At 35.8% G+C, this 139,997-nt stretch overlaps 4 protein-coding genes across 4 annotated transcripts; 2 read left to right on the top strand and 2 right to left on the bottom strand.

The window, feature by feature from the left end:
- Positions 1 to 49,035: 49,035 nt before the first annotated feature.
- LOC100370955 (lariat debranching enzyme B-like) lies at positions 49,036 to 63,255 on the bottom strand. The gene is made up of 9 exons (XM_085495653.1): positions 63,080 to 63,255; positions 60,717 to 60,939; positions 58,413 to 58,537; positions 57,552 to 57,718; positions 56,596 to 56,722; positions 55,795 to 55,892; positions 52,042 to 52,131; positions 51,773 to 51,909; positions 49,036 to 50,951 (listed from the first exon to the last, which is right to left on the bottom strand). The coding sequence occupies exons 2-9, from the start codon at positions 60,911 to 60,913 to the stop codon at positions 50,396 to 50,398; spliced, it is 1,497 nt and encodes a 498-aa protein (XP_085351779.1). The 5' UTR covers positions 60,914 to 60,939; positions 63,080 to 63,255; the 3' UTR covers positions 49,036 to 50,395.
- Positions 63,256 to 66,106: 2,851 nt separating this feature from the next.
- Positions 66,107 to 96,187, top strand: LOC100371107 (armadillo repeat-containing protein 8-like). The gene is made up of 20 exons (XM_002734949.3): positions 66,107 to 66,194; positions 70,521 to 70,597; positions 71,917 to 71,988; positions 73,798 to 73,940; positions 74,521 to 74,618; positions 75,518 to 75,610; positions 81,286 to 81,366; positions 82,288 to 82,363; positions 84,254 to 84,344; positions 85,588 to 85,648; positions 86,292 to 86,498; positions 86,828 to 86,923; positions 88,086 to 88,250; positions 89,756 to 89,842; positions 89,949 to 90,041; positions 91,148 to 91,297; positions 92,018 to 92,113; positions 92,225 to 92,320; positions 92,526 to 92,692; positions 95,302 to 96,187. Exons 1-20 carry the CDS (start codon positions 66,171 to 66,173, stop codon positions 95,330 to 95,332), a joined length of 2,004 nt encoding a protein of 667 aa, XP_002734995.2. The 5' UTR covers positions 66,107 to 66,170; the 3' UTR covers positions 95,333 to 96,187.
- Positions 96,188 to 98,528: 2,341 nt separating this feature from the next.
- LOC102804006 (tRNA wybutosine-synthesizing protein 5-like) lies at positions 98,529 to 110,237 on the bottom strand. The gene is made up of 9 exons (XM_085496054.1): positions 110,147 to 110,237; positions 107,441 to 107,544; positions 103,912 to 104,066; positions 103,100 to 103,169; positions 102,717 to 102,761; positions 102,107 to 102,244; positions 101,048 to 101,135; positions 99,427 to 99,543; positions 98,529 to 99,197 (listed from the first exon to the last, which is right to left on the bottom strand). The coding sequence occupies exons 2-9, from the start codon at positions 107,525 to 107,527 to the stop codon at positions 98,941 to 98,943; spliced, it is 957 nt and encodes a 318-aa protein (XP_085352180.1). The 5' UTR covers positions 107,528 to 107,544; positions 110,147 to 110,237; the 3' UTR covers positions 98,529 to 98,940.
- Positions 110,238 to 118,713: 8,476 nt separating this feature from the next.
- Positions 118,714 to 133,614, top strand: LOC146728650 (m-AAA protease-interacting protein 1, mitochondrial-like). Its single transcript, XM_085495880.1, has 5 exons — positions 118,714 to 119,230; positions 123,222 to 123,293; positions 128,139 to 128,265; positions 129,315 to 129,465; positions 133,404 to 133,614. Exons 1-5 carry the CDS (start codon positions 118,733 to 118,735, stop codon positions 133,477 to 133,479), a joined length of 924 nt encoding a protein of 307 aa, XP_085352006.1. The 5' UTR covers positions 118,714 to 118,732; the 3' UTR covers positions 133,480 to 133,614.
- The last annotated feature ends 6,383 nt before the right edge of the window (positions 133,615 to 139,997 follow it).

Genomic DNA, 139,997 nt, shown 5'->3' with positions numbered 1-139,997 from the left:
ATGGACAAACTCGCTACAATCATCAGACATGCGACCTCGATGCAAGTCATTTTTTTTTCAAGATTCATCGTGAATTTTGTTGTATTGTATTTACACGTGTGTAAAATAGTAAAAGTAGATTTGAGGACTTTACAAAACCTCTCCCTACTAGGGTTATCCAAGCAATCAAAATTTCAGTTGAGGAGTTACACTGAATATTTTACCTTGTAGTTCACACTGCCATAAACTAGTGAAAAAAACTGCCAAACACTGATAGAAAAAAACAGATGTGTATAAATAGTATGCCATTTTAATATGTTGGAGCTGTGGAGCTGCCTTACAAGTGAACCCAGAAAAAGAATCCTTGGGGAAGTCGCGTTTTTGCTGTATGCACATCTTTATTTATATTTCTTGTCTTTTTTTCTAATCCATGAGTGTGTTCAATTATGTCAGTTTATTAAAGTAGTTTTCCCCTCTTGGTAAATTGATAATATTAGTGTCTCAGAAATTTTGAAAATTAGAATTACATTTCTAAACTGACAACATTGCAATTAAACACACTGCTGGGTAAAATAAAATATAAAGTATTTCTTGCATTTGAAAAAGCATTTTTCTATGACTGCTTGCAGCAAAACAGGGTTCTCATTCTAAATTAAGGGTACGAGACGAATGAAAAGGGTTTATTGCACTAGAGTATTTACATTAAGACTGCGATACTGTCCTGTCAATCTCATAAATTGGGTTATTCCATTTACTGATCTTGTGAATTGGGTTATTCCATTTACTGATCTCGTGAATTGGGTTATTCCATTTACTGATCTCGTGAATTGGGTTATTCCATTTACTGATCTCGTGAATTGGGTTATTCCATTTACTGATCTCGTGAATTGGGTTATTCCATTTACTGATCTCGTGAATTGGGTTATTCCATTTACTGATCTCATGAATTGGGTTATTCCATTTACTGATATGGTGAATTGGGTTAATCCATTTACTGATCTCGTGAATTGGGTTATTCCATTTACTGATCTCGTGAATTGGGTTATTCCATTTACTGATCTCGTGAATTGGGTTATTCCATTTATTCCATTTACTCATATGGTGAATCGGGTTATTCCATTTACTCATCTCATGAATTGGGTTATTCCATTTATCTATCTTGTAAATTGAATTATTTCATTCACTGGTCTCATAAATTTGGTTATTTCATTTATGTATGTGGTCTTAAATAAGTTATTAAAATGTAATCTAATAGTTTTTTTAATGATATATGGTAGCTTTATTAAAACTTGTTTAATTCACTGGTGTTTGACTGTGTTTATTACAAACAAGAACCATCAGATTTGCCCCTCCCTCCACTTCCTGCATTGTTTTGTCAAGTTATTTAGATTGTGAGTAATTCTGGCTTGACAAGTGAGTGCAGATGATGAGAGATTCAATTTATACTGACGGCAAATAATAAACCTGTTCGTAGACTGACTAGTGCATGTATCCAATCATGCATTGTGTTGAATCATGCTTTGGAAGATGGTCATTGCAACTAAACCCAGGAAGTACGAAATGTTTGGAGTTTGTTTGATAATGTTGTTTGCAAACGACTTTCGACCCAGAAATCTTGTGAATATTGTAATTCTTGCATTAGCTGTATGGCACAATAATTTATTTAATAATACAACCTCAATATGTTTTTTTATATTGTTAAATCCTCCAAAAAAAATAAGATTTAATATATTGATATTCTAGTGTAGTAATATTTTGTCTATTTCAAACAAAACTGAGACGCATCTTTTTGGGTACGTCATTTTTTGGACATGCACGAACCAGAGGAGAAGGATGTTAAGGAATGTTATATTATGTTTATGAACCCATTTAATCTTAGCTGCATGTCAATCAAACCCCACAACTTAAAACTAAATTTTATTGAAAACCTCAGTGTCCAAACTAATATGTCTTGCTTTTGCACCAAATTTATGGTTGTTTGCGGGTATTAAAATTGATATGCAGATTTCCATGATATTTACACTATGGTTTTATTTTATGTTGTTCGCGAAAAACATTGCTATGGAACTACTTTTCGTATTAAATGAATAACTTATAAAAGTAGTGTTTGAGCCATTTAACATTGGTTTTTATGGAGATAAGAACTCCAATCTGAAAATATCTTTTGGTGACATAGTGAAAAAAAACGGTATGTTATTAGATGTGTAATTCTAATGCCACACATTATTGCCAAATGCTTGGGAATAATATTTATCATGAAATAGTGCTTTCACATAGGTTAAATGAGAGAACAAAAATGCAAATTTTTTGTATTTTAATTTCTCTAAAACATCTGAAATGTTAAGGTTGTTTATGGACAATCAACCTATTAAAAATAACCTACAATTATCGTGATTGTTTGCTCTCGTGTGCGAAGCACACAATGGGCGAATTGGCTAACTGCTTTGGTTTTAACTAAACGATTCTTGTTTCTTCGTGTAATGAGGTGTTCGTATTCAAGGAATTGTCCACGCAAAAACGATGAATGAAGTCGAATTTTATTAGCAGTTGGTTTAATGTTACCCCAAAGAATTGTTTGGATGTGAAAATTTATTTTCTCCCTGATTTGTAGGAACTTGTAGTGTTTACGCCAGCTGACTGGCCATTTTCAGGCTGACCAGGGAAACTACTTTCACATTATCATGCCTCGCAAAGCAAATCGTTCCAGACATGTATCAGGCTACATTCCCTAATGCAATAAAGACTCGCCCAGAGTGAACGTGACCACGAGTCAGCGCCAGGGAGATTCGAAAGCCAACTGTTTAGTCAAAACCCAAGCAGTTAGCCGATTCACTAGCAAGTTTGCAAATTGGCTGCCCCAATACTTTTGAGACTTGCTGTAATATTTGATCGAATTTAAGTCAAGTTTGCATAGCTTAGGTTCAGTAATATTAATATAATTGTACCATACCTACCCCTTTACTACTACTACTACGATAGTCATTGATATCTATACATCTTTTTTTTTATGAAACTCGCATGAAAGCTCCATAGATGGTTTGAGCCAATGCGCAGATTCGATTAGCTTTTGGTAGAAACCATGCATATTGATTACCTAATTTGCATGATAATTACATTGTAGCTAGTTTTTAGCTGTTCGATGACTGTTCCACTGATATCTAAAGAACTATTGGATTTTGATGAAACTTGGTACAGAGATGCTCTGAACTAATGCGCAGATTTGATTAGTTTTGGGTAAAAATGTGTGGATAATAATTTACTAATTTGACAAAGACAGTATAATCTAGACTGGCGCAGTTTGGGAGATTAATTTGTTTTTGTAGTTTAAATAAAATAAAAAAAAAGTCGCGAAATGGAGGTGTTAGCGCGAAATACCCTGTAACTGCGAAATCACCCCGACTGGTTTATTCTGCATTTCCCTCTATCGACACTGCAGGAACCCGTCGATTTTTCAACGGGTAATTATGTTAATGAGTGTTTTAATTGACAATCATCTAAGCCAACCACAACGTCTCTTCAACTAACCTCTGACCGAGAAGACGTCGGCAGTGTGACCTTTACCATGTTTACCTCATTATGCACGTATTTCCGCGCCCACCTCATTATAATATGTGCATTCATGAATATTTAATAGCAATGAATTTCCTGCAGAATAAACCAGTCGGGGGTGATTTCGCGCTAACACCTCCATTTTGCGATTTTTTTTATTTTATTTAAACTACAAAAACAAATTAATCGCCCCGACTGCGCCAGTCTAAGTCTAATCCTCATGACTGTAGCTAATATGAGTTTTCGAAAAATCATATAGATTTTCTTTATAAAATGACTTTTTAAACAATGTCACAACCAGATATTACCGTACTATAATATATACTGAATACTAATTGTATGTACACAGGGTCTTTCCAGAGATAGTAACAAGCAATTTTAATTACAATGACCTGTATGGCATTGTGTGCTGACTAAAAATACAAGTTACTCAAGTTATGAATATGTAAAGTATCTGAAAATGGACTTCGTGAATCTTTTGGTCCATCTGTTCAGTAATTGCATATATGCTAGATTTGTACTAGTTCAGTGCAATTGTGATCTTGTAACAACATGTTACACGCACATCAACTCATAGAGATCCTCGTCATCGGGGGTTCATTAGTCCCAGGGTTCAATAATCTAAGTTAGTTTTCTAACTAACTTCTCAAATGACGTAATACAGTATTATGTAATGTGGCTATCATTCCACCCAGAATAACAAAAAGCAAAGAAAAACCACAATGGCGAAAAGTTGTGTTTATAACTGCCATTGAAATTCTGTGAACCCCCTAAAGTTCTCTACAATTTAAAAGGTTTGTTCGGCGCTTATTCTAGTTAGTGTGTACCGTATGGCTGCGTTCCTTTATAGAGTGAACATGTGTCCTGTGTATCATCGGTTGGCATACACACTAAAACACAAGCTATATACGACAGTTGAGTAACAAAACATAGTTATAGTATACACACAGTATCCATATTTTATGTGTTGTGCAATGTTCTATAGTTACTACCTTATTTCTTTTTTAGTGGGAAAGGTGTTATTGAGAAGCTTCATTTGTTTACGTTGCAATATGGAGTTATGATGATGTTAATTAAAACATAAACACATCTCTTGATGATTTATTGTTAACGACAATAATGATAGACAAATTGTAAATGTAAAACAGAATATGCAGACATAATGTAGAAAAAGTATGCAGTTAAAATACAATACTTTCATGTTGAATTCACTTCTTCTTACGAAGAAAACATTTAAAAAGAGATGAATCATCGCAAAAGTGGCGTCTAATACGTAAGTAAACAAATTACCACAGAAGTTGTGACACTGCATTATCAATATTAAAGAGTTGTCTAATATTGGACAATTATCATTTTGTCTTGACTACTAGAGGTATTAAATTATTTCAACTTCTGATAATTATCGATATTTAGGTTGTACGTCTCTATCGTAGAATTACTGGTCCAAGAACAGAGAAACTTCAAAACGCACAATCTGTAATATCGATCTAAATATGTTTGTTAGACAGAATTATTGAAATTCTCCGATATTACAAAAGAATTGCTGTCTCAGGAAATGGGGCACCTAATGGTAGCCATTCTCCAACATTGTTTCTGATGGCTGGTGAAAAAGGTGTAGCTCTATATCTATTCAATGAATACTACATATTGCAAAAAGGCATATGAAATGCACTTTATTTCATTACAATTTGTCCTATGTTGGCCTATGTTTACCATAGAATGCCTGGGCCATATGCTTTCTGCAATATCTAGTAATGACCAAATTAGTGCATGATGTATTTAGTTTATCACTTCCCCCCTTGTATGCCAGTCTACCTCGAGTGCGTTGCAAGTTTTTAAGCATATTTAACGCAAAATGCTATCTGATTAAAATAAGACATTATTGGGCTTTTTTTTAAATTTATTATTATTAATATTAAATGAGAGAACAAAAATTAAATAAAAAAAATTAAAAAAGAAGATTTTATTTTATTTAGATTGCACAAACTGTAGAGCTCTGATGCCTTCAATGATTGTATATAAAATTTGCAGGCTGACATTGCGTTTCTTCTTTTGGTGTAGATATTGAAACTACCCCGGTATAAAAATGGTCACATTATTTATGGCTCAGGGGAACCTAGCTTCCCAGCTCTATACCCCGGGAACCAACCTGCAAGACGATGAAGACTTTCAAGAGAACAAACACCTATCTGCTTGAAAAACAGAATCGGCATTAAATACAAATTTGGATAGTAAATCTTTAACATTTATTACAGGCACTGGTTATGAATGAGTAAAACAAAAGTACACCAATATTTTGGGAAAAGTAATATTTCCGAAAATTCCGATAGCTAACAAATGCATGAAAAATAAACACATCATAAGCTAATTTCTAAATTAGTCCGACGATTTTTTAGCTCCGCTGTCGACTTTGTCGAGCGGAGCTTATCATATGAGTGATTGTCCGTCGTCGTCGTCGTCCGTCGTCATCGTCGTCCGTCGTCGTCGTCCGTGTCAATGTATTACTTTTTCGACTTCTTCTTGAAAACTACAAGCCTAAATGCTTTGATACTTGGTGTATATGTACCTTGGGTAGACCTCTCTTAGGTTTGTTCATTTCATGTTGATATCTTTAATTCTCTAATTTTGATGAATATTTTTGTAATTTTTGGTAAAAACTGATATTTTCGACTTCTTGTTAAAAACCGCACGTGCAATTGCTTTGATACTACATCTATAGGTACTACATGTGGACCTCTCTCAGATTTGTTAATTTTGTAATGATATCTTTAATTCTTTAATTTTGGTGAATATTTTTGTCATTTTTGGTAAAAACTGATATTTTCGACTTCTTGTTAAAAACCGCAAGTGCAATTGCTTTGATATTACATATATAGGTACTACATGTGGACCTCTCTCAGATTTGTTCATTTTGTAATGATATCTTTAATTCTCTAATTTTGGTGAATATTTTTGTCATTTTTGGTAAAAACTGATATTTTCGACTTCTTGTTAAAAACCGCAAGTGCAATTGCTTTGATATTACATATATAGGTACTACATGTGGACCTCTCTCAGATTTGTTCATTTTGTAATGATATCTTTAATTCTCTAATTTTGGTGAATATTTTTGTCATTTTTGGTAAAAACTGATATTTTCGACTTCTTGTTAAAAACCGCAAGTCCAATTGCTTTGATATTACATATATAGGTACTACATGTGGACCTCTCTCAGATTTGTTCATTTTGTAATGATATCTTTAATTCTCTAATTTTGGTGAATATTTTTGTCATTTTTGGTAAAAACTGATATTTTCGACTTCTTGTTAAAAACCGCAAGTGCAATTGCTTTGATATTACATATATAGGTACTACATGTGGACCTTACTCAGATTTGTTCATTTTGTAATGATATCTTTAATTCTCTAATTTTGGTGAATATTTTTGTCATTTTTGGTAAAAACTGATATTTTCGACTTCTTGTTAAAAACTGCAAGTGCAAATGCTTTGATATTACATATATAGGTACTACATGTGGACCTCTCTCAGATTTGTTCATTTTGTAATGATATCTTTAATTCTCTAATTTTGGTGAATATTTTTGTCATTTTTTGGTGAAAAGTGATATTTTCGACTTCTTGTTAAAAACCGCAAGTCCAATTGCTTTGATATTACATATATAGGTACTACATGTGGACCTCTCTCAGATTTGTTCATTTTGTGATGATATCTTCAATTCTCTAATTAATTTATTTTGGTGAATATTTTTGTAATTTTTGGTAAAAAGTGATATTTTCGACTTCTTGTTAAAAACTGTAAGTCCGATTGCTTTGATACTATTCATATTGTTCATTTTCTAATGATGTCTTCAGTTCTTTAATTGAAATGTGCATTGCTAACAGCGGAGCTATCTCAGCCGATAGGCTGCTTGTTTGGAATAAACAATGTACTGAGATTGCAAGATGCGTTCAAAATTTAACAATAAATTGGTTTCCTGTGTCATTTATGGCCGTCGGACGAATGAACACTCGAACCAATGAACCCTCGGAAGCTGTCATCATAATCTCTTGCACCCCCCTCACAGCCTTCACCACTTGTTATTTAGCCTTTGCGTTCAAGATTTGCATTTTGCACCACTGTTCCATACTTTGCCTTCTGGATTCCTATTTTGCACTACTTTTGTTTGCTTTGCACTCTAGTTTCACACTTTCCACCACTTTTCCACTATTTTGCACTCTAGTTTCACACTTTGCACCATTTTTTCACTGCTTTTCTCTCTAGATTCACACTTCACACCACTTTGCACTTCTTTCCCCCTACTTTGCACTCTAGTTTCGCAATTTGCACCACGTTTCCCCGACTTTGTACTCTAGATTCGCATTTTGCACCACTTTTCCACTCCTTTGCACTCTAATTTCACACTTTACACCTCTTTTCCATAACTCTGTTCTTTGCACCACCTTCTCACTCGAGTTTTACACGTTGCACCACTTTTTGACTACATTGCACTCGGGATTCGCATTGTGAACCACTTTTCCACTACTTTGCACTATAGTTTCACATTTTGTACCACTTTTCCACTACTCTGAACTATAGTTTCACACTTTGCACCACTTTGCCACTACTTTGCACTCTGGATTCGCATTTTGCACCATTTTTCCACTACTTTGCACTCTAATTACACACTTTACACCTCTTTTTCACAACTCTGTTCCTTAGATTTGCACTTTGCACCACCTTCTCACTACTTTGCACTCGAGTTTGACACGTTGCACCACTTTTTCACTACTTTGCCCTCGGGATTTGCATTGTGAACCACTTTTCCACGTCTTTGCATGCTAGTTTTATGCTTTGCACCTCTTTTCCACTACTTTGCTCTCTAGTTTCACACATTGCACCACTTTTCCACTACTTTGCACTACAGTTTTACACTTTGCACCACGTTTTTCCCACTATTTTGCATTCTAGTTTTACACTTTGCACCACTTCTCCACAACTTTCACCATAGATTCGCATTTTGCACTACTTTGCACTCTCTTTGCATGCTTTGCACCACGTTTGTGCCACCACTTCTCCCCTACTTTGCACTCGAGATTCGCATTTTGCACCGCTTTCCCACAACTTTGCAATCTGGTTTCACGCTTTGCACCATTTTTCCACTTCTTTGCACTCCAGTTTCACTTTTGCACCTCTTTTCCACTACTTTTGCACCTTAGATTCGCACTTTGCACCATTTTTCAACTATTTTGCACTCTAGATGCGCGTTTTGCACCACTTTCCCACTACTTAAAAATTTGCACTCTGGTTTCGCACTTTGCACAACTTTTCCACTACTTTGCACTAGTTTCACATTTTGCACCACTTTTTTACTACTTTGCGCTCAAGAATCACATTTTGCACCACTTTCCCACAACTTTGCTCCCTCGTTTCAGACTTTGCACCACGTTTTTGCCACTACTTTGCACTCTAGATTCGCACGTTGTACCACTTTTCCACTACTTTGCACTCTAGTTTCACACTTTGTACCACTTTTACACTACTTTGCACTCTAGTTTGACACTTTGCACCACTTTTCATTTTCTTTGGACTTGAGATTCGCATTTTGCCAAACTTTCCTACTACTTTGCACTCTGGTTTCGCTCTTTGCACCACTTTTCCACTACTTTGCACTCTAGTTTTACTGTTCGCACCACTTCTCTTAACAATGTTCACCTTAGATGCGCACTTCGCCCCACTTTGCACTTCTTTCCCACTACGTTGTAATCCAGTTTCACACTTTGCACCACGTTTTTGCCACTACTTTGCACTCTAGATTCGAACGTTGTACCACTTGTCCACTACTTTGCTCTCTAGTTTCACACATTGCACCACTTTTCCACTACTTTGCTGTCTAGTTTCACACATTGCACCACTTTTCCACTACTTTGCACTACAGTTTTACACATTGCACCACTTTTCCACTACTTTGCTCTCTAGTTTCACACATTGCACCACTTTTCCACTACTTTGCTGTCTAGTTTCACACATTGCACCACTTTTCCACTACTTTGCTCTCTAGTTTCACACATTGCATCACCTTTCCACTACTTTGCTGTCTAGTTTCACACATTGCACCACTTTTCCACTACTTTGCTGTCTAGTTTCACACATTGCACCACTTTTCCACTACTTTGCTGTCTAGTTTTACACTTTGCACCACCTTTTTCCCACTATTTTGCATTCTAGTTTTATACTTTGAACCTCTTTTCCACTACTTTTGACTCTAGTTTTACACTTTGCACCACTTCTCCACAACTTTCACCATAGATTCGCATTTTGCACTACTTTGCACTCTCTTTGCACACTTTGCACCACGTTTGTGCCACCACTTCTCCCCTACTTTGCACTCGAGATTCGCATTTTGCACCACTTTCCCACTACTTTGCACTCTGGTTTCGCGCTTTGCACCATTTTTTCTACTTCTTTGCACTCCAGTTTCACACTTTGCACCTCTTTTCCACTACTTTGCACCTTAGATTCGCACTTTGCACCACTTTCCCACTACTTTAAATTTGCACTCTGGTTTCGCACTTTGCACCACTTTTCCACTACTTTGCACTAGTTTCACACTTTGCACCACTTTTTTATTACTTTGCGCTCGAGAATCACATTTTGCACCACTTTCCCACAACTTTGCACCCTCGTTTCACACTTTGTACCACTTTTACACTACTTTGCACTCTAGTTTGACACTTTGCACCACTTTTCATTTTCTTTGGACTTGAGATTCGCATTTTGCCAAACTTTCCTACTACTTTGCACTCTGGTTTCGCTCTTTGCACCACTTTTCCACTACTTTGCACTCTAGTTTTACTGTTCGCACCACTTCTCTTAACAATGTTCACCTTAGATGCGCACTTCGCCCCACTTTGCACTTCTTTCCCACTACGTTGTAATCCAGTTTCACACTTTGCACCACGTTTTTGCCACTACTTTGCACTCTAGATTCGAACGTTGTGCCACTTGTCCACTACTTTGCTCTCTAGTTTCACACATTGCACCACTTTTCCACTACTTTGCTGTCTAGTTTCACACATTGCACCACTTTTCCACTACTTTGCACTACAGTTTTACACATTGCACCACTTTTCCACTACTTTGCTCTCTAGTTTCACACATTGCACCACTTTTCCACTACTTTGCTGTCTAGTTTCACACATTGCACCACTTTTCCACTACTTTGCTGTCTAGTTTCACACATTGCACCACCTTTCCACTACTTTGCTGTCTAGTTTCACACATTGCACCACTTTTCCACTACTTTGCTGTCTAGTTTCACACATTGCAACACTTTTCCACTACTTTGCTGTCTAGTTTCACACATTGCACCACTTTTCCACTACTTTGCTGTCTAGTTTTACACTTTGCACCACCTTTTTCCCACTATTTTGCATTCTAGTTTTATACTTTGAACCTCTTTTCCACTACTTTTGACTCTAGTTTTACACTTTGCACCACTTCTCCACAACTTTCACCATAGATTCGCATTTTGCACTACTTTGCACTCTCTTTGCACACTTTGCACCACGTTTGTGCCACCACTTCTCCCCTACTTTGCACTCGAGATTCGCATTTTGCACCACTTTCCCACTACTTTGCACTCTGGTTTCGCGCTTTGCACCATTTTTTCTACTTCTTTGCACTCCAGTTTCACACTTTGCACCTCTTTTCCACTACTTTGCACCTTAGATTCGCACTTTGCACCACTTTCCCACTACTTTAAATTTGCACTCTGGTTTCGCACTTTGCACCACTTTTCCACTACTTTGCACTAGTTTCACACTTTGCACCACTTTTTTATTACTTTGCGCTCGAGAATCACATTTTGCACCACTTTCCCACAACTTTGCACCCTCGTTTCACACTTTGTACCACTTTTACACTACTTTGCACTCTAGTTTGACACTTTGCACCACTTTTCATTTTCTTTGGACTTGAGATTCGCATTTTGCCAAACTTTCCTACTACTTTGCACTCTGGTTTCGCTCTTTGCACCACTTTTCCACTACTTTGCACTCTAGTTTTACTGTTCGCACCACTTCTCTTAACAATGTTCACCTTAGATGCGCACTTCGCCCCACTTTGCACTTCTTTCCCACTACGTTGTAATCCAGTTTCACACTTTGCACCACGTTTTTGCCACTACTTTGCACTCTAGATTCGAACGTTGTACCACTTGTCCACTACTTTGCTCTCTAGTTTCACACATTGCACCACTTTTCCACTACTTTGCTGTCTAGTTTCACACATTGCACCACTTTTCCACTACTTTGCACTACAGTTTTACACATTGCACCACTTTTCCACTACTTTGCTCTCTAGTTTCACACATTGCACCACTTTTCCACTACTTTGCTGTCTAGTTTCACACATTGCACCACTTTTCCACTACTTTGCTCTCTAGTTTCACACATTGCACCACCTTTCCACTACTTTGCTGTCTAGTTTCACACATTGCACCACTTTTCCACTACTTTGCTGTCTAGTTTCACACATTGCAACACTTTTCCACTACTTTGCTGTCTAGTTTCACACATTGCACCACTTTTCCACTACTTTGCTGTCTAGTTTTACACTTTGCACCACCTTTTTCCCACTATTTTGCATTCTAGTTTTATACTTTGAACCTCTTTTCCACTACTTTTGACTCTAGTTTTACACTTTGCACCACTTCTCCACAACTTTCACCATAGATTCGCATTTTGCACTACTTTGCACTCTCTTTGCACACTTTGCACCACGTTTGTGCCACCACTTCTCCCCTACTTTGCACTCGAGATTCGCATTTTGCACCACTCTCCCACTACTTTGCACTCTGGTTTCGCGCTTTGCACCATTTTTTCTACTTCTTTGCACTCCAGTTTCACACTTTGCACCTCTTTTCCACTACTTTGCACCTTAGATTCGCACTTTGCACCACTTTCCCACTACTTTAAATTTGCACTCTGGTTTCGCACTTTGCACCACTTTTCCACTACTTTGCACTAGTTTCACACTTTGCACCACTTTTTTATTACTTTGCGCTCGAGAATCACATTTTGCACCACTTTCCCACAACTTTGCACCCTCGTTTCAGACTTTGTACCACGTTTTTGCCACTACTTTGCACTCTAGATTTGCACGTTGTACCACTTTTCCACTACTTTGCACTCTAGTTTCACACTTTGCACCACTTTTACACTACTTTGCACTCTAGTTTGACACATTGTACCACTTTTACACTACTTTGCACTCTAGTTTCACACTTTGCACCACTTTTACACTACTTTGCACTCTAGTTTGACACATTGTACCACTTTTACACTACTTTGCACTCTAGTTTCACACTTTGCACCACTTTTACACTACTTTGCACTCTAGTTTGACACATTGTACCACTTTCCCACTATTTTGCACTCTGGTTTCGCTCTTTGCACCACTTTCCCACTATTTTGCACTCTGGTTTCGCTCTTTGTACTACTTTTGTTCTACTTTGCACTCTAGTTTTACTCTTTGCACCACTTTTCTACTACTTTGGATTCTAGCTTTACAGGTTGCACCACTTCTCTTAACAATGTTCACCTTAGATTCGCACTTCGCCCCACTTTGCACTTCTTTCCCACTACGTTGTAATCCAGTTTCACACTTTGCACGACGTTTTTGCCACTACTTTGCACTCTAGATTCGCACGTTGTACCACTTGTCCACTACTTTGCACTCTAGTTTGACACTTTGCACCACTTTTCCACTACTTTGCACTCTAATTTCACACTTTGCACCACTTTTCCACAACTCTGTTCCTTAGATTTGCACTTTGCACCACCTTCTCACCACTTTGCACTCGAGTTTGACACTTTGTACCACTTTTCTACCTCTTTGCACTCTAGTTTTATGCTTTGCATCTCTTTTCCACTACTTTGGACTTTGCACTCTAGATGCGCATTGTACACCACTTTTCCACTACTTTGCTCTCTAGTTTCGCACATTGCACCACTTTTCCACTACTTTGCTCTCTAGTTTTACATTTTGCATCACTTTTCCACCTCTTTGCACTCTAGTTTTATGCTTTGAACCCCCTTTCCACTACTTTTGACTCTAGTTTTACACTTGGCACCACTTCTCCACAACTTCTACTATAGATTCGCATTTTGCACTACTTTGCACTCTCTTTGCACACTTTGCACCACGTTTGTGCCACCACTTCTCCCATACTTTGCACTCGAGATTCGCATTTTGCACCACTTTCCCACTACTTTGCACTCTGGTTTCGCGCTTTGCACCATTTTTTCTACTTCTTTGCACTCCAGTTTCACACTTTGCACCTCTTTTCCACTACTTTGCACCTTAGATTCGCACTTTGCACCACTTTCCCTCTACTTTAAATTTGCACTCTGGTTTCGCACTTTGCACCACTTTTCCACTACTTTGCACTAGTTTCACACTTTGCACAACTTTTTTATTACTTTGCGCTCGAGAATCACATTTTGCACCACTTTCCCATAACTTTGCACCCTCGTTTCAGACTTTGCACCACGTTTTTGCCACTACTTTGCACTCTAGATTTGCACGTTGTACCACTTTTCCACTACTTTGCACTCTAGTTTGACACTTTGCACCACTTTTCCACTACTTTGCACTCTAGTTTGACACATTGTACCACTTTTACACTACTTTGCACTCTAGTTTCACACTTTGCACCACTTTTACACTACTTTGCACTCTAGTTTGACACATTGTACCACTTTCCCACTATTTTGCACTCTGGTTTCGCTCTTTGTACTACTTTTGTTCTACTTTGCACTCTAGTTTTACTCTTTGCACCACTTTTCTACTACTTTGGATTCTAGCTTTACCGGTTGCACCACTTCTCTTAACAATGTTCACCTTAGATTCGCACTTCGCCCCACTTTGCACTTCTTTCCCACTACGTTGTAATCCAGTTTCACACTTTGCACGACGTTTTTGCCACTACTTTGCACTCAAGATTCGCACGTTGTACCACTTGTCCACTACTTTGCACTCTAGTTTGACACTTTGCACCACTTTTCCACTACTTTGCACTCTAATTTCACACTTTGCACCTCTTTTCCACAACTCTGTTCCTTAGATTTGCACTTTGCACCACCTTCTCACCACTTTGCACTCGAGTTTGACACTTTGTACCACTTTTCTACCTATTTGCACTCTAGTTTTATGCTTTGCATCTCTTTTCCACTACTTTGGACTTTGCACTCTAGATGCGCATTGTACACCACTTTTCCACTACTTTGCTCTCTAGTTTCGCACATTGCACCACTTTTCCACTACTTTGCTCTCTAGTTTTACATTTTGCATCACTTTTCCACCTCTTTGCACTCTAGTTTTATGCTTTGAAACCCCCTTTCCACTACTTTTGACTCTAGTTTTACACTTGGCACCACTTCTCCACAACTTCTACTATAGATTCGCATTTTGCACTACTTTTGCACTACTCTGCACTCTCGTTTCACACTTTGCACCACGTTTGTGCCACCACTTCTTCCCTACTTTGCACTCTGGTTTAGTGCTTTGCGCCATTTCTCCACTTCTTTGCACTCTAGTTTCACACTTTGCACCTCTTTTTCACTACTTCTCTCTCTAGATTCGCATTTTGCACCAATGTTCCATACTTTGCTCTCTGGTTTCACTCTTTGCACCTCTTTTCACTACTTTTCACTCTCAATTCCTATTTTGCACAACTTTTCCACTACTTTGCACTCTGGATTCCTATTTTGCACCACTTTTGTCTGCTTTGCATTTTCGTTTCACACTTTGCACCACTTTTTCACTACTTTGCGCTGAGAATCACCTTTTGCACCACTTTCCCACAACTTTGCACCCTCGTTTCAGACTTTGCACCACGTTTTATCCACTACTTTGCACTCTAGATTCGCACGTTGTACCACTTTTCCACTTCTTTGCACTCTAGTTTTACTCTTTGCACTACTTTTCCACTACTTTGGACTTTGGCTTTACAGGTTGCACCACTTCTCTTAACAATGTTCACCTTAGATGCGCACTTCGCCCCACTTTGCACTTCTTTCCCACTACGTTGTAATCCAGTTTCACACTTTGCACCACGTTTTTGCCACTACTTTGCACTCTAGATTCGCACGTTGTACCACTTTTCCACTACTTTGCACTCTAGTTTGACACTTTGTACCACTTTTCCACTACTTTGCACTCGAGATTCGCTTTTTGCACCACTTTTCCACTACTTTGCACTCCAGTTTCACACTTTGCACCACTTTTCCCCTTCTTTGCACTTGAGATTCGCGCTTGGTGCCACTTTTCCACTACTTTGCACTCTAGTTTTACTCTTTGCACTACTTTTCCTCTACTTTGCACTTTAGATTTGCATTTTGCACCGCTTTTCCACTAATTTGGACTCTAGCTTTACACGTTGCACCACTTCTCCACAACTTTCACCTTAGATTCGCACTTTGCACTTCTTTCTCTCTACTTTGCACTCCAGTTTCACACTTTGCACCACTTTCCTTCTACTTTGCACTCTCGATGCGCATTTTGCACTATTTTTTCACTACTTTTCTCTCTAGATTCGCATTTTTCACCACTGTTTCTCTGCTTTGCAATCTAGATTCCTATTTTGCACCTCTTTTCTTCTGCTTTGCACTCTAGTTTCACTATTTGCAAAAAAATTCTTCTAGTTTGCACTCTAGATTCGCATTTTGCACCACTTTTCCACTACGTTGAACTCTAGTTTGACACTTTGCACCACTTTTCCACAACTCTGTTCCTTAGATTTGCACTTTGCACCACCTTCTCACCACTTTGCACTCGAGTTTGACACTTTGTACCACTTTTCTACCTCTTTGCACTCTAGTTTTATGCTTTGCATCTCTTTTCCACTACTTTGCACTCTGGATTCCTATTTTGCACCACTTTTGTCTGTTCTGCATTTTAGTTTCATACTTTACACCACGTTTTGTCTACTTTGCAGTCTGGATTCGCATTTTGCACCACTTTGCACTCTAATTTCACACTTTTCACAACTTTTCCACTACTTTGCACTCTGGATTCCTATTTTGCACCACTTTTGTCTGCTTTGCATTTTCGTTTCACACTTTGCACCACTTTTTCACTACTTTGCGCTGAGAATCACATTTTGCACCACTTTCCCACAACTTTGCACCCTCGTTTCAGACTTTGCACCACGTTTTATCCACTACTTTGCACTCTAGATTCGCACGTTGTACCACTTTTCCACTTCTTTGCACTCTAGTTTTACTCTTTGCACTACTTTTCCACTACTTTGGACTTTGGCTTTACAGGTTGCACCACTTCTCTTAACAATGTTCACCTTAGATGCGCACTTCGCCCCACTTTGCACTTCTTTCCCACTACGTTGTAATCCAGTTTCACACTTTGCACCACGTTTTTGCCACTACTTTGCACTCTAGATTCGCACGTTGTACCACTTTTCCACTACTTTGCACTCTAGTTTGACACTTTGTACCACTTTTCCACTACTTTGCACTCGAGATTCGCTTTTTGCACCACTTTTCCACTACTTTGCACTCCAGTTTCACACTTTGCACCACTTTTCCCCTTCTTTGCACTTGAGATTCGCGCTTGGTGCCACTTTTCCACTACTTTGCACTCTAGTTTTACTCTTTGCACTACTTTTCCTCTACTTTGCACTTTAGATTTGCATTTTGCACCGCTTTTCCACTAATTTGGACTCTAGCTTTACACGTTGCACCACTTCTCCACAACTTTCACCTTAGATTCGCACTTTGCACTTCTTTCTCTCTACTTTGCACTCCAGTTTCACACTTTGCACCACTTTCCTTCTACTTTGCACTCTCGATGCGCATTTTGCACTATTTTTTCACTACTTTTCTCTCTAGATTCGCATTTTTCACCACTGTTTCTCTGCTTTGCAATCTAGATTCCTATTTTGCACCTCTTTTCTTCTGCTTTGCACTCTAGTTTCACTATTTGCAAAAATTTTCTTCTAGTTTGCACTCTAGATTCGCATTTTGCACCACTTTTCCACTACGTTGAACTCTAGTTTGACACTTTGCACCACTTTTTCACTACTTTGCACTCGAGATTTGCATTTTGCACCACTTTTCCATACTTTACCCTCTGGTTTCACTCTTTGCACCAGTTTTTACTACTTTTCATTCTAGATTCCAATTTTGCACCACTTTTCCTCTGTTTTGGCGAATTTGCTTGTATATTTGACCTAAGTTATTGTCAAGCCAACCCTGCAGTTAAATTGCGAACATTTTAACTAAATATATAGAAATTGTCCATGTATAAGCAGATTATCCTAACAGCGAACGCCAGGGGCAACAAAACACAACACATTTTGTTATTAGCATCTTCCCAATTAATGTTGGATTTCACAGTATTTGTCATTACATGTTTGTCTCCACTACATTACCATTCTTGCCACCCAAAGTACCTTTTCTCCGCTATACTCCGAACGTTGTTATGGTAACCATCAGGTATCGCAATAAGGTTTCTAATATACGTACACATTTGCAGCAGTTGTTTTTAAAACCATCATGATCCTGAGAGCATTCGTTATTACTACCTCTGAAAGAAAACAAACGCTATTTACAGATTAACGTGGTGGCATGATTTACTCACAAGGTATAGCTGCGCCGTGATCGGGTGGTTAGTCCTACAAGTCACTGAATGTTTACGCTGGTCTGCCTTGTTTTATTGCACCCCCACCCCACCCAGAATAACCACGTGACTACTGGGATGACTACATTCACACGACAACACTCAAACTTGTAACTTTAAGGTAGAAGCCTAGTCATAATTTTTGACAAAATTGGTCATGACAATGTTAATTAGTTTATGATGTACAATTATGAAGCTAATGTCCCATGATACAATGAAATAGCATTATATTGTGTGTTAAAGTAAAGCTTTTTGAGAAACGTGTCCTAATATTTCTTGAAATTTGCTATTTTAGAAAAATTCCATAGAACACAATGTTAAAGTAAAATTGTATTTTTTGACACTTTTTAAAACCCAGATTTTTTAAATAATTCAGAACAACAAAAAGTACTTCATCATTAACAATATATGATTTTTTCAGCCTATGTCACCAGGCTAGATTTTGAGATATTGCATAATATCTCTGCCATAGGAGCCTGTGGTTAAATTGTTATAATAGTGTCAAAATGGCGACTTTCCACTAAAATACAACCATCAATTTCTCGAAAAAAAGGCTGGTGACCCCCAACTTTTTTTAGGTCAATATCCTTATATTGCCTTGGAGTACAATTTATTGCAAAATGAATAAATGCTGTTTTTTTTTTAATTTATGAGTAGGCTTCCACCTTAAGGCCGATTTTGAGAACAGGCACTTGAAATGGAATAAAAAAAAACGTAAAGTAATGCTGGAATAATCACATGTAATGACGTGTTTGTTACTTGGATTTATTGCTGATGGTAAGTCGTTACAGCAGTATCGTACAACTTACTGTGACGATAGTAAATAAAAGCTTTTCGGACAGATAAATATGATGTATAGTACTATAGTCGATAATGTACATTTCGAGCAATGGCTCTTTATCAATAGCATAAAAGAAAATGTGCACGAAACGTCTAGCTATTTTTAAAGCGTCGTCGCGCTGCGCATGTTCGACACTTGTGTTAATAAACATTGATTTTCCCACAATCCAATGCGCTCTTCAAACGGAAATCACATGAAAATTACCTAATTAAAGCTTGGAAACGTGCCAGTTCGTACTCTTTGATCAGCGCAACAGTCTAAGTAGCCATCTTTGTTTATATGAGACCCATATATCTTGAACATGCGCAGCGCGACGACTACCGCGCTTTAACAGTTACTTAGGGCACAGTTCCTCAGCGTTGAGACTGTGCTTGGGACAGCGATTACCAAATGTTATCATACATCTGTCACCGTAACGTCATAAGTTACAGCGTGCCGTAATTTGGGATATTTTCATCCCATTATATTAGGAAATGAGAATTCCAAATATGAAATGATTATGCATGTGAGCGTCCTCTAATAATAAAAACAAACATGGCTGCCATCAGGGTTTGACCGGACACCACACAAAGAAGTTCGCTGATTATGTTCTAAAATTTTTGGATTTCGGCATTCCCATGATGTATCCTTAGAAGGAAAAAATGTATAATAATAAAATTATTACGAGGATACCTCATAGTATAAACTCAGACAGTACGCCGCGTATCGACCTACGCTGTGTGTCGGTATCGGTAGGGGGACGGTCGATTCGTCCCAAATCACATTCGTCCCAAGTCGTTTCGTCCCACAAGTTAATTCGTCCCAAGTCGATTCGTCCCACAAGTTGATTCGTCCCAAAGTCGATTCGTCCCACGCACTGTTTTTGCCGACGTTATATACAAATACACCTTATATGCAACGTAGAGTTATTAGTTAATAAAAACAAATACACCTTACACGCAACGTACAAGTTATTAGTTAATAAATACAAATACACCGTTCAAGTTATTAGTTAATAAATACAAATACACCGTACACGCAACGTAGAGTTATTAGTTAATAAATAAATAAATAAATGCAAATACACCGTTCACGCAACGTGGAGTTATTAATTAGCGTGTCAGTAACAGTTGGCATAGAAATTGACCCTGCTCAAGATCGTAATGCTGACCAAAAATTAAATAAATTGGACGAATGTGAATTGGGACGAATGTGAAATGGGACGAATGTGAATTGGAACGAATCGACTCGTGGGAAGAATGTGAATTGGGACGAATCGACTTGTGGGACGAATGTGTTGGGACGAATGTGAATTGGGACGAATTGACTGTGAATCGTGTCGGTAGATACTCCCGCTGTACTGTCTTCGTGCATTTTGCGGCATTTTTCATCCTACCATATAAGGAAATGTGAATTTCAAATATGAAATGATTATGCAGACTGCCACAGCAAGTTGCAACGTGACAATATCATTTATAGGCGCCCGTGTCAAATGCCCGTGTATCAACATGGTACGGTTAAAGGTCGGCAGTCGTCGTGCCGCGTTCTGTTCGATATGGGACTCATTAGCGACGTATACAACGCGTGTAAAAATACATTGTTTATTTACATGAAATTCAACCACCGTGCTTCAATCTTACAAAGCGACCGTGATGGATGCTCTCAAAACTATTCTTGGGATGGACGTCTGGATATTTTCACCGCCTGGCAACCATCACGGTGAAAACATAATCCGAAGACTCTCAGAAAACAGTATTTCGAAATATTGGGGGACTCCCCTGAACAGTGTAACAAGATTACCTCTACATCATATGCAATATATAATATCAGAGGTACATTACTTGGGGTTTGCAACTACGGTGACATGATACCAAGATCCCGTTTCAATCTCGCTCTCGCATAAGCGTTCCAACTCAGAATAATTCGAATGCGCATGCCCGAGGTAACTAGGATACTGGAATGTCCAGGTGGATCAAAATAGCTGCTCACGATATGACGGATTACGATAACTATATTTTCTTTACATTTTCGATGTATTACATTTTTTCACTATGAATGTGGTAATACATGTTTTATTATTTTATTACAAACCGCCTATCTCATGTCAGAAGGTCGTAGCACCAGTCTCGCTATTTACGAGATGAGACTTGAATGGGATCTTGACATGATGTCACCATACAGTACTATGCGCGTTGCAAACCTCAAGTAATGTACCTCTGATAATATATATATACGTGTGTTACGCGTGAGCGGGTCAAATGGATGTAAACAATGCATCCTATTAGCATGGCGGTGAAGTTGTAAGCATGGCGGTCCGAACCCAAGCGTGGCGGCCGGGTCGCCAAGCATGGCGGTGCCGCCATGCTTTGTTCTATGTGGGGAGAACGCTGTATAATATAAATTTGGTTGCTCAGAATTAATTCAAAGTTGAGTTTGTGCTACTAGTATTTTCATCGGCTCTTCGAACGGCGTTCCACAGCAGCTCACACAGAGCCCATAGAACATGGTAGAGTGGTGCGCGTCTTAGCAACATGGTAGTAGAACGTTCTGTGACGTTGCTCCGCCACGAGAATACAACGACCAATCTCCTTCACATAGATCCTTGGGCATTCTCCTTCCCAGAGTTCCTTGCGGTTAGATCACCGAAAGTATATATTCGAGGAATAGAACTCTGCCTGGGAGATTAATTCTTTGGTTGTCCAAAAAAACGTATATTCAAGGAGTGCGTTCGCGTCGTCGCCTCGCGGTGGTGCAGGCGCCTCGAGTCTGCCCTGTTTTGTTCGGCTGCTATGTGACAGTTTTCACCGCTCCTGCTTGCAGAGCCGGGGAAGTTTGAGAAAATGATAGCCAGCGACAAAATCGATAGGAAAAAAGTGTTTATCAAGAAATTAGATTATACGATAAATGACTAACTTTATAAACATACTAGAACCTTTGTGTTTTGTTGCTGTCAGACGCGGAAAATCGAATCCGTTCAAGCCAGTAATAGTATTGAAATATTAACCAGAATACAAGATGAACGGAAATGTTAAGAAACCCCTTTCATTTTAGTGTATCATGTGCGCCATTTCACTACAATAACATTACATAGTCCGCGATAAAATGGTTCGCATTTACGTTTTTACGAAGTCTGACATTCGAATGTCACATACGTTTTTTTTTCACTTTTTGTAGTACGCTTTCAGATGTAACAACTACGGGGAAATGGCCGTGCGTGGTGAGGTGATTGACCACAAAATTAAAGGCTGCCTGTGGCAGAGGTGCTATTGCGTAAAGCGCAAAGACCTGTGGGAAGGAGATTGGGGAGTTGCATGACAAGAATGGTTGAAAAAATCGTTTACATGAATTAATATTCACAAGCAGTAAAAAACTCATCCTTCCAGTAAAATTGCTTTCCGATAGCTCACATGATAGTTCTGAATTGATTGATTCTATCGCTATCGAAAAACTGATGTAAAAGTGTTTTTTGTAACACGTTTTTGATCAGGCTCCCGCAAACTGTTACTACAGGTTATTTCTTTACCGTGATTATAGCAAGTTACGAAATTCATGGAGAAGGCAGAAGCTCGTTGATATTTCACCCAAGTACTATTGTTCAATATTGTTAAAACTGCTTTCAGTAACTTTTATCAGTGACAAGTTTCATAATTAATATGCATTCCAAGAAATCACAGTGTGTGTGCATGCGCAGTTTGAAATGGAACATTTTTGAAGGCAATAAAATCCCGCGTAGAACTCAGGCTTCAGTGCGTCAAACGAGCTGTTGGTTGATTTGTATTGCAATAGACATAGAGTCTGTATTTTTCTATGTGATGTTTCTTAGTTTTGTTGGTGATTATTCTGTAAAGAAATCGATGAAATTATTTCATCTGTTTGTAAAAGGGACATTGCTGCTACGACGATGGCCTACAGACGACCGACTTCGAAACGTTCCACCCAGATCGGACGTGCCAATTCTCCATCCCTGGTATTTTGTAGAGATAGAACTCTTCCTGGTCTGGGACCAGGGCCTGGGCCAGCAGTGGTGGATCCAGCAAAATGTATTGGGAGGGGCCAAGATACGCTTAAAATTACGGAGCGTAAATCGCAGAGAAACTATGCGTAATCCAGATGATATGAATCGTCATGCGTTTGGGGGGGGGGCATGGCCCCCCTGCCCCCCTCTGGATCCGCCACTGTGGGCCAGGCATAGGGACAGGGAGATTGTACATGACAACGACTTGAAACGCGCCGTCTACGGTGATGCACAGAAATTCGGTCTTCTGAACCGCGAGAATCTCCGCACGAGGTGACTATATTTAGAACAACGTCATCGCTTCCATTGCTTCCAAATTTCCGGAAAGTAATAATCGGATAGAGACGGAAACAACACGTTAATTATATTGTAAAATGCCGCACACACGTTACACCGAAAACGACTCCATTCACCGAGTGACATCGCAGACGCCACGGCCACAGAAACATAGTTTTAGGAATTCAAACTATGTTGAAATGTGCAAAGCAGACGAATATGAAGAAGAAATCGAAAGTTTCGTCGGGTTCTATTTGCAATGGATTTCAGACGCGATTTTTGCCGTGATGTTCACCATTGCGGTGTTGTGTACCATGGACATACTCTGGCGTCAAATAAATCGCATTTCGGTGGCAATCCATAAAAAGCTGAACAAACGGGACAAGTGTATCGACTGCTGCGATCAACCCAAACTTATGGAAGCCGCGAAACCATCCAACACGAATATTAAAAGAAAGCGCAACTTGCAGCGGAAAGGTATCTTTACAATTCTGTCCATTTATTATAACACTTGTTCAATGTAGCTTAGAAAAATGCAATATTTTTACAGTAGCCATATAAAAACAACCCCTATTTTGTGATATAATTGAAAATTATATGACATTGTACTTGTCTCTTGGATTGGAATTTAATTACACTCCTAGAGACATATCTTACTAGAATTAAAATGTGGATAGAACCTCTATCTCTCTAGTGAGTATAATAAATTATCTTTTGTCTTCAATAGTCTTGAGTAATCTGTAATCGGTAAAGTTATCATGGGTGTACATATGAAATATATTTCGTTATGAATTATTTTTTAAGATATTTCTGAATGTTCTTGTCGAAGTTTTAAACTAATAATCGAAAGAATTTAACAATATCGAAAACGGAAAGTCTTCATCGTAATTTACGATGGAAAATGTGATTTATTGAACGCCGTAAACCCATTGCCTGAAAGTAAAGTCTGATATCCTGAATTGTTCGAGTTACAAAAACATCGGGTTAAATGACCACGAACATATTCCATAAACCGTGTCCACTCTTGCAAAAGCACATCCAAGTTATAAATCGACTAACTGTCTAGTGAAATTCGTGTTACTAACTCGAAATTTCACCAACATTGATTATTTTTATGTTTTAGTAACTCAACTCGGAACTTTAATTAGCAGTCAGGCAAACGTGCAACTGTCGAAATTAAAAAGAATCTATGTTCATGTTATCCGTACCTCGAAGTTATTCAAGTTTCTCATAAACAAATAACAACAATTTCGTGTTCGAAATATGTTTAAAAATTCGTGTAAAATTTGAATTCGAGTATAATTTTAGGCTGGTTTAAAAAATGCGGACGCGGTCATTTTTGTTACTCTAGATGGTCGCACCTCGATATTCCTAACTCGAACGATTCAACATATTAAAGTGAAGGCAGAGTCTTACCTTTCTTTGGTTGTACTCGGGTGAGAATATCCTCATGTCAGGTTAAGTATCTGAACGAACTAGTGAAGGAACGGTAGCTAAGGCTTGCACTATTTCCCAGATTCAGATCAGACTACCGAAGTTCCCGGATGTTGGACAATGGGAACTTTGGTACCTGTCGGGATCCTTCGGCGATACGTCAATCACATCGGCCATTTATACTACAATATCAACCAGTTGACGAGGGAGGCGAAATCATGAGAATCATCCTATAGCCGCCGAAGGGCGCCATTATGCTTGTAGCTGTGGGTCCACCATAGTTCTTCTTGTATCGTCTTTAGTCTTTGTGATGGTATTTTAGTCATTTCTGATATATATATATATATATATATATATATATATATATATATATATATATATATATATATATATATATATATATATATATATTGTGTCATTTTTACTAACTTTTATTTGTAGTGATTAATATTTCTATTACTATATGCTGCTATTATTATTATATAAATATGTTATTTTCAGATATTAGGATTGTTATCTTCACAGAAGAGCTAGGCTCCTTTCATGGAATTGCGTAACACAAACATGCGACGCCAAATGGCAAAATGGCATAGCAAGTACAAGTTGATAAAAGTACACTATTTCCATATATCACGCAATTGAAACTAACGCCGATCGGTAGTAATTTTATTAAATACTCACCAGCCCGAAAATGGACAAAGATGATGAAGTTGTTTTCCCGGAATTTAGGTCGCTAAACCGGACGTAACGAACGAGTTCGAACGAGGAAACGAAACGGAAAGCTTAAAACGCCTGCTACTATTAGAATTTTGCTATGGATCTCTTGGTATTTTACATTTCTCTCAAGAAAACACATGCATCTGAAGCAGACAGCATGTTATCTGGAATACCTTTTCCAGTGACGTCATATCGTCCTCGTTCGACCTGAAGAAAATAGCTGCGGAAAACGGAGTTGAGTGAAGTCTGGGGCACTACAACCCGGGAAAAATAACATCAAACTAATGGTTTTTGTCACGTTTTTGGTTTTGGTGAGAGTTAATAACATATCAATTTGCGTTAGCTTCGATGGTGCGATGCGAGAACATATTCTGCTTTTATCGACTTTTATTTGCGATGCGATTCCATTTTGCATCGCACGTTTGTGTTACACAGTTCTTTGGGAGGAACCATAGCTCTTCTGTGTCGATAGGAATCCTAATACATGTATCTGAAAATAACAAATTTAGTGATACCAAATGTATCAGAAATGTCTAAAATACCATCACAAAGACTAAAGACCAACACAAGAAGAGATATGGACCCCAACTATTATGCATGGTATTCGTACGTGTAGATCGTTTTTTCCATACCGTTTTGTTTTATTTCTAGACACTTCGAGTAATACAAATGTCGACGCCATCATTCTGACTAGTTCACCAGACTCGCCGGAAGTAGACACACGCGGTGGTGTGGACGTGGCTATTCAATGTACAATAAAAAATAAACACAAGGAAGTACAAACACTGGCCCGAAGTAAAAGTAGAGCTGTTCAATGTGAACTTGAATTGAAGGACATCAACCACAGGGGGTGCTGTGTAGACAACAACAACAACACGTGCGATGCGTACGTGCAACACGAAGTTACCTATGGACAGACTAATCAGTCCAACGGTGACAGTGCACGTGACAATCAATATACGAATCAATTACAGACGCCCTCATCGAAGAATATGGGAGAATCCAAATGTGATAGTTATGGCGATTGTGGCTATGACGTTCCATTGGAAGACCAACTTGCCCAGGGAGATTCCAACGTACTAACTCACCCTCTACTTCAACATTGGCTTTTAGAGCAGGGTGCGCTGGTACCCTATTATCAGGGCTTGGTTCCACGATTTGTGTAAGTCATCAATGCTATAATTTTACTAGAACAACAATGACGCAAGATTATGCTCATATTATAATATCAAACACTGTGACGAATCGTTCAAACTATTTATTCATCGCAACGCTTAACATTCCAACGAGGGAATTAATTGAAAAATTGCATCGCAGGCGAGTTTATCTGTTTAGTAATAAAAAATGGTGTAAAGCGGCATGGCGCGACAGCAAACTTATCGGGTAGACATGGCATGTATAAAAAAACGAAACTCCAGTCAGTTAACTTTTTCAAAATATTAAATGTTTTATAAAAGGGTGGGTTTAAACATTAATTTTGAAAAACAGTATAGCTGGGTAGATTGAGAAAAGGTCGTAACAAACTGTACGGGGTTAAATGGCCCACCGGCGCTATCAACATTGTTAGCATATATTTCTTGTACTGTCCCAATGAAATGGAAGTAAAAATCTCAGAACCATGTTAAGAATGTGGTCATGTAGGAAATTATTGTCTCATTTGTAAAATTGCTGTAATAAACACACAAGCAACATTCAGCAAGGTTCATGGCGTATTTGACATTTTTTTGGAACGGGGCGAAGATGGGCCATGGTGGGATAAAATGTCAGATTTGTTCATTAAGAAAAGTACAAAAACTTGTTTGCTATATAGAAGTTATCAAACATGAAAATAAAGAAACCGTGGATGCATGGGATGAGTGGGGGGTAGATAGTTAGATTTAAATGTAATTTTAATAAACAATGTTTGCCAGTGAAGTGTTCTACTTTTATTGAATAGTCCTGTCTCAAAAGAAACGCGATGACATTACATTACGACAACAAATTGTAAATCTGAGCACTACACTGTCATGCTAATATTAATTTGGAAACGAGTCAACAATATCATCGAACACATTGTAACGAATCTACCATCCATTTTCTCCGTTAGTGGTATCCATTCTCTTGGTGGAGACGCTGTCAATGTCATTGTAACTTACCGGTAAGTAAACAACAACACCTTCGCGTACGAGTCATAGAAAATACTGTAAAATATGTCTTTTTAGCTAGCATGTTATTTTAGCTAATTTAGCTAATCTGTAATTTCGCTAATTCAAGATGTCACTAATTCAAAATAAAGTATATTCTCACAATGAGATTGTTGGCACTTTAGCTAAATTAAGATTTTGTTAATTCATGCATGGAGTCAAATTAGCTAAAATGGCATGTAGCTATTTAAACATGTTATACAGTACACTGACTACACGTGCTCATTTCATTAGATCGATTGAGTTTGATGACGTCACATGCAACTTAGCAATAGTTAGAGAGAGCAGTCAGATATGGAACGCATGTGTTGACATTGCACATATCCCAAAATATGGCGTGTTGAGTACAGTACCCGGGGTACAGTCAGGCAGTGCGGGTCAGTCTATTTTGTTCATACGGTCAGATACTATCTAAGTAACCTGACATTATGACGTTATTAATGCATGATATTTTTAGACATTCATTTGTAGAGTGTTTCTCGCAATACCACGTTAATATAAATAATACATTGTGTAATTTGCAGGGAGCCCGCCGCAGATACCGACCACAGCTCAGCACCACTGTTGTTGTGGACTGTGATACCATGGGAATGCCGGTCATGTATCGGTGATAAAAATGGTATGGAGGCACTGCACAACCCAACCCATGAAGATAAACACGGCAGTCCAGGCCAATGATCATTTGAAGATGGAAAATATTATATTTGTATATATTTAAAACAGTCTGATTAAAATGAGATCCCAATAGCCTCTTATTTATTAATTTTTTATATATTATTTATTTACCAGCATGTGGTTATAGTTAAAAAAAACCACAGGATATAATGTATGTAATAGAAAACAACAACAATTTACAAATAATTGAATATGCAGGAAATAAAAATTCGTACAGTATATGGTATTAAAGTAGCATTTGTTATAGTGACTTGGATTGGATTCTGATTTATACCCATAACGTTATTGTTGCATCATGAAACAGTACTTGATGGTGAACTACGCAAGTACGCATGCTCTTTCAATTTATGGTACGTACCAATAACTCATTACCTATATGCACGAATCGCATTATGTTTCTCATAAGTGATGAGTTCCACAACAGCACGATACACGATGTACCCCGAGTACGTGGGCTTTTCTGTGATATGAAACTGGAACGAGGTACGAGGTGCTTTATCTGACTTACCCCCCTCCCCCCAAGAAATCTACGAATAATCATTTTAAGGGAGTCTCGTTATTTACATCGTCTTCAGGGAGTCTTTTCAACAACACTACATAAACTTTTTTTCTGGCAAAAAGCCTCCATGACTCTTTCCAAATTAAAGACACTGTGAAAGCCACATAAAGTTGTTAAATTTTAATGTATTTTATCCCTACCGCAGCTGGAGCATAAAGCCATGCACGTGACGTAATAACGCCTTATATGGAATTTCTCTGTCGTGTTGAGATGGATTTTTGGAATAATATTCATGTAACCCTATGGTTTCAACGAAGTACAAATGTCTGTTAAAATGCCTGTCTTATTGGCATTTTATTAAATTGAATTATATTGAAGAGTTAATGTTACACAGTACATTTTTTTTATTCGGCAATTGTACCCTGTCTCGAATATTAATGGCGGTGATTGGCATTATGTGGAATTGTGTTGGTGAATGAGGTTGGCGGAGAGTAGTCGCTTAGGTGTTGGAGGGGGACACATAGAAAAATGTAGGAATATGTCGCAATCGTCTATCATGTTTTACATGTCAAGGTTACTATGTTGAAAATGTTTTGTAATTCAACTTCTCAATCACATGAATTTTTTTTTAGTATGCATTTGGATATGTGGGTTTTCTGTGATTTAGTAAAAGAGGGGAATCGGAGAGGATTTGACTTAGTAAATACGAGTCATTTAAGTGGACATGTTGATGTCGCCGACTTTTCCATTCATGTACTATGAATAACGCTGGTGTCTATGTACGCCGCTGGTGGCCTGATAACGCGTGTCACGTAGTGTACGACCATATATTACTACTATAGCCGACCCAAGTACACGCGGCAAGAAAATGTCATAAAATATGGGGTAGACGTTGCATATACTGACAGGTGTACCCCACATACGAGATTCATCCGTACTGAGTCATCTGCAAACAATTCTACTCAATACACTCACTACCCCTATTCTATTCTATTCTATTCTATTCTATTCTATTCTATTCTATTCTATTCTATTCTATTCTATTCTATTCTATTCTATTCTATTCTATTCTTCGTATAAATCGTTATTATCGCAGACACTTCTCGTTCCTGCACTGCATTTGAACTGCATCGCCATTACCAGTTTATGGCGCTCGTTAATAATTGCATGCTACCAGTAAATCATACCAAGTTACTGTATCGCCCACTTACACTACTTCCGTCTTATTCCTGGTGTATGTGCGTTTCAGTCGTCGTGCCGCGTCGTGTTCGATAAGGTCCCATGCAACGAATACAACGCATGTAAAATACATTGTTTACATGAAATTCTGTCGTGCTTTTCTCAGCCTTTTTATGCGGGCTTTAGTTCCTAAGATCGAACGTAATCCGTGAAAGCCCAAGGTCGATGAAAAGGGGCGTGTCATATGTAAATAACCATAATATAATACGTGTAAAAATGTATATTAAAATATTTGCATATATACTATTACATATTTGTTAACTATGTCAATGTATGTTGGTTTGTTTATGTTTGTTTATTTATAGTTTCAGTAGCCACGTGATTGGAATTTTTTGTTTTTTATTTAAATGTAATAAATCAAATGACCGTGCTTCAGGACACTCGGGGAAGGTATTCCACTCAACATAACACATCTTCCATTCACTACAGACAAACAAGATGTGATAACCACTACCTGTCACTCAAGACTCCGGACATTCGTCGAATATTTTCAGAAATACCACTATCTGTTAAATTCCTTGACCTAGGCCAAGTGTTTATTTAGAGTTTGTGTTTTGATGTATTTGCGCGATATGTTCCCAAAATCATGAGCTATCTCGTATTATACATTGTTCTAAATTCTATTCTATTCTATTCTATTCTATTCTATTCTATTCTATTCTATTCTATTCTATTCTATTCTATTCTATTCTATTCTATTCTAGTCTAGTCTATAGAGTCAGCACTCAGCATAGTGGCACCCACGTCTGATGGTGTATGCACAGTCCCTATATAGAGGGACTGTGGTGTATGGTAACGTCACTGCGCAATATGATAATTAGAACGCTGGTGATATTTCCACTGCTTGGCCTGCTATGTACTCAGCTAATTCCTTGGTTTCAAGTTACATGATAACAACACTTTACTATGTACTGGCGGATTTAACGAGATAGTACAGGGCAGTGTTGATTGAACGTCTTCCACGGACTGTCGTGCCTAGAAAGGTGACCTCCGACCAATGTACCCACATTCAGTGACTGACTGAGTTACGGAGACGACAGCCAACCTGCCGTCGAGCTACTGGCCAAATATCCCTAAGCCGGCAAGTCTTCGCTCTCCATCGGGTTTGTCCATGTTATTTTCAAGCACTTGTTCACATATATGTCTTTACTTAACGCGTTTGACTAGTCGACAATCACAGCCCTTTTAAGTACATCAAAGATCCTGAACACACGGCAGTCATCATGCTCCACGAATTGATCGTCATCGATATTGGGTCGGATGGAAGCCTGGTCATCTTGGCATCACAGATCTACCGCGGACACCACAAGATCCGAAAAAGCAAAGTACAGCCAACAGTAGAAATTGTAATGGACATCAAGAAGACCACATAGTGCCGTTCATATCCGGACATCTCACACACATACACGAAGCATTACGGATCGCGTACTGTCAGATATTTGGTTTCTGCAGTTCGCAATCAAAAACATTGAACTCAGTAAATCAACATGGGCGGCTTCCCGCAGTCAGGAGTGTCGTATACACGGTCTGGTTGAACTCGATAAGAGATAAGTAAGTATTAACTTTGTTTTTGTATTTTTCAATATCTCTGATAGCGTCACGTCACTTGATTTGGTTTTACGTAATAATTCTATACAGTGGCGTACATACGTAATGAATTTCAGCAATTAACACTGAGATCATTTCAGTGTTGGTTCCCCACAAATCATTGTTTACAACCGGCTGCTTGTAACCATACATCACGGTTGCTATAGAAACGCTGGCAACTTTCTTGGCCTGGGTCTTGTAAAAATTGAGATGATGCTAGACACACACCGCTACTAACTACTGTATAGCACGGTTACTAAAGAAATCGCTAGCCGTGCGTACAGGGATTATAACTATAAGCCTCTCAAATGATAGACTATAAATATAACGATTGTAAAGTTGATGCATTGTGATATTTCTTATAAGTGGCGTTAAAAAGCAATCTATATATATAATAATATAATAAATTATCAGTGTTCTTCTCACGGATTACGTTAACTACTTTATCCAAGATCGTGTCGTATTGCAAAATTGAGTCACGATCCCGGCCACCTGCTATGTCTATATCGGATACGTCAGCGAATGTGAAACGTGACAATTACAGGAAGTTTTGAGACTATATGGGGTAATTAAATTGAAAATGATGGGCGTCATCGTAACGCGTGAAGTGTATACCGACCAGCCATAGTTGACAAACACGATCGTCGTCGGCATGCCGAGTAGCCACGCAAGCGGGTGTATCAACGCACTCGATGTAATAGAGTGGTCGCAACAGTTTTTTAATTCATACTTCCCGTTACTAGTGTATTCCAAATATTTAGAATCCTGTTCTTCATGTTATATGAGACACACGCAGTATTGGCCAGCCTCCAGCATAAAAAAAGGAACGCGGCATGTTTAATGAATTCCAAGATTACGTCATTTGATCTTTGTATTGAAATAATTCTCAGATTAGACACGTACATACATGTGATTCGTGGTGAAATTTATGGCATTTCGAGCAAACTCTGTTTCTGTCGACCCTTATGTTATCATTGAGCTTATTCTGTTTAATAAATCGACACAGTGTTGGTGACATTTTATAAACAGTTTACAAGTTTTCAAACAACCGTATTGATGAAAAAGTGGTCTTCTTTTTGATACCAATATCTAAGATTACGCCGTGGTACGAGAATTTAGTAACGACGACTAGCTGAGAGATTGGGCTGTATATTCAGTATGTCATGGTACGGGAACGTAGTAATGACCACTAGCTAATTGACGTATAAAATATTCCCACCTTACTGTAGCAGTTATCACATTTGTCTGTTTTCTATCAACAGCTTGACTCTGTCATACTTTCTTAATATAGACATCATTATCTGGCCAGTTAAGTGACGCTTGCGAGGGTATGCATTACATGCATTAAATATGCCGAGTTCATCTATTCATAGTAACGTAGTGGCGGCTCAATCCTTTCTGACTCGCATACTTCATGTCACAGCACATCAGTTATTATCAGCTATCTTCGCGACTCGATATCAAAACACATCAATTATTATCAATATATCATTGCGACTCGATATCACAACACATGAATTATTATCAATATATCATTGCGACTCGATATCATAACACATCAATTATTATCAATATATCATTGCGACTCGATATCACAGCACATCAATTATTATCAATATCATTGCGACTCGATATCACGGCACATCAATTATTATCAATATATCATTGCGACTCGATATCACAGCACATCAATTATTGTCAATATATCATTGCGACTCGATATCACAGCACATCAATTATTGTCAATATATCATTGCGACTCGATATCACAGCACATCAATTATTATCAATATATCATTGCGACTCGATATCACAGCACATCAATTATATTATCAATATATCATTGCGACTCGATATCACAACACATCAATTATATTATCAATATATCATTGCGACTCGATATCACAGCACATCAATTATTATCGATATATCATTGCGACTCGATATCACAGCACATTAATTATTATCAATATATCATTGCGACTCGATTTCACAACACATCAATTATTATCAGCATATTGTTGCGAATCGATATCACGTCACATCAATTATTTTCAGCATATCGTTGCTGCTCGATATCACAGCACATGAATTATTTACCATAGCGTAGTAGCTTGATATCTCACAACGCATCAAATAGTATTAGCGCATTGTAGCAGCGCGATATCACGATATTAGAAGAAAGAGGATACACTGTTAAACATCACACCTTTGTCCATTTAGTTCAAGAATGATGAGCAACGGTAAAGGTTTTGTTCACAACTTAGCCTCGCCATTTGAACCTAAAAAAACCATCATAATTGACACCGTGGGTCACGTTTATGATATATATTTGTAATATTCTCTTTTAATTGTCAAAATTCTATGGATATTTGTTATATGACCACATACAGTATGTCATAATTGCCGGCATACCATCTTGACAATCATAAACATTTATTTACTAATAAATATCAGCCTCGCAGCCATCGTTCTACAAATTACGGCTATAAATACACTCGTACATATCAAATGTCAGTATTCTATGGCTTATGCAACGACTGCAATCGTAAATTCTTCACAAACTGACGCGAAAGTATTTTCGGGTTATTTAATGATTATTAATTTGATATACACATTTGATAATAAATTATTTTGATGAAGTTAGGGGAGCTTAACGCACTATTTCCCTCTCAAAGATCGGCATTTTGACAATTAAATCGTTCTATTTTTTGCGGCAGACGTCTGTGCCTTTCACACAAAACGCGGGATCGGATCTCGCAGTATAGGGAAAACCACCGGTTGCCCGACCATCATAAAAGAAAACCAAAATATTTAAAAACTTTCTTTTATATGTGTACTATTCAAATGTGTTGGCTTGCCTGTAAAGAAAGAAAGGGGAAAATATTGGGATCAACTTGTCTGTCGTCGTTAACACTCTCTTGTCTCTCGAATAATTTTTCTTCAATTATTTCGAAACTTATGTATACTGCCAATCAATGTAGAATCTTGGTAAGTTCAGTATTGAAATGTATGGCACATATGTAATCGGAGTTAGTTGTCAATTAATATATGCAAATCATAGCGGCTCGATATCACAGCACATCAATTAATATCAATATATCATAGCGACTCGATATCACAACACATCAATAAATATCAACATATCATAGCGGTTCGATATCACAACACATCAATCAATATCAACATATCATAGCAGCTCCATATCACAACACATCAATAAATATCAACATATCATAGAGGCTCGATATCACAACACATCAATAAATATCAACATATCATAGCGGTTCGATATCACAACACATCAATCAATATCAACATATCATAGCGGTTCGATATCACAACACATCAATTAATATCAGCATATCATAGCAGCTCCATATCACAACACATCAATAAATATCAACATATCATAGAGGCTCGATATCACAACACATCAATAAATATCAACATATCATAGCGGTTCGATATCACAACACATCAATCAATATCAACATATCATAGAGGCTCGATATCACAACACATCAATAAATATCAACATATCATAGAGGCTCGATATCACAACACATCAATAAATATCAACATATCATAGCGGTTCGATATCACAACACATCAATCAATATCAACATATCATAGAGGCTCGATATCGCAACACATCAATAAATATCAACATATCATAGAGGCTCGATATCACAACACATCGATCAATATCAACATATCATAGAGGCTCGATATCACATCACATCAATAAATATCAACATATCATAGAGGCTCGATATCGCAACACATCAATTAATATCAACATATCATAGCGAGTCGATATAACAACACATCAATCAATATCAACATATCATAGAAGCTCGATATCACGACACATCAATCAATATCAACATATCATAGCGGTTCGATATCGCAACACATCAATTAATATCAACATTTAATAGAAGCTCGATATCACAACACATCAATTAATATCAACATATCATAGAAGCTCGATATCACATCACATCAGTTATTATCAACATGTCATAGCGGCTCGATATCACAACACATCAATCAATATCAACATGTCATAGCGGCTCGATATCACAGCACATCAATTATTATCAATATATCATTGCGACTCGATATCACAGCACACAAATTTATATCAATATATCATAGAGTCTCGATATCACAGCACATGAATTAATATCAGTATATCATAGCGTCTCGATATCACAGCACATGAATTAATATCAGCATATCATAGAAGCTCGATATCACAACACATCAATTAATATTAACATATCATAGCGTCTCGATATCACAACACATCAATTAATATCAGCATATCATAGCGGCTCGATATCACAACACATCAATTAATTAATATAACGGCTTATAATAGTGTGTACTTTAGTTCGAATCCAGCAATGTCGCCTATCCAGGTATCTGGTCGTCCGAAACTTAGTCAAATACCATTGCGAAGATTTTGTAGTCACGTGGTTCAAATTGAGGACCTCGTTCGCTATTCAAATTTAACATAAACAATATAACAATCCTTAGCTCAACATTGGTGGCATCATTACAAGACGGTACACGTATAGTGTGCAGTTGGACATATTGTCTAGATATGTAGGCAGACAGATCAGATATTTCTGTTCTGCACAATTCGTACTTTATTGAATCACATCAACTACACAAGGGAATTCCCATGTGTTTGATCACATAAACAAGAATTTACAGGATCGTAAATTTAAATAGTCCGTCGTCCATTTAGAAAATAAATGATACGTAATACATTATCACACATGTCTTGTGTGACGACTGATTTATTCGTCTAAAGTAGAGTTCCTACATCATACTTACCAACAAATACTGCGAGAATTGAAGTAGTGTTTCGCCAGTGTGGTAGATTGCCAGGTTGCCAGAGGATACGCTGCCTATTTAGTTCAGTATTTACGAACATGTCTAAAATTTGTCATTATATCACAATTTAGTAAGCTTCGGTATTCGAACCTAAAATAGTCTCATAATTGACATCGTGGATCACGGAAATATTTACGATATATATTTGTAATATTCTCTTTTAATAGTCTAAATTCTATGGACATTTGTTTGATGCTGGAAACTTTAATATAACCACATAAAATATTTCATAATTGCCGGCATACCATCTTGACAACTATAAACATTTATTTACTAATAAATATCAACCTCGCATCCATCGTTCTACAAAATACCGCTATAAATATACTCGTACATGTTAAATGTCAGTATTCTATGGCTTATGCAATGATATACAATCGCGAAGTTTGCATCGAGGCAGTACCAAAGACACTCATACACCAAACAACAATTTTGCTCTACTCCTTTACACGAATTGAGCTACTTACATTGATTTTATCTCACAAATAACCAAATATGGGGAAACACTTCTACAAAAAAAGACTCACAACTGAATAAGACAGTAGACGCCACCGTCTACCGCTATAAAAGCTAAAACGAATTGTAACTTCCAGTATTTTTCTGTAAATCAATTAGCCGTTCACAATATTCAATATTCCAAACAAAATAGGTTGTGATAGAATTAATTTGACCTGTATGTTTCCGGTTGTTGTGACAAAAAGAAAACGCTTATCCATAATTAGAGGAAGTTATACACTTATTTTTTTTATAAATTTACCTCATGACAATATTCGCCATATCTGTTATCACATTTATCACGAATCACCCAAACATCCACAGAATAATCTACTCCCAAACGACCACTGTACGAAACCATTTACTCGACACCTTTCGTGCAGAATACACAGAGTGGCAATTCACGTTCCCATTCCCAAGCAAAATGTACCGAATACGAATGCTATACTGTAGCGACCGTGACATGAACTAGAATTTTCGAGTTCTAATATCAATTGTGCACTAAGTAGAAGTATACACATCTGTTTCTATTGCGCTTAATTGAAAGACCTCAACAACTTTTGAAGTTATCGTTATATGTCACGGTTCTAATTGGCTTGCTGTTTACGCGTTTTAATAACTCATTATATGTTATTTGAGATAACCGTATTTGAAAAGTTCAGCTGTTTGGATTGCCAAGTATTTTTTGGAAAATTAATGTAAATTTTTCAAATTATTGATAAAATTCTTTATAGCTAAAAAAAAACATGATGATAAGAAATATACGCAATGGAAAGCCTGTCAACTCTTATAGTAAAGTCTGGAAAAAGTTAATTGCGAATAAAATCTGAAACGGATATTTTTATTATTGTAGTTAGAATTTAAATGGATATTATGTTTGATACGGAATTACAAATTGAACTGAATGATACTGTAAGAGTGACTATGTAACTGAGAATACCGGGAATGTCATTCAATAATAAACCTAATCAATAATAGACCGTAGACTAAAAAAAACAAGTCTCGCGATTTCACGTTCTGAGTGAGATCACGGCGGCCATTTCCGAAAGGTATGTTGAACGTGATAAAAAAGATTTCTTTAATCCGATTTGATCCGGATTAATAATTGTAGCTAGGGGGCTCCTGAACCTGGAGGAGACGACCATAATTTGTCCGCTGTGTTTGGCATTCTCCGTGCAGCGACTGAGATGCCACAAGCACGCCACCAACGGTAATAATCAAACGATGCTTGTAAATTGTGTTTTTGGTTGAGCGTGATTCCTGAATAAAATAAATACTGTTATTTTTGTTTGCTTCAATCACCCAACTGTTCTCTGCGTTTTGATCCACTACACTGGCTGTAACTCAGTGATCTATTATAAATCCGTAAGGCCGTCGTGAATGGCCGCTGAGTTGGAATGACAAGTTTTAGGTTTCAAATATCCTATCGAAGTGTACAATGTTCTTCGTGTAATTGGTTGGGCTAATCTGCACTGGCTCGGAAGGTTGTAAATGATTAGCTAGTTTGAATTTGCATAACAATACTGACAATGAACGTGCATTCAACGCCACAAGTTTTTTTGTTTTTTTAGCCAATCAGAATTCATCTTCCGAGCCAGTGCAGATCAGCCGAATTGGTTGTTCGCATGCAAGGAATTTTTACACAGAAAAACGACGAATTCGGCCGAATTTTGTTAGCGGTTGACTTAATATTATCCCAACGAATCGTTTGGCTGTGAAAGATTCGTATTTTTTCCTGATTTGTAGGAATCTGAAGACGCGTTTCACAACTTAACTTGTCTCTTTATTAAGTTTCATATCGTTTTCAAGAGTGTGGCCCTCATTTAATAAATTTTGCATTACTTGTGCGCCAGCTGACTGTGGTTATTGCATGCATTAAAGGACAGTCTCTTCATTCAATAATCAATTGGCAATTATCCTAAATATATCTAAAACAGATTATCTCACCCCACAAAATAAGCAGTGTTTCGATTAGGCTATTTTTGCTGAATTGTATGGCCACTTTCTTTGATAAACTACTGTATTACTACCTACGTTCTCCTTATTGAAATTAAGTCCTTGAATAAAAAAATATTATTCATTTCATGCGGTAAATGTCTTGACTGTTTCAGATAGGGAATGCTTATATTATAGCATGAAATCAAAAACTATTATCATCGATTATATACTATACCGGATGTCCCACTTTCTAATGTTTTATATATCTCAAAAAAACCAAGTTTGCAGCAGATGACGCAGTCCTAATCCTGAAACAGTGGCAAGTATACGATTCCGAGGTTGGGATATTCTACCCAGCAACCAGAGTACGTGTTACTGGCACGCGGTCAAAGATGCTAGTACATTACCTGAAATAACACGTGTCGATGACGTACCAGCGTCATGGACCCTCGACCACTTAGAAGAGTTGAGGTGTTGAAGAACAAAAACATTTGAATGAATAAGTTGGGAATATTTGCTCGCCATTTACTCAAGATTTATTGTTTACAATAAAAAATTCAATCAGAAACTATTATTATCGGTGGTATATTATATGTATTTATTTATTTAGAGACACTTATGCATTTCATAGAGGAAAGTATTGATAACTACAAAACTGATGAAAGAAAAAAAAAATGAAAAGAATAATTACTCACAGGAAGATAAGGAAAGCAACGAATTTTTTAGTTCAGTACGATTTACATGTAATGACGAGTAAGTGAAGTACTTTTAATGAACTGTGTAAATTTAATGCACATATGTTTATCACTTGGCAATAATATGAAATGTTCGTGTATTGGGTTGCCGTCATTGTGAATAGTTATTTGCGATGGGTTTTATATTGATGGCATTCCAATAGAATATGAAATTCTTCCTCAATATGGTCTTGGTTGCACATGTTGCAAGTTATATATTTCAAAAAGATATTTTGTGTCGCCCTACTTCCATGTACTTTGTCTGAATTGGTGGCTTGGATGGTTTTATTAAGTTTAATCATACATTTGCATTATATTTTATCTGGTTGCACATCCTCTCTCTCGCCGAGACTGTGACAGTGAATCGTCATTCACAAACATCAACCAAAACATCGGCTAAGTAAACAAAAGCTGGTTCCTACCTCAAGTGACATGGCGCACCAGGCCACAAGAGGCAGGTAACTCGTAACGGTTCCAGCATTCTGATTGGTTAATCACTTTCTCATTCTTTGTTCTATTTCCCTTGGTTACCTGGAGTCGGGGCTTACGCTCGTTGACATTCAATATAAAGAACAGGGTTTTCCTTTTACTCTCAAACGTTGCACGAAACTGTTTCTTTTGTTATCACTTTGCACAAAAATAGCAAAAGGAGGCTAGTACTACGTCAAGAATGAAGTATAAGCAGGCGAAATGAATGAACGTGGCGTTATTGCAGTATTATGGACACGATTACGCACGGAACGGAACTTGGAATGTTTTCAAATTACGCCACGTGCATTTGTGGAACAATATGGCGATTACTAGTTACCTGCATCCTACTTGTTTTTTGCCGGAAACCAGCGAATAATTGATGTTCTTACCGGCACCCAATGATTGATACGAAATTAGCCATGTTAATAAAAAGGAAAGCTGAAGTTGGAACATACACTCTTAAAGGCCAGTGGTCGTCGCGCCGCGTCCTGTTCGATATGGGACTCATAGCGACGTGTACAACGCGTGTTTATTTACATGAAATTCGAACACGCGCTGCGCGACGACCACAGCGCTTTAAGTGTGATCACGACAAAATTCATTTAAATTGTTATAAACATGGCAAAGAAACCTTGAACCCGGCTCTGAACATTGCTTAAAAAATTGAACATGTAATCAGAATATGTTACATGCGGATGAATCAACATTTCATTCAACATTTTTATTATGTTACGCCACAGTGATAGAGGGACTGTGGTTACGCTAATTATTCAACGACTATTGAACGTTCGCACAGAAACACACTCACCGCAAACTCAGTGTGGTTATACAAGACTGAGTCCAACGACCAAATATTATAACGATTGATTGCATTTGGTGCAGTGTTTGTTTGTTTGTTTGTTTGTTTTTTTCTGAAAAAGAACGAAATCTCTAAAAAAAAAATAGTGCCATTTTGAGTTAAATTTATCGGGTTAATTTGTCTGTTATAAAAAGAAAGTGCTGAAAATTTTGAGCGAGAAAGTCTGGCGGTGAAAAGGTTGTAGAATCGTCAAAACTACGGTATGCATGAATGAAACAATAAGCAAATGAAGAAGCAATGTTGCGATGGGACTTACTCACAAACTGAATGCGTTCAAGATGAAACTGAATTACAAATACGACATGTGTTATAGTTGATTTATTATTCAGTTAGTGTGAATGAACAACATCATACGTGATTTTAAATGCATACTTCAAATAACTTTAGAAGAAGGACTCCATTCCTGTAACTTTAGAAGAAGGACTCCATTCCTGCTGAAACTGATATGTCTTAGGCCAGTGCAGAAACGCGTTATTGACCGGAACGGGGGGGGGGGGTACAAGTACTAGTATACAACAGCACCGATTCTTTTCAAACTCCGATGGGGTGGGTTGAACTAAAAGCTCAGAGCTATTCTCACTTTGTTGTTGGACATCATGGTATTATCCTACCATGCGTCGGTGCAACCCGATATTTTGAAGATCTTAGACTTTATGTAACCGATGACGGAGACGGGTCAAATTGACCATTACAAACTCTGAGGGTGACAGAATTAGCACACAAAAAAATGCACAGAAAAAAAACATGCTAGTATCAATAACTGAAAAAATCTGCATGCCTATATATTGGAAATTAAAAATAAACAGTGAATTCATCATAAAAAAAAGAATTAGTACAAAACGAAGTGAATGTAAAACAATATTTTACATAGCTTTTTTCTGCCATCGCTCCCACAAGAGTTTTTAATGTCCCAACCCTGGAAACGTATCGTTCGGTTGACGCTGTGGGCGTAATTTGAAAAAAGCTATTGCTAGCATTTGTAAAATTCTATATGCAATTAATAGTTCCAGTGACTCGTAAACTTGCTTAGTTCGTCAGTATTAATTTGGGGTAGTGAGTTTTTCTGCATTTAGTATAAGGCTAAACATATTTCTGGCATTTCCGACAAGGAGAACTTCACCAAAAATGTCCTCCTAAACTATGCAGGGAGTGGACAAAAACATTCGAAAAAATCTAAGAGGAGGTTGTGACTATAATTCAATTTCCCCCTTTCAGTCTCAAGTTCAACTTTCTAGACTGTAAAATGTATTTTGTCATGAAAGGACATTTTTTTAAGGTACGTCACACGCTGGCTTCATCCATATTGACACTGCAATATAACGAACCAAACAACGCATACAGCAGACTGTCCACGTCTGTGACAGTACTGTATGTGCAAATATTTTATGTATATTGATTTCAAACATGAAAACCATTAAGAAGTGTACGGTGTTTGACGTCATTGTCTTGAATTCCAAAATTGATTGACTGGTCAATATCATTGGATCTCGACATCACGTGACAAATCTTGACACAAGATTCCATGACTGAGTCTGACGTTGCACAAATGGGAAATATCAATTCGAGTTTCATTTGTACTCAAACTGTTTTTATGTCCAATGTTTTATTTTGTTCGAAATATTTGTGCTATCTTAATTACACTGTATATCAAATCCAATGTTCTGCCCCATGCACTTGTACATTAAATTGAACAGTTGTGTTTTAGTTTAAAGCCTTTAAAAAAAAAAGACAAAACTCAATGTATCAGTCTAGGGGATACGTGATAGAAATGTCAACCGGAAGCTATCAAACGATTGCATTGTGGGACATTAAATGACGTCGACTATTCACGCTATTTTGTATTTCGTTTCATATTGCAAACAAGATCATCTTTCTTAAAGGTCAATTGTATTTTTTTAAGTGTCAGTAACTTTACATGTAAATATGTTAATGTAGAGATATTCTGAAAGCTTGGATGTATGATAACACGTGTGAATATATGTTTAAACATTACTTGATTAGTGAAATGAATGTGAAAATAGATGAATTCTCTGTTTTGATGTTCACAGTTCACAGAGTATATGCGAGTTTTGGCAGACTGCAATCACGAGTAACTGTCTTGTTGGGAAGTTTGTTGACAATACTGGGACGCGTTTCAACTGCGAGATCTCGCGAGATGCATGAAAGACGCGCGTCGAACGTCTGCCGCAAAAACTACGACGCTATGACCTTTGTTTGTCCTGTTTTTACGTTCGATTTCACGCATAACGCGTGATTCTCACAGTGAACGGAAAATGGTCTATTTACCACCTTACGAAACGAAAGTTACGAAACTGATGTTTCTTATGGGCTAAAGAGTTGATCGTCATATTTTTACAATCTATCTTAGTAGATAATAGTCTGGGCAAATTTTTTACTATTTTTGTTAATGTTGGGCTTAACAAACTTTAATTTTCCAGTTAATCTGACAATCATCGGTGTGAACGGATTAGATCTATACATATTTTTCACACTTAAGGAAATTAAGGAAAAATGTAAATTCAGCAATATTGTGAAAAACGTGCATAAAATCTACAGTTATAAGTCTCAATTACAAATGGATGCACTGGCCTTATAAAACTAACATCATTACTATTGCCTTTCTCTTAGGCATGCTTATGAAAATAATTTCCATAAAAAAAGTATCGCAATTGTAGTAGCTACTTCACACAGATTACAAACCGCCATTAGAAATGTTAAAAAACAAACTGGAATACAATTGTATTGCAATTAAAGCGCGGTGGTCGTCGCGCAGCGCGTGTTTGAATTTCATGTAAATAAACATTGTATTTTACACGCGTGATATACGTCGCTATGAGTCTCATATCGAACAGGACGTGGCAAGACGACTGCCGCCCTTTAAGACAAATCATAAACTATATTTATGATACCCATCAATCAAGGTCAATTATCAACTTAAAAATTGTTAATTGTTATTAATAAAAATCCTCAACACGGAATTGTAAGTTCTAAACTTCGATTATCGATCTATTCAATCCCTTTAACCAATTGAGACAGGGAGATATTCCAATATCCCACGGGATAAGAGATGTTATACATTGTCTGATAGAAACATGGTTGGTAATAAACTACATTGGCTGTTTGAATGCAGGAATTGTTATATGGTAAAAACAAGAAGTTTGTTTCTGTCTGAAATCAAATAATCCAGCATTCAGACGCGATATTTAGAAAATAAGTCTTTTTAATTATATAGTGTTAGGTTCTGATAAGAAATTAATTATTCAATTTGCTAAATTCGTTCATAATGATTTTGAAATTCATAAGATGGATAACAACTGACTAAAGGTGTCAGTTTTACGGATGAATTACTCATTGTTGTCACTAATAATGCTAGCATATGACTTTTTTGCATTCTTTATTTTGTAATTGAAATTGACGTTTCCTATGTTATCGTTAAAAGGAAGCTGTCGTCGCGCCACGCATGCGCGAGATATTGATATCATATAAACAAAGACTGCCGAGTAAACCAAGGAGTACAATCTTAGACGCTTTAATTAGATACTTTGAAGATGATTGGAAGATATTGAAGTAGTCACTGGCGTTAAGTTACAAGTCACGCCCAGGTCAAAACTCGTACTCGTGATTTCATTAGAAGAACGCTTTTGGATTGTGAGATAATCGATGTTAATCAATACAAATATTGCGCATGCGCGACGCGACGCGACGGCATTTAAATACTCACGGTGAATGATTCATTCATTGTGTTTCCATATGTATTTTTTGTTGCATAATTCTCTATACGTACAGATAATTCGATGCGCAAATACGTTTTTGATATTGCATGATGTAATATATTATTTTATATTCAGGAAAGATATATCGTATTGTATTATGTTTTTTATAAAGATGCATTTTTAAACAAAAATAATTGAAATGTGCTAAAAAATACTCAAACTTTTTCCACAATGCCTCTATAACAGGTATCTTTTCTTTTGTATTTTCAGGTAATAGTTACGTGACGTCATTGGTTTTAACTTGTCTGCATTCTGATTTGGTGGCTGTTCAAAGCGCTGAGAAATGAGAACGCTCTTTTACCGGGTGATGGCGCTGTTTCAAGAGAAATGATCCTGGTTGCCGTTTGTGCGCTATTGAGTAGCTGAACTACGTAGAGGCGTAGGGTATTACGTAGAGGCGCTTGTTGCAGTGACTTCATCTCAGAATCGAATTGCTATAAACCAATAAAGATTAGTTGTAATTTAACAAAAAAAATCGACCAAAACTTAAAAAATGTTTGTTGTTTAATTATTGAGTATGTCCCACAGACCCTTCGTGTTATGACGTATAACTCTAGTAGTTTCCGATTATACGACCCTCACGCAATGTAAAATGAAATGATCACATGGCAGATGAGGGCGCTATTCACTAACCAATATTCAAATATTGGACCAAACTTCATAAAATTAATGTACCAAGTTCTGCTGTCAAATCAGCCAAAGATAATAGACAAAGTCAATAGCGCCCTCATGTGACTGCTTTCTGCTTGTTTTGACATAGCGCCCCGAAAATTAAAATTAAATACATGCATGGTAAAAATTAAATATGGTAATGGAATCCTAACTATTTTGATACTGTTTCAGTCTAGGTTTTTTTATTCACTTCATTTATGTTGAGTACAATTTTGTGAGTGCAATATTCGATGTTTTGTTTTGTAACAATTTGGTATAATATAAGTTTTCTATTTTCCAAGAACAGTTGGATTTCTGAATATCACTAGCAAAATCCCAAAGAAAGGACACCATTGAATTCAATTGTATACTGAACAAGACTGTATTTTCGAGAAACAATTGTCATATATTCAGTGTATTTATTTGATTAAAAATGATACTGTATTCTCTTTGGAAATGTGCTAAAGTTGAATTCCCATTCTGAAAATATATGAACCGTAGAACAAGATAAAAACATGTTTAAAAATAATGTTGTGTTTGCTACAAAATATGATATATTCACAGTAGATATCCTGTTCATGCATGTTTCTACATTGAATTGTGAGATTACTGGTATTGCTATTCCGAATACATCTACAATGTAACTGACATTTAAGGACAAACAAAGCCCCCTAACTCAGTGTCAATTGTTTACAATTTGTTTAATTTAGATGGCCAATCAATATATTCTGTAGTTTCTTCTTACCTATCAGCAATCTACAACAAACGTTGTATGGTATATTGTAGATTGGCAAAGTTGGGACTTCTGGTTTGTTTTCACACAAAAAAATATAAAAAAAAAATGTCAATTTAGCCTTTTTAGCGTAACCGCGAAAGAAAGGATTTCTTTCGCAGTCAGGTTAGTTTTTGCAATCACGCTAAAAGGACTTAACAATTAATTATTTCTTTTTGTAAAACAAAAATGAAGTCCCGACTTTGCCAGTCTAGGTATATTGCTCAGGCGATGGTACCTCACATATTTGAAACTTGAAATACAAATTTAACAGAACAATTGTACTCATCTATTAGCTACTTAGATTCAGTTATCAAATATGTAACTCAATTTTATAACAATGACTTGGTGATGAGAAAGGACGGGCAACAATTAAAACAAAAATGTGCGTTTTATGTCAATAAGATCAGTTTTTAAAAAAAGTTTGTGAAAATATGAAAAACATTGCACAGCAAGTGATTTTATGTCCATTTTATTTATTGTATGTTTGTGTGATCTTCCATGGTTATAACGACACTGAATTAGCATATTCAATTCTGTATCAACTAAAAATGTAAGTGTTAATTTAAGAAAAAAAAAAGTTTTCCAATATGTACCTTATTTTACTTGACTTTTCTGAATACTGTCATACTCTCCTTCATACCTGACATAGGAAGCAGTATCATCAAAATATGAATTGAGCTGGTCGTGTGTCCGTTAGCAATTGCCAGGTTATATATTTCAGATAATGTTTTTTAATTATATAACTGTTAATATTAATTAACAGCATGGAGTTAATAAACCATGTATGCTCTTATGCATGAACATTTTGTGAATTTGCAACTTATTTGTATAGATTAAATAAATCATAAAAATGTATGAGAATGTCTTAAAGAAACAAGACACAATTTATTACTTTGTTAAGAAAGAAAAACACTGGACTATGTTGGGGATTTTTTTCCACATTTCAGTGATAGATAGATCTGTATTCAAGATGGCTCTACTATCGCCAGCAAAATTCAGAAAGCGAACAAATTGCAACTGAAAATCTGAGAAAGCAAAGATGGAAAAGTCACACTTGAAGCCCTGTAAGTTGCATGTAAACTCATAAAAGTCGTAAAATTTGAAAAGTCACATTTAAAGGTGGAAATGATGCCTGATAACGATCAAAGCCATCTGTAAAGTTCGAAAAATCGCTATGGGAAGCAAAAATGCAGAGAAAGAAGAATTTGCAAAAAAAAAACCATTTTGAAAAAGTGATAAAGTCGCTTTGGGAAGAAGTTGCTTGAAAAGGTATGGAAACTGTCTGCAAAGTTTATACGATCGCTACAAGAGGGAATTTTATGAGGCAATTTTGAAAATTTCAAAAAGTTTTTTTTGAAGGTGAGAAAGTTACCTGAAAAGTTTTACAAATGGTCGGCAAAGCTCAGCGAGTCATTGTGAAAAGCAGCCTGTAAAGATCAAAAAGTCACATTGAAAGGCAGGAAAAGCATGAAAAGTAATATAAGTCACAGCAAACTTTGGAGAGCCGCTACCAAAGTTAGAAACATTGCCTGAATTATTAAAAAAAACATGTGCAAAGTTCATAGAGATCTTAAAAGAAGGAAAACATGTAGTCTTGAAATCCATTTGCAAATTTGAAAAGTTGCTTTTGAAGAAAGGAATGATGCATGAAAAGTCATGAAAGCTGTCTGCAAAGTTTAAAAGTTGCTGTAAAATTCAAAATAGTCACATTTGAAAAATAGAAGACGGGAAAGTTGCAAAAAAACATCACAAAAATCAGCCAGCAAAGTTCGAAAAGTACCATTGAAAAGAAAGACAGTTGCATGAAAGTAAAAAAAGCTGTTTTCAACAAATGCAAAGTTCGAAAAGTAGTTTTTGAAGGCATTTGCAAAGTTCGAAAAGTAGTTTTTGAAGGCATTTGCAAAATTGTGAAAGTCCTATTGTAAGGCCTTAAAAAACCCTTGAAAGTTTGAAAATTTGCTTTTAAAGGCAAAAACAATGCTTAAAAGGTCACCAAGCCATAAGCAAAGTTTGTTTTTACAGAAGTCATTCAGATTGTTTCCTGAAGAGTAATGAGAGCTGTCACCCATATTCGGAGACATTTTGTAAAGCTAACAAGTTGTGTTAAAGGTCACAAAAGTCATTTGCAAAGTACACATAGTCACCTTGAATGGAACAATTTGTCCGAAAGTTAGAAAGCAGTTTGCAAAGTCAGAGAAAGTAGCTCTGGAAGGCAGAAAAAGTCGTTTAAAAATGATGCAATTCAATTAATAAGTTTGAAAAGTCACTTTTTAAAAAAGAAAGTAGCCTGAAAGTTGTAATCAAAGTTTGAAGAGTAAATTTGTATGGCATGCAAGTTGCCAGAAAATTCATCAGCAAAGTTTGCAAAGTTGGCATACAAAAGACAATTGCCTGAAATGGCAATTTGCCAATTTTGAAAAGTTGCATTTGAAGACAAAAATATTTTTCTGGAAAGTAAATCATCTGAAATGTTCAGATGACTTTCAGTCAATGTTTTTGATGTCCTTTATATGGTTTAAGACTTTCTAGGCTTTCAAGACTTCCTGGCAAGTCTTTTCCTCCAAGGAGTTAACCTTTATGAATTTCCAGACAACTTACAATTTTCAAGCAAGTTTTTCGAGTTTTTAGGCACCCTTTAGCATTTTTTACTATTTCCTAGCACCACTTGAACTTTGTCAATTTAATGACATCCAAGCTAACTTTACCAGCTTTCCCTGCAACTTTCAACTTTTTAGGACATTCCAGAAAAGATGAGTTTAAATAATCCATAGTTCAAAGGTTATCATGATAGGCTATTAATTTATTCATGTTGTGTACTAACTTTCTTGACAACACATAGCATTAACATCTCATTACATCTGTAGTTCACAGTAGCTGACATGAATACATGGTCATTGATCATGCTTTTTTTTAATATAACTTATATAACACATACACATAACTTTGCTACAAGCAAGTAGACAAATAGCAAAGTATGTGTATGTGAACATAAGTAGTACAACAACATCTCAGGGTATTAAATTAATATGCATGAAATATAAAATATGTTTTACATAAAATGTCCATTATACTAATGAAAGTGCTTTTTGTACGCATGAATGATAATGTGAAAGAAATACAAATTGTAGCATGCTTAGTAGTCGACAATCTGAATATACCCTTTCAAGATACCACAGCTGTTGAGTGTTAAGAATAATCTTTCCTCAAACTGAATATGCCTAGTTAACAGTCTCCTGAAAGTTAGTCACAAGTATTATGGATAATAAGTGTTGCCTTTATACCTAATGCATCTATTTGTGGGAAATTCTGGTTGGACGTGTGTGCATGTGACAGAGTATAAATGAAAAATCAATATACCATATTTATCCGGGTGAGCACCCAGGGTCCTGAACATGGAAAATTGCCCCCAAAAAGGGATTGGTGTTTGCCGGGGCATGGACGCTTACCCGGATAAATACTATACCTAGATGTATTCTTTTGTGGGCTTAGTGGGATAACCTAGTTGCATAGGACCCTATATAAATGAAAAATCAATATACCTAGCACATCCTATTTTGGACTAATTGGGATAATCTAGTTTTATGGGGGTACATAGTATAAATGAGAAATCTATATACCTTGGTACATCCTTGGGTCAAACAAACCCACTAAAACAAAAATAAAACTATATTTGTATAGGAGTTAAACTCTTAAAATAAACGACAAAGAAGAAAAAAAAACAGGGAAATGTAAATTTCTGGGAGAATGTCCAAAATAAAAACTGATACAAAGCATTAGCAAAATAGAACATTGACATTATGGCAAAGCTTCACTGGGATCTTGGTTCAAAGACTTTCTTTTTTTTTTTATCTCAACCCACCAGTTAAAACAAAATAAAAATAAACATTTCATGCATTTGTAAACATTACATATACACTAAAATCACAGTGTGATGCTGCAATGCAAATGTCTCAAACATCAAAAAAACACTCAACTGTATTTATATCTTGAATATTAATAAAAACAAAAGAATTAGCCTCAAGTCCTGGTTTCACTCAATTGAAATGAAAATATTACAAGATACAAAACACAAGCTTTAAATTCAAATTTTAAAAGCAATTTTAAAAAGAAAGTGTTCCTAAAGGCAGTAAAATATAAAACTAATCATCTTTCTCTCTGGCTTCGTAGATTTTATGATTTCGTCGTTTAAATTTTTTTGGTCCTTTCTGACAGGGTTCATCCTCAGATGTTCTTTTCATATCACTATCCTCAGTGTCCCCATCTGTGTTTGACAAAAGCTCTTCTGACATACTAGATAGGTTGGCTTCAGTGTCCACTTCTGTAGCTAAAATTATATCTTCATCTAAACTACATGATGATGATGAAGATGGTGATGGTGATGATGCACTTCCGTTGCTATCTGCCTCATCAATAGATATCTCATCTGGATTATCTGTTTTTTCAGGAGGAGGTTTTATATCTTCAACACCGTGGTTACAGTTCAGGGCATTTGGATCTGCGATGCCCAGCTTTTGGCAGAATTCTGTTGTTTGATGGTTGACACACGCAGGAGGTTGTCTTGAGTTTCTAAAGTTTGGGGTCAAGCTTGGATCATACACTGGTACAGTTTTTGTAAAATTAAGAGGAATTTTCAGATCTTCATTAAATAATTCTCTGACTGTAGACAGTTCCTCTTCAGTTACAGTAAAATCCCATCTGTAAACAACAACAAATTGTAAATTACAATTGTCAATTATTTAATGCATGACATTCAAAACCATACATGATGAGTTTAATACTGCTTTTCTGATTAGTCTGCCAGGTAAGGTTGGATAGCCAATCAGACAAAAGTTTCAATAAATACTTGTGTTTTGTTGTGTACTCTAACCCATTATGTCTAGATATTCAAAAAATTAGAATAAAATCTTTCATGAAAGTGTTTCTAAAAAGTGAATAGAACAAATGTAGTACCTATATATGTAATATCAAAGCAATTGGACTTGCGGTTTTTAATAAGAAGTCGAAAATAACACTTTTTACCAAAAATGACAAAAATATTCACCAAAATTAGAGAATTAAATAAATAATCACAAAATGAACAAATCTGGGGAGATCAACCCAAGGTGTCTACATACCAAATTAGAAAGCATTCAGAATTACGGTTTCAAAGAAGAAGTCAAAAATATCAATTTTGACCAAAAATCACAAAAGTATTCAGCAAAAAACAAAATTTGAGATTTTGACATGAAATGAACAAATCTGAGGGAGAACCATCCAAGGTGCTTGCATATCAAACTTCAAAACATTCTGACTTGCGGTTTTGAAGAAGAAGTTGAAATTGTAAAGTTGACGCTGATGACAACGGACAATATGAAGAGCTCCGCTGTGACGACTTTGTTGAAAAAAGCTTAGTACTCCTACATGTATGCGCTGATGGTATGGAGGGCACATGAAATATGTAGGCCAGACAGACAAGGTGAATGCAAGAATCAGTTAAGTTATGCATGAGAGAATCAATGATTGAATATGTTGCTCACCTTGCTGGTAATCCAGGGAATGGCATATTACTTGCATGTTCTGTAGTACTCAATAAATGATTGGTAGATTTCAATATAGCCAACCATTCTGCATCATATGACAACTCTAATGGTTCACAATTATCAATATCTACAACCTACAACAGATAATACATTAACAATGTCAAATTAATACTAATTCAAGAAGCAGTGGCGTTGCTGTCAACAGACAGTTATTGTGTCTCTTCTTCACATTAGAGATGTTAGAGATACATGTACCGGTAACTTACCTGCAAAAAGTCTCTGTGTGGCAAGCATTTGTCTAAGGCAAGAAATCTGGTGACCTTTGGCCCTGTAATATTGTCATCCTCAGAGGACAACTATAAAAACAAGTTCTTGACAGGTCAGATTGGTTTGGTGACAAATCAGAGATTGGTTTGGTGACAAGTCAGAGATTGGTGACAAACCAGAGATTGTTTTAGTGACAAGTCAGAGATTGGTTTGGTGACAAGTCAGAGATTGGTTTGGTGACAAGTCAGAGATTGGTTTGGTGACAAATCAGAGATTGGTGACAAACCAGAGATTGGTTTGGTTACAAGTCAGAGATTGGTGACAAATCAGAGATTGCTTCAGTGACAAGTCAGAGATTGGTTTGGAGACAAGTCGGAGATTGGTTTGGTGACAAATCAGGGATTGGTTTGGTGACAAGTCAGGGATTGGTTTGGTGACAAGTCAGGGATTGGTTTGGTGACAAGTCAGGGATTGGTTTGGTGACAAGTCAGAGATTGGTTTGATGACAAGTCAGAGATTGGTTTGGTGACAAATCAGAGATTGGTGACAAATCAGGGATTGGTTTGGTGACAAATCAGAGATTGTTTTAGTGACAAGTCAGAGATTGGTTTGGTGACAAATCAGAGATTGCTTTAGTGACAAGTCAGAGATTGGTTTGGAGACAAGTCAGAGATTGGTTTGGTGACAAGTCAGAGATTGGTTTGGTGACAAGTCGGAGATTGGTTTGGTGACAAGTCAGGGATTGGTTTGGTGACAAGTCAGGGATTGGTTTGGTGACAAGTCAGAGATTGGTTTGGTGACAAGTCAGAGATTGGTTTGGTGACAAATCAGAGATTGCTTTAGTGACAAGTCAGAGATTGGTTTGGAGACAAGTCAGAGATTGGTTTGGTGACAAGTCGGAGATTGGTTTGGTGACAAATCAGGGATTGGTTTGGTGACAAGTCAGGGATTGGTTTGGTGACAAGTCAGGGATTGGTTTGGTGACAAGTCAGAGATTGGTTTGATGACAAGTCAGAGATTGGTTTGGTGACAAATCAGAGATTGGTGACAAATCAGGGATTGGTTTGGTGACAAATCAGAGATTGTTTTAGTGACAAGTCAGAGATTGGTTTGGTGACAAGTCAGAGATTGGTTTGGTGACAAGTCAGAGATTGGTTTGGTGACAAATCAGAGATTGGTGACAAATCAGAGATTGGTTTGGTGACAAATCAGAGATTGGTTTGGTGACAAGTCAGAGATTGGTGACAAATCAGGGATTGGTTTGGTGACAAATCAGAGATTGTTTTAGTGACAAGTCAGAGATTGGTTTGGTGACAAGTCAGAGATTGGTTTGGTGACAAGTCAGAGATTGGTTTGGTGACAAGTCAGAGATTGGTTTGGTGACAAATCAGAGATTGGTGACAAACCAGAGATTGGTTTGGTTACAAGTCAGAGATTGGTGACAAATCAGGGATTGGTTTGGTGACAAATCAGAGATTGTTTTAGTGACAAGTCAGAGATTGGTTTGGTGACAAGTCAGAGATTGGTTTGGTGACAAGTCAGAGATTGGTTTGGTGACAAATCAGAGATTGGTGACAAATCAGAGATTGGTTTGGTGACAAATCAGAGATTGGTTTGGTGACAAGTCAGAGATTGGTGACAAATCAGGGATTGGTTTGGTGACAAATCAGAGATTGTTTTAGTGACAAGTCAGAGATTGGTTTGGTGACAAGTCAGAGATTGGTTTGGTGACAAGTCAGAGATTGGTTTGGTGACAAATCAGAGATTGGTGACAAACCAGAGATTGGTTTGGTTACAAGTCAGAGATTGGTGACAAATCAGAGATTGCTTCAGTGACAAGTCAGAGATTGGTTTGGAGACAAGTCAGAGATTGGTTTGGTGACAAGTCTGAGATTGGTTTGGTGACAAATCAGGGATTGGTTTGGTGACAAGTCAGGGATTTGTTTGGTGACAAGTCAGGGATTGGTTTGGTGACAAGTCAGAGATTGGTTTGATGACAAGTCAGAGATTGGTTTGGTGACAAATCAGAGATTGGTGACAAATCAGGGATTGGTTTGGTGACAAATCAGAGATTGTTTTAGTGACAAGTCAGAGATTGGTTTGGTGACAAATCAGAGATTGCTTTAGTGACAAGTCAGAGATTGGTTTGGAGACAAGTCAGAGATTGGTTTGGTGACAAGTCAGGGATTGGTTTGGTGACAAGTCGGAGATTGGTTTGGTGACAAGTCAGGGATTGGTTTGGTGACAAGTCAGGGATTGGTTTGGTGACAAGTCAGAGATTGGTTTGATGACAAGTCAGAGATTGGTTTGGTGACAAATCAGAGATTGGTGACAAATCAGGGATTGGTTTGGTGACAAATCAGAGATTGCTTTAGTGACAAGTCAGAGATTGGTTTGGAGACAAGTCAGAGATTGGTTTGGTGACAAGTCGGAGATTGGTTTGGTGACAAATCAGGGATTGGTTTGGTGACAAGTCAGGGATTGGTTTGGTGACAAGTCAGGGATTGGTTTGGTGACAAGTCAGAGATTGGTTTGATGACAAGTCAGAGATTGGTTTGGTGACAAATCAGAGATTGGTGACAAATCAGGGATTGGTTTGGTGACAAATCAGAGATTGTTTTAGTGACAAGTCAGAGATTGGTTTGGTGACAAGTCAGAGATTGGTTTGGTGACAAGTCAGAGATTGGTTTGGTGACAAGTCAGAGATTGGTTTGGTGACAAATCAGAGATTGGTGACAAATCAGAGATTGGTTTGGTGACAAATCAGAGATTGGTTTGGTGACAAGTCAGAGATTGGTGACAAATCAGGGATTGGTTTGGTGACAAATCAGAGATTGTTTTAGTGACAAGTCAGAGATTGGTTTGGTGACAAGTCAGAGATTGGTTTGGTGACAAGTCAGAGATTGGTTTGGTGACAAATCAGAGATTGGTGACAAATCAGAGATTGGTTTGGTGACAAATCAGAGATTGGTTTGGTGACAAATCAGAGATTGGTTTGGTGACAAGTCAGAGATTGGTGACAAACCAGAGATTGGTTTGGTTACAAGTCAGAGATTGGTGACAAATCAGAGATTGCTTTAGTGACAAGTCAGAGATTGGTTTGGAGACAAGTCAGAGATTGGTTTGGTGACAAGTCGGAGATTGGTTTGGTGACAAATCAGGGATTGGTTTGGTGACAAGTCAGGGATTGGTTTGGTGACAAGTCAGGGATTGGTTTGGTGACAAGTCAGAGATTGGTTTGATGACAAGTCAGAGATTGGTGACAAGCCAGAGATTGGTTTGGTGAAAAATCAGTTTGGTGAAAAGCCAGAGATTGGTGGAAAGCCAGAGGATTGGTGAAAAGCCAGAGATTGGTTTGATAAAACGTCAGATTGGTTGAAAGTGAGATTGGTGAAAAGCCAGAGATTGGTAGAAAGCCAGAGATTGGTGGAAAGCCAGAGATTGGTGGAAAGCCAGAGATTGGTGGAAAGCCAGAGATTGGTGGAAAGCCAGAGATTGGTTGAAAGTGAGATTGGTGAAAAGCCAGAGATTGGTGGAATACCAGAGATTGGTGGAAAGCCAGAGATTGGTGGAAAGCCAGAGATTGATTTGTTGACAAGACATAATAATAGTGTACATTGAGTATATTAATCAGCACAATTTCTGTTTAGAATAGTTATGCAAATTATATTGAAATGTTATGGAAATCAGTAAGAAAATTGTAACCGCCACCATAATTTAAATTTCTAAGAAGAGCACTGACGTTGTATTACCTTATGTTGAAGGATTGCAGCAAACTTGACATGTAAATGAGCTGAAAACCAATATGATGGTTTCACTGTGTGTAGTATCTCTTCAGCTGGTGGACTGCCTGCAATGTAAAGAACAATGTAAACAATTTATGACAACACAGTTCCCATTCTTTTTTCAGTCCAAGTTCATATAGAAGTGCATAATATACATATTTCTTATGATGAATGAGGCAAAAAAAAAGATATATTTTTAAAACAGCAGATAACAGTCTGCCATTTTCAATCCAATCAAAAAATAAAATGATATCCACCTAGATACTATTATGTTCATGTGTGCAGCAAGTACACACGCAATTTGTCAATGCAATAACTAAGATCTGCTATGCAATGGCATGAGTGCTTTATTTTGATGAAATTTTAGAACATAAATGATCGCCATCTGGCCATCTTGATTTGGATCGTGAAACAAATGGCTGTACACATGTTTCAAACGAGGCATAATATATGCGTGAAGTTTTTACGTGATTGGTCCAGCCATGTCATAGACACAAGTGGAGATACATACACTCACATGGATAGTCAAGAGTGATTCTAGTAATTATCTCAGTTTGAAAAGAATTGGAAAAAAAATTGTCTGAATGCTAGTAATTACAAGAAAAAGAAGTTTACATCTGAAGAAGAAAAAAAAATTGACATTTTCCCCCTCATATCCCTTTTCTTCAACTATAATGTGGGCAATGTAATCATACAAACCATTAAGCAATACAACTTTTCCAGAAAATTACAGAAAATAGAGACATATTATCGATGTATAGACCTCACCTAATCTCTTTGTTTCTATCTCTCCAGAGAAATGAGGTTTTCTTTGTAACAGTGAATCCGTGTCGCCATAGTGATAAATACCTCTTGGCCAGTCATGTGACATCATGATATCCAATGAATCTTTGATCTGTCAAAATATATAGCATAAACACTGTAAACCAATTTAATTTCTCAAGAGACAAAGAGAATTGTACAATGTTGTAGCTGTGGAATTTTTTTTTGCAGTCCTAAGAAACAGAGTGACAGTGACATTCATGAAATCCTGAAATCACCAACATTTCTAGCAGTGAAACTTGAATGTACAGTTTTCATAATATATAAGAAAAATACGAAAGTTTTCACATATCCACTGTAAGGTTTTATACAGACATTTAAACTAATAAATATAGGCAAACAAATTATCACAACTTTGTGTTGCAACAGTGTCACATTATCATTCACTAGGACACATGTCATCAACTGTTCATAATGTTTACATACACAAAATGTATTTTTGAAGAAAACCAGTCTGGAAAATGCAAAAAATATTGGAATTCAATTCATGTAAAAGAATTATTCCACAAAAAATAAATTGTATTCATCAGAATTTTCAAAGAATCCTAGACAAATATACAAAAATAAGTTCACCCATTTATTGCAATGAGATTTTGTCAACCAAATAAAATTTTGCGATATGACGAGACCCTTTTACCATTGGTTTTAATTTCCACGGATTTAACTTCTTTTTGCGCGTGAAGTTGTTTTGTGAACAAAAGCATGAAATAAAATAATGTTGTAAAAACAATAGAAATCTGTTTTAATTGCTGGTAGCTAACTACATTTAATGACTCACCATCCATTTAAAAAAAAAATTGTGAAAAAAATATTTTACTAGACAAATACCTGCATTGCTTACATAAATACTGAACCCTGATATTAATGTGTATACTGTATTCTAATGTCAGCAAATCACTTACCTGTTTAAGTCTGAAAACTTCTAAATTTCTTATGTGGTAAATACTACGCATAGTATCTGGAGAGAAGGGAGGTTTCTCAAAATGGCCTTTCTTGTAGTCATGGTGTTTGTATATACCTGACAGACCACCAATACGAATACCACCATACTTTACGATACTGGCAAAACCTGGAAAAACGTTCATTTCATTTGAGAAATTTAGCACACATAATTTTACTAGCAACAGCAACCAGGGGAACATTTTAAACTTTTGAAACAAGATATACTTGGTTGTTGACATGAATCTTTGAATATTCAAAAAAATGTGGTCCAGATATGTATGAGACATGACACAGGCCATGGAAGGACAGACAGATGTACCACACCCAAATTAAAAGTATTTTTGGACTAATTAGTTTTGCAGACTAGACAGAAATCTAACCCATTACTTACCCATGTAATATATATTAGGACACATCCATCCACCAAATGTAACCCATTACTTACCCATGTAATATATATTAGGACATACCCATCCACCAAATGTAACCCATTACTTACCCATGTAATATATATTAGGACACACCCATCCACCAAATGTAACCATTACTTACCCATGTAATATATATTAGGACACACCCATCCACCAAATGTAACCCATTACTTACCCATGTAATATATATTAGGACACACCCATCCACCAAATGTAACCCATTACTTACCCATGTAATATATATTAGGACACATCCATCCACCAAATGTAAACCATTACTTACCCATGTAATATATATTAGGACACACCCACCCACCAAATGTAACCATTACTTACCCATGTAATATATATTAGGACACACCCATCCACCAAATGTAACCCATTACTTACCCATATAATATATATTAGGACACACCCATCCACCATAAGGTAACTCAGATAAATAATTGGATGCTTCATGATTCCCTCCGATGAATATCGTTAATATAGGAGCAGTCAACTCACCGGAATAATATCTAAAATAATACAGACAAAATAAATTCAAATGAATACTACCGGTATACAAGAGACATCAAAAACAATGATTTAAGTCTGGATTTGAGCCAATAATTTAGGCCTAGATTTGACAACATAATGGTTAAGGATTGGGTTTGAGCCAATAATTTAGGCCAAGATTTGAGCAAATGATTTAGGCCTAGATTTGAGCAAATAATTTAGGCCAAGATTTGAGCAAATGATTTAGGCCTAGATTTGAGCAAATGATTTAGGCCTAGATTTGAGCAAATGATTTAGGCCTAGATTTGAGCAAATGATTTAGGCCTAGATTTGAGCAAATGATTTAAGCCTAGATTTGAGCAAATAATTTAGGCCAAGATTTGAGCAAATGATTTAGGCCTAGATTTGAGCAAATAATTTAGGCCAAGATTTGAGCAAATGATTTAGGCCTAGATTTGAGCAAATGATTTAGGCCTAGATTTGAGCAAATGATTTAGGCCTAGATTTGAGCAAAAGATTTAGGCCTAGATTTGAGCTAATAATTTAGGCCAAGATTTGAGCAAAAGATTTAGGCCTAGATTTGAGCTAATAATTTAGGCCAAGATTTGAGCAAAAGATTTAGGCCTAGATTTGAGCAAATGATTTAGGCCAAGATTTGAGCAAATCATTTAGGCCTAGATTTGAGCAAATGATTTAGGCCTAGATTTGAGCAAAAGATTTAGGCCTAGATTTGAGCAAATGATTTAGGCCTAGATTTGAGCAAATGATTTAGGCCTAGATTTGAGCAAAAGATTTAGGCCTAGATTTGAGCAAATAATTTAGGCCTAGATTTGAGCAAATAATTTAGGCCAAAATTTGAGCAAAAGATTTAAGCCTAGATTTGAGCAAATGTTTTAGGCCTAGATTTGAGCAAATGATTTAGGCCTAGATTTGAGCAAATGATTTAGGCCAAGATTTGAGCAAATGATTTAGGCCAAGATTTGAGCAAATAATTTAGGCCTAGATTTGAGCAAATGATTTAGGCCTAGATTTGAGCAAATGATTTAGGCCTAGATTTGAGCAAATGATTTAGGCCTAGATTTGAGCCAAAAAGATTTTGGTCTAAATTTGAGCCTAAGAATTCGGCCTAGATTTGAGCCAAAAAGATTTTGGTCTAAATTTGAGCCTAAGAATTCGGCCTAGATTTGAGCCTAAGAAGTAGGCCTAGAGTCAAGCCAAAGATTTAGGTCTAGATTTGAGCCAAGTATTTAGGCCTAATCTTTGGAGCCAATAATAATTTACTATAGGTCCAGATATAAACCAATGATGTGAATCCATTTTTTGTCCCAAGCTATAGGAGTTAATTAATAGACCAGACACCCTCCTCAGTGGTTAACACAAACCTGCAAGCAGGATTTCACCAGCCACCTGTCTACCTGTCATTTTACAACTGTAAACTCCTCTCTGAACTGATGTGGCATACCCAATATATAGCAGACCCTTCAACTTACTTGTAAAATGCCATTTCACTGTACCGATGTGGCATACCCAATATATGCCAGACCCTTCAACTTACTTGTAAAATGCCATTTCACTGTACCGATGTGGCATACCCAATATATGGCAGACCCTTCAACTTACTTGTAAAATGCCATTTCACTGTACCGATGTGGCATACCCAATATATGGCAGACCCTTCAACTTACTTGTAAAATGCCATTTCTCTGTACTATTGTGGCATACCCAATATATGCCAGACCCTTCAACTTACTTGTAAAATGCCATTTCACTGTACCGATGTGGCATACTCTATATGGCAGACCCTTCAACTTACTTGTAAAATGCCATTTCTCTGTACTATTGTGGCATACCCAATATATGCCAGACCATTCAACTTACTTGTAAAATGCCATTTCACTGTACCGATGTGGCATACTCTATATGGCAGACCCTTCAACTTACTTGTAAAATGCCATTTCTCTGTACTATTGTGGCATACCCAATATATGGCAGACCCTTCAACTTACTTGTAAAATGCCATTTCACTGTACCAATGTGGCATACTCTATATGGCAGACCCTTCAACTTACTTGTAAAATGCCATTTCTCTGTACTATTGTGGCATACCCAATATAGGGCAGACCCTTCAACTTACTTGTAAAATGCCATTTCACTGTACTATTGTGGCATACCCAATATATGCCTGACCCTTCAACTCACTTGTAAAATGAAGCCATTTCTCTGTACTTAGGTGGTACAGCCATACACTGTAAATCAGAGTCATTCCGAACAGACTGGAAATCACCACAACACAACAATAAATCCACTTTTACACCTTCTTTCTTTTCTAAAACTTGAATCGTAGCGTAGATTTTCTCTAGTTCCCCATGGGCGCAGCCTTCTATAGCAATTTTCATGGTTACTTCTTTTGCAATTTTTTTTTCTAAATGAAGAAAGGAATAGATAATATTGTACAATCTTCTAAACTACCAGTTATTTAGATGAGAACTTCAAAAATACATCGTCTGATCAAGGAGCTACATGATCCACACTACATGGCCGGAACTACTTTTGTGAATCATTGTTCAAGTAAATAGTTCACAATTAAAGTGATATCGTGCTCACAATCATATGAATTTAATAGACCTGTGATTACCAAACAGGGTATATTGCAACGACCAAACATTGTAGTACTGTAGAATACATGTAGAATATTTAAGCTGGAATTAATTTTCGCTGAAAGAACTTTTTGGGTGTTTTGTATGGAATTTATTTTCACTGATTTTTTTTGAGTTGAATGTAAAATATAGGAGAAAAGGAATATTCGCTAGATTTTATTTTCATTGAATTATTCCTTCAGCGAAAAATAGCGAAAATTAATTCCAAAAGCGAAAATAAAATATTTTACAGTATACATGTATCTGGAAATCTACATGTACTTTGGAAAAAGCTAATTAACATAATAAAGGTGTTAATCTTTTCATTGTTAAATCAACATGGCAGAGGCTAAATTGAGATACAAAGACTAGACTACAGTACTACTTTGGATAGAGGGACTGTGTTTGGTGGTAAACACTCATGATGCAAAAACAAAGTATTTTATTTGACGCATGTTTAAACAAAGGTGACATAGTAAATTATTTTACATGCAAGTTGACAGCAAAACTAATGAAAAAACATGACAACAATTTGTCACTCCCTCTCAAGTGTTACTGTCAAATATTTTTGCTTTCACTTGAATCAATGAAAATAAAATCGAATATACTTTTTCTCCTTTGTTTTAAATTCATCCTGCGAAAAACCAGTGAAAATAAATTCCATACAAAACACCAAAACTGTCTTTTCAAAGAAAATAATTCCAGCTAAAATAATGTATTTCACAGTTATTGGGTAAAAAACTAAAACTACAAGCACATTCCTGTTTTAACTATGTACTTGTAGGAAAATTAAAGTTCAGCAGTTGAATGACTTGTCCATTTGACAATGAGAGACTTCACACCTTCATGAAAAGTGTTATGTAAACACATGGTGCACAACATTTCCTCAAAAATCAAATGTTATTATTTTAGTGTACAAATACCATGTATACCTTAAATGTCACAAAATTTTTGGAGATCTAGTCAGGAATAGTTGTTGAGTTACTTTAAAATGTTACAATGGCATGTTTTATATTCCAAGAGTACATCACTTTACACATCAGTGAGACACGTTCAGTGAGCAAAGACAATTTTTCATTGTGGTTTTGTTAACACTGGAAAAGTAAAGTATACTAGTAATCATTGTAAATAAAACAAATACAGCAAATAAAATTGGCAAAGTTGTCAAACAAAAATACATCAATTTCTGGAGAAAAAACAAAACTGAGAACTTATGAGAAATTCAAAGACTCTTAGCATTTTGAAAAATACTTGGATGTGTTGATTGAATTTGAACCAAAGAATTTCAATGAAAAAATGTCGAACTAGTAATGTCAATTTAGCAATAGAAAAAGAAAAGCATGTGCAACCAAAAATACCTACTGAAAATAGAATTATTATTATTAGAAGAAGAGAAATATTAAGAACATATTTTCAAGATATTAGTAAGTCAGAAATAACACACAACACACTCATCAAGGATGTTGTAAATTAACTGGTCCACTTCTCTCACTGGTCCACTTCTGCGAATCTTCTGGTCCACTTCTCTCACTGGTCCACTTCTTCTGCAAATCTTCTGGACCACTTCTCATTAAGACAACGATCCAGGATTTACCACTGCGCATTGCTATATCACTACATACTACTTGCAGGGGGTTACACACCACCGCAGTTTAGCAGCTTTTTTGCATGTACACATGACAGTATTGAACCAGGTATTGACATAGGCACAGTCCCTCAACACTGATGGACTGTGACATAGGGTTTCGTAAACTTTATATGCTACCGGGACGTAATATCAGCGAAACCCATACAGTGAGTACCGTATTGTATTCATCCAACATGTTATTGAAAATGTCATTCACTGTCCCGTACAACTGATAATTTTGCAGGAGTACTGTTGCAACATTTGCATTATTTGACCCCGTAAAAATATGTTCATCTTACCTTTAAAATGGATTACCAGCGACGACACAGAGTAAAGTCTACTACACACAGCCGACAGTCAGTTTACTACAATCGATGTTCAAAATGGCAGCTTACTGGACTGTTTCGCCATAGAGGGCGTACTGACCATTTGGCGGGTTTCCTCCTCTGCAACTCGAAAGTGCTCGTCAAATAGCCCGACGGGATTGCAATGTGTTTACTTAGTAAACATTTCTAAATTGTATCAGCCCACGCGTGTATTACAAAGTGTGGGGATGTTGTTTAGCTATCACAATACATTAATAATAACTTTATTACACAACTGCACCAATACCAATCAATGATGTTACTTTACATTTGTACTAACACCTAAAATAAACCGGTAAAGCGGCCATGCTTGCTTCAAGTAAGTGTTTTTATTTGTAATTTCCTTGGCCCAAATCTCTGACCCATACACTAAATTGGAGAGATGAGTTTTGTAGAGATCATTTTATGATTTAGTATAGTGTGACGTGTACTAAAAAATGCCCCGAGATAATGCCTTCCTAGCTATATTTTTTAGAATTTACTTAATTATTTTTAAAATTTCCATTTGGTGTCACGGTGAAAATGTTTTTTAAATAACAAAACTCCTTAACTGATGTTACCTCTTCATTATTTATTTTGAAATTAATATTACTGTTGTTAAATCTGACCACTTTTTTTTAACATTGACATTTAGGTACCATTTTGTACAGAAATCATTTAGTTTGTTCAGGCAGTTTTGTAGACATCTGCGTTCGAAATAATTGCCAGGTCATCCGCATACTGAGTGAAATTTAGAGGAATAGTGTCACTCATGATTGGTTTATCCACATTTTCACCGAATATACCAGGGAAGTCCTTTAATTATGTTGTAGAAATTGCCATTTATGCCAGTTTTTTGTAGTTTTAGAAATAAAGCATCTCTTGAGACACTGTCAAATGCTTCGCTTAAAGTCTAAGAAACAGCTGTATACTCTTTTACACTTAGCACAAGTTTTTTTCCATACAGTGTTTTTTCCACTGCTGTCTTCAGAAGAAGGATTGCATCACTTGTGCGTCTGTTTTTTTTTCTGAATCCGAATTGTATCTCATTCATTGCAATTGCTCTATAATTGGATATGTTTGACCTGTCATCTGATTAGTGTAGCCGGTACTAAGATGGAGGATTTCCAACTTGTTGGGTAGGTGCCACTCCCTAAAATATTTTTTTTTGTAAACATGGAATTAACTATTTTTTGTTTTTAACTTAGAAATATAGAATGGTGAGAATAAGTTGCTAAGCTTGAAAAATCCAAGATAAAGCTCGCGGTATTTTCCTCTCTGTTCGATATTGGACTCATAGCGACCACTGGCGGATCCAGAAATTCGGTAAGGGGGGTCGCTCCTATTGACGTGGTCTGGGTTTGTCATTTTTGTTTGCGGATTGAACATGAATTTCGAACACGCACTGCATGACGACCACCACCCCTTCAGTTATATTATCTGAAGTTCGAATTTACAGAGATTAATTGAATTGTGCCTTGAAATGAGCGTGCGCCCATACTATGCACCTATACAACTGTACTATGTGAGATATTACACCCAAAGAATACACAATCATCCAAGCTAGTGTGTGATGCTGGATTTGATTAAAACAAACATGTCTTTATTAGTTGGGTAAATAATTTTTATAACAACGTTTTTCACCTTAAGCCAATTATGAAATTACGTATTCAAATCATACATTCAAAATATCAATAAAATAGTACGAACATTTATTGGCACTTTGCAAGCATTTAAATTTATTCAACCAGCAATATTTTGGCTGTTACAAAGCTTGATGGGCGGGCGGGGTTAGAACTATTATCGACACTTTCTATATTATGATCTAATAATATCGCAGTTTTGTTTATGTGCGCATGATGAATTTTCTAAGGGGGTACTTATGTGAAGGGGTGACAAAAATAAATTCCTCTTTCGACACTGTTTTTTTTTTTTTTTGAATGAGCACCCCCCCCAATTCTGCATTTACACAATATCTGCTTTTATTTCCAATTTATTTTTCACTAGCAATACACTTGAATGAAGTTACAAAACAAGACAATGAAATAGAGTTGGGGGAAAAAAAGCAATTCACCGTGAGGTTAACAATTAAACATTCACAAACATCCAAACGATACACTGAATACTAGTACAAGGGTCTAAATAAAGCAAATCATTATGAACATTATAGTCGTCCAGATAGCTAGTCAGCGAGCTCCATTTCAAAGTAAAATTATTTTATCAACATTCATTTTCATATTTACATTTCTGTTAGAGAAGGAGTTAAATTTGTCTAATGACTCATATATAACAAGTATTTTCCTAATAAAATGAGATAATTCAATAGAGTACATTCCCAGGATTCCGAAGAATGTATTCTCTGATGTTGGTGAACGACTTTTTTTCTCGTAGTTTTAAAATTCTCTTTGAATTTTGAATTAATTCCTCCCCCAATTGTGTTTTGCATTCCCAGAATAGGTGCTCCATTGTTCCCTCTTTACAATATTTATATTCATCATGAGTTCGAAGTTTGTTCTGGAAAGAGTAATAATTTGTGGCAAGAATGTGATGTACAATTTTTAACTAAGATTTCCAAAGTTTTTTTCCCAATCTGTCTGGTTTGCATATCCTTTATCATCCCTTTTTGGATTGATACCGGACTCGATTTCCTTCTTGTGAAATTAAGACCAGAAGTACTTGTTCCCCATTTACTATTGCGCTACAACCACAACTCAAAACACACACGAACACAAACGCGGAAATCCCGGTGTCATGACGTCGTGACCTCACTGCTGTCTTTCGCAGATGACTTATTCGCACTCTTCGGGGAAAGTTGTAATTATTTTTATACAAAAATGATTACAGTTTCAATTTATTGTTTAATCATCTTATAACACATATAACGCAATAACCATTATAAATATATTACAACACAACTTTTGAAACGGCGTTTGTTATTTGCGAAAACACAAGCTATAAATAAAGCAAAAGGTCAAACGAACTCACGCTGCTGATCGAGAGACAGTGGTTTTTGTGTTACGTTCGTTTTATCTCTTACATTGTCAACATGATTGAGTCAATGATACTTGGGGTGAGTTCAAAACATGACGCTAGTTAAATTTGTGTTGCTATCGAATAATGTAGAACAAGTTCAATGGAAAATTTGATCGATATTATCGAACTGTACCAAAAATCAGGGATCTAATGACCAGTGGACGTTCGTACCAGATTTAAGCTTATCATGGATTGTTTTGGAATAGTTTCGAAATGTGAATTTTCTCGAACTTTCGTGGTAATGTTTTCTTGTATAGCCTTTTTTATACGATGTTGAGCGTAGTTTTATGATTTTTATGCGTTTCATGTGTCTCAAACGTTTAAATTATTGCACCAGTGCGGTAAGAAAAATTTAATTTGAATGACCCGCCCTCGTTCACTGCCGGTAAACAGCACATAAGAAATGCAAGACATTGATATACGAGCTATCTTTGCATAAATTATGTCTGAATGTGACGTAACAGCGCAAATATAAACAAATTGTCATCAGACAGAGTTTTCGCCCTGGATCCACATCTCTGTTTGAGTTAGTGTTATTTACTTTTGGTCGTCAGCCACACACTTAACACTGTCATGGATCTTGCTATTTATTTTATAAATTATGTTGCAGAAATAGGTAAATACGTGTGTGTGCAGTAGTCAGCATTACAGTGCCACAGAATAACTTGAGTGACTTCATTAAATCTCAGACAACTAATAAACAGACTGGCAATGCAGGGTTTTCTATTGAAGTAATGTGTGCCACGTTTGTTTAGGTTATCAGTTCTTATCATATCTAGTAAATGTTGTGGAACAACAAGATTATCATTAGATCTCACAAAATAATGCAAGATCTATTCATATTCCAATCAACTATTGTGAGACATAAACTCAGAAAGTGACACAGACGACAGTAGTTGTTCGCGAATTACTCCATGGGTAATTCGTATTACCTTCATGACCACATCGAAATTCGAAAATTACATTTACGGAAGAATTTAGCAAATCTGAGGACGATAGTTACGAACAATTCGTATATCGCGTACTATGAAGTCGAACTCGACAAAAATAACACACCCTCAGTTTTTACCGCTAACCGGATCACACTGATACGCTGAGAGATATCATGTATATGACACCAGCTATCCAATGTTTCGGCACCTCTGAACACAGAAAATGAAACTGCTAACACACAAAGTAGTATGATTACTCGAAATGCTGCGATAGGCCTTTCTCAAAAAAATGTTCGAAACCTTCCACAAAATCCGCAACAGCGAGAAATATCGTTTCAAAGTTGCTCATTATATATTCAAAAACTATTCAAGGTATATTCTAAGACATTCAGTTACTTGTAACTCGTCTAAATGTTGGTTGATTCTTAAAATTCGTACACGGCTGCAAAGGTAAAAATTTCCGTTGTTTTAAAAATGTCCGAATATGTTTTACGAAGAAATACACAATTTCTGAAGTAGTGAGAAGTGTGCAGAATATCTGGTGTTCAGTAAACTTTGACGGTGTCTATGCCAATACAAATAAGCATGGCACTCGTAGCATGTAGAATTAAGCCGATTAATACCTTGAATATAGACGTTGCCAGTTTATTACGGTAGTTGTCTGAGATGAATAAATGCATTTCCACTGTTCTTCACATTTGACCAATCTGTCCGATTATGGTAATAAATTTACTGCATTACTAAACTTGACTAAATTGAATGTAGTTATACTCTCACATTCTTCCTTATAAAATGCAGAACATTCGATTTCACTTCATTTACTTGATTTCTTTGTTTTTTATCCCACCTAAATGCATGTCTTGATATCCCCTACGTTTATGTAGTTAATTCTACCAGTAAAACATTATCATATACAGTATTAACGTTAGTGTGTTCATCAATATGTATCCCGTTTTGCATGTATTGAATATTTCTGCTGCTAGGTTGTTTATATATTTTATTTATTTATTTATTGTATATATCTACTTCCATTACTCAGAAGAAATACACTCTCACTAATATAAATTTATTTATTAATTTTATGTATTTATTTCCATTTCTCAGAAGAAATACACTCCCACTAATATAAATTTATTTATACCTTCAATACAATGGTTCATGTGTGTATCTATTGGAGTTGTTCATCTAACAAAGCAGATACTTGTATCTGTATGTTTTAATATACAGTTTACGATTTTGAGAGCATGTTGCAAAAGCTCCCTAGCTCCGATACCATCCAAATAGAATTCATTAAAAAATATTTATTAGATTGCAAGAAAGTTGTTAATAATTTATCCCAAATTACTTGCATATTGTGTTTAACTTTTTGGCTTTTAATGTAGGGTATTGCCTCAAAGCTACACTACACATCAAAAGTATTGTCGAGATGCCCACGATTTGAAAAACCTGTAACTTTCTTACCAAAATGACAATGAATTGTATCAGAGGTACATTACTTGGGGTTTGCAACTACGGTGACATGATACCAAGATCCCGTTTCAATCTCGCTCACGCATAAGCGTTCGAACTCAGAAAAATTTGAATGCGCATGCCCGAGGTAACTCTGGATACTGGGATGTCCAGGTGGATCAAAATAGCTGCTCACGATATGACGGATTACGATAACTATATTTTCAGTACATTTTCGATGTATTACATTTTTTCACTATGAATGTGGTAATACATGTTTTATTATTTTATTACAAACCGCCTATCTCATGTCAGAAGGTCGTAGCACCAGTCTCGCTATCTACGAGATGAGACTTGAATGGGATCTTGACATGATGTCACCATACAGTACTATGCGCATTGCAAACCCCAAGTAATGTACCTCTGATTGTATGTATATGCACAATACAATAAATCTGACACTTCTAATGAACATTGTCATTATTTTGCATTATCATTCGATTGTACGGACACGAAAATTCAATAGTTTTATCACACGTTTTTTTTTTTTTTACTGTTGTTTTGCTATGGCGCGTCATCCCATTAGCATAAATTTTGCATAACTGTTTCAATGTTTAACATTTTATAAGTAATCATGATACATGTATTGTGAATTTGTAGTGACCAATCGCGATTCTATGCAACTCAATCAGGCTCTAAGGGCAGGAATTTTTTTGTTAGCAGCTGTAACTCTGTTTTACATAACTTTGCATTGATAGCTCTGCAAGTTTTCAATTGAATATGCCCGAGCCTTGCAGATTTCGGATTTTATGAAGGGTCAGATTTTAGCGCAGCATACTTCGGGGAGGAATAATTGTGCAATAGCTTGTTCTTTGGGGATTTCTGAACATTAATTGTGTTCGTTATAATCTGACAAAAATGGAAATGTATGGAAATGTGGCAAATTTACCAAGATCTGGCAGACCAAGAGGAATAACAGTGTGTAAAGACTGGACAATTTGCGGATCAGTATGCAAGCCTGGTTCAAAAGAGCACCAAGAATACGCAATGAAATAGAAACTAATTACGGGAAAAATATTTACATATATGTGAAGTAACATGAACACATATGTGGCTAAGAAAAAACCTCTCATGACACACCCCCAGAAACAAGCACAAATAGTTTATGCCTGCACCCATGCACAGTGGACCTATGAGGATTGGAGTCGAGTTATGTGGTTGGATGAATCAAGGTTTAAGCTGTTTCGCAGCGTTGTCCGCGTATATGTTAGCCGGTGACCACATGAATCATACAGCGACAATTGTCTTATACCAACTGTTAAAATACGACGGTGGCAGTGTTATGATATGGGGATGTTTCAGTGCTAAAGGTGTTGGACATGTGTGTAAATGCTATGAACGAACCAATTTGAATATCTTAATATTCTAGAAAATCACATGATACCGAGTGTACGCGAGACTATGGGACCAGATTTCCTGTTTCAGCATGACAATGCACCTAGCGACGCACACGTGTTTATTTACTTGATTCATTGACCTCTTACGTCACTTTAATTGGGAAACCCCATAGACGCAGAGGCATGTGTTGGAAGCAATACTATTTCTTTTGTCTTGGAGGGTTGTTATAACAAATTATATATTGTTTGCTAGCTAAAATCACAAACTTTGTTTCTTTGGAAAAAAAATCAATTTATATTAATCCGTTAGTATAAAATGTTGTCGTCCCGACAATACTTTTGACGCGTAGTGTGTCTCAGATTCTTTATATGCATTTTGAAAGATTGATACGTAATCTAAATTATATTTTACACACACATCTATTTCTTTTAATGGTAAGTAGATAATTGCCTAAATTCACCCATAACTGCAGTATTTGTTTGTTCTGTCACACATGTTTCAGATAATATATTCCAGTCTGACTCGCTCTTGAACACGTTACTACTGGTACAGTTTTATATGCACATTTTTTGTTTTCATTGTAGGAGGATGTAAATCCAAGTCAGATAATTGTTGACAGCCTTTCTACAACAGATACACAGCAGTTACTGCTAGCATTAAGGTAATCTAATAGTAAGACCATTTTTCGGTTCATTTGAGATCCCACATTACCGGTATGTGTGAAATCAATCATAAAAACAGGACAAACAAAGGTCATATCATTGTAGTAATGACAAACATCACATGGGATTTGACAAACGCAACTGAATTGTAATTGATTCAATGGTGAGGAAAGAGGTAGTTATGTTCAAGTAATGGGAATTTACTGACTAATAGTAAATGTACAAGTATAGGAGATTTACTGAAAAAAAATCATTTTGTTATATGACGAATTTGGAGTTTTACTAGTTTTTATACATGTAGCTGATTTCACTAGTGAATTTTCTACCCAGATGTACATGGCACACCTGCAACATGTATGTGTATTCACAAGCCACTCCGTGCAATTCTTCATTAATCACCTGCTTAGCTTGTTCATGAATGCTTTACAGCTTTGCTGATCAAACGAAATGTGGTTTGAGTCTTGGGCTTTGCCACTGAAAAAAATATCTCCTATAAAAATCAAGATGGAAGTTGCACTCTGTCACAAGCTCATAATGAGATAACAAATTTAGTTTTAAACTGTCTGATTGACAAATAAATGTGGACAGTTTGCAATCAACGAAATTCTAGAGAAAAGTGTTGTGACAAGGCAGTAAGTGTAGACTAGATGTTGTCTATTATCGTAGGACAATCTATGTATAATAGACAAGCGAAATGGTCTGAGGCTGTGAACGGGCCTTACATACGGGTCTGTCTACGTATGCGAGTTCCTATACTATTGTACTAAAGTTGTAGAGACAGCTTTCAGTAATAACACAGAATTCTCTGCTGTCCATGTCTTTATGTAGCGATTCACCAGGTTATTCGTGAGTGGAACTGAAGGCATTCTGAATGGCTGGATTCCAGGCTACAATGAGTGTGATACAAAATATATAAATAATAAATAAAAAAAAATGCAAGTAGTCTTGTGTTATCTTGGCAATTTTGTTAACAAGCTTTTTTCATCACAAATTTACAAAACAGTTCTGTTTAAAGTCTGTACTTTCCTTCAGAAGTTTAGAACAAAAATTTAAGTAAAAACTGAAAATTGTTCTAAATTTTGTCTGTTGGCTCCAAAATTATGGTTCATTTCCAAAAATATTGAAGAGTTTAAGAAATAAAGTACAGACAAATTTCTGGTGTTGAAATGGTTAGACTAGGTTGTGCTTGAGCTGTGCACATTGTACAAGCCTGTTATTGGAATGAACTGCTGTTGACAAGAATGCTTGCTTGTTGAGCTGATTGTACTATCTGCTGTGAATAACAACTTGTGTGATAAACTTTGTCTTTCTTTTGCAGGCAGATGAAGAATGTTGTTATTGGTAGTAACAGACAAAAGTCCAATATGATTCTATGTGGAGCCATTCCAAAGTATGTATGTAAAAACATGACTGTAGACAGAATGAAAACAAATTTCTGTAATATGTCATAGAAGGTTATAATCCACTCTGTTTGAGTCAATTTCCAATGTTTATAATTTAACTACAATGATTTTTACCAGTAAACATATACCAGTTAAAATTTTTAGACAAAGTCTGAAAATGAAGACTGGTGAATTGGACTTTATCCAGATTAGTCAGTCCATTCAGGCTCAGATTTAAACCTATTTCATTCAATCTTTGCACAAAGACAGATGTCCACCACACGGCCATTTTATTGTGAATCTGCAACAAAATCAATCATTTCTATTCTTCTTCTTTGTGTATAGTGTAAGATCTTAGGATGTATATACATTTTATAAATATACATTCAACCTTAGCTTGTCTCTACAGTCAAACCTGTGTATAGCAACCACCCAAGGTACTTCATTGAAATGGTATTTATATAGAGGTTGAATTAATTCAGTGGATCTCTTATATTTGACATATTTGTCCAGAAAATAATGAGATGGTACCGTAAGTCAAAATCCAATAAATTTGACTTGAGGAAACAACAATTTGTTTCATAAAGAGCTAATTATTAATGTTTTTAAACAAAGGTAAATCTGCAAAAATATTTTTTAAAGTGATAGGCAAGGTAGTCTATTAACGCAGGTTGCTTATGCATTATGCCTTGGAACTGCCTAAAAGTGGTAACCTATAGACAGGTAGATGGTCTTTACACAGGTTACTCATACATTATGCCTTGAGACTGCCTAAAAGTGGTCACTATAGACAGGTAGGTGGTCTTTACACAGGTTGCTTGTACATTATACCTTGAGACTGCCTAAAAGTGGTAACTATAGACAGGTACAGTAGGTGGTCTTTACACAGGTTACTCGTACATTTATGCTTTGAGACTGCCTAAAAGTGGTCACTATAGACAGGTAGGTGGTCTTTACACAGGTTGCTCATACATTATGCCTTGGGACTGCCTAAAAGTGGTCACTATAGACAGGTAGGTGGTCTTTACACAGGTTGCTTATACATTATACCTTGAGACTGCCTAAAAGTGGTCACTATAGACAGGTAGGTGGTCTTTACACAGGTTGCTCATACATTATGCCTTGAGACTGCCTAAAAGTGGTCACTATAGACAGGTAGGTGGTCTTTACACAGGTTGCTCATACATTATGCCTTGGGACTGCCTAAAAGTGATCACTATAGACAGGTAGGTGGTCTTTACACAGGTTGCTCATACATTATGCCTTGAGACTGCCTAAAAGTGGTCACTATAGACAGGTAGGTGGTCTTTACACAGGTTGCTCATACATTATGCCTTGGGACTGCCTAAAAGTGATCACTATAGACAGGTAGGTGGTCTTTACACAGGTTGCTCATACATTATGCCTTGGGACTGCCTAAAAGTGGTCACTATAGACAGGTAGGTGGTCTTTACACAGGTTGCTCATACATTATACCCTGAGACTGCCTAAAAGTGGTCACTATAGACAGGTAGGTGGTCTTTACACAGGTTGCTCATACATTATGCCTTGAGACTGCCTAAAAGTGGTCACTATAGGCAGGTTGTCATTATATAGAGGTGTTCGCTAACACAGGTATTACTGTCTCATTCTTCTACAAGGTAGATTTTACCTAAATGTGTTGACTCTTTGCATGGGTGACATTATAAATGTGATATAATATATTACTCATTTACTCCTTTATACACAGTACCTACATCTATTGACTCTTCCATTTCCCTGAGAATTGTTCTTAAATACAAAATGGATTTACCAATCATGTGTGTTGTCTATTCTAGATTGCTGTACCTTCAGTCTGAGTTCAGTGGTAATAGTGAAGTATTACTAGAGTCTGCTGTAGTACTTGGCAGCTTTGCCAAAGGTACATGCGATAATGTTAAGAGTTTATTAGATAATGGAGTAATTCCAATTCTACTGAAAGGTGAGTTGCACTATGAAAAAAGATTAATTAGATCCTGTCAATATGTTGTTAATTTCAATTTACCCATGTTAACTCTACAGCGATTGCCTTGTTCACCAAAAACTTTGAGTAGCGTATAAGCACACATTAACTTGAAACTGCATGCCTGACTCACCACAGACAATGGGTAGAGCACCAGCCCCCATTAACTCGAAACTGAATGCCAGACTCACGACAGACTTTTAGTAGAGCCCCAGCCCACAATAAATCTACAGTGATTGCCTGAATGTTAATTATGTATGAAATATAATATTTAGGATTAGAAATACATTTCATTTCTTTAAAAAGAAAATATGAAATTCTGTGCATTTTGTGTCATTTATACAATCATTTCACCTCTTGCTACATTCTTCACCAAATGACCACAGCATCAATTGTATGTAACATTAATTGCACCTGTGGGTGTCATCGTCATTTTTGCATATGGGCTTTAGAGAATTTAACTTCTATTTACATTCAGATACTTGGCAGATGACTGATATAAAGCTGTCATTATTATCACTTATATATTATAATAAACCCATGCAACATATCATTGCAGGTCTTGTGCATTCTGATATTAAATACATTGAAGCCTGTCTTCGTTGTCTCCGAACTATTTTTGCGAGTGACGTCACCCCTTCAGATTATCTTTACGATGTGAGTACCTTTCATTTATCATTTGTTTCAGCTACTGTACTTACTAGATGAAAAACACGCATTTTAAAATAAAGTCTGATAAAAAACGAATAATGTGTATTTCTATATATGCTCTATTAATAATGTATATTGTGGATGTGTTTCTATGTTCAAAATATTTTAGTGATTCAGTGTACAAAAACTGTACTTTTTAGTTCATACATGTATGCACTTCTATTAGAGCAATTACCATAACCCATTGAGTAAAAACATTTCCAACTTTTCAAAAAAAAAATATTTTGATTACAAATTAAGACTTGTAGTCAATAAAGAATCTGGTCTACAATTATCAAAACAATTTATAGAAATCTACCTAAAAATAGGCAAAAGTTGCAGCGAACATGATGACAGTAATAATTTCAACAAGTCACAGTGAGTTTGCTTTATTTAGGTTTAGTGTGCTGTTTATATTAAATATGTACTACTAATAGAGAGAATACATGCATCTTTATCATGCACAAATATCCAACTTTGTCACCCTCTTGTTCATATTTCAAAAAATTATAATCTACTTGTAGTACACTGTTTTTTTTGCTTTTTACATGGTATAAGTCTTATAGCCATGCACCTTCAGAATACCCATCGCAACCACCTCTCGGAAATCTTAATAATATTTTTTTTAGTGATTGTTCAGAATGTCATTTCACTAATAGTTTACCAGTAGAATTGCACAAGTTTGTCGAATTTAACTGAAAAAGCACAAGAAAAATAAATACCAAAAAGTGACCCCATGCTCAACTCTGAAGTTGCTGTGTTTTTCTTATGGTGTGATGTCTTATCACCATGGCAAATATTCATGCACAGTTTTGAAAAAAATTATTGTGTTTTGAGTGTTTAACTTTGAGTTCATTTACCGACAGGATGGAGCTGTGGTGCTGCACTTGATTAGTATTATACCAATGTCTTTATGTACACAGGAATGTATTACTAGTATTCTCAGTAAATGTTGTAAGGTAAGATCTAACCTCACTACATCCAAGTGTTTTATAGTTATAGTATAGGTTTTTCCTATACATGGTTCTGTAAAAAGCCATATCTGCATTCATTGAAATGAAATGGATTTGCAAAACGAGAACTTAATGATTGACCTGTGTGTATGTGTGTGTTTGTTGGTATCCAGCAGTATCTGACACATGCTCGGACAGATCAAGTTCAGACTTCACACATACATTATATCGGACATATGCTGTAGATGCACTTGTTTCATCATGTGATTCAAGATTGTCTAATGGCAGCCATTTTAAGGCCAAAGTTTAATCAAAATCACATTTTTTCACCATTCTGGAACCTGATGTCAGTCGTGTTTGAACAGATTTTGTTTTTAACTTAGTACATACAATGTACATTTAATACAATAGAACCTTGATGCAAATCATTTTATTTTTTTGGATGGAGATTAAATGGCTAGCTGGTGGTCATTTTATTTGAAAGAATGCAATTCCAGATCTATATATCCGACATGCCTAGTCCGCTCAAGCTTAAACTTCACACATACATGTACATCAAATTGTTGGACATGTGCACATGCATATTCACCACGTTCAATTACCCACCATAGACTCCGGTCAGTCAAAAAGACTATTTTGAACTGGAGGCATTAATCAGCGATTCTGCCCCATGACCCCAAGATTCTCTTTCCCTTACGTCACGAACCACATGACCGAGGCCATATGGCAGCCCCATAGACGGCTGTACAAATCACTCTTCGTTTTTCTCCGCATCGGCAGGGATGAAGTTTTAGTGGCTCTGTTGCATCGCCTGCCTTTTTCCTGTCCGGGTTCCTAGCTTGGGTTGTTGCCGCTGCACGTCATTCGACATTGCAGTTGGTAGGATAAGTTTTCCTTGTCAATTTACGCTTGTGTCGTTTTTGACTCCCATGTGCGAAGCACAAAATGGGAGTCTTTGCAGTTAGTGTGTCTGTATGTATGTATGTGTGTGTGTGTGTGTGTGTGTGTGTGTGTGTGTGTGTGTGTGTGTGTGTGTGTGTGTGTGTGTGTGTGTGTGTGTGTGTGTGTGTGTGTGTGTGTATGTGTGTCCGACTGTTCCACTGCTATCTCAAGAACCATACATCGGTTTTTGATGAAACTTGGTGCATAGATGCTCTGGGCCAATGCGCAGATTTGATTAGGTTTTGGTAAAAATCCATGCTCGTTAATTACCTAATTTGCATGATAATTAGCTAATTCTTAGCGGTTCCATGACTATTCCACTGATATCTAAACAACCACTCATTGGATTTTGATGAAACTTTGTACATACATGCTCTGAACTAATGCTAGGTTATGATTAGTTTTTGGTAATAATCCGTGGATACTAATTACCTAATTTGCATAATGATTAGTCAATTTTCGGTTTTTCCACTGATATCTCAAGTACTAATCATCACATTTCAATGAAACTTGGTACATAGATGTCATATGACACTGCACAGACCTGATAGTTTTTATGGTAATATCAGTACATATAATTACCTAATTTGCATAATTAATTAATTTTCAGCTTTTGATATAAGTAGTGAGCATTACATTTCAATGAAACTTGGTACTTACATACTCAAGGACTATGCAGAGATTGATTGTTTCGGATAAATATTTGTGTATATTAATCACCTAATTTGCATAATTAGTTAATTTTCAGCTTTTCCACGGGTATCTCAAGTACTGATCATCGCATTTCAATGAAACTTGGTACATAGATCCTTTAGGACTATGCAGAGACCTGATTAGTTTCAGGGTAAATAATTGTGCATATTAATTACCTAATTTGCATAATTAATTTTCAGCTTTTCTACTGATATCTAAAGTACTAATCATCACATTTCAATGAATCTAGAATTATGCAGAGACCCAATTAGTTTTTGGTAAATATTTGTGCATATTAATCACCTAATTTGCATAATTAACCAATTTACAACTTTCACACTGATATCTCTGGTACTAATCATCACATATCAATGAATGTTTATACATGGATGCTGTAGGACAATAGACAGACCTGGATAATTGTGGGTTAAAATCTGTACATATTAATTACCCAATTTGCATAATTAACCAATTTTAAGCTTTCACACTGATATCTAAAGTACTAATTTCCATTTTAATGAAACTTAGTACAAAGATGCTCTAGGACAATGTACAAACCTAATTAGTTTGGGGTAAAACTCTGTTCATATTATTTCCCTAATTAGCATAATAATTCATAATTTTTTGGTTCTAATCACATTTCAATTAAACTTGGTACATAGAGTTTTTGTTACATTGCGCAGACCTCATTAGTTTTACAATCAAATCTGTTCATGTTAATTTTCTGATTTGCATAATTAGTTTTCAGCTAAGTAATTTCAAATTATATTTAATGTGTCTCCAATACTCTCAGCACATGGGAGTTCTTTCTAAGCTTTCTTTGATTCCCCTTTGTGTGTAGTATTTTTCACAACAAAGAAATTAAAACCCGGTGCCACTTGTTGGTTTCGCGGCGGCACCTTTTACAACTGTATTTCGTTTTTTCCCTCATGCATGTCGTCTTTTATTTGCAATGTATTTAGCAATGTATGGATGTACTGACAGCACCAGGGCTCGTTGCCGTTTTTCCTTTTGGTCTCCTCGCGTTTCAAGTCGACTGTGCAGTGGTTATATTCAGAATTTACCAGCATAGAACCCGCATTCGAGATACTTTGTCGTAGCTGCGTGCGGGGTTCAGGGTTTTCGCGTGAAGGTGTGTGTTTTTTCACTGGAGTTCTGAGGCATGAGATTTTCTTTCAGAGCCATCAAAATCGCTGAGACTGACCGCATCACAGCAAGGTCGCGCATCCAGTAAACAAATTGGTTAAAGTGAGTTGCGTGTTTGGCATGAGTAGAAAGTCCTCACACTCGGCTACCGGTTGTACCGGGGCGTCGAGTAGGAGACCCGTTGGTGGAGGTACCGATATTTTTCTCGGTCTCTCCCCGCTGATCGGAGGGCATCCTCACAGTCTGTTTTTTCAGGCGGTGGTTTACTCCCATTTTACCGGCTGCAGCGAGGCTGTGCCCCTGGAGACTTTCCTCCTGTGGGGCCCGCTGCGGGTCCCTTTGTGGACCCTTCCCTCTTGTGGGGCGTGTTGCGGGTTCCTTTTGTGGACCCTTCCTCGTTGAGTTGAGGGCTTTGGTCGAGGGACTGTCGGGACAATTGCGTCCCTGGCAAGCCGGGTAGATCAGACGCAGTCGGAGTGAGCTGTCTCTGCTGCAGCCCCTCGATGGGTAAGCGGGAAGAAATACGAAAGCCTGTTTGCATTCAAACACGTCTCTTCCGGGGAACCCCCGTTCCCAGCCGCGGCTCTCCTACTATTTTTGGGGGAGATCGAGGCTCAGGCTTATTGCACCGGGCCTCCTCTGGAGCCTCGGGCACTGAATGGCAACTGGATGCTGGCAGCCAAGCCTCCGATCTCGGGGCAGGGCTTTCAGGGCAGGGCACACGTTGAACCCCCCTACTTTCAGCCAGCTAGGGTTTGTCACGCGGTAATGATACAGTGGTAACGAATTTATCCTTGTGTCTGGTCTCCGCTGTGGGTTTTGACTCCCTTCTCACCGTCCCCAGAGGGAACCGACCCTGTCATGAGACGCACAGTCGAACACGCTCTCTTTCACATGTTTAAAATGAAAGGAGACGCAGTTCACTCGTGTCGGATACAGCCAGTACTCCGGGCGGTTCCTCAGAGTCTTCCATCCTTATGACTCGGTGAGCCACGCTTTTTGGGGGGATGCGGAGTATCATCGATCCCGGTGATTCAATGTAAATACCCCACCCTTGATCTTAAGGCAACCACCTAAGGTTGCTTCAACGCTTATGGGATCACGGGCGATGGGATCCAAAGCAACCCGGTCGGCACGTCTCTCCCTGTCCGTCCGAGTGCGGAGTGGGGCGCAGAGCACGCAAACGGTGTTGATGGGCGGTGTTGGTCAGCCGTGAAGGATGTAACGCTTAAGACCCCCGGGTGGGGAAAATATTAGGCAACACTACCCGGTCTGTGTGGTTTCGGGATCAGACCCCATAGCGGGGGATGAGACCAAAACCCCCCCAACCGGATCCCAAGGCTCCTTCCCAGACCACGGTACCACGAATTTGGCAAACCGGGCAAAGGGGGACAGCCGCGTTCCATGGGCGTTCTTGCCAATCGAAGACGACCCATCCAGCCCTGAGGGCAGAGTTGCTTGAGCGCATTATTGTGCGTGCCCAGGACTCTGGAGACCTTGGAGGCAGAACGCACCAGCCTCCTAGACCAGGCGACATTTTTACTGGTGGGCCACTGCACATCTACGTGCGACACCCTCTAGTGTCACCTGGCTCTCTTGGCCAGGGCCACTACTGTGCTACGAGACGCAGCCTTAGACGCACATGTTTTCACCGACAAGCTGAGTCGGGGTACGTCCCCACCTCAGTGATGCAGACTGGACATCCTAAACAAACTCTTATTATTCTGTGTCAGATTAATTGTTATTTTAGGTTGAAATCTCACAAAATTCTAATTTTGTTTTATTGTGTTGTGTCAAAGATTGATCTACTAAATATGCGGAATTCATGTGCATATTAATGAGTTTATTACGAGTACACTGATATTCTCATGATAACCTTATCATACAGATAAGAACATACAGAGAATTAAAAAACAATTTTGCTTTCGAAACATACCTTGTTACCCTGAAAAACATTGAGATGCGCGAAAATTTAACTAAATTCCGCATCAGTGACCATAACTTGAAAATTGAGACTGGCAGACACAAAGGAATACCCCTTGTTAATAGATTATGCAACCTGTGTGATCAAAATGAAGTAGAAGATGAGTATCACCTCATGATGTCGTGTAAAAGATATACCCCCGAAAGAAATGTCCTATTCAAAATGGCAAAAACCAAAATCCAAAACTTTTGAAATTTGTCACCAAAGACACAATTCATAGCCTTGCTAAACAACAGTGGCCTAACACTCCCCGTAGCAAGGTACCTAAAGAAGTGTTTTGAAATAAGACAGCAACCCCAGTGACAACCTTCTTTCACTGTTTGAGTTTTGCATTTTGTTTTCTATCTATCGTAGTATCATAATTTTATACTTGCTATTATCTGTAATGTATTAGCTTAGATTGTTTTTGTTTTTTTGTTTTTTTTATCTATTTACTGTTTTGTAACCTTTTATTCCTTCTTAAACTTTTGTAACCATTGCCAATCCCTCCGGGGAATGTGTAAGTGTTAATAAAATTATTATTATTATTATTATTATTATTATTATTATTATTATTATTATTATTATTATTATTATACATCTTTCCCCTGCTTGTACATGTAGTAATAATTTAATGAAAGATAACAGTCTAAAATGCCAACAAATCATTTCCTGCTGTGTGAACATTAGTGTTCAGTGGCATGATTCCATCACATGTTGGCAGTACTTCTGTGTCTGAAGTGAACAAAATAGAGTGTTTGAATGTGATGTAAACATGACACATAGTTTCCAAATAAGGCAGACATTCAACGTGTCAACTTTCTACCACACTAGTACGGGTGTTAGTGACAAGTTTTCTATTGTTTTCTATTGTTTTTAGTGTCAGATGTATGAGAATAATGTCAAATGTGTATTTGTCATATTTTGTTCATTACAGAATAGAGATCATCAGAATATACTAAGTGGGCATGGTGCCATACAGGCCTTGGCCCCATTGTTAACCTCCAACTGTGCCAAGGTAATACATATACACTGTTCACATGAGTTGATACATTTTGACTGCAATAATACAATTTGATTGTTATGAGTGATGACTCATGTTTAGTACCAGGATGTTGTGAGTGATAACTCATGTTTAGTACCAGGATGTTGTGAGTGATAACTCATGTTCAGTACCAGGATGTTGTGAGTGATAACTCATGTTTAGTACCAGGATGTCGTGAGTGATAACTCATGTTTAGTACCAGGATGTCGTGAGTGATAACTCGTGTTTAGTACCAGGATGTTGTGAGTGATAACTCATGTTTAGTACCAGGATGTTGTGAGTGATAACTCTTGTTGAGTACCAGGATGTCATGAGTGATAACCCATGTTTAGTACCAGGATGTCATGAGTGATAACTCATGTTTAGTACCAGGATGTCATGAGTGATAACTCATGTTTGGTACCAGGATGTCATGAGTGATAACTCATGTTTGGTACCAGGATGTCATGAGTGATAACTCATGTTTGGTACCAGGATGTCATGAGCGATAACTCATGTTTGGTACCAGGATGTCATGAGTGATAACTCATGTTTGGTACCAGGATGTCATGAGCGATAACTCATGTTTGGTACCAGGATGTCATGAGTGATAACTCGTGTTTAGTACCAGGATGTCATGAGCGATAACTCATGTTTACTACCAGGATGTCATGAGTGATAACTCATGTTTAGTACCAGGATGTCATGAGCGATAACTCATGTTTACTACCAGGATGTCATTAGTGATAACTCATGTTTAGTACCAGGATGTCATGAGTGATAACTAATGTTTAGTACCAGGATGTCGTGAGTGATAACTCATGTTTAGTACCAGGATGTCGTGAGTGATAACTCATGTTTAGTACCAGGATGTCGTGAGTGATAACTAGTGTTGTTTCAATATTTTGTTGCCAGGTACAGTTACCGACACTACAGTGCTATGCTATGATGTGCTATCAAAATGAACAAGTTGCTATGGCAATAGCAGCTGGTATGTATAATTTTCATTATGTAATACACTGTATAAATAATATATAAAATTAAACATTTGGTAAAAGATGGGACATAACAGGAGACTTGTACCATGACACGACACTGTCCTGTATGCTCTTCCAATAAACTGGTTCAGCTTAGTACCCTGATGAGTAAGTAGATGGCATTCTTGTGGATCTATGCAGATGAATCACTCTCGCTACCTTCTTCACATGCCTGGACCGATTACATTCAAACTTACATCACACATAATATTATACATATTCACATCAATTTGTTTCACAATCTGATTCAAGATGGTTGAATGGTAACCATTTTTGTACTGAAAAATCATAATCAAGCATGTCTCGGCTGTTTACAGATGGATTGTGTTCAAACTTGGTACGTCATTTTGTTTTTTTGATCATATTCAAAATGGCTGACCATTTTGTTTTAATGTACATTTTGTTTAAATGAATATGGTTCTAGTGCCATATCTCTGACATGCTTTGACTGATTATGTTAAAATTTTAACTATTCATTATAAATCATTTTATTGATGTACAAATATATTGGTTTGACTATCCGATTTAAAATAGCCAAGTGGTGGCCATTTTTTAGTGCTAAAAATCATTTCTGGCATTCCGGAACAAGATCTCGATTTTTTTATTAATGAATATGGTTGAAACTTGATACATACACTAGACATTATTGGTCCTTGGTGCATATCATTTGGTTTTTTAGATTGGATTCAAAATGGCTGAATGGTGGCCATTTTGTTTCAATGAATGCGGTTCTAGAGCCATATCTCTGACATGCTTCGAATGATGTTCAAATTTTATATATTCATTATATAAACAATCTTGTTTATATACATGTTATACATTTCGCACACTGAGTGTGGCTATATTAGTGTTCATATGATTTTTTTTTATCACACATATGCACATGTATTCATTGAACAATTCAATTTAAGATGGCTGACCATTTTAATGTTAAAAATTCAATAAAGTCAAGCATACCTGCCATTCTGGAATCAGATCTCAGTTGTGTATGAACGGATTTTGTACAACCTTGGTACAAACATCAGACATTATGGATGCAAGTCATTTTATTTTTCAAATTGAATTCAAAATGCTGCAGTTTCAAAGCTATGCATTTTGTATCTCTAACAATCATGTTCAAACTTTATATATATAATACATCATGTCGCACATGTGCATATTTATTCATTTGGTTATTCGATTCAAGATGGCCTAATTGCGATTGTTTTAATGTTAAGTTTATCAAATTTATTCGTTAAAACTTGGTGTGTACATTTAACTTCATCTGACATTTATGTACTGTAAAATACTTTATTTTCGCTTGGAATTAATTTTTGATATTTTCGCTGAAGTAATGATTCAGTGAAAATAAAATCCAGCGAATATACCTTTTTCCTATCTTTTACATTCAACTCGCCAAAAATCAGTGAAAATAAATTCCATACAAAACACCTAAAAAGTCTTTTCAGTGAAAATTAATTGCAGTGAAAATAAAGTATTTTACAGTACTGTGGAATACTTTATTTTCGCTGGAATTAATTTTCGCTGAAAAGGCTTTTTGGGCGTTTTGTATGGAATTTATTTTTACTGATTTTTGATCAGTTTGATTAGAAATATAGGAAAAAAAGTATATTCGCTGGATTATATTTTCATGGAATCATCCCTCCAGCGAAAATAAATTCCAAGAGAAAATAAAGTAGTCTACAGTATGTTGTTTTGTCAGATCAGACTCAAACGATTGGTGGTTGTTTTGTTTTAGGGAATGCAGTTTTGGAGCCATATCTCTGAAATTCTGTAACGGTTCATATTCAAACTTAGAAAATAAGATATATTTCTCAATTACTTGTTTTATTGTTTATTTACAGCTAGTTATAACAGTGAGACTATTCCTCAGTTGTTGGTAAAACAATGTGGTAGAGAACAGAATGAAATGAAGCAACTCACTGCCGCTAAATGGTAAGTTACATGTGCGCTTATTATAAGTGTTTGCCACTAATGTCAAAAGGTCGATGGTCTACAGGGCTTACAAGTTGAAAAGTTGCTGGTCTCGCTTAAATGTAGTTGGTCTTAAAGCAAAATACATGTATATGAAGACAAAATAAAAAATGCACTCTGAGGTAATGTGTAGGTTTGATGATCCACAGAAAAATTTGTCACTATAAATGTTTGTCATATTGAGCAGTTTTAGCTTTCATAATTTTACAATAATGAAAACTCAAAGAACAGGCTTGCAGTGCCGTCATGCACTTATACTTATCAGCCCTTCTGTAAAGTTCTAGGCTTTGGACCTAAGTGTTCCTTTAGTTTTGAACATTGCAACTTATAAATAATATATAATACAAGTCCAAACAAAAGGGTAGAGTAAACTGAAACAAAATGGTAACAGACAAAATCTGGTTTATATAACCTGGCAATGAAATCTAACTATGTTTAGCCTAGATTTTAGTTGCAGGAAAATTCATAATGCTACTGATTCAAACATGCCTATCATGATTGAAATTTTGAATAAGTTTGAATATTATCTGACTGTGGTGTCCCCAGCCATATCCTGGGCATGACAAATTATGAATGTGATCTGACCACTGTTAGAACTTTACCAATCTATGACAATTACCATGGACGTGTAAATGAAAGACGATTCATTTGCAAGTTTGCTGACGATGTTGGTAATTAGGTGTTCCTTTCATTCACGCATCTACAGTAATCATATTTACTTAATTAAGCAAGTATGGTTGAATCATGCTCCTTGGCAGCTGGCTATGTACATGTATATGTATGTCTATGCCAATGATATCTCAAAATTCACTTATACTACTGAAAGCTCACATCACACAAAATTTTCCCAAAATGTATGAGGCACTAAACTTTTTTTAGTCACTGTTCAGACGCTGTCTGAGAATAGGTACTTAATAGAGTGACATTCGTGTGTGCTGCACAAATGTATCAAAATCAAGCATTTTAGAAATTCTGGAACTGGATCTTGGTCATGAATCGACAGATTTTGGTGCATAAATTGAAGCATATCTTTTTGTTTCTTTTATTTGGTTCAAAATGGCTACCTGGCAGCCATTTTGTTTAGGCATACACCTATTAGTCAATTGAGTGGTCAGATCAGTCTTGTTTGGGATACAACATGTAGTTAATTATAATACTATGTTGTAAACCATAGTTACTAATTTAACTTCTGTTTTGTTTGTAGTCTTGCTTACTTGTGTCGAGCTGGAGCCATTCAGTCACAGAATTCAATTATAGTTACCAAGGTAATATGTTACGGTAGAATAGAATAAAATAGATTGTCATGATTAGTCAGGCTCCCTAACGTTGTCAATTCTGACATTTTGACTCTACTCCACTTTCACACCATTTACACAAGAATGTCATGTAAGGCACATAGATATTTAGAGTGTCTTAATCACTCAGCCACAAATAATAATTTAATAGTCCACCCCAAAGAAAGTATACAAACAATTCGTGGTATTTAAAATATGAACCAACAAAACTATCCTGCAGAAAAAAACAGATCATACAACCAAACTGTAATATGTGGGGTTTAACCCATTGAAAACTGCCACATGTTACCTGCTAAGTTCATTTGAGTGTAGGATGGTGGGTTTCATCTGTAGAATATAGAGATGTATCAATGAACAAACCCAAAGTACATAAAAACATAATATATGCTGGATGTCAGTGCAGTCTAGCAACTATAATAAACTCATTCAAAATAAACTAAGAATGCTTTCTGAGATGTGGCAATGTGCTAGCTGCTACTCCCTGCGCTATTACGTAACAAGTAACCTTGGTATACCAAATCAACATCTAGAGATGATCAAAACAAAACTGCCTATACAGCGTACTGCAAGACATTTAATTTCTTAACACTGTTTATTCATATTGTATATCTAGGCATTGCCCACATTGGTCAGAATGTGCAAAAATGGAAAGAAGTTCCAGGAACGAGTTGAAGGAGCAGAGACATTAGCATATTTGATAGAGACTGATGTGGAGTTACAACGTATTGCAAGTGTATCTGATCATCTTGTAAAGACACTGGCAGATTATTTCCGCTGGCCGCCCCCAGGAATCACTAATAACACAGGTGATTTGAACAAGGTGTGTATGTCTCTGCTGTTCAGTCTTACTGTAGGAGTGGGCACTTCTCATTCCCTAGAACCATCATTCATTCATTCGTTTGTTTGTTCATTTGTTTGTTCGCCCATTAGTTTATTTGTTTGTTTGCTCGTTTGTTCAATCGTTCATTTATCTTTTGATTCATTCATTTATTCATCTATTAAGCTAATTGTTTTCGCTATCTTGTATGTACATATTTTCTCCTATAGTTTAAAATAACTATTTACTTTTCAATATATATATTTATCTAATGTTTCTGATGGAATAAATTTAATTCATTCATTCATTCATTCATTCATTCTTCCTTCCAGCTTAACCAAGATATGCAGTATTCCAGTGAATTAAAACAAGCTGCATTTAGAGCATATGCATCACTTGGTGCTAATGATGAGGACATCAGAAAAAGAGTGAGTATATTTATAACCATGGGTATTATTCAAATTGTTTTCGTGTATTATATTGATTCTAATATATATTGCAAATAGTTGCAAATGAGGAATTATGTTTTAGGTTGTTTCCTTTAATAAATGTTCAATATCATTTATCAGAGATACCTGGACCGATTTTTTTTTTTTTTTAAATTGGTACAAAGGCAAGTTATGAGGAACATATGCATATTCATTTTTTTTGTTTCTTTGAACAAGTGATAGCCATTTTAATCCTAGAAAATCAATAATTTAGGGTCTCAATTGTTTCTCAGGCATGACTTCACTGATTTCATTCAAATTTGATATGAACATCATACATGATGAATTACTGTCATATATCATTGTTTTGAGATTCAGAATTACTGTCTGGTGGCTATGTTGGATTTATTTTCTTGTGTCTCTGAATTATTTCTTGGACAAACTTTGACCAAATATGTAATTTGATTCAAAATGTCCAACTGGTTTATGTATGGATTATGCAATTTGGTTTGTATGATATGAGAATGATCTTATTGCTAGGAAGTGTTGCTGGGACTTTATACCTTTAACTTGGCTAAAGTGACATTTAAAGTAACACAATATTTTTAACATGCTTAAATACCTGTCCAATCTATTTACATCTTTTATTGTTCATAATTGACATTCACAAAAACGGGATTAGGACTTTGTCATAAAGAATGACTTTCTGTTCAAAAATTAGTTCTGACTTTAACTTTCAAATCGCCAGTTACAGGGAATCTTTAGTTGAATATTTCTTGATATTCATTCACCAAATTAATAGCCCTGAGTACATCCTTTCTTAATCATTGATGGTGCAATGAATTACTGCTAGAGACTTGGCTAGAATGTCAATAAACAGAAACGCTGTAGGTTTGTGTAATTGAATGAACTCCTAATGTGCAATCACTTATTTCAGATGAAAATAGTAAGAGAATTATCATATTTACTTCTATCTGAAGTGCATCTTCAGTAGAAGAAGCTAACATTGGAATACAACAAACGATACTTTGACCAGATAAATACCTCTGTAATTCACCTGTGCTACTAATAAAGCGAATATATGGTAGCTGTAAAACATTAAAAATATGACATTTCTGAAAAGATGAAGATTTTTAAGGACTGCAATTTGTATTTTCCACAGATAATTGAGACTGAGAATTTAATGGACCATATAGTAACAGGTCTGTCGGACTCGGCTATAAAAGTACGAATAGCTGCAGTTAGATGTCTACATAGTCTCTCAAGATCTGTCCAGCAGTTAAGAACCAGTTTTCAGGACCATGCTGTATGGAAGCCACTTATGAAGGTAATATCACCATTATGAGCAGAGAATCATCTTTAGATCTAATAAAATACTGTAGCCTTAAAGAGGAATCTCCATTTAAGCCTAATCTTGCAACAGATTTGCTTTCTGGATTAAAATTACAATGCATAACAAAAGATAAATTAACAATGTAAACAATAACACAATAGTGTCTCATGATTCTTTGGTGCAATCCCTGGGTTTGGCAGGTTCCCCTTTAACTTGATATAAAAACATTACCACGGGGCATATCATTTACATAACAAAATATTGCTACATGATGTGCACCGAATCACGCGACAGGGTTTTACGGCCGAGTTTGAATCTAAAGTCGGATGACGGACAGACTGGAATCTTTCCGTTGACCCAAACCCAAACAAGGGGTTCGCAACAAGAAACGACACGAACACAGGATATTGTCAAATTCTATTATTGTATTCGTGTAAATAAATATAGTGCGCTCACGAGGTATCAACTGACATGAACTCAAATGAACAATAAATTCAGCATAATACAATAACAGTGTGGTAAGACACACAAAATTAGACAACGCAAGGAAAATACATTTACGGTCGCCTGGAGTCACAAAATGCTATGGACACTAAAATACCTAGTTTCAAAAGTCAATCTTTTCGACGCAAACAACACATGGCCTAATCTTCGGCTGGCTTTGGCTTGAACGATTGCGACGTGATTGCTGGACGGCAGGGAGTTCTTATAAATCTTGCTGAGAGAGAGAGAGAGATGATGCAGTTCTTACAAACGTCTGTGGAATGACATAGTGAAACTGTACACAGTCTTCAATTTGGCTTGATGTGAAACGATCTGTCTTTGGGAACTCGTAACGAAGCGACTGCATACCTCCACGTGGCAAGGTGTTGGTGACTAGCCATGTGTCCAGAATGACTCGGTGATAATAGACGACTAATTGAAATTGACCTGTGACCCACATTTATAGTGGACAAAGACTCCTTGAGCTCCAGTAAATTCGATCATTATTAACGCCCTCTCGTGAGCGTCTATTGGCATACAAATAATACACACGTCTATAAATATCAAATTACACAAAATGCGTCACACAGGGCCATTTTTATTGCTACAATATGAGAATTTCAGACTGGATAGCATTTCAGACTCTTGTATCTTGAACAAATTTTGCTGATGGTATGAGAAAGTATAATGAACATAGCATAATTTATTATTTGCCTCAAACCTCCTTAATCTTTTCTTCACCAGACTTTCTCACCCAAATTTTTCAGCAATTTTTTCTTATATTCTTCAATTTTTCTGAAAAATAAAGACTAAAAATTTTAGTCAATTTTCAGTTTTCACTCAAAAAAAATTGGCTATTTTTGTCCCAATATTCTGAAAGAAAATGCAGACTATAAATGGGACTATTTTGTGAATTTATGATGAAAACAGGGAACTGGTGGTGAAAAGGTTAATTAACTTTTGTTGTTCCTAAATGACAGTTACTTTGAATATAAAATATTATGGTTTTCCTGCAGCTTTTACAGAATGCATCAGATGAAATATTAACAGTAGCATCATCTACGCTTTGTAATTTATTGTTAGAATTCTCACCCAGTAAGGAGGTAATTAATGTTCTATGATGTCTCGCAGTATACATATTAAAATGACATGATGACTTTCACACAGGTACAGGTACTTTAATTTATTGATACATGATTTTGTTTTTAGCCAATCTTAGAGTCAGGAGCTGTGGAATTACTGTGTGACTTAGCTCGCAGGGAGGATCCAGCGTTACGACTAAATGCAATATGGGCTTTGATGGTAAGTATCAGAGGAACATCACATTGTGTCAACTAAGCAAACGTGGATCTAAATTGGTTATAGTATAATTTAGTACTGGATGAGTTTTGAATACTGTAAAAATAAATACTTGTACATCTTATAGTATAAACAATAGAATTCAGTCGTCTAAGAAAACCCTGTGTTTGAATGTGTCTTATTTTAAATGTACAACATTTTTTATGTCACATTCAATTTACAGTTTATTAAAATTGTCATTAAATTTGTGCTTTTATCTAAACTACTGCCAAAAAATCTTCTAAAAAAAAGGATGTGCACATTTTTAACGTGCAATATGAACAAAAAATCAGTTTTCAAATTTTGCAGGTTGCATCATTTCGTCAGCAGTGGGTGCTGTGCAGTGTCAAAATAGGGGACCAAAAAAAGATTGACACACACTTTTTGAAGTGGTGCACTGACCTGAAACTTAATTTGTTTTTGATTGATCTGAGATTTTAATTCTGGTGATAAATATGATGTTATTATTAAAGCGAAGGGGTCGTCATCTGAGTTCCAAGAGACAATGACTATGCACTCTAAAAATCTATACTAGGTTCATGGGTAGAAATTTGTTTGTAATCAACAACACACTGTGACTGTCTGCTGCATGTGCAGGTGATGACTCTCCCGCTTTTAATGTACCGGTATTGTATGAGATGTGACAGAATCAAGAACAATGCCAGAACATACATTTGACTGAACTTCTGTAAGAGTTTTGTGCGATGTGACTGGGAGATTGATAAATTCAGATAATTTGAGTCTTAACTTCTATAATACTGTAAAGGGGTTAATTATTCACTGTGTTTTAATTTTGCTTATTTCGCTGACTGGAAAATGCGCTAAATTAAAACCCAGTGAATATGTAAAATTTAGCATAGAACACATTATCTAAATGATAAAACCGTGAATTTAAAACCCACTGAATATGCCTGAAATGGTAAATCAGCGAAATTTAAACCCAGTGAAAATTAGTCATTTTACAGTATTCTGCACCGGGATAGTAAATGTATGTTGGTGTAATCAGTTTTCAAACATTTTTACTCGTGTGTAAGATAAAAAGAAGATAATGGTTTATTGTTTATCCATAGAACATGTCCTTCCAGACAGATCAGAAAATCAAAACTAGTATTTTAGCAAACCTTGGAACTGAGCAGATCTTTCAATTGCTGTCTGATTCCAACGTTGATGTGTTGATGAAAACACTGGGCTTGTTAAGGAATCTACTCTCAACAAAGTCGGTAAGTACACTGCAAACATCATCATAACTGGGTAAGCCTGTGGTGTAGCTCATATGTGTTCTTACAGGGGGATTTTTAAAAAATGAGTGAATTCACGATGGTTCATTTTACACTTTGTAACTAAATATTTGTAACACTAAATATTGATATGGAGATTGTAAAGACCTCACATATCTCAGGTTTGAAACTTTACCAATAAATATTTATTATTTATCCAAACCACTAATGAGTAGTCAGTTAGCAACAAAACATATTTTATTGTCGCACCCATCCAGAAATGAAATAAGAGCATATGACATTTTATTAAATATTTTAATTATTCAGATATATTTATTTTTTCATTTGTTTTTATTAACATCCATCATCTAAACTATTTTTGTTTTAATAACATACATGTTGTTCAATTTTTTATTGCTAAACAATGAATTCCATAATGGCGTGAATGTGGTTTTTTGAAGGAAACCTGCAAAGACTCGTTAGTAACAGACATTACCAATCAATCAAAGGTTGTTCTTTAGATTTGAATGAAGCGTGAGGGTCTTCCAGGGTAAACGTTTAATTCTAAATATTTTTCATAACAAGTATTCATGCCTTTATGAAATTTACAGTATTCCAATAAACTATTAATTATAAGAATGTGATATATTCATTGTTATTCAGTGTGCATTTACAACTTAGACATATTACAGACTTTTGTTTAAATTTGTTTTCTTATGGCAGCATATTGACCACATAATGTGCTTACATGGAACACAGATTATGCAGGCTGTTGTGCTCATTTTAGAAGGTGAGCACTCAGTTGAAGTCAAAGAACAGGTAAGGAGCATTAGAATAGTTATCATAGCAACAATTGGTGCAAATGAGAAAAAGACATGGGTAGTGATGGTACTAGCAATGCATTTATCATGTCAAATGATGTCTTTACAGACACTGTGTATAGTTGCTAATATTGCTGATGGTTGCAGTGCAAAGGAATTCATCATGTCAAACGACGATGTGCTCAAGAAAATTACAAATTACATGGTGAGTGTTCCAGCAACGGTTTTTGTTATGTGTGCATACTATAACTCAGTGACAATAATAGTCTATGATTAAAACAGTATGTGTAATTTTTTGGATCTTTGTCGATCAATTTTTTAAGAAATGATATGTCAAATAATTTCACAAAATGATTTTTTGACTGACATTTAGATTTCTTATAGTTTCTAACCCAATGTTTGTTTTTTAGATCCATGCCAATGTTAAACTGCAGATAGCAGCGACATACTGTGTTTCTAACCTAGTGTGGAATGAAGAGGAAGGAGCTTTAGAGAGACAAGCTAAATTACGAGATATGGGAGTACAAAAACTGTTACAACAACTACTGAGTTCAAGTGACACAGTACTTTTTGATAAGTAAGTCTAACTCTGTCATAACTATAGTTGATAAATTTTCAAATAAAACATTTAACATCACTGGTTTCCCTGTGGAGTTTTCATTGCAATTTTCTGTTTTGTGAAATTGATGAAAATACATTTCTTGCATTCCCTGCTACTAGCTTAAGCTTTTCACCACCAGACTTTCTCTTACCGGTCACTGGTAACATAGTGGTTGTCACTAACGAATGCGACTTTGGGGGAACCTTGTTTGAGGTCTGCAGGTGCTTGTGTTCGACCGAGCCTGGTTGACATCAGGATAGCGCATTAAAATTGCCATTTGATAGAGATATGGTCACACGGTCCTGTCATGTAGTCCCAAACATTAATGATTTCTGTGGTAAAATGCACTGTGTGTCAGCACTATCACTTACAAAAAAAAGTCAGGAGAGACATTCAGACAGTGACATTCAATGTCCAGAACTGTCGCCTGGCACAAAAACATTTAAAAAAAAAAAGAAGACTTTCTCGCCCAAATTATTCTGCACTGTCTTCTCGTGTGTCCGTTGTACATAAACTTTTTTTCATTCAAACGACTTCTCCAAAACCGTCAACTGGATTTCCTTTGCTATTCATACCACACCTACCTGGGATAGTTCTGTCAGATTTGTTCATTTCATTTCATGACATAATGTAGACACATGGACCGGTCCTCTCAAGTTTGTTTATTTGGTGTTTTTTTAGAAATGCCCAAGTACAGGTCAATTCAATGTTTTCACTTTTGCTGCTTTTATATTGGTGATACTGAACAGTGAGACTGGGAGGAACTAAAACACCTCCCCACAATCTCCAAGGCCGGATCATTTCAAGATCACATGTTGATTGCATGTGTCAGGAGGTCACCCCTCCATCTCAAGACCCCAGGTCAATGTCCTCTCCAGATCACATGTTACATTTTGAAGATACCCGAATAATATGATTATTGCTGTCCTCTGCCCTAGTCAATTACAGGGTCGCTTGTTTCTTATATTCTTCAATATTCCTGGGAATGAAAATTTGTGTAAATTTTCTGTTTTTACTCAAAACATTTTACTATTTTAATCCCAATTTTTTTAATTTATGATACAAAGAGGGAACTTGTGGTGAAAAGTTAGCCGCGTCAAACAAAACCACTGCTGTAATAACATAATTTTACTTGCATATTTTTAGTCCCCGTTCGGACGTAGTCCGAAAACGGGGACTTATGTTTTGCCCTGTGTGCGTCCGTCCGTCCGTGATCACCTGTATCTCGAACATGCATGGACCGATTAAGTTCAAACTTCACTCATACATCACACATTATATGGGACATATGCACATGCATTTTTTTCATGATCCGATTAACGATAGCCGAATAGCGGCCATTTTAAGGCCGAAAATGCATCAAAATCGCACATTTTCACCATTCCGGACCCGGATCTCAGTTATGCATGGACGGATTTTGTTCAAATTTGATACATACATTAAACATAATAGGACCTTGATGCACGTCATTTTTTTTTTGGATCGGGCTTGAAATGGCCGACTGGTGGCCATTTTGTTTTAAAGAATTCAGTTCTGGATCCGTATCTGAGACATGTCTGGATTGATCGAGTTCAAACTTCACACACACAAGGTACATCATGTCACAAATATGTATGTGCATTTATTTCATGATCTCATTAACGATAGCCAAATGGCGGCCGCTTTAAGGCCGAAAATGCATTGAAATCGCACATTTTCACCATTCCGGACCCGGATCTCAGTTATGCATGGACGGATTTTGTTCAAATTTGGTACATACATTAAACATAATAGGACCTTGATGCACGTCATTTTTTTTTTCGGATTATGTTCGAAATGGCCGACTGGCGGCCATTTTGTTTTAAAGAATTCAGTTCTGGATCCGTATCCGAGACATGTCTGGATTGATCAAGTTCAAACTTCACACACACATGGTACATCATGTCACAAATAGATATGTGCATTTGTTTCATGATCCGCTTAACAATAGCTGAATAATGGCCATTTTAAGGTCGAAAATGCATCAAAATCACGTATTTTCACAATTCCGGAACCGGATCTCAGTCATGCATGGATGGATTTTGTTCAGATTTAGTGCATATATTAAACATAATATAAGCTTGATGCATACCAATTTTTCTTCGGATCAAGTTCAAAATGGCCAACTGGCGGCCATTTTGTTTTAAAGAATTTAGTTTTCGATCCATATCTCGGACATGCCTGGACAGATCAAGTTCAAACTTCACATACACATCATACATTATATCATACATATGCCTGTGCATTTGGGCTAGTCCTTTTAAGGTCAAAAATTCACAAAAATTGCACATTTTCACCATACTGGAACTGAATCTATGTCATGCGTGGGCAAATTTAGTTTAATTTTTTTTTTTGGATTATGTTGAAAATGGCTGACTGGTGGCTATTTTGTTTTACTGAATGCAGTTCAACATCTATATTGTTGCTGCTTTGAATGTATATGTCACTCAAATATGAACGGAACGGGGACGTGTCATTGACAATGACTTGTTGAGGTCTAGTTTTATTATTACCCAAAATTTGTTTGATTTGAGCTTTTAACCAGTTACCTTATAATTGCGTTTCAGGGTGAAAACAGCACTACAACAGTTCACCTGACTAGAACGGGAAATGTACCTCTATTGGACCTGACTTTAATGGATACATTCTAATTACGGTCAAATTCAGAATATTGGTGCAACTTTTTAAAGTTTATGTTCACTTGCCATGTTGGCTTGTGTAGGAATTACACATGGTGTATATATAATCTAAAGAAAGTACAACATCTGTGATTCAAACTGGCAACCACCAAATTGCCATATGACCCAACCTGGCCTTCATTCAGCCATTAGTCATTCCAGAAAAAAGGATGGTTAATATTGATTCAAACTACTTCTATGCTGAGAATGGGCTCGTCTCATTCTAATTTGTTAATAAGTAAAATAGTCAAATTCAGGTTGGCCTGGCAAGTCCATCTATGTTGTACCAGGCATAATGCCATGTACAGTTTCGGAAAAGTTTTCATTAGGTATTGCAGGTTATTTGGTTAAAGTCATCAATCATGTCTAATAATTTGTACTGTGTATAGAACTTATCTTGAAAAATCTAATTTTTTTTTATAACTTATAAAACAAATTTCAATTGATTTTAAACTCTTAATTTGTTACTCTAGTTTTCATCTTTAAATGAACTATTTATATAATTTATGCCTGTATCACCTTGGTTACGAGCTAGCTCAGTATGCTCCATAGAACTGCACCCTCAACACATCTGTTATATTCACCTCATTGAAACAATATGATTTGTTTTTTACTGAACACAATTCTATTACACTTCCTTGTATATCTCAAGCAGCAAGGCATTTCACCAACAACCTTATATACATTTGGAAGTTGAAGCATAGTTTACTGTATATTTCTTTTATTTGTAGTTGCTTTGTACATATGGGATGAATAAAATTGCCATATCTTGTAACCTGTGTTATGTTACTTCACTTTTTAGCTTTGCAGATCATACAAGTAATTGTCCAGCATCTGCGCCAACGACTTCTTGAAAACTACAAGCCTGATTGCTTTGACACTTGGTAGACCTCTCTTAAATTTGTTCATTTCGTGATTGAGATGTGCATTGCTAACAGCAGAGAGGCTGCTTGTTACAATATCTGCTGTCTGAACTGATTCCATAGCAAATAAATTCTTGTGATGTATGATAATTGCATATAAGCTGGATCCAAATAAAAAAAGTGCAGACCTGGCTTCCTAAGTAATAATGAACTTCATCTTTCAAACATTGGGGAGTTTAGTGATATCACTGTAATAAAATGAAAGTTAAACTTTGCGCAAAGCTCCTGTGTGAATACAGAATACTTTATTTTCGCTGAAGGGATGATTCCGTGAAAATAAATATGGGAGTCTTTGCAGTTAGTGTATGTGTGTCCGACTGTTCCACTGCTATCTCAAGAACCATACATCGGTTTTTGATGAAACTTGGTGCATAGATGCTCTGGGCCAATGCGCAGATTTGATTAGGTTTTGGTAAAATCCATGCTCGTTAATTACCTAATTTGCATGATAATTAGATAATTTTTAGCTGTTCTGTGACTGTTCCACTGATATCTAAAGAACCACTCATTGGATTTTGATGAAACTTGGTACATAGATGCTCTGAACATACGCGCAGATTTGATTAGTTTTTGGTAAAAATCCGTGCATATTAATTACCTAATTTGCATGATAATTAGCTGATTTTTAGCTGTTCCATGATTGTTCCACTGATATCTAAACAACCACTCATTGGATTTTGGTGAAACTTTGTACATGCATGCTCTGAACTAATGCTAGGTTTTGATTAGTTTTTGGTAATAATCCGTGGATACTAATTACCTAATTTGCATAATGATTAGTCAATTTTCGGTTTTTCCACTGATATCTCAAGTACTAATCATCACATTTCAATGAAACTTGGTACATAGATGTCATATGACACTGCACCGACCTGATAGTTTTTATGGTAATATCAGTACATATTAATTACCTAATTTGCATAATTAATTTTCAGCATTTGATATAAGTAGTGAGCATTACATTTCAATGAAACTTGGTACTTACATACTCAAGGACTATGCAGAGATTGATTGTTTCCGATAAATATTTGTGCATATTAATCACCTAATTTGCATAATTAGTTAATTTTCAGCTTCAGGGTATCTCAAGTAATCATCACATTTCAATGAAACTTGGTACATAGTCCTTTAGGACTATGCAGAGACCTGATTAGTTTTAAGGTAAAATAATTGTGCATATTAATTTTCAACTTTTCTACTGATATCTAAAGTACTAATCATCACATTTCAATGAATCTAGAATTATGCAGACCCAATTAGTTTCCGGTAAATATTTGTGCATATTAATTACCAAATTTGCATAATTAACCAACTTTCACACTGATATCTCGGGTACTAAACATCACATATCAAAGAATGTACATGGATGCTGTAGGACAATAGACAGACCTGGATAATTGTGAGTTAAAATCTGTACATATTAATTACCTAATTTGCATAATTAACCAATTTTAAGCTAACACTGATATCTAGAGTACTAATTATTCCATTTCAATGAAACTTAGTACAAAGATGCTCTAGGACAATGTACAAACCTAGTTTGGGGTAAAAATCTGTTTATATTAATTCCCTAATAAGAATAATAATTCATAATTTTTTGATTCTAATCACATTTCAATTAAACTTGGAAACGTAGATTTTCTGTTACATTGCGCAGACCTCATTAGTTTTACACTCAAATCTGCTCATATTAATTTTCTGATTTGCATAATTGGTTTTCAGCTAAGTAATTTTGAATTATATTTAATGTGTCTCCAATACTCTCAGCACATGGGAGTTCTTTCTAAGCTTTCTTTGATTTCCTATATTTCACATGAAAATAAATTCCAAGCAAAACGCCTTTTCAGCAAAAATTAATTCTAGCGAAAATAAAGTATTCCACAGTATATAAATATCAATGAAGAAGCAATGGCGTAGAGGTTAGGATGAACGGCCAGCAGATGTAATTTGTACTGAAGTTTTTGGGATTTCGCTTCCACAGACTGATACCTAATATGCATAAACTTGGTCCAAAATTTAGTCTAAATAGAGGCACTGGAATCATTTTGATCAGCCTAAGTAGTCCAACAAGTACATATCATAGTTGTGACGGGTTTAGGTTAAATGTCATATTGATGTTGGCAAAACGAGAATAATATGGTTGGATGCTAGGTCATATGATTAATTCAAATTGAATAATTAATCACTGATGACTAAATTTACATACAGGCATTTTATTCAAAAACAGTTTTTTGAACATCTTGTTGATACTGATGGTAATAGAAACTGGTACACCACAAACATGCAGTCAACACATGTACAATACATAATTAAAAGCATTTTTTAAGTAATGAGAGAGATTGCACAAGTTAATTTTTTTTTAAAAAGCAAATTGGTCAAAATACTTAAAAAATAAAACAAAACGATGTGTGTTTGCAATCTGTGAATGTCTGCAGACAAATTTAATACAAAATGACAGTTACCGTACTGCATGTTTTATCAGTTTATAATCATGTTACTATATTTCACCAGATAAAATTTATATATTAACAACCACATTTTCAATTGGCTGCTGACCTGAGTAGCATTGAGTAGAGAACCAATAAAAATGATTGTACCATATAATTCAGACAAGATGTTTAGAATAACATTTTGTTTGTATTTTAGTCACCATTTTTCTTGCATAAAAGTCTCTATATTCTTCGGGCAATTCATCCAATGTTTTTAAAGCACGGTCCAGAATCTGACTAGCTCTTGTGGCAATAACTGGGTCTTTGTTGCTATAAACATCTTTCTTATCGTAAAAGCTGTCATTCAAGTGTCTCCAGAATACGTTGACTGCTATACCAAAGTCTAATGATGTCATGTTATGAAACCAAAGTGCTACAGGAAAATAAGAAATAAACAAGTTTCCTTATTACAATAGGTTCATATATTTTGAATAAAGTATTTTCTAGTTAACAAAGTTGAAACGATTGTAAAACAATGCGAGATTTCCCTGCCTTTATTAAAATTAGTTATTCTTACAGAGAATGTGAAAAAATTGAAATCAAAACGGCATCTTTTTGTGACAAATGAAAGTAAAATTTATACCATACAAGGATGAACTGACCTGGAATGAACAATATATCACCGGGCTGTAATTGACATTCGTATCGAGGCACGTTTATAAAATTAGGATACTTCGCAATGTCAGGATTGTCGATGTCTATAATTTCAGATTTATCTCCTGAAAATAGCAAGAGAGAAAATGAAAAAAGTACATTATGGTGAAAGACAACATACTATGTTGAAACAAAATGAAAGACAGCATACTATATTGAAACAAAATGAAAGACAACATACTATATTGAAACAAAATGAAAGACAACATACTATATTGAAACAAAATGAAAGACAACATACTATATTGAAACAAAATGAAAGACAACATACTAAATTGAAACAAAATGAAAGACAACATACTATATTGAAACAAAATGAAAGACAACATGCTATATTGAAACAAAATGAAAGAAAACATACTATATTGAAACAAAATGAAAGACAACATACTATATTGAAACAAAATGCAAAACACGTGTACAAAATGTACGTTGAAACAAAATGAAAGACAACATACTATGTTGAAACAAAATGAAAGACAACATACTATATTGAAACAAAATGAAAGACAACATACTATATTGAAACAAAATGAAAGACAACATACTATATTGAAACAAAATGAAAGACAACATACTATATTGAAACAAAATGAAAGACAACATACTATGTTGAAACAAAATGAAAGACAGCATACTATATTGAAACAAAATGAAAGACAACATACTATATTGAAACAAAATGAAAAACATACTATGTTGAAACAAAATGAAAGACAACAAACTGTATTGAAACAAAATGAAAGACAGCATACTATATTGAAACAAAATGAAAGACAACATACTATATTGAAACAAAATGAAAGACAACATACTATATTGAAACAAAATGAAAGACAACATACTATATTGAAACAAAATGAAAGACAACATACTATATTGAAACAAAATGAAAGACAACATACTATGTTGAAACAAAATGAAAGACAACATACTATGTTGAAACAAAATGCAAAACTCAGGCAGAGGGTTTTCAACCCGCCAATTCACAGTTCATACCAACCATCAACTCCGGTCAGTCAGTATGACTATTTTGAACTGTAGGCATTATTCTGCGATTCAGCCAATGACGGAGAGAGAAATCTAGGTCAGGCGAAGCCCATACAGTTCAAAATAGTCATTTTGACTGACAAGTCTATGGTGGGTAATTGAACGTAGTGAATATACATGTATGTTGAAACAAAATGAAGACAACATACGATGTTGAAACAAAGTATTAGAAATGGGTATCAGTTGTACCTGACAGTTTCATATCTAGACATGTATTGTAACTGCATTTCATGAAGGTAAGACTTTGTTTAAATATTGACAATTTTGAGAAGATCCCACTGCTTTATTCAAAAATGCTTCCATTGCTCTAAAGAAAATTTGGTAATGGTAAACGAGTCTTTGCAGGTGTCCTTCAGACATTGGCCTCTTTACAACCAAGCATCCTAAACATACGGTGATTGGTCTAGTGGTTTTTAAATTATAAAACATCTATAAACACTTAATATAATATTTGTTTTAACAAATTTATACTTTTTTATGACGCACACAATAACAGCAAATAAATAAAACCACAATTACCTGCTAAATACATATCAGTAGCATTTCTAGGACTAAACAAAACAGCTCGCTTGAGTCCACTGATTTGAATCAAAAAATTGTCCATTATCTAACAAAAACAAATATTGTAGTATTATTACTGTTAATATATATCGTAAAGCTATTTTTATTCTTTAATTCATATACTGTCAAATACTTTATTTTCGCTTGGAATTAATTTTCGCTGGAGGAATGATTCAGTGAAAATAAAATCCAGTGAATATACATTTTTTCCTATATTTTACATTCAACTCGTGAAAAACCAGTGAAAATAAATTCCATACAAAATACCCAAACAGTTTTTTCAGCAAAAATTAATTCCAGCTAAACTAAAGTATTTTACAGTAGCTAAATTTATCTGAAATTGCTCCATAGTGCCTTATCACATGACCATAGTGCCTTATCACATGACCATTGTGCCTTGTCACATGACCATCGTGCATGTCATTCACTGTTGTTTAATGGGAAATATTTGCAGCTAATGTGGTTCATTGAATATCATAATATTCATGTTTAACCTTTTCACCACCAGTTTTTTCTTTTCATCACAAATTAATCCGTCTCATCTATATTCTGCACTCTATTTCAGAATATTGGGAGTAAAAACTGAAAATTGACTCAAATTTTGTCTGTTGGTTCCAAAATTAGGGTTTATTCGCATTAAAAATATAAGAAAAAAAATTGCAAACAAAGTTAAGCGAGAAAGTCTGGTGGTAAAAAGGTCAGTGAATGTGTTAGCGAATTTGATTCAAAACAGAGATTTCCATACTCGTATAATCAACACATATAAATAACTGTCTACCAAGTACAGAGAATTCATTCAGAAATCATATCTCTTTTTTTAATAATGACCACACACAATATGAATTAACGAAAAACTTTAGACAAATTTTATTTTTCTCCTGAGATTTTTCCAGTTTAAGTTGCTTTTTCGGATAAATTTTTGCTCAACGATTTTACTAAAATTCAACCGAAAATTGTGATTACTAAAGATGAATAGTTTTTTCAAAAGTAGCCCATTAAGAAGTTTTACATGCTTACATCATAGTGGGTCCATAATTGAGTGCCTTTTGATGCAATTCTAAACACACTGGAAGTGAAATGATCTTGAGGAAATAAATCTGGTAGTATGATGTCATTACAAAGGGATGGGTACTGTTTCTTAATATCAGCAACATCCTGTCACAGTGAACAAACACAAGATAAGTTATAATGAATGAATTTGATGCCATGGCAACCAAGTACAAAAATAACTGATGTGTTAATCGCTCATCACCAGAGACACAGTGGGTTGGACTCCCACAGTTAACTGCACACACACACACACACACAGCAGTGCAAACAAACGTACATTCTCACTTGCTAAGCTCACTGCATTCGTATTTGGGATGACATTCTTTTGAAGATGACATAAAACTGCCAGTCTTGCATGCTATCCTCAGAGCACATAAACGTTCCAGTTATCCTTGTTGCAAAGAGTACCATTTTCCAAAGAAAAAAAACTGAGATATTCATTTCAATACATGTATGCTTGTGTTGTGCTATACAATTCCATGTGTCTTAATGGCTTGGATCCCATTGACAGAAAATGATAGTACGAGTGGGTAATAAAATATCAAACTGACATTCTAACAATTTGCTAAGTTCTCACCTTCCGTGGATCATCTCCAAGTGATCTAAGATAATATTTTTCTTCCTGGAGACAAAGTTTGGAAGACAAGAAAAAGAATACTGAAACTAGGATATGCAAGATTAAAAAGAATTTAAACAAACAAAAAAGTTAGAAAAGTGTAATGATGACAATTTCATTCTAGACTAATAGATGGATAATTGTGTGATTTTACTGTTTATTATTTGTGTAAAAATCTTCCATAAAGTTTGTTCTTTGCTTCACGATTTTCTTTGCATACTTTGCTGAAGATGTTTGGTGCATAATAATAAGTTTAGCAATGTACTACAATTCTAAAATGTTTTATTTCTAATTTTTGTTAATAAATTAAAGTATTGTACTACAGATTTGAGTATGGTACTTACTGGACAAATGAAGTACTGGGATTGAGTTGTCTGAGCTGCTCGTCTTACAAACTCATCAAAAGGCAGTGTTCTGTATTAAATAAAACACAAGAGTTCTGATCTACCCATGCAGGCAGGTTTTTATTCAAACTACAAGGTGCAGGTATATTAATATTTACATGTGTGATGCTTAGCTAATGAAATCAAAGTCAAAGTCTGTTTTATTTAATCGAAACTGCATACGAGAAATTAATGTGAGTTTATATACCGTGCAAGAATTAATAAATTATTATTGCCCCCCCCCCCCATGTGCAACTCTAACTTCAAACCATCTTTAATCATATTGTATGTTTTGATATATGCAAATTAGGGTATTGCAGTGATAAAAGTGGGAATGACAGGAACAAGATTTAGATCGCCACCAGTGATTGGAGTGTTGGGATTCACTTCAGCCATGCTGAATTCTATTTCTGCAAATATATATACCATTGTTATTGTAACTCCACAAGTTCTTTAGGAATTGACTTGAATGTCATTGCTTTATTATGATACATTTCACAATGTACTTGATTTATTTGAAAATATCCAACATATGGTACCTGATGTCATAGTAACAGTCACTGTGAAAATGAAGACAATTTACACTCTCAATATTGTTTAAATATTGTTAGCAATATACATTGAAAATCCTGAAAAATGTAAAACTGTAGCGATGTGACAACTCAACCATGAGTCATGGTTCCACCAGCATTTAGACTGTCATATTGCATGTCATGATTGTCAACAGTTTTCAACCACGAATATCTTTCTGTTTTTTACTGTAACTTGCTCACTTGTAAATAAAGTTTTTACTCAGGAAATCCATCTGTGCAGATTGACAGACATGAATTTTTACTTCTTTCTTTCCAGCATGCTGGCATAGATAATCAACGGTCCAAGTGTTGGTACATGTTCCAATATCCAATCCTCTCAGTACCACTGGCACTCTCTGAAAAGTACATATTAGATGAATGACAAAAGTATAAGTAATTGAATTATATAATCCCAATCAGTTAGCAAGTTTATGAAGTGTATAAAGCTTTGACAATGAAGAGTCATATGTCAGAGTGGAAAGGCATTCATGAAAACACATGTCAGCCATTTTGAATATGATCTGAAAAACAAAATGATGTGACGAGTTTTAGCACAAAAATGACTGAGTTTAAACAAAATCATGCAAGCATAGAAACAGCTGGAATAAGATCAGATCATTTTTCAAACATTTTTCAGTACATAAGCATCTCTCAATATATTGTACGCCTATCAACTTCAATATGCACATAACCTTATGTTTGATACAAAGTTTGAATGAAATGGTTCACACTTGACAGCAATTTCAGAATCTTAGACAAAATGTCCGTTCAAATCTTATCTTCATACAATGTTGGAATCAAATCGCCCTGTTCATCTCTGAGAAACGATTCCAGACATGTTTAGAGACTGATTTTTGAATTTTAAATAAAATGACCATCAGTTTGAAATCTGAAGAAATCACAAAATAACACATTCTACGGTGTCACATACAAATGTAGTACTTGTGTGCAAACTTTCAACTGAATAAGATGATATATTACTGAGAAATCGGCATAGACATAAATAAAAACAAAATGGACACCTATTGGCCTTTTCTGTTCCAATTTCACAACAAGCAGCCTGTTGGCTGAGATAGCTCTGCTGTTAGCAAGGCACATTTCAATTAAAGAACTGAAGATATTATAAAATGAACAATATGTATAGTATCAAAGCAATCAGACTTTCTGTTTTCAACAAGAATTTGAAAATATCACTTTTTACCAAAAATTACAAAAATATTCATCAAAATTAGAAAATTAAAGATATCACAAAATGAACAAATCTGAGAGAGGTCCACATGTAGTAGTAGCTATAAATGTAATATCAAAGCAATTGGGTTTTTGGTTTTTAAAAAGAAGTCGAAAATATCACTTTTTACCAAAAATTACAAAAATATTCACCAAAAATATAGAATTTGAGATTTTGACATGAAATGAACAAAACTGAGAACCATCCAAGGTACTTGCATATCAAATTTGAAAACATTCTGACTTGCGGTTTTGAGGAAGAAGTTGAAATTGTGAAGTTGACGACGATATGAACTGCTCCGCTGTGTCGACTTTGTCATGCATATGACATGCACCTACAGCCCAATATGACAAAGCATCCTCATGAAAAATTTGAATGAAATCACCTGGTTTATTGTTTCAGAAATGTTTAATTATCAGAATTTAGCAAATTCAAGGACCAAAATCGCTGTCAATCAAAATTTTTGTGTATTAGTGTAATGTGTAAGTCATCATACATGGTCATTGCATCAAATTTCAAACTAGATTCCAATCTGTTTTCATTTTGAATTAGACGTCGATGTGCATATGTAAAATGTTATTACAGTAGGATGAAATGGGGACAAGAAATGGAGGTGCAGGAGTTGTATATATATTTGACACCATTTCTCAGACATCTGTATAGATGCACAAATAGACAGACAGACCCAAATTAATAGTCTCTGAATTCACACTTTATCTGAAACAGAGACGAGTTCTTGCTACTACATGTATAACAACCTATATATCGTCTGAAAGGAAAATACAATAGTGCATATATTTGACAGCTATTGAATAAACTGTTTTTTAAGAAATCCATAACACTGTATAAATGCCATTTCTGGTGACCTAGATGTCAAGTTCGTTGACATAAATGTCAAATCCGTTGACATAAATCTCATGCCAGGTGAACTAAATGTCATGTCCGGTGAACTAAATGTCATGTCCGGTGAACTAAATGTCATGTCCGGTGAACTAAATGTCATTTCGGTGAACTAAATGTCATGTCCAGTGAACTAAATGTCATGTCAGATGAACTAAATGTCATGTCAGATGAACTAAATGTCATGTCTGGTGAACTAAATGTCATGTCCAGTGAACTAAATGTCATGTCCCGTGAACTAAATGTCATTCCAGTGAACTAAATGTCATGTCCAGTGAACTAAATGTCATTCCAGTGAACTAAATGTCATTCCAATGAACTAAATGTCATGTCCGGTGAACTAAATGTCATGTCCGGTGAACTAAATGTCATGTCCAGGGAACTAAATGTCATGTCAGATGAACTAAATGTCATGTCTGGTGAACTAAATGTCATGTCTGGTGAACTAAATGTCATTCCAGTGAACTAAATGTCATTCCAGTGAACTAAATGTCATTCCAGTGAACTAAATGTCATGTCCAGTGAACTAAATGTCATGTCCGGTGAACTAAATGTCATGTCCAGTGAACTAAATGTCATGTCTGGTGAACTAAATGTCATGTCTGGTGAACTAAATGTCATGTCCGGTGAACTAAATGTCATGTCCGGTGAACTAAATGTCATGTCCGGTGAACTAAATGTCATGTCCAGTGAACTAAATGTCATGTCCAGGGAAGTAAATGTCATTCCAGTGAACTAAATGTCGTGTCTGGTGAACTAAATGTCATGTCCAGTGAACTAAATGTCATGTCTGGTGAACTAAATGTCATTTCGGTGAACTAAATGTCATGTCTGGTGAACTAAATGTCATTCCGGTGAACTAAATGTCATTTCGGTGAACTAAATGTCATGTCTGGTGAACTAAATGTCATGTCCGGTGAACTAAATGTCATGTCTGGTGAACTAAATGTCATGTCAGATGAACTAAATGTCATGTCAGATGAACTAAATGTCATGTCTGGTGAACTAAATGTCATGTCCAGTGAACTAAATGTCATGTCAGATGAACTAAATGTCATGTCAGATGAACTAAATGTCATGTCTGGTGAACTAAATGTCATGTCCGGTGAACTAAATGTCATGTCTGGTGAACTAAATGTCATGTCTGGTGAACTAAATGTCATGTCTGGTGAACTAAATGTCATTTCGGTGAACTAAATGTCATGTCTGGTGAACTAAATGTCATGTCCGGTGAACTAAATGTCATGTCCAGTGAACTAAATGTCATGTCAGGTGAACTAAATGTCATGTCTGGTGAACTAAATGTCATGTCTGGTGAACTAAATGTCATGTCAAATAATTGAGAATGAGAAGCGGGATACATTGATAACAAAATGTCTGAAAAGGGATAAGGGTCTGGGGGTGCTGGCAGCATACTCCTTGGGTAAATATATTTACACCCCCATTCATCTGTGTCATGATCATCTTGACCCCATTTCATACTGTAATAACAGTTTACATACAAATGTATATGCACACCCACTATAATTCAAAATATAAAAAACTTTGAATCCAGCTTGCCATTCCTGGATAGTAAAAAATGAAGAAAAGAAAATATCTTACCAGGGGATACACATTATTGAGAAAATCCTCCTTTGTTATGTTATTATAAATTTGTATCTGCACCTTGTTAGTGGAATCACCTGCCATCACTATTAACAGTATATCTACAGAAAAAGAAGCTAGATTTGTAAACAATACATTCTAAGGGATCATAATACCCTCCATTATGCTCAAAATAAAATTGACAGGAAAAGGAAGGCAGGATATCTTTGTGTATCACCACTGTGTGACACGAGACTAGGCAGATCAAAAACCGATATTACCACAGTGTGACGTCACACACTGTCAAACTTTTTTTTATTGTATGCAATGTTTGGAGATTCCCTAGTTATTTACAGACTGATAACTAAAGATTTTGGTAACAATTATTCATTTTGGCAAGCTCACGAGTGTATCTTCAATATTGTTATTCAGTCACTCAAAAAAGGTTTAAATTTTAAAAAAATACTACCGGTAATAAATTTGAGCAAATATGAGAAACGTGCAGAATCACCATACAGTGTACACAAGACGCCCGCACAAAATATAACACTGTGGCAACTAAAAAATTATCATACAAGGTGCACGCAATGATATATTTGTATTCAGTGTCATTTCAGCAATAGTTCCATGGATCAACACTCCTCCGTTTTACTATGCCGCACTGCGGAAATATATGAATGTAATTAATATAAAATCCAACGATATTTTCTCTTAGGTTGGCGTCAGCAGACACTTGTGATTACAGCCAGCATAGCATCAATCCGCACCTGGGGCTCAGAGATTGATACAAAACTCTTGGCAGTAATCACTCATGTCTACAGTCGTCAACCTAAGCGAAAATATTGCGAGATTACATAATAATACATCATAATTTGTTATAGCTAAAAGACATCATCATAATACCCCAGTATATTCATTTTATGTTTTACCTTGTTCTGAGTGTGATGTTTTATATATCTGCAAAGTTGTAATAAATAAATAAATAATATTTGGCCAATATTCTCTAATACAGTACATTAGCTGGCACACAAAATAATACTGTTTCATGCTACCATGGAAGTGTACCATTTTTTTTAATGAAGGCATAGATATGTTTTATTGTAAAATATTTATAAATAATTTCAATTGGTGATTGTGAACAGCTTGACGAATGAAAAGCCTTAATTAGCGGATGAATACTGGCGGATGTATACAACTCAACTGTAGTCTTTTTACCTTCAACTTTTTCACCACCAGACTTTTTTCTTATATTCTTCAATATTTCCGGAAATGTACCCTAATTTTGGCACCAACAGACGACATTTGAGTAAATTTTCAGTTTTTACTCAAAAAATTTAACCCAATCTTCTGAAGGAAAGTGTAGACTATAAATTTTGTGAATTTGTGAGGAAAAGAGGGAACTGGTGGTGAATAGGTGACTTGTCTTGTTTTTGAATTCATTTAAATTTATTGCAGCAAGTAATTCAGTTGATAATGTTTATAATAATATTAAATTAATGTTTATTCAACCTTTATATCGGCATCATGAAAACAGTAATACATATCTTTAAATTACATTCATTATTTCTTTTCTATATTGCCATAAATCAGTTACATATTTCCTAATTAAAGCTGATGAGGTATTTCCCACATTTTCATTTATGTTCTATAGTGTATCACCAAAAAGGAAATTCAACCCCCCTGAATGAAAACTATTCATTAGTGTTGAAGATTCAACATTGTTTCTCAGCGAGATTTCTAATGTTAAATAAAACTTATTTTTCTTGTATGATAAATTGACATACAAAGATAAAGAAAGTGGTAAATGTCTTCTGTGCCCTGATTGCAGACTCTGCAAATTCCATTACCCGTGTAATTTTTTTTTTCCATCCCATTTTGAGTTTGACCTAATTTTACCCTATTTGACCTGTTTCTCACATCAATTCAGGAGCTAATGGCCATTTCACCGCTCTAAATTACACACATCACAGATCATGACAGTATACTTTCGGCCTTGAATTATATAAAACTATTTTACCATAAGTCGTACCAACCAGCACTTGTTCGATGTATGGATACACTGTATCTCTAGAGGCACTTTGCGAGTCGCCAAAAGTCGAATGAAGGCATTCTGCGAGTTGAGTCAAGTCAAGTTTTCCTACTAGTCGATGGTGGTATATAAACAGTACGCGCAAACTGAAAAATGTGCATCCCCAAAGGCGGGCCGGATAGGGAAGTCAGTAGAAGACAAGATTTTTTCGTTAGCATGGGGGAAAGTCGGTCAGCGTCGGGGAAAACAAAGATGTTAATCCGAAAATTCATTGTCTATTCTTGTTTATGATTGGTCCAGGCAACGTTTGAGGATAGTGACGTAGCTCCGTCCTTGAGACCGGTGTCACGACCTTCGTTCAGCGTTCAAAGCGAGAAAAATACAGCCATGACATCAAAGAATAACGCCAGTGTTTATTCGCCAACATTAGAGTTTGGTAGAATTTTAATCATTCTTAGAATTACGAAAGGGTACTTCAACGAAGACGTCGGCCTCTGAAATTTACAAAATCAAGGTCGCACGGCAAGTGCCGTCATAAACTTGCAATGACCTGAAAATTACTCAAGCTAAAAACCCAAAACATCATACCGATCCACAGGCGACCGATCGTGTTACAACGCTTGTACGGCTTTCACGATGGCGATTATTTTTTGGTGTACATGTATTAGAATATCCATATAAACCATGAAGTTTACCTCAATGTATAATCTGACATATTTACGTGGTTCACCATCGCACGGTTTCGCTAAAACCGGCCATTCATAACCAGGCCACGAACATGTGCGTGACCGTGTTAGGAAAAGCTGTATTTCAATGCAGCTAAATTGAGTCATTTGATTGGGCGCGCCAAGGAGCTGGCGCCACTAATCAGACCAATCAGAGTTGCTGTATCATAAATGTTAAGATCGGGGAGCTCCTCACATGGCGGCGTGTCGCCTTTGCGCAATCTCCTTCCCATATGTCTTTGCGCTTTACGCAATAGTACCTCTGTCAATTTTGTGGTCTATCACCTCACTACACAAGGCCATTTTCCCGCGGTTGTTTCATGTGAAACCGAACTAAAAAAAGAGGAAAAAAACGTATGTGACATCCGAACTATTTATTAATAATAATAATAATAATAATAATAATAATAATAATAATAATAATAATAATAATAACTTTATTACACTACTATTCCATCAGAGGGCACAGTATGGTAAATAAAATACAAATCATAAGAAAAAAATATAGTAGCTAAACTATAAAATAAAATAAAAATTAAAAGATGTTAAAAACAAATTAATGATAGTTACAGGATGCTCCCAACGTAGAGATGATAGCTATCATATACCTGATTTCTGTTTTACCCCTATTTTGCCAGGGGTATGAAGCACGTCATTATTTTAATGAAATTGTCTGTTTTATTTAGTTTATTTTTAATTCCTGTTTCTTGAAACAGCTCCCCTCTTTCTTTGTCGAGAAATTCACAATCTAGGATAAAATGTTGTTCGTCCTCAACTGAATTTGTATGACATTTTTTACATTAATGTCAAATGTTCAGTAAAAACGTAAATACGAACCATTTTATCGCGGACTATGTTTTGCAAGGTATTGTTATTGTTACAGTAGTAAAATGGCGCACATAATACACTAAAACTGAGGGAATAACGTTATGTTAACGTATATAGTTGGACTAATTTCACTGAAAGAGGTTTCAGAACTATTTCTGGCTTGAACGGGTTATAGAACACAGAACACAAAAGATCTAGTAAGTTTATAAAGTCAGTCATTTATTGTACAATCTAATGCTTTGACATCTAGGAAGGGATTGCTATTTTCTAACTCAAATCATATATATTTTAAGGTAGAGATGTAGGTTTTGAAGACATTATTTTTGATTGGCTCTAATTACTATAATTACACGAGTAAAATATAACTTTTACCCATCAAGTTATATATCATTTGAAAGAGTGTTATTTAAACTTTCCAATTGCATGGTTTACAATAATGTAATATGATACCATATTAAGTGTGGGTTTGGGGTAAAATCATGCATTTTAGGTGAAAGTGCACTTAAAACTATTTAACCTTTGAATATCTCGTTGCCGATTTTTATGTAATTTCCAGGGTACTTTTTTTATTTTTAATTAACCGACAATTTTACGTTTGTGTATTTTGACACTGAAAAGTTAGTTATCGATGACAGCAACAGCAGTGTTGTTTGTCAATTGCATCACAATTCTATCAGCACGATAATCGTTACATCGAAACGAAACATGCTCAGTGTTAAAATGCCTTTAGAGTAAAAATGTGTGGAAACATTTTTTTAGTTTCGCCCACAATGTGAAAAACCTTGAAATCTATGCACCAAGAAAACAAAAGAAATTGTGGCCTTGTTTTGCACGAAAATTAAATTGCCCTATCGGGGCTTCCTCCTACATGAAAATAAATAAAAAATCAAAGTATTTAAAGCGGGAGGGTCGTCACCTGCGCACGCGCGGGAATTGAGTCCCAAGCGACGATAACAACACGCGCTAAACACGCAAAGGCTCATGGGTAGACGCTTGTTTGTAAACAATGACACGCTATGGCCAACTGACGCATGCGTAGGTGACGACTCCCCTGCTTTAAAGGTGAAAAAGTTTACTTATCATTTACAACTGCATGTTTTGTTTCATTCCGCTTGCATGCTGGAAGCGTCTACGTCTTGTCTGTTTTTGTTTTTTTTTGTTTGTTTTTTTCAGCAGTATGCTAGTTGATCGCGCTTGGGGTAAGCACAGTCCCTCAACACCGGACTGTGGGGTAAGTAAACAGGGAGCCAGGACAGGAAGTCACACACCGCTGCTCCCTAACTGAGGCCAGCAACTCATTTGCATATAACATCAACAGTGACTTGTCAATCAAAAAGCAACGCAAACAAACTTTTGGGCCTCGGTTCCCTATATTTTAAAATCGTTTTTTGAGTATGTTCCAACATTGACAAAGCTCCGAAATGTTAACACTATCTAGCCACGACTGTCTGGGTAAAAAAAAGCAAAACAAATATTTTCACTCTGAGTGCACACGAACCTGCAGTCGTCACGCCGTGTCCTGTTCGATATGGGACTCATAGCGACGTATACAACGCGTGTAAAATACATTGTTTATTTACATGAAATTCGAACACGCGCTGCGCGACGACTACCGCGCTTTAATCTAATTACTAGTAACTGAACATTTTATTCGGAGTCAGGGCGTGAAACGTCTTATTAAAGTGATTAAAGTAACCGAGTGACTTACGCATAACTTTGTTAACCCACAGGGTCTTGTAGTTCGAATATATTTGAATATGCAATGAGTTCTATGCAAAGCTGCTTTGTGCAGTGATGTTAAAGGGCGGCAGTCGTTGCGCCGCGTCCTGTTCGATATGGGACTCATAGCGACGTATACAACGCGTGTAAAATACATTGTTTATTTACATGAAATTCAAACACGCGCCGCGCGACGACCACCGCGCTTTAATTAACGCAGAGTTCGGGCTTTGCGCCGATTCACCCGGAGTCGAGAACAGTAAGTCTATATTCGTTGACGCGTTTCCAAAATGTCTTATTTCAACGTTGAAAATTGTTTGTGGGCAAGTGAATGAGGACGATGGAATGTCTAAATATTTGTGCAAACTGTGTTTTAGTAAACTAACAAAACTGTCGAAACTGATAACATATCGACTTGCTCGATCCGGTCTTCGTTGCAACACAGTCAAGGGACATTTTCCTCAGATACAGAACTAAGCGCTTTCTTTTGATGATCAGTAAGTTAGACAAAAGCTAGCAACGCGTGGTGAAATTTGAGGCTTCGGCCGAAGATATGGTCCTTCGCTGGCGAAGATGGTGGTTCACGCAAGCACGCTGTTCACCTCGACATACTTTACGAATTACTGTAGGAACATTCAATTTCGCGTGTTTTTATTTCGCGGTTTTGGGCTATCCAAGCCTTTCGCGGTGGTTTAAATTTCGCGGATTGTCGAAAAATAAAACAAAAGCTGAGGGTCACACCACATGAAGCAGTCAGTCAATGTCTTGTTGTTTTCCGACACGTGCAACCTCCAACCTCAAAATATTAGTTGTCTGAGCTCCAACTGAACCGTTTTTTTTTTTTTTTTTTTTTGCACACGATAAAAATGTCCATTCCCCCTATAGAGCTAATGTGATATAACCACGGACTATGTTGATTGGTAAGACAAAGGTTTGAAAAGAATTTTAACACATTGTAACATCAAAAGTAAACTTCTCGAGTGTGGCTTATCCTGTGTTAGTACGTCCATGATATAATCATAGAAGTTATAATATATAACTAACACCGTTTTTGCCGTTTTGGCCATACCAATCGATCCGTGCTTCATCAAAAACAAATTTCGCCTGATGACAAAAAACACTCAGTATGCATTTATTTTTTTAATTTTATTGCTAACGAAAGTATTTTCTAAAAGAATCAGGGTAGCGCAATCCGATCATGTGACGTTTCACAATTGTTGATTATTACTCAGTAGTGATTATAATAACGTACACAAAATATTTTCTTTTTGAATTGTTATGAAATGTCATTATTTTACGGGTACCCCAAAAGCGTATCTAGGGGCGAGTTGTGCGGGAACACGGAAGCCACGCAAATATAGTCGGGTGTACTGTCAATTTTATCACTATGAAGTAAGCCAAGGACCAAAAAAATGCAGTTTTGAAAACTGACATCGTTCGTATTTTTGAGTGCATCGAAATAAAACAAACAATAAGTTGTACGCTGCTTATTTTAACTGTCGAGCTAAAATTAATTTCCACTGACAATGTTTAATCATGAAAGTAAATAAACGGCATTTATGGGACAGACTATATCTGAAAAATTGGCGCCCAATTTCATCATGAATGTTGACATGAAACTTGCTTCCAAAATGTCTGGCAAATCGTCTTGAAAAGGTTCTCACGGAACTGGTAGACCTAACACAGGCTGCCTTTGTTAAAGACCGTAGTATTCATGATTATGTCAGACTAATAAGACGAAATTTTCCAATTTACCAAAGAAACTGATATAAAAGCTTTACTATTGTCCATCGATTTTGAGAAGGCTTTTGATATGGTCAGTTGGCATTTTTGTTCAAGGTTTTAAATAAACTTAAATTTGGGCATAATTTTCAAACATGGATCAAAACATTTTATAATAACATCAGGGCTGTGTAATGAATAATGGTTTTAGCACTGGATATTTTAAACCAATGCTATTTGGTTTAATCTTAGAAATGCTATTAATAGCAATCACAGAAATATTTCAGGCATTACTGTTTTGGGGACAGAAATCAAAGTGGCTGCATTTGCAGACGATATGACATGTTTTATGTCAGACACTGAATCTGTAAGGATGCTGTTTTCGTTGCTTGAATTATTTCGTGGGTACTCAGGATTAAAAGTAAACAGCAAAAAAACTGAGGGAGCATGGCTAGGAAAGTGGAGAAGCAGGAAAGATGTGATGTTCGGGGTTAAATGGCCCACCTCGCCGATCAAGATTGTGGGTGTATACTTCTCATACAATAATTACAGGCAAAACATAAACAAGTCAATCAATAACATGAAAATTATACTAAATCAATGGAAAAGACGTAATTTTTATCCTTATTTGGCAAAGTACAAGTAATAAAGACTTTTGATATGTCACAATTTACATATATTTTTTAACTCAATGAGGATTAAAAAGCAGACAATCCAGGAAGTTCATAACATAATTTACATATATTTATGTTATGGAATTGACAAAATTGCAAGGAATTCAATGGTCAGTGGGGTGGGCCAGGAAGGCCTAAGTGTGCCTAACGTGTATATCCTGAAAAAGATAAATAGAATTGCATGGATAAAACGCTATTTAAACCCAGATATTGAGCACCCATGGAAAGTGCTTTTAGATAAACAATTCAAACCTGTTGGTGGGAATCTCATTTTCAGCTGTAATTACAAAACAAGTATGCTGCCCGTGCGGTTGAGTGACTTTCTCAGTGAGGGTTTTGATACTTGGGAAGGGGAAACAAAATCTCATAGAGAGAATACAAATCAAATAATTTGGAACAATGAGAAAATATTGATGGATATATGATATATTTTGACGATTTCAGGTAAGAAGATATATTGAGAGTGTCAGATCTTTTTGATGAATATGATCTGATTCCCTTGCAAACTATAAGCCATGACAATCTCTCCCTGTTACAAAAACTTAAGTGGCTAGGACTGGTGTCAGCCATTCCAAATTAAGAAATAAGAAAAATGAACCACAAGGCATTAACCTAGAATGTTAAAGAAAGAAATGAGAGACAGAGTTTTTGTCGCTCCGGTGAGTGAACAGAAATTATGTAAAGAATTAAAAATGAATAGGAAAAAAATGTACAGCCTTATGATAAAAGTTACAACAGACACTAAAACAAGAGAATTCCAATTTAAAATTCTTCATAATATTTTATACACCAACAAAAAACTACATAAAATTAATCCATTAAGGCATCCTACTCGACTGTGTAATTTCTGTCAAAGTGAACCAGAGAGCTATGAGCCTATCTTTAGTGGATGTCGGTATACAATAGCATTTTGGAAAAACTTGTTATTTTGTTGGGGAGAACCCTTAAAATTGGGGCACCCCCTAGCAAGCGTTGTATGATTATTTCTCATCCAAATAAATCACTTCTGGTAAACTTCATTTGTTTGCTGACCAGGAAACATGTATACTTTTTTAAAGATGAATGGTGGAAAGCCAAATTTAATAGGTTTCTTATCCTTTATTAAGCGAATTTATCAGTGTGAAAATATCAATGCGGAAAAGAGTAACAAATTAGGGTTGCACTTTAAAAAATGGGCTCTTATAATAGCATATGTGAAATAAACTTTTGTATTTAACATTACAGGAATGTACTTTCAGGTTTTGTTTGATACTTATACTTGATATACTTTATACTGTACATTGTACAAAACATGTATTTTCTCAAACAACCTGTAATGTATTTATTAGAACTATGGAAATGTACCCAATAAAACTTTTTTAAAAACAAAAAAAGTAAAGGGCATTTTGCTTCCATTGTTCGATCCCTCGTCACTGATTATGTCTACAAGTTGAAAATGTTACATTTCATTGAAGCTGTGGGCCTTCGTGTTGTGAGATAGTGTACAAGATGTGTCTTCACCGTTAGTACTATCATATAGGTCATTGATTTCGTCAATTGAACGCAACCGAACTTTCAACTTGAAAACAATGATAATTTTTTCACGGGTCGATGAAACCAGGATCAATTCGGGTATGTTATTTTAGGATGTTTTTATTGGGTTTTGTGTGATAGTTGGGGTGTAGCATTATCATATAATCAGGAAGTCCATGGCACGGGTCACGGTGTGGATTTGTCGAGGTAAGAAAGCAACATGAATGTCGTTGAAGTTGTGATCATTTTGAGTTTTGACAACTGAGATGAACTAAAATATTGCGTCCAGGTGGATTATTAGGTGTAGTGCTTTTACAAAACATAACACTTGTTCCTCGTCTTGTGTGCAACGCAATTACTTTTCAAGACGGATTTTCAGTCGAGAGAGCGGCGTTGAGTATTGTTGTGGGGTGACACTGTTAGCGGGAGAAGATGTGAAGCATGGGTGAAACAATGTTTTTTACAGTGGGGCGAAATATTTACGAACACCCATGGAACTAAAACAAACTAATTTTCAATTACTACCAACTCCAAAGTAAATACCGTTCAAGCTCAGTCGTCGCAGCGGACCAAGTTCACAGTCCCTCTATAGACTATATATATCCCTCTAAAGAGGGGCTGTGCTTCTAGTGACCGTGATTATACAGAGCATATACAGAATAAATCCGAGTTGTCTTAATATATGTAACGAATTTTATATTCATTCATCTGTCGTTAATAAATTTTAGCAAATTTGTAACATTTTATACCTTTCAAATAATTCACGGTCTGACAGTGCACAGTTGTTGGGGGACTGTGGACAGTGAAACAAATCATTTGAAAGAAAAACATTGGAGTAGCCGCTGAACGAAAGTGTTGATGTGTTATCCTGCCTGTCAATCAAAAATAGTACAGTCCAACCAAACTTATTTAAATTTCTATCCTCAGAATTGAATGAATACCTAGTCATTCTCCATCTTCCGGTATCACAAAGTGTGTACGTTTGATTATGATTCCTGACAACTCTGAACCTGGACCTAGCTTCTCGCTTAATTCGTTCCATCGACATCTCCAAATATTCCCCAGGGAAATCCAGTTTTACTGGCAGGTTAATGGATTTTTTTTTAAATTAAGAAATTAGTTGATTTTGAAAGATAAACTGAGCATTTGAAGAATAGTTTAACATTGTTTACGGTGATAACAGCTCATTGTGGAAACGGTAAAACCTAAATTAAAACCACGCGAATATTTTCTGTCTTGATTCTACATTCTGCCAGTTAGTGTTACAGTAAAGCGCAAGGAAACAAGGTAGAAGCCTAGTCATAATTTTTTGACAAAATTGTTCACGAATCACATGACAATGTTCATTAGTTTATTATGTACAATCATGAAGCTAGTTATTTTGTGTGTTACTGTTACGTATTTTGAGAAACGTGTCCTAATATTTCTTGAAAATTGCTATTATTAGAACAATTCAATGGAACACAATGTTTAAGAAAAATTGTATATTTTGACACTTTTAAAAACCAAGGTTTTTTAAATAATCCAGAACAACAAAAAGTATTCCATAATTAACAATACATGATTTTGTCAGCCTATGTCACCAGGCTAGATTTTGAGATATTGCATAATATCTCTGCCATAGAAACCTATGCTAAACGTGTTATAATAGTGTCAAAATGGCGACTTTCACACTAAAATTTATCCATCATTTTCTCGAAAAAAAGGCTGATGAGCCCCAACTTTTTTTTAGGTCAATATCCCTGTATTGCTTTGGAGTACAGTTTATTACAAAATTAATACATTCTGGGTATTTTAATTTATGAGTAGGCTTCTACCGTAACTCGACTCGCACAAAATTTGGCGACTTACAGGAAAACTCGCCAAGTGCTCAATTATCGCTAAACCTGTGCAGTATAAGCCTTTTGGCTTTTTGTGCATTGTTCTCCATGGACATCGAGTCTACGACAATATGGTATAGTAGAGCTACCCGTATATAAATAACCATCTGTACCAACACGGTTACAAAAAAAGACCGTGGTACAAACAACAGCTGATTCAGTTTAAAAGGTCAAAGTTGAAAACAACGACCAATCACAAACTCAACAGGGAATCATTCAAAATGGCGGCCTCCGTGAGCAGGACGGTTTTATTGGATAAATATAGGACTTTTAGTCAAAACAGGTATTTTAAGTATATCTGTTTGGATTTCGTGAATCAACGATCGCGAAGAACGTACTGTGTGCTAAGTATACCGAGAATGAATCCCATAAAATGTCAGCCAGCAACGACGTCTTTGATTTTCCGACATACGCAGTCCCTTCGGCAAGTTGCTTCGTTTTTTCCAATAAGGACTATTAGTATAAGCCACAAAAACACCCCCGTCTTATTTGGAAGGCATAAATTTGTTGATCAGAGTTACTCACTTCTACCAAATTTGTGTGAAGAGCATAGATTTTTCTGCAGCTCGTCGGACGATAAATCTACGAAAATAAAACGGATCATCACAGTTGTACCTAGTCCCTTTAAGCTCATCAGAAATGCGCTGTTTTTTATGCTGTTGAGGGCGTACTTCGATCCAGAGATAACCCAAGAAGATTTCAAAGAAGGTGCCAAAAAGGTATTATAAACATCAAATTAATCGTTTGTCTCCATTATCGTAATTTTGTGGACACTGTGTTGTTTGCGTTACTGTTTTCAATCGATTGTTGACACAACAAACCCATTCTCTTCATTTTGTAAATATTTGTAAATTTCAAACTGTTTCTACAGTGAATGGCAGAAAGCTCTACTTTAGTTTTATATGTAGCGAGTGAATATTATGGGATTCTTAGAGAGTGAGTGTAACCATAGAACGTCAAAGCATGCTTTTTTTTACCTCCATGGTCAAAGCATGTGAACTGTGAGCATAAATTTATTATTTCACGGCAGAGTTGAGTGGGATTAAAGCTAGCGACACACATGTCTTTAATACCACTGCTCAAAATACCTATTTAAATAAATAAACTATTTTCAGTCTAGAAAATTAATGCCTTATCATCAAACAACATTTCTGAATATGTTTTATCATGAGCTGTCTTACTTTGCATAATTTGTGTAAAATGATGTCGTTCACCATCACTATTTTCCAATTCTTGGGGTACATGTATGTATGACAGAACCCCACACCCTGCCCGTGGCTTTCGTTGCGTATGGAAGTTATTTTCACGAGTGATGCGGTGTATCCTGCAGCCGTTCGCTCATGAAAGTACAGCAGAATACACCGCATCTCGAGTGAAAATAACTTCCATATGCAACGAAAGCCACGGGCAGGGTGTGGGGTTCTGTTATCATTACATATGTTCCATATTTGATTATTTCATATTAAAGAAAGGACGTGCAACAAACCGGGATGGAATTTAGGTCGGAAACTCCATTGCCCATTAATATGTTCAAATATAGTGTTATGCCATAGCATTGCGTGTCAGTGTAGAACGTGCCCAGAGAACGCGTGTCACTGTTTGTTTGAAATTAAAATAATCAGACGTCTAATCTGAGTCACTGTCCGAATAAATAACTCATGGATGTTTAGTTGGGACCACGACTATGTTACACAGTTTATGTTGAAGTTAAAAGATCCTCCACAGAATTGTGCATTGGTAAACATGTCGTGCAACTGCGGTACTCCACTGACGAGATGACTTTCGTCGACAGCGGTCGTCGCTGAGCTGCACGCTACAACTTCGTGGGTGATATTGCTTGCTGGTCGTGGATTGACTGAGTCTTGGTTACCGGTTAAAATGTTGCTCATTTGGCATTTGTAATCTTTATTTGGAACTGAGTAACGCCACAACGTTGCCAGCAGAAACCTGGTATCTCGATGTTGATGATTGCGGCTCCATAGTAATCGCTGATTTTACGGCGGGTGGAGCCCTTCAAGGTTTATAAAACTCAGTTTCCAGGTGGTCAACATACATTGAGTTCTCCCAATCGTAGTATTCAATGAGATATACACCTAACATGCCAAAAATGTTGTTGAATGATTTGAACCGGACTAAAATAGCAGACGAAAATGTGTTTATAAAATAAAAATAGTTTGGTACCCAATGGAAATACCATGTTCATTTGCATATCGACCGTGAAAATGCCGAAAACGTTATTGCATGGGTGATATGCAAATTAGTTTTTGTCAAAATAAGTGACTGCCAAAGAGTACCATTGCCGTTGTTCAAATTTCATTTCACTCGGCAAGTATATTCATGTACCCCAAGAGAAAAATATCGTACTTCTTAAATATTGTTTATTTCTGCTATGTTTCGAAAAACGGTACTCCTGAAGGGACTACTTTGTTTGTTCTCAGATCATTTGCATATGAGGTGTGAAATACTGATTTTGATTTCAGGGACGAATCAAAATAAACTGCAGTACATATGTAATAATGTAGATTTCACTGTGCTTGCTGTCAAATGTTGATCATTATCTTTTATACAGTTACTCAACAGGTATTAGTCTAAGAGTTCAACACTGACTACAGTATGCCCTTAATGCGTGAACAAGATTTCACTTGAGATAACAACTGCGACCACCCACTCATTCAAAATGAAGCACTTGCTTATTGGATGATTTTGAACTCATTAATATCAATTAGAACTCTTGATGATGTTACAATACCATAACATTTCTGAGTTGGTGATTTTGAAATTGAATAGCCATTTCGATTTAAAAAAATATATACTCACCTGATTTAATATGTTTTACAATGCAGTGCCCTGTATAGCAGTATTTGTAACTCTAAATTTGGACTGCACAAGGATGTTTATTTAATCAGAAACGTTGCCCCTAGTTTATACGTTCCTGCATAGTATTGGGAATGGTGGTTTATCGCTGATAAATAAATCATGGCAAACCATTCAACCATGTATAGTTGTACATCTATGTACATGTATTTCGGTCCCCTTGGAGTAGGGATTATAAGAAGATAGTGGGGTATTCATCCCAACAAAGTCTCAGGCTTTAGGGTGTAGAAGAAATAGAAGATGTGCTGTTGGCATAGCAGGGACAATACATTTTTGTACAGCATAATACAGCTCTCCATGTACAAATTTGAACATTAACTTCTAGTAGATAATATCGTTGACATTTTGAATATACATGTAATTTGTTTTGTGGATTAATAGTATTCAAAGCAAATAAGATTCTCCATCATGACATGGAAAGATTTAACCAATTTATATAATTATTAATAAATGTTTGATGTAAAGTAACACGTTATATTTCAATGGTGTGGGTGCTTTAGTCAGCTGACAGTGACGTCACTATCATCAAAGCGTCTGTTCACCTTTGTATTGCAAGCAGGGTTATAGCCAGAGAATAAAAGATACTTGTTTAAACATTTTATCGAAATAAAAGAAAGCAGTTCCAAATCTGTAACCACAAACTTATAATTGAAGTTTTGTTGATTGTTTATGGTTATTTTGTAATTTTCTGGTAATTCTTAATCAAAATTGAACAGGTTTGTAGAAATTTTGTCTAATTTTGTACCTTTCAAAAATGTGGACTGGCTGCCTAAAATGACAGGTGCCTGGCTAAAAGTATTCTGTCAGTAATCTGACAAGTTTTGCACTCAGTTCCCACGATTTTAAGGAAATTCCAAATACCAAACACTCAATTTTGGCTTCTAAATTCATTCAGTTTTTTTTACTTGTTGAATGATCAAGAAAATTCTTTGATGGTTTTGCATATCAGTGTTAATCTGTTTGAGTTACTGATTAGTCATGACTTTGTAACTATCTAGCAGGATTTATTTTTATGCCCCAACAAAAAATGCGAGGGGGGGGGGGTGTACAAATTTCAGCGTCTGTCACAAATTTCACTCTGATGAAACATTAAAACAAAATAAACATCAAAACAAGCATCTAAACAATAGAAATCAAATTGTTCTCTAACCGGGTTTTGAAGGATTGTGCTTGAATCCCACTCAACTCAGCTTTTCATGTGTTGCAACATATTCCATGATTATATTCATTGAATTTTCAGTAAATCAACCATGCTCCATGCTCACATTTGGCACATCACAAAACTCCATAACTAATTTGTGCTCACTCGTATCTGAAATTAATAAAATTTTTAAAACTCTGCTTGGCTGCCAATTATAAATTTTAAGTAGTTCAGTTAGGCTATTAATATTAATAATTAGCTGCAGGATAACATTTCCTAGTCTGTGTTCCTTCAATTACTTTTAATTTCTAGTTCTGATGTATGGTACCAATACTTAAAAATATATGATTTTAACGTTGACGCGAGAACATGCATTATGCATGAAATCGAACAAAAAGACAGAACAAACAAAGGTCGTATTGACTCCCGAACAATGTGGGGTTCGTCAAACCCGAAAATATTGACACATATATACACATGTGATGATGATCAATCTCTATGAAGTAAGGGTATCTCAACACAATATTCCCATCTCAAGGATCGCCATTACGACATTGAGCTATAAAAAAAGAAACATGAATTCAAAATCTAATCGTTCAATCTTTGTGACAGACGTTTGGTCCACTCCTTTCACGCAATATGTAGGATCTTGAGGTGAATAGAAAATCATCTTATTAAAATCTCTTTGATTTCAGGCTCTAGTTCACGTCTCACATGAAATTTCTGAAGGTAACTTTGATAATCTGCACGGACTTCTGAATGAACAAGTGAGTACTCATATGATGTAACATTCTTTTGTTTTGTGGTGACTGAAATCATTGTCACTGTTTGAGAGACAGGTGAACTTTTAGCACAACCTGGATTGTTTTCAGTTAAAAATTAATTTTAAGGTAGTTTGCTACCAAATTGATCACAGTAAATTATCCCAAATTGTTTGTATAATGATTCACATACATGCATGTCATTCATATTGAAAGTTTTTACGGAGAAAGAAGTATGTGTTTCCAAGAAAACATGCAAAATATTCTAAAAAGTGAACGTTTTGGAATATTTACCTGAGGATTCCATGTAAACACATTATTCCAGGGGTAAATTAATATACTAGTGACAGGCATATGTAGGTGCATAGATCACCGAACACAATTTTGAGATATAATGTAATGTTTCTGCCATAAAAACCAATTGTAAACTATTCAAAAAAATTCATTTTGAACATTACAGTAACCTGACTCTTCTTACTGGATTTCAAGGATTTCTGAGATTTTTTTAATGGTAGCAAACTACTTTAAGTGTAATCTACAATTCAATTATTCATACAAATTACACGACAAGCATGAATTGCTGTATGCGGTAGTTGCAGTACCCAGGAGCCACACGTGTTTATTACAGATATTTCCCTTACATATGTGAATATACATGAAATAATTGATATGCTGAAGCCCTATTGCGAATACATCGAGTGCCCAGGAAAAACCAGATATAAAAAACCGTCAAGGGAGAAAAACATCTGGAAACTTGAAAGCTGTATGCAATGTCAAATGTACCTAAGGGTGGACGTTGGGCGTCATCCTTTTTAGGAAATATATATACAGCTGTGTATATATACATGTAAATAAAAAAATACATCAAATGCAACCAAAACTGAATACAATAGAATACTCTTCCTACTATATACTCATGAGCACCTGGCTACTTAGCCACTAACTAATAAGAGCAGGTGGAATTCCACCTGTTAATAACTTACATAAGAATAGATAGCTATTATCTGCTAATCTACGAAATGCAGATAATTTATCATTTCCTACAATGACTAAATACATGTGCTCTATTATAAGCGCATGTCTTTACTTAAGGGCGGTGCTCGTCGTGCTGCGCGTGTTTGGAATTCATGTAAACAAACAATGTACTTTACACACAAGTTGTGTATGTCTCTATGAGTCCCATATTGATGCAGCATGACAACTACAGCCCTTTAAATGACAGAGTTGTGTTTATGGTTAATTTGCCATGTACATCCAACTCTTTTAGTTTATATGTGCTTATTAAATGTGCTTCTAATAGATAAAATATGGTAGTTAGTGATTACAAGTAGTTTCTACATTCTTATGTGAATTATTTTAAATTACTTTGCAGGTATATATCACAAGGAATCATACATATACATTAGTTCATTTACACAACAGCATTTTATCAAAGTCTTAGATTGGCATTGGCAACATGTAAATGCATTTAGCTCAAGCAAGTTCAGGACCAACAAACCCCCACAATTGACTCGGCCCTACTGTCTGAATGAGAACACCTAGTCAAGGGTGTTGTTCCAGCTTGGTTCTAATATACCAGACTGAGCTTTGGTCCACCTTTGAGTACAAGCATATAAATGCATTAGAGATCTCCTGTTAATTGGTGGGAGGAGCCATACATGCAGTTCAGCTGTTACAAAATGCACTTGTGTAAACCTACCACATCTACATGTATCTTGTCTATATAACGTGCAATCTAACATTGTGTAAACCTACCACATCTACATGTATCTTGTCTATATAACGTGCAATCTAACATTGTTAAAACCTACCACATCTACATGTATCTTGTCTATATAACGTGCAATCTAATATTGTTAAAACCTACCACATCTACATGTATCTTGTCTATATAACGTGCAATCTAACATTGTTAAAACCTACCACATCTACATGTATCTTGTCTATATAACGTGCAATCTAACATTGTTAAAACCTACCACATCTACATGTATCTTGTCTATATAACGTGCAATCTAACATTGTGTAAACCTACCACATCTACATGTATCTTGTCTATATAACGTGCAATCTAACATTGTTAAAACCTACCACATCTACATGTATCTTGTCTATATAACGTGCAATCTAACATTGTTAAAACCTACCACATCTACATGTATCTTGTCTATATAACGTGCAATCTAACATTGTTAAAACCTACCACATCTACATGTATCTTGTCTATATAACGTGCAATCTAACATTGTGTAAACCTACCACATCTACATGTATCTTGTCTATATAACGTGCAATCTAACATTGTGTAAACCTACCACATCTACATGTATCTTGTCTATATAACGTGCAATCTAACATTGTTAAAATCTACCACATCTACATGTATCTTGTCTATATAACGTGCAATCTAACATTGTTAAAACCTACCACATCTACATGTATCTTGTCTATATAACGTGCAATCTAACATTGTTAAAACCTACCACATCTACATGTATCTTGTCTATATAACGTGCAATCTAACATTGTTAAAACCTACCACATCTACATGTATCTTGTCTATATAACGTGCAATCTAACATTGTTAAAACCTACCACATCTACATGTATCTTGTCTATATAACGTGCAATCTAACATTGTTAAAACCTACCACATCTACATGTATCTTGTCTATATAACGTGCAATCTAACATTGTTAAAACCTACCACATCTACATGTATCTTGTCTATATAACGTGCAATCTAACATTGTTAAAACCTACCACATCTACATGTATCTTGTCTATATAACGTGCAATCTAACATTGTTAAAACCTACCACATCTACATGTATCTTGTCTATATAACGTGCAATCTAACATTGTTAAAACCTACCACATCTACATGTATCTTGTCTATATAATGTGCAATCTAACATTGTTAAAACCTACCACATCTACATGTATCTTGTCTATATAACATGCAATCTAACATTGTTAAAACCTACCACATCTACATGTATCTTGTCTATATAACGTGCAATCTAACATTGTTAAAACCTACCACATCTACATGTATCTTGTCTATATAACGTGCAATCTAACATTGTTAAAACCTACCACATCTACATGTATCTTGTCTATATAACGTGCAATCTAACATTATGTAAACCTACCACATCTACATGTATCTTGTCTATATAACGTGCAATCTAACATTGTTAAAACCTACCACATCTACATGTATCTTGTCTATATAACGTGCAATCTAACATTGTTAAAACCTACCACATCTACATGTATCTTGTCTATATAACGTGCAATCTAACATTGTTAAAACCTACCACATCTACATGTATCTTGTCTATATAACGTGCAATCTAACATTGTGTAAACCTACCACATCTACATGTATCTTGTCTATATAATGTGCAATCTAACATTGTTAAAACCTACCACATCTACATGTATCTTGTCTATATAATGTGCAATCTAACATTGTTAAAACCTACCACATCTACATGTATCTTGTCTATATAACGTGCAATCTAACATTGTGTAAACCTACCACATCTACATGTATCTTGTCTATATAACGTGCAATCTAACATTGTTAAAACCTACCACATCTACATGTATCTTGTCTATATAACGTGCAATCTAACATTGTTAAAACCTACCACATCTACATGTATCTTGTCTATATAACGTGCAATCTAACATTGTTAAAACCTACCACATCTACATGTATCTTGTCTATATAACGTGCAATCTAACATTGTTAAAACCTACCACATCTACATGTATCTTGTCTATATAACGTGCAATCTAACATTGTTAAAATCTACCACATCTACATGTATCTTGTCTATATAACGTGCAATCTAACATTGTTAAAACCTACCACATCTACATGTATCTTGTCTATATAACGTGCAATCTAACATTGTTAAAACCTACCACATCTACATGTATCTTGTCTATATAATGTGCAATCTAACATTGTTAAAACCTACCACATCTACATGTATCTTGTCTATATAACGTGCAATCTAACATTGTGTAAACCTACCACATCTACATGTATCTTGTCTATATAACGTGCAATCTAACATTGTTAAAACCTACCACATCTACATGTATCTTGTCTATATAACGTGCAATCTAACATTGTGTAAACCTACCACATCTACATGTATCTTGTCTATATAACGTGCAATCTAACATTGTTAAAACCTACCACATCTACATGTATCTTGTCTATATAACGTGCAATCTAACATTGTTAAAACCTACCACATCTACATGTATCTTGTCTATATAATGTGCAATCTAACATTGTTAAAACCTACCACATCTACATGTATCTTGTCTATATAACGTGCAATCTAACATTGTGTAAACCTACCACATCTACATGTATCTTGTCTATATAACGTGCAATCTAACATTGTTAAAACCTACCACATCTACATGTATCTTGTCTATATAACGTGCAATCTAACATTGTGTAAACCTACCACATCTACATGTATCTTGTCTATATAACGTGCAATCTAACATTGTTAAAACCTACCACATCTACATGTATCTTGTCTATATAACGTGCAATCTAACATTGTTAAAACCTACCACATCTACATGTATCTTGTCTATATAACGTGCAATCTAACATTGTTAAAACCTACCACATCTACATGTATCTTGTCTATATAACGTGCAATCTAACATTGTTAAAACCTACCACATCTACATGTATCTTGTCTATATAACGTGCAATCTAACATTGTGTAAACCTACCACATCTACGTGTATCTTGTCTATATAACGTGCAATCTAACATTGTTAAAATTGTTGGTTGAATTGTTTCAGACTTTGGGTGAAGTAAAAGAAGGCTATAGTAAACTGAGTGTAGCAGCAAGACAGAGCTTAGCTGTGAATGAGACTGATGTCTTATATTCATTTCCACATCAAATTGGTATTGTATATGATGATAAAGGCAAGTTCATTAACCTAAAAGCACAACTTAACATGTAGCTGGTTTCAAGCTGTCTTAAAGCTAGTTAGATAGCCAGCTTGGAAGATAAGTTCCGCCCAAACTGTACTGTACAATGTACATGTCTTGTATGCAGAGTCAACTACTGTAAAACACATTGAAATAGATACATGCAATTTCAGCAAATTTAATTTAATACATGAATTAACATAATCCTAATTTAGCTAAAATGCCAACAATCTCATTGCGAAATTATACTTTATTCTAAATTAGCGACATCTTGAATTAGCGAAATTACAGGTTAGCTAAATTAGCTAAAAAGACATGCTAGCTAAAAAGACGTGTTTTATAGTGTGTGATTGTTAAAGCCCTGTGTCAGGTTACCTGGTCACAGCATAATTCTTGTTTATCGATTGTGCATTTCCCAGCTATTTGTGTATTTAATCTGTCATGGATGGTATCTCTACATGTAGACAACTAACTGTGATGTTAAATACTGCTGTGCAACTGTAAAACATGTTGAAAAAGCGGCATGCAATTTTAGCGAATTGTGGTAAAATGACGTAATAGCGAAATGTTGAGTTAACGAATCTCTCTTGTCATTGTTGATTTCTTTGTTTGGCGGCTATTTTGAATTGATAATAAAGTCATTAGCGACATCTTGAATTAGCGAATCAGTTCTCTCGCTAAATTCGCGAAAAAGACATGCTCGCGAAAAAGACATGTTTTACAGTATTTATAATTAGTGACCTGTCAGCCAATATAAGCAGAACTTGATAGGAGCTGTTTACAATAGAGAAACATAAATGGAACTGATGTCATTACAATGTGGTGTTTATTTGTATCCATTTATTATATAAATTATTAGTTTTTTATAAAAAGAAAAGCCAACTGATATTCAACTCAATCAGAAGTTAAGAATTCCCCCTGGATTGTACTGTACAAATCCTACATGGGTTTTAAATGGCACTAGAGTTCAGCATAACATCAGTGTGGTGTATGGTATGAGTAGTATATCTATTTTTTGCTTAATTTGAGTTATTTTTATGCAGGTAGTAAATGGGTACATATTCTGATGAGATTTTGGTGTCATTCCATGTCTGCAAAATCAGATATGCCATCTGAAATCAAGTCTATACGTCTTGGTCCCGTACCTGATGATTACATGAAACAGCTTGGCACCGTTGTGAAATGTACTTATGAGTAAGTATTCTGAAATCAAATCTATACGTCCTGGTCCTGTACCTGATGATTACATGAAACAGCTTGGCATCGTTGTGAAATGTACATATGAGTAAGCATTCTGAAATCAAATCTATACGTCCTGGTCCTGTACCTGATGGTTACATGAAACAGCTTGGCACCGTTGTGAAATGTACATATGAGTAAGTATTCTGAAATCAAATCTATACGTCCTGGTCCTGTACCTGATGGTTACATGAAACAGCTTGGCATCGTTGTGAAATGTACATATGAGTAAGCATTCTGAAATCAAATCTATACGTCCTGGTCCTGTACCTGATGGTTACATGAAACAGCTTGGCACCGTTGTGAAATGTACATATGAGTAAGCATTCTGAAATCAAATCTATACGTCCTGGTCCTGTACCTGATGGTTACATGAAACAGCTTGGCACCGTTGTGAAATGTACATATGAGTAAGCATTCTGAAATCAAATCTATACGTCTTGGTCCTGTACCTGATGGTTACATGAAACAGCTTGGTACCGTTGTGAAATGTACATATGAGTAAGTATTCTGAAATCAAATCTATACGTCTTGGTCCTGTACCTGATGGTTACATGAAACAGCTTGGCACCGTTGTGAAATGTACATATGAGTAAGTATTCTGAAATCAAATCTATACGTCTTGGTCCTGTACCTGATGGTTACATGAAACAGCTTGGTACCGTTGTGAAATGTACATATGAGTAAGCATTCTGAAATCAAATCTATACGTCTTGGTCCTGTACCTGATGATTACATGAAACAGCTTGGCACCATTGTGAAATGTACATATGAGTAAGTATTCTGAAATCAAATCTATACGTCTTGGTCCTGTACCTGATGGTTACATGAAACAGCTTGGCACCGTTGTGAAATGTACATATGAGTAAGTATTCTGAAATCAAATCTATACGTCTTGGTCCCGTACCTGATGGTTACATGAAACAGCTTGGCACCATTGTGAAATGTACATATGAGTAAGTATTCTGAAATCAAATCTATACGTCTTGGTCCTGTACCTGATGGTTACATGAAACAGCTTGGCACCATTGTGAAATGTACATTTGAGTAAGTATTCTGAAATCAAATCTATACGTCTTGGTCCTGTACCTGATGATTACATGAAACAGCTTGGCACCATTGTGAAATGTACATATGAGTAAGTATTCTGAAATCAAATCTATACGTCTTGGTCCCGTACCTGATGGTTACATGAAACAGCTTGGCACCATTGTGAAATGTACATATGAGTAAGTATTCTGAAATCAAATCTATACGTCCTGGTCCTGTACCTGATGGTTACATGAAACAGCTTGGCACCATTGTGAAATGTACATATGAGTAAGTATTCTGAAATCAAATCTATACGTCCTGGTCCTGTACCTGATGATTACATGAAACAGCTTGGCACCATTGTGAAATGTACATATGAGTAAGTATTCTGAAATCAAATCTATACGTCTTGGTCCCGTACCTGATGGTTACATGAAACAGCTTGGCACCATTGTGAAATGTACATATGAGTAAGTATTCTGAAATCAAATCTATACGTCTTGGTCCCGTACCTGATGGTTACATGAAACAGCTTGGCACCATTGTGAAATGTACATATGAGTAAGTATTCTGAAATCAAATCTATACGTCTTGGTCCCGTACCTGATGGTTACATGAAACAGCTTGGCACCATTGTGAAATGTACATATGAGTAAGTATTCTGAAATCAAATCTATACGTCCTGGTCCTGTACCTGATGGTTACATGAAACAGCTTGGCACCGTTGTGAAATGTACATATGAGTAAGTATTCTGAAATCAAATCTATACGTCCTGGTCCTGTACCTGATGATTACATGAAACAGCTTGGCACCATTGTGAAATGTACATATGAGTAAGCATTCTGAAATCAAATCTATACGTCCTGGTCCTGTACCTGATGATTACATGAAACAGCTTGGCACCATTGTGAAATGTACATATGAGTAAGTATTCTGAAATCAAATCTATACGTCCTGGTCCTGTACCTGATGGTTACATGAAACAGCTTGGCACCGTTGTGAAATGTACATATGAGTAAGTATTCTGAAATCAAATCTATACGTCCTGGTCCTGTACCTGATGATTACATGAAACAGCTTGGCACCATTGTGAAATGTACATATGAGTAAGTATTCTGAAATCAAATCTATACGTCCTGGTCCTGTACCTGATGATTACATGAAACAGCTTGGCACCATTGTGAAATGTACATATGAGTAAGCATTCTGAAATCAAATCTATACGTCCTGGTCCTGTACCTGATGGTTACATGAAACAGCTTGGCACCATTGTGAAATGTACATATGAGTAAGCATTCTGAAATCAAATCTATACGTCCTGGTCCTGTACCTGATGGTTACATGAAACAGCTTGGCACCATTGTGAAATGTACATATGAGTAAGTATTCTGAAATCAAATCTATACGTCTTGGTCCTGTACCTGATGGTTACATGAAACAGCTTGGCACCATTGTGAAATGTACTTATGAGTAAGTATTCTGAAATCAAATCTATACGTCCTGGTCCTGTACCTGATGGTTACATGAAACAGCTTGGCACCGTTGTGAAATGTACATATGAGTAAGTATTCTGAAATCAAATCTATACGTCTTGGTCCTGTACCTGATGGTTACATGAAACAGCTTGGCACCATTGTGAAATGTACATATGAGTAAGTATTCTGAAATCAAATCTATACGTCCTGGTCCTGTACCTGATGTTTACATGAAACAGCTTGGCACCATTGTGAAATGTACATATGAGTAAGTATTCTGAAATCAAATCTATACGTCCTGGTCCTGTACCTGATGGTTACATGAAACAGCTTGGCACCATTGTGAAATGTACATATGAGTAAGCATTCTGAAATCAAATCTATACGTCCTGGTCCTGTACCTGATGATTACATGAAACAGCTTGGCACCATTGTGAAATGTACATATGAGTAAGTATTCTGAAATCAAATCTATACGTCCTGGTCCTGTACCTGATGGTTACATGAAACAGCTTGGCATCGTTGTGAAATGTACATATGAGTAAGTATTCTGAAATCAAATGTATACGTCCTGGTCCTGTACCTGATGATTACATGAAACAGCTTGGCACCATTGTGAAATGTACATATGAGTAAGTATTCTGAATATGTTGCTAAAATTGAATGGTTTGATTTTGAACTTAAAGTTCAATGTAGAAATACCGATCTTCCAGAGAGAATATGGCATTGAGATACCCTTACTTCTGAATCATCAAAACTGAACTTCATCAAATGTGTATAGCACATTATTAAGCGTGAAAATACATATAAATTATATTATAATATTCAGTTTTTAAACACAATTTAGACTGGATTTTCACGACACTAAACTGTATTCTGATAAAAAAATATTCCTCATTTACATATGACAATATTGAGTTGGCCTCTCACACAACCCATTAAGGTCACACACATGGTGTCTCACATGTCCTCATATTCAGTCTGTGTGGTGTCTCACACGTCTTCATACTCAGTCTGTGTGGTGTCTCACATGTCTTCATACTCAGCTGTGTGGTGTCTCACATGTCTTCATACTCAGTCTGTGTGGTGTCTCACATACTTAATGAGCGTATTTAGTATTAGTTTCTTTGAACAATAAAAGCAAAAAAAAAAAAGTTGAGGCCAAAAATGACCTATTTCCCCTTAATCTTCTATGATTTTTTGATAAAATAATTCATTCAGTCTAATGGTTAGATAGGTAAAGACGTCCGGGGAACCAACATTTGGGATGGGAATAACTCCAGTGATGAAAAATCAGTGATAATAACCAAGGGGTTTAGGGACTGCACTTCGCAAACATATTTTATATATAACAATGATTACTTATGTCCTCTTTTTGTTTTTAGGTTTAAACGAGACTTTTCACCGGATGTTGAGCCGGAATGGATAATTAGCTACATCCAGCATGGCAGCCTACTGTAGTACATGCATGAATGGTTCAGCCATTCAAAAAGTCTGTTTTTCAAGCATACAGTGTATGAATAGAATGTTTTCTGTAAAACTTACATAATCCTCATTATACCTAGTTTCTTTGATAAATTTTAGATGTTTTTAATTGATTGGCTTTGGCTGAGATTCTTATTTGTGTCAAGATTGTGGTGCTATTTGACACTATAGTAATTAAGATGTCATCCATAATTATGCTAATACTTCTCTCTAACATGTAGTTTCATTTTTAAATTACAATCTATTAATTATCCATTTGTCACCTTAAATAGTAGACGTTAGTGTTTTGTGAGTAGATGTATTTGTGATAATTTAATTTTTCCTTTATTTGCATTCCAGTTTTTAATGTTGCATTCTGTAGAAGCAATATAGTGTGAAACACAAATAGAATCACATTCATGCTGCTTACTATGTATTCTTTTGGTTGTTATCTCTCCTAATTATCAGGAAAAAGCTGAAAAAAAGTTGTGTAATACTAAGGTTAGGTTGTACAGAATGCCATACCACCACACCACTTGTTAACCACATAATGCATGCAGTGATGTGATTGGAATTAAATTAATTAAGATATTCATTTTTTGAGATGATTGCTCATTGATTCTCTCATGGGACACATAATTTAAGCATTCTTTTGTCCCAAACAGAAGTCAACTGATTTAATACTGAATTTCATTTGAATGATGATTTGGTTTATTATAAAATGTTTTTCATGTGTTTATTTGAAATAAATCATCAATGGTAGTTATATAAGTTTGTGTAATTCAAGTATATTCTACATTTGTATATAGATATTGAATGATTGAATGGATGCTTGATGCGTTTTGTAAAAAAGCTTGCTGTGTTTGTTAATTACAGAGAGGTGAGAGTATTGGTATTGCACAATATACATCTCTGGCATAAGGTGTTGAGAAGATCTCAATCTCTGTCATTGGACTTTAGATGGCTTTTACTACTGTGATTACAATTACTATGAAAGAAACTTGGAATTTAGAATTTGTAGCATATTTTTTGTGACATCTTGAATGTTGGAAGTGGTCATTAGAAAGTTGTAAAAGTTGCGTGGAACAAGTTATTTGGAAAGAAAAAAATAATTAGAAAGTCGGAAAAGTTGCCTGGAAAGACATTAAACTTATATGGAAATTTGTAGAATTTGTAGCATATTTTTTGTGACATTTTGAATGCTGGAAGTGGTCATTAGAAAGTTGTAAAAGTTGCCTGGAACAAGTTATTTGGAAAGAAAAAAATAATTAGAAAGTCGGAAAAGTTGCCTGGAACGACATTAAACTTATATGGAAAGTCTTAAAAGTTGGGTGAAAATCTCAAAAATTTGAATGAAAAATTGTGAAGTTTATAAAATTCGCTTAGAAAATCAAACTTTGAGTAGAATATTAAAACTGGAGACTCAAAATAAGTTGGAATTTCAAAAAAGTTTGAAAATCCTAATTTTATTGCTTAAAATGGCTGGAGATGAACTGAATATTGAATAGTGAAAAGTCCAAACAGTTTGTTGGTAAGATTGGTGGAAAATCATAGAGATACCTAAAATTTGTTTATAAATTCGATATAATTGGGTGGAATGTCATAATTTTGACTGGAAAAAGTTTGATTGATAAATGAGAAAAGTTAATTGAAATAATTGGCCTGAAAAATTAAAACAGTTAGCTGGAAAATATCCCTTTGAAGAACAGATGAAATTCAAAAATGTGTTTTGGAAAATTGTAAAAGTTGCCTGGAAAGTCAAAAATTGTTAGGTATAATCCTCGTCCCAAAAGTTTTTTAAACATTACGTGGATATTTGTAAAACATACTAGTAAGTGGAGGCAAAGTTAGTTTGTAAATGTAAAAGTTACATAAAACATATAAAACAGTTTGTTGAAAAGTTGCCCGGAAAGTAGAAAAGGTTGGGTAAGATTTTGTTGGAAATACGGAAAAAATGAAAAGTCATCCAGAAGAGTTCAGTAACATGCATTGAAAGTCAAGAGTTGTGTAGGAAATCAGAAAAGTTGCCTGGAAAGACGTGTCATACTGTTATTTAATACTGTATATTGATAGAAACGGTATACTAAACACTGTTTTTGTATCACATGTCTGAGGATTGGTTCAGTGAAACAATGAAATTCTCTAATATATAATGTATGTGTACTGGTTGTTTTAGTAAAAAAATAAAATCCCATTTTATCTACAGTATGGAGTATCTATTAAAATATTGGTTTTTCGTTCACATTATATCTTCACTTAAAATAGGTGCTGGATAATTGAAGAAAGGATGTTGAAAAAGTGATTGGAAAGTTGAAAAGGCTGGCTAGTGTTGACTAAACACATTTATATCTTGCTTGCTAATATTGATAACTTGACTAGAGAGATTTTAAATGTGTCTTGAAAATCTAGTTTATAGGAAAATTTGTCTAGAAAATAAATTAGTTGTGATGTTGTAAGAGTTGCTGAGAAAATCAAAAAAGTTACCTAGAAAATAGAACAAGTTGGCTTGAAAGGCTGGGTAGTTGGGTGAATAGTTAAAGGATTGTTATCAATTTGGCTGGAAAAGCAAATATATATAGCAAAGACAAAAAAGATAGTAGGAAAGTCGTTATACTTTCGTGGGGAGTTGTGATAGTCTGAAAAAAACCTGGTAAGATGGAAAATTTGATCGGAAGTGTAGCTCGACAGTTCAACATGATCAGTGTTTTTTCTTCGGTGTCTTATTGGAACAATAATTGGAGGATTGTCATAAAAGGGTTGGGTGTGTTTATCAACACCAGGTGACACCTAATGTGACTTTTAATTGTTATGTTAGCAAGTCGTGAAAGTATAGTGCAAAAATTGAAAGACTGTCGGAAATTTTGAAACGTTGGTTGCACATGCGAAAAATAAGATTTTGATTGAATGGAAATCGTTAAAATTTCACGGCAAATGCGCAAAAGAAAATGCAAAACATTGGCCAAAAAAGTTGATCGGTAAGTGGTAAAACTTTGTTGGAAATTTGTGAAAACATAACATAAAATGCACATTTAAAGTCGTTAAAGTTGCCGAAGAAGTTGGCTAGAAATTAATAAATTAATAAACTTTTTTGGAAAGTAATAAAGATTGCCTGAAAGGTCTTAATGTTACATGACAAGTTGTAAAAGTTTGGGGGAAAGTCAGAAACTTTATAAGAAAGTTGTGTAAAACTTGGCATTGAAATAATTTGGTTTTTATTATAAAAAAAAATTAATATATGAGGCAGAAACTTCCCGGTCGCCACCTGAGAATGCTGGCTTTTATTTGATAATTTTACCATGTTAACCAGGGAAGTGTTACATGATTTTGGAGGCGGATGAAAGTAAAAAGATTTGTTGGGAAGTTGAAAAAGCTGAAAACAGCACTTTCATTGATAAAACTTGCATGAAAAGTTGACAGAAAGTCAAAAATTAGTTAGTTAGTTAGTTAGTTGTAAGTTGTTGTTTCCTGGAAAGTCAGAAATGTTGAGTGAAAAGTCGAAATGTTCATTGGGAATTCTGAAAAGATGGTAGAAAAGTCGTTAAAAGTTTCATAGATAGTCGACAAAAGTTGTGTAAAAAGCTGCTTGGAAAACAAAAAATGTAGGGGGAAAGTTGTGAAGATGTCGAGCAAGTTGATAGAAAAGTTTAAAAATGAACAGAATTGTCTGTTGAACAGGATTGTTACCCTCAAAAACAACAATAGATGGAATGTCATGACAGTTGCCTCGAAAGCTGTAATGTTTGGAAAAGTCAAAAACGTTGTTCAGAAAGTCACACATCAATATACGCAGTAACATTACCAGCATATTTTATGTGACAGCTTAAACTACATGTATAGTAAAAAAATAGCAAAACACGTTTATTTTTTTTATTCAATTCGCAAAAATAAGTTGGAAAGTCATAAAATGTTGTTAGAATCTAGTAAAATATGTTGTATTTAATACCTATCCTGATTTAATCTAAAAAATGAGCCAGCGAAAGCAAAAACAAATCACTAACATCTGACTAAAGAAGCAGTCCATTGCCCTGTGTTATCATACTTTTCCTACACTTGGCAGTATTTGGCGGTCAGTCTTACAATTTCTTTTTTCTCAAGTTTCCTTCTCACTTGATCACCTGTATTTTCGTGAACTGCCAAGTATGATTTATAGATATTGCTGTCCATTTCGTCTAAAAAAACATTCTTCAACTCATGCTTTCTTGTTAAAGTTGCATTACTTTGTATGACCTGCAGAAACATCTTACTTACCCATGTGAATAACTGACGAACGGAAACCTGAAATCTGATTTAGATTAACTTCTTAGAGTGATTAAAACAATTATAGATGTGTTTGAATCACTGATTAAACACAACAAAACTCAATCAGTATAAAGAACAAAGAATTATAGATATTTTTATGCTGAATACCTACATTTGGACAACTTGTCACTCCTTTGTTGATCAGCAAATATGTTGTAATCTACTTTTGACTGCTCGAATTATTGCCATTTAAATATTTGCTACAACCATTTCACAGATGCGATTTTCCCAATCTCCAGGAATATTTCCCTCAAATTTAGTTATTATATATATTCATTATTTCATCTTTCAATGTGGTACCCATAAACAAACAGTTCTCATGAAACTTGTGGATGTTTTGAATTCTGTTTTAACAATTATGTACTTTAGTTTGTCAATGTTTTTGTTCCTGTAGTGCCATCATCTTGATGTGGTTCACACCAACAGCATATGGTAGTGAACTCATACTTGTATGGAAACATGTGCATTAGGGTAACTATGTATTTGACCATAGTAACAGTAAGGTACATTGCTTGTGGCAATTCCCTTGCAAATAAAAGTCTACTCTTTAATTGGACTTAATATTAACAATCTACTTTCATCTAATAGTGCTGATATAACTTCACCAATCTTTTTGTCATGGGTGATTACTTTTTCTTTGTCTTTCAATCTTACTGATACTTAATTTATAAATATTTTTGGTAGTCGACTTCGATTATGGTTCTATCTATCCCATGAAAATCCAATTAATCCTCCATAACACTAGTGCTTGATTCATCAATGGCATCATACTGCAAAAGTGTTTTCATATCTTGTCATTGAACCTTACATGTCTCAGTTTGTGTTTTGCAAATACTGAATGGTCCTCGCTGCTCAAGGCAGTGTTTTAAACTATTGGTTTATTATACAATGATAAGTCTTGCTTGTATCAAACCAATGATACCATGGGAGAACTAATTAAGGCACAATTCAACTGCTTTGTTTCTATCCCTGTCATATGTACTTCATTTTTGGTGAACACTTTTAGGTTCTAAACATGTGCTGCCAATAATGACCCAGTTTAGAAATTTAGAGCACCTGCATCTATGTGTAGCGTGTATGGTTTAGCATAATCAATTTTGGATAGGGTTATCTTTCATATGTTTTATATTATGTGCTTCCATTGGCTGAGGTAATGCAGTGATTCCACGATGGGGTACAAATCTTCTGTAACAAGCGTGCTCGGATGCAATCTGTAATATCAAAATCCGATCCACTGACTGCAATTATTCACATGCTATCAAGCTTTATCGGGTTTATCTAGTCTAGATCATTGTTAGACATACTGATATGGTCAGTCACTTGGCTTTTTATAGTTGAGGGTCTTATTGGTATGAAGGTTTCATGTTGAAATGACAGTCGGATCGGAACACATACCAAATGCATCATTCAGTAAGTGATACCTAAGACATATGATGTATGGCGGTTGGAGCCCATTGATCAAAAGTCTTCTTAATTATAAATTCGTACTATACATAGCCAGTGTCATGCACCAATAACTGTAATCATCAGAATTTGATCTACATTACTGCACCCTCTGTTGTCAAGATTGGGAACTCAAACTCAATCCTAAGAAATATGATGTCATAAAATTCTCTAATAAAAAGAAGCTTGTTTGGCATCTGTCTTACTTGAATAGTAACATGAGTGATTTACACCCACTTGAAGCTCGCTGTTCTTGATCTGTTTTTCATGTGCAGGTGTCATAATTCAACCTATTGTAGCAGTTTCATTGTGTCACAAACTCGATTTTATTATCCCATTAGATTCACAAGATCAGGTAACTACTTTAAGATCTAATATTTGCCGTATTAACGAAAGTTTTCCTATTTACCAAGGACGTATAAACATTATTTTTAGTAAGTGCAACAGTATCAACAGTGTTAGCTTTTTATGCAAGTACAAACCAATTCTGTAACTAATCGCGGTGTAATACTTCAATAATACCAAAAGGTAATTAAAAGCATCCTGTCCAATTGATTTTGTTGATGAATTTAATCATCACAGACTGTGAGCTGGTCTATAAAGTGTCAGAAGGTTACTAATATAAGTAAGGCTGTATAATGAATGTAAAAAAAGGTTTACATTAAAACTGCGACAGACTGTTCCGATATAGTCATTACTTAAACCTTAATATGACGTTATTATGGTATCATTTGGTATCTGATAGCATACACAGCAGTGAAGCATGCACTGAA

This window comes from Saccoglossus kowalevskii, chromosome 22 (genome assembly GCF_978046115.1).
Source record: "Saccoglossus kowalevskii chromosome 22, keSacKowa6.1, whole genome shotgun sequence".
Classification (NCBI taxonomy): Eukaryota; Metazoa; Hemichordata; class Enteropneusta; family Harrimaniidae; genus Saccoglossus; species Saccoglossus kowalevskii.
This window is presented reverse-complemented; position numbering and strand designations above follow the sequence as displayed.

Bases quoted from the DNA above. Each gene is read 5' to 3' on its own strand.
- LOC100371107 (XM_002734949.3), top strand. From the start codon at position 66,171: ATGATTGAGTCAATGATACTTGGG. The intron at 81,367-82,287 runs GTAATACATATA...TTTTGTTGCCAG, and splicing joins TAACCTCCAACTGTGCCAAG to GTACAGTTACCGACACTACA. The intron at 91,298-92,017 runs GTAAGTACACTG...TTCTTATGGCAG, and splicing joins ATCTACTCTCAACAAAGTCG to CATATTGACCACATAATGTG.
- LOC102804006 (XM_085496054.1), bottom strand. From the start codon at position 107,527: ATGGCAGGTGATTCCACTAACAAGGTGCAGATACAAATTTATAATAAC. The intron at 102,762-103,099 runs GTAAGTACCATA...CTTTGTCTCCAG, and splicing joins CCCAGTACTTCATTTGTCCA to GAAGAAAAATATTATCTTAG. The intron at 102,245-102,716 runs GTGAGAACTTAG...TCACTGTGACAG, and splicing joins TTGGAGATGATCCACGGAAG to GATGTTGCTGATATTAAGAA.
- LOC100370955 (XM_085495653.1), bottom strand. From the start codon at position 60,913: ATGAAAATTGCTATAGAAGGCTGCGCCCATGGGGAACTAGAGAAAATC. The intron at 57,719-58,412 runs GTAAGTAATGGG...ACGTTTTTCCAG, and splicing joins TCCTAATATATATTATATGG to GTTTTGCCAGTATCGTAAAG. The intron at 52,132-55,794 runs GTAATACAACGT...TTGTTTTTATAG, and splicing joins CTGCAATCCTTCAACATAAG to TTGTCCTCTGAGGATGACAA.
- LOC146728650 (XM_085495880.1), top strand. From the start codon at position 118,733: ATGGCGGCCTCCGTGAGCAGGACGGTTTTATTGGATAAATATAGGACT. The intron at 128,266-129,314 runs GCAAGTTCATTA...ATTTTTATGCAG, and splicing joins TATTGTATATGATGATAAAG to GTAGTAAATGGGTACATATT. The intron at 129,466-133,403 runs GTAAGTATTCTG...TTTTGTTTTTAG, and splicing joins GTTGTGAAATGTACTTATGA to GTTTAAACGAGACTTTTCAC.